The sequence below is a fragment of the Zingiber officinale genome, chromosome 11B, assembly GCF_018446385.1.
Source record: "Zingiber officinale cultivar Zhangliang chromosome 11B, Zo_v1.1, whole genome shotgun sequence".
Taxonomy (NCBI): domain Eukaryota; kingdom Viridiplantae; phylum Streptophyta; class Magnoliopsida; order Zingiberales; family Zingiberaceae; genus Zingiber; species Zingiber officinale.
Genome location: NC_056007.1, coordinates 29,140,158 through 29,284,336, shown reverse-complemented (window position 1 = coordinate 29,284,336; position 144,179 = coordinate 29,140,158). Strand labels below are relative to the sequence as shown.

Genomic DNA, 144,179 nt, shown 5'->3' with positions numbered 1-144,179 from the left:
CTCAATTGGGGCTGCAGGCTCGTCCCATTCAGAGGGAGTCCGGTCGGACGAAATGGCTTCGACCTCTGGAGCCTTGCCGCGAGCAGTTGCAGTGACCCGCTCGGATGGTTGGACTGCGGAGGTAGCCGATCGCAGGGGAGTCTCCACTCGACGCCTCTTTTGTCGAGGTTGCTCCTTATCCCGAGCGGAACCTTCCTCTTGGACAATTGGTCCTCCGCTGGGGGTGGCTCCGCTTGCCACGTTCTGATGAGAGGCCTGAGCGGCCGACTCTTCCTGAGTCCCGCTTTCCCCTTCATGCGAGCCGACCGGCTGGATGCCGAGCGTCTCCATTTCTTTGGCTGTCGTGGCTTCTAGCACCGCCGCCTTTTTCTTCAAAATGCCGGCCATTACCGACTCCAAGACAATGTTCGCTGCAAAGGAAAGAAGAGAAATCAGTTAGCAATCAAAGCATATGCCCAAGTAAAATTTTTACCGAAGCTGCTCGGGAGAGGAGTCTGTATAGGACTCAGGCCGAAGATGTACATCACTCCTTCGTGAAGAAGCTTATTGATGTCCAGCCGCAGACCGGCTAGCATATTTGCAGCATGGAGGTAATCCGGTCGGGTCTTGAATTTCTTCAGCTCAGGAGTGGGGGGTAGGTCGACCTGCCACTTGGTCCGGAAATTGGCTTGATCGGGCATACGAATATAGAAAAAATACCCCTTCCAATGTTTATTGAAAGAAGACAGTTTATTAAAGAAGACTAAGCCGGGCCGAACTTGGAACATGAAGGTGCCCGGCTCGGACTGCTTGGGGTAATAGAAATAATAAAAGACCTCCGGTCGGAGGGGGATGTTGTGGATTTTGAACAAAACAACAACACCACAAAGAAGGCGAAAGGTGTTGGGTACTAGACTGCCGAGCGGAACACCAAAAAAGTTACAAACATCTATAATGAAGGGATGTACAGGGAAACGAATACCGGCAGTAAATTGGTCGCGGAAGACACAGAAAGCTCCGCGCGGTGGCCTGTGTGGCCGAGCGGAGGGACCGGCTAAATGAAGTTCAAAATCACTGGGGATTGCAAAATTATCTGTCACTATATCAAAGTCACGATGATCGAATCGTGATTCCATGTAGTGTACCATGGGCTGAGTGACTGGTCTTCAGGATAAGGAGAACTAGCCATGGTCCGAAAGGGAGGAATCAAAAAGGCCAAGAAAGGCAGAAGAAAGAAGACAACAAACGAAGAGAGGCCCCAAGGATTGGAACTTGGGAAAGAAATGCAGAGAAAGCACAAAAGACCAGAGAGAAAAGAGAACCTTACAAGGAGGAGGAGGATCAAAGGAGGACCACCGGAGATCGCCGGAAACAGGAGAACACAATCACCTGAACTCTGGACCGCGAGGAATAACCGGGGGCACGCGAGAGCATAAGTGAGACCGCGGAGGAGAAAGTGAAGCTCTTATAGGGTGGAGCCCGAGCGACCTCCACCGTCGGATCCAGGTCACGGGAGCCAAAGCACACATCCAGCCGTTCATTTCAAACCGCCTCGATCTCGTCGCTCGACCATGCCGCCGCCGTACGATGATGGCAGTGCGCCACATGGCAGTCAGCCATTCAATGCATTTAATGAGCGCATGCTCCGCCTTAATGTCGGAGATTGGCGCAGATTACGAGGAGATTCGAGGAATGTTACTGTTGACTAACCTTACGGCCATCCCTGCGGGAGGCCGAGCGAAGGGTAATGGCACGAAGGAGTCGCCCGGCTAAACTCGCAGTCCAGTCAGTCAGACTAATCGCCTCCTTCGACTAGACTTGAAGGGGAGGCAAGTGATCAGGCGGTAAGAACAGGGGACCCCCGTTCTAGGGAGTCAACGCCACGTGGAAGTCAAAGGGCCAGGTGGTCGATAGAAGAAGGATGAACCGACCGGACACCCGAGAAAAGGTTGGATCAATAGGCCGACCGGAGAAGGGTTGGCCGACCGCCCGGCCGGCCGATCGGTGTCCAACTGACAGCAAAAGGCGCCCCGGCGGGAATCGGGGTTCCGGCGCTCGGGGAGCAGGATCATAGGGCCGAGCGGATGGCACGCTCGGCCGAAGACATAAGGTAGCATACTGCTAACAGTCTCCACAGAGCACATTACCGAGAATCTCCCAAGTAGATCACTATATATGACCGGTCGGACGTAAGGCGAGTGCTGGCCGGCCGGACGACCGGCAGGGAGTAAAGAGAAAAGGACAAGGGACATCTTCTGACAGCGGGCATGCTCTATAATCCGGCTATACTTCAAATCTTACGACAAGGGGTTCCACTGTCCCATCGAAGACATGTTTGGACTGTAGTAGTATGGTGTCAGGTAAACCTTCTGACAAGCCTTTACTGAGGTATGGGCTGGGGACACGTATTCGCCTCGGTATGTGTGCATGAGCTCCTTCCCAGCTCTATATAAGGAGTCTCGCACTTCACCGGAGGTACACAATCTCTGATACTTGGAGCCACTTCTTCGTTGTTCGCTTACCTGACTTGAGCGTCGGAGGGTCGTCGCCGGGAACCCCTTCCCGGCCCAACTTCTGTGCAGGTTCACCGGAGATTCGTGCGGACAGTCAAGAGATCGACGTCATCCGCTTGGAGAGCGCCACGTGCCTAGCGTCCGTTGATTCAGCTTTCGGACAGGATCAACATGCATTGTAGGAAGTTGTTGGCTCTTCCCTACAATGGACAAGCCGACAAGACATTTAGATCAACATCTCTTGCCATTAAATATGAATGATTCCTATGATGTCTATTAATAGGTTACCCTTGTCACTAGGACCCTCAGTCATACATCATAAGAACACACTTATACTCAATAACTATAAAGATAAGGATGACTATTACACACAAAACTATCTACTTTCATGTGGAGAATTGCCTCTCCTTTCAAGGTGGTACCCTAGACATCTATTAATGGGCTACCCCTATCACTAGGACCCCCTCAATCATATGATCTAGGCATCCCCCTATAGGATCAACAACTCTACACAACCATTCAATCAAACATGTGAATTAAGTTCAAATACATGCATTCACATAAGATCAAATAGATACAAAGCATGATAATGTCATCTAGATAGGAAATTGGTATATCCATGAGTTCTTACATCAATTCATACCACAACTACTCCCTTAATCCTAGAACAAAGGATCTACTCTATATCAAGAAGAAAAAGATCCAAAGAATAATGAATTACAAGCATCCAAACCCAACAAGATAGAAAAGTAAAGAGATGTTTATTCAATGTCGTAGAGTGATCTTTGGATTCAATCCCAAGCTTTCAGAGTAGATGAGGCGATAGAAACCACTTTAGATTGTCAAATGGAGATCAGAGAAGATAGAGATCGACACCAAGATTGCACTCCCAAAGGGAGAACCTTCCTCCCTTTGAAAAGGAGAAGAGATCCCCTTTTATAAGGTAGGCACGGGCTAGGCACGACCCGTGCCACGGCCGTGTAGCATCCACATAGCCGTTGTCTTCTAGGCTTCAGCTAAGGTCACACGACTGTGTGGATTCACACGACCATGTCTTGTTTGCTCTCTAGATGAATGGCATGGCTGTGTGAGATCATACGACTGTGTTCTGCTTGCTTGCTAGATGAATGGCATGACCGTGTGGGATAGCATGGCCGTGTCTTGAACCTCCTCTAGTTGGTCCACACGGTCGTGTGGATTCACATGGCCGTGGCCATCTTCCCTTCTGCTCTTTTGACACAGTCATGTGGGATCACACAGCCAGTGCCATTTTCCTTCATACGCTCTCCGGATCTTTAACGAATGTCGTTTTCACTCTAAAATGACTCCTATCAATAGAAAAATATACAAAGAGCAGATCTTCGATAAAAAAGTGTAATTATACTGAAAGTAAGACCAAAGGTGTAAAAATACATAAATCAAGCATAAGTACGTGAATATGCGTCAAAACTTACATAAGAGTGTATATAATCTACGGACATCATTCAATCTAAATAAAAAGTTATGACCTCTTAAAGTTATAACTTGTAGTTGTAGCAGCTACAATTTCATAGTTACTACAGCATGCTGCTTATTTTAAGAAACAGGCAATAATGTTATTGCTGACTTAAACTTTAAAAGACCATAACTTTTGACTAGGATTGAACTATAGGATGCACAATATATCAAATTAAAGTTTGTTCAGAGATCTTCGATTTGATATATTGTGCGTCTCATGATTAAATATGATTCAAAAGTTATGACATCTCAAATTTACTTAGTATACATGTTATAGTAGTTACAAAATTGTTGCTGCTACAACTACAAGTTTAACTTTAAGAGGTGATAACTTTTGATTCAAATTGAACTATAAACACACAATATATCAAATCAAAGATCTTTGAATGAGCTTCGATTTGATATATTATGTGTCTTATAGTTCAACATGAATCAAAAGTTATTACCTTTCAAAGTTTAAGTCAACAATAATGTTGTTGATGGTTTCCAAAAATCAACATCATTGTGTTGCTAATTTCTAAAAGTTAGCAACAATGTGTTGCTAAAAAATCAAAAATACTATGTTGCTCATTTTTAAAAATTGGTCAAAAATCAAAAACACTATGTTGCTGATTTCGAAAATTAGCAACACAGTAAAAAAAAGTGGTTCGAAAGGAAATTAGCTGCACCAACATCTTCGAAAATCAGCAACATTGTGATGCTAATTTTGGAAATCAGAAACAACATGGTGTTGCTGATTTTTTTTTAAATTAGCAACACAATAAAAAAAAAAGTAGTTAGAATTTTTTCGGATGAACAATAAAAGGAACAGAGAGACAAGTAAAAAGAGGAAAGAGACTATATTATTTGAATATTTTCAAAACCACATATGTGATAAGAGAAAACACAAAATCATGTGCATTATTTGGTAAATTACTGAATATTTTGAGTTAGAAAAATAAACTTTTAAAAAGTATATTTCTAAAAGAGTGTTTTCAAAAATTATTTTAAAAAGAGTTCCTTTATAACAATTTTCAAAAATATTTTTCAAAGAATTTTCAAAAAAAAATTTAAAAGATTTTTTTTCAAAATAATCTTTTTTTTAATATATAATTTTTAAAAATATAGGTTCCCTTAACTTGGCATTCTTTTAGAACATTTAATAAGGGCTTTGCAACAAAAATATATGCTTGCAATTATTTAACAAATTAATAAGCAAGTCAAGGCATCATATAAGCAATTTAAGCATAAGATAAACAGTCAAATTATAAGATAAGTCATAATACAAGTTCTAATAATTCTAAAGCAACGAGCATAAGATAATTCATTCTAACAATACTAAAGCAACAAGTTCCTTAAAGTCAAACTATCAAACATATATAGTAGTAAGTCATAAGAAAGCAATCCTAGGGCGTAGCGCAGACAGTGAGCACATGGTATCTCTGATGTAATGATCAGAGGTCAATTCTCAGGAACTGACGACCTGGGATTTACCCCGTCATGTACATATGACCTGTGTACCTACATGAACTTCTCTCCATATCCATGGGACCGACACTAGGTGACCGCTAAGATAGCGGATCTACCTTTTAGTAAGTCATAAGAAAGCAACTCTAGATCTAATCAGATGAAGATGGGGATTGCTAATTGATCTACCAGTCTTGGAGAAAGTCAAACATGTCCCTCTACTGCTGCTCTATCAAGTCGAGTCAATGCCAAATATTGATAGATCTCCTGATACTTCCCCTGAGACCGAGCATCTCGTTCAAAACGTGATGTTCGAGTATAATGTGGTGAGGGCAGCGCTAGAAATGATGAGCTCATCTCTAATTGGTATTTCTACTCTCATAGGCTCGGGTTCCTCGGGCTCTTGGATGGGTGCACCTCTTTTGTGTCATTCCTTGAAAACTAAGGACTGTCCTGTTGGTGCAACCTTAGGTCAAGGTTGACCTGGTTAACCTGACTCGAGTTGACCTGACTCGAGTTGTATTTTGATGTTTGACTTAGGAAGATTGTCGGTGCAACCTTAGGTCAAGGTTGACCTAGTTGAGTTGCATGTTGATGTTTGACACTCGTGGAAGAGTTGTATTCTTGATATGGGACAAGAATAGATGTTTGGGAGATTGTTGGTGCAACCTTAGGTCAAGGTTGACCTGGTTGACCTGATTCGGGAAAAAGTCCAAGTATGGAGACTTGGCACTGGAAAAGTTCAAGCAGGAAGCTTGGCACGCGAAAAGTCCAAGTATGGAGACTTGGCACGGGAAAAGTCCAAGTATGGAGACTTGGCACTGGAAAAGTCCAAGTATGGAGACTTGGTACGGAAAAGTCCTAACTGGGATGTTAGGCAGTGTGGAAAGTCCTGGTGAGTGAAGCCAGGCAGTGGGAAAGTCCTAACTGGGATGTTAGGCAGTTGAAAAGTCTTGGTGAGTGAAGCCAGGCAGTCGGGAAATCCTGGTGAGTGAATCCAGGTGAAAATCCTAGTGAGTGAAGCTAGGTGAAGGTGAAAGTCCTGGTGAGTGAAGCCAGGCATTCGGGAAAATCCTGGTGAGTGAAGCCAGGTGAAAATCCTAGTGAGTGAAGCTAGATGAATGAGAAAGTCCTAACTGGGATGTTAGGCAGTTGGAAAGTCCTGGTGAGTGAAGCCAGGCAGTTGTGGAAATCCTGGTGAGTGAAGCCAGGTGAAAACCCTAGTGAGTGAAGCTAGGTGAAAGTCCTGGTGAGTGAAGCCGGGCAAGGGAAAATCCAGATGGATCAAGGGTGATCGGACATCTGGTGATGGGAAGTCCAAGTAGGTCATAGGAGTGACCGGATACTTGGTACGGAGAGAAAAGTCTAAGTGGGTCAAAGGGATTGACCGGACACTTAGCGGGGAGTCCTAGCAGGTCAAGGGAGTGACCGGATGCTAGGCGCAATGTACCAACAGGTCAAGATTGACCGGATGTTGGTTTGGACTTGGTTTGGGCGAAAACCATGAGCTGGATCGATCTGGTGATCGATCCAGTGATACCGCGAATATTCTGATCGGTCTGGTGACCGATCAAATGTGTGTTAACTGATCGGTCTGGTGACCGATCAGGAGTCGATCAGAAGCCGAACAGGAGCGAGGCGCAAGAGGGGCTGATCGGTCTGGGGACCGATCAGCACAAAGCCTGATCGGTCCCCGGACCGATCAGGAGGTTCCCTGATCGGTCCATGGACCGATCAGGGACGGAACAGAAGCGAAGGAGGAGGGAATGGATCGGTCTGTGGACCGATCCACATGAAGCCTGATCGGTCCACAGACCGATCCAGGCACTAGCCGTTGCGACGCAACGGCTAGATTTCTTCTGTGTTTCTTCGTTTTCTTCGCAGGTTATAAAAGGAGGGCTGCTGCTGCGAGCCTGCTTCTTCCTTCTTCTTCCTTCTTCCTGTTCTTGGTGCTGCTAAGCTTGCTGTTGAGCTTTGTTGAGCTGCTTTGAAGCTTCGCGTGAGCTTCCGGCTGGGTCACCTGCTGTTGTAGGCGCTTGGGAGCGGCTGCTTCTTCCAGTCGAAGAGAAGGCAAGAAAGTTTACATTTGTATTGTACTTTATTTCTTGTTTTCCTTGTACTCTTTTCTTGCTGTTGCAAGAAGTTTCTGTGGCGAGGTTTCTCCACCCAGAAGGAGAGTTTTTATTAGCCGGTTTTCCGGGGACTCATCCACCGACGGATTGATTGGGTTCGTCCACCTTACGGACACGCCGAGGAGTAGGAGCATCATCTCCGAACCTCGTACATCGCTGTGTTAAGGTTTGATATTCTTCCTTTAGTTTGTAGGAAGAAACGAGCGATTTGGGGCGGCTATTCACACCCCCCCTCTCTAGCCGAGTACGTAGGATCCTAACAAGTGGTATCAGAGCGAGGCCGCTCTTCGACGGATCAACACCCGGGGGAGCACAAGCTAGAGATGGATCTCTATGGAGAAGATGTCACGATTCAACCCTTCTACGAGTCTCACGACAACTTCACATATTGGAAGGTAAGGATGATGTATTTTCTTAGGACTAATATGTTACATTGGTTTTGTGTACAAGAAGGGTTTTCCCCTCCGATGGATGAGGAAGGAAAACCTATCAAGAAGAAGGAGTGGACGAAAGAGCAAATCCGACAATCCGAAATCAATGACGAGGTAACAAAAATTATTGAATTTGCTTTACCTAATAATGTTTTGTGCAAGATAGATACGTACAACAACGCCAAGGAATTGTGGAACAATTTGGCAAAATTCCATGAAGAGGAGTCTAGTGAGCCAAGTAGCTCACATCATGGAGGAAGCGAATTGAGAGTTGAGGGCTACTCAACATCCAAGGAAGAAGAGGAGGAGGAGAGCTCTTCTTCAAGATCGGAGCACGAAGAAGAAGTTTCTACCTCCGGGAGGGATGAAGAAGAGAGCATCCATCCATCCTCAACCCTAGGTAACTCAAACACTTTAAGTTCAAGTAAATTGCATATAATGTGTTTTGAGTGTAGGGAATTTGGACATTACAAGAGTAAATGTCCAAAGAAGACTAAGAAGACTCCACCGGCGCCAAAGATCAAGGAAGTCGGAGTCCCAAAACGCAAGGGCAAGGAGCACGTGGTGTGCTTCCAATGCAAGCAACGGGGACACTATAGGAGCCAATGTCCGAAGGGGAGGAAACCTCACAAGGACAAGGGATGCACATCGATAGGGGGAGCTAAGGCAAACCCTAAGGTATCTTTTAAGGCTCATTCGTGCAATTCTAGTAGGATACATGCTAGTAATGTTATTGCATTAGTCAATAATGATAAGCATGTTAACACTAGAAATCAACACATGTGCTTAGGTGCTAAACATGTCAACCTAGATAGGGATACTACTAGGAATGCTAACCCTAGGATTAACACTTCTAAGGTTAAGGAAAACCTAGGTAGGAATCCTAAATCAACTAGACATATGCCTAGGAACACCTCAAGAAAGAATGATAAATTAAAATTTGAGGTTTTAGAGAAAGAAAATCAAGTCTTGAGGTCAAGACTTGACACTCTAGAAAAGGCCTTAAAGAATTTAGAGAAGTCATCTCTAGGGTCTAAGGGTCAAAAACCCAAGTCCAAGGACAAGAAAGGTTTGGGTCACAAACCTAAGTCCCAAGTGGTCAAGCCCACTTATCATAATGTTCCATTCGATTATGGAACAAAACCTAGGGCTAGGAAGACCATTACCAAGGTTACAAGGGGAGTCACCCCTATAGTTGACCTTGATGAGGCCCAAATGACCAAGGCTTCAAAGCCTAAGAGGGTCATTAGGAGGGTTGCTAGGGAAGTCATCCCTAGTGAATATTTAGTGAACCCAATGAGCTCAAATAGGTATTGGGTTCCTAGGAGCATCTTCTCTACCCCATAAATGGGTTAGAGAGTGTCAACTCCAATAAGAAGGGTAGTTAACCCAACTTTGAGGAAATTGACACTCAAGGAGCATTTTCAAGGTTTTGTGAACCTTTGAAAATGAAAAGGAATTATCGTTTACTCCTTGGAGAGTAAATTGTGCCATATTTGAAAAATATCGATTCTAATCTTATTTGGCACAATTTAAGAAAACCTAGAGAAATACCATAATTGGGATTTTGGTTTTCTCTTAGGGATATATGGGCAATCTAGGGTTAGATTTTAAGTTAGCAAAGGCTAAGGATACTTAGATAGGGAATTTAGGTATTTTATTTGTGCTAACTTGCCATGATTGGTTGCCATATGCCATGTCATGACATCATATTTAATTTATGATCATTTGAAATGTCATGATAATGCTTAGGTTATTTATATGTCATGCTTTAGTTAAAATTCAAACTTTATGCCATGACATCATGACATTGGCACATGTTTTCATTCATGATACCATTTTATGCCATGTCATCATCTCTTGCATTAATAATCAATTGAATTGATTTAAGGATGAAAAACACATTTTGATATTGAGATCAAATTTGTGTTTAGAAAATGCATGAGAACTTAGTCTAAGATACCTAAACCCATATCTCACATCAAATTGACTTGAATGTGGTTTGATACACCTTAGATGTGTGTGAGATATTAGGATCATGAGTTAGGATCAAGGTGCATTGTCCTTGTACCTAGATGACCCTAATTCAAGAAATTAAGGATCATAGGGAAAGCTTGTGTACAAGTCATGTACATCTAGCCCTAAGATTATGGTCTTAAATTCAAATGGTTTTAAAAGCATCTTAAAATTGATTTGAAAAACCTTGATGAAGCTTTCCTAGTGATAGCATTCATCATTGAACATTGTGATACAAAGTTGAGTTAAACTTGAACTATTTCAAAGTTTTAGAACTTTGTATCAAGATTGAAAAATGGAAGTTATTTTCATAGAAAACTATTTTTACATGATAGTATATGTTATGAGGAATGTATCCTCAAAATTTCACAATTTTTCGAATTTTCTGGAATTTTCTAGGAGTTTCTGAATTTCGGGAAAGAAAATTTAGAAATCAGAATCAAGGTTGTGGACCGATCCAGGAGGTTCCCTGATCGGTCCATGGTCTGTGTGGATAGGTCTGCAGACCGATCCAGTAAGAACGCGATCTGGTGAAGGCCTGATCGGTCTGGGGACCGATCCATGGGGTTTCTGATCGGTCTGGGGACCGATCAGAGCGTGCCAGTTTCTGATTTTCAACTGTTGTCTGAAATTTCAGTTATGGAAATGGTGTTTTGGATTTCTAAAGGTTTGGAACTCACAAAGACATTGTTGGTGCAATGGTCAAGGGGGAGTTGACCTTTAGGGGGAGTTTTACCTAATTGTCAAGGGGGAGTTGACTTTTAGGGGGAGTTTTTACTCCTTAAGACTTTTGAGGATTAGTGATATGGGATTATCACTAAGTTGATTGTTGAGTTTAGTATCAAGTGGGAAATTAAGAGTTTCAATGAAAGGTATGGGACTTTCATTAGGAAGAAACTCTTGACCTTGATACCCTCCTTTTTCCGTTTTGATGTATGTCAAAAAGGGGAGAGTGTTCATTGGAGAATTATTGGAGAACCCAAGTTAGGTTATCGGGCTAACCTAAGCTAGGGGAAGAATGTCAAGGAATGTTCGAGGAAGAACATTGGAATTCTTTTTGATGTGTGTCAAAAAGGGGGAGAATTATTGGAGAACCCAAGTTAGGTTATCGGGTTAACCTAAGGGGAGAATGTCCAGAGAATGTTCAAGGAAAGAACATTGGACATTGGAAGATGATTGGAAAACCTAAGTTAGGTTATCGGGTTAACCTAACTTGATTATGGGTTTTGTCAAACATCAAAAAGGGGGAGATTGTTGGTGCAACCTTAGGTCAAGGTTGACCTGGTTGACCTGACTCGAGTTGACCTGACTCGAGTTGTATTTTGATGTTTGACTTAGGAAGATTGTCGGTGCAACCTTAGGTCAAGGTTGACCTAGTTGAGTTGCATGTTGATGTTTGACACTCGTGGAAGAGTTGTATTCTTGATATGGGACAAGAATAGATGTTTGGGAGATTGTTGGTGCAACCTTAGGTCAAGGTTGACCTGGTTGACCTGATTCGGGAAAAAATCCAAGTATGGAGACTTGGCACTGGAAAAGTTCAAACAGGAGCTTGGCACGCGAAAAGTCCAAGTATGGAGACTTGGCACGGGAAAAGTCCAAGTATGGAGACTTGGCATCGAAAAGTCCAAGTATGGAGACTTGGCACGGAAAAGTCCTAATCTGGGATGTTAGGCGGTGTGGAAAGTCCCGGTGAGTGAAGCCAAGTGGAAAGTGCTAATCGACATTGGTTGAAAAGTCCCGGTGAGTGAAGCCGAGCAGGGAAATCCTAGTGAGTGAATCCGGTGAAAATCCTAGTGAGTGAAGCTAGGTGAAGGTGAAAGTCCTGGTGAGTGAAGCCGGGCATTGGGAAAATCCTGGTGAGTGAAGCCGGTGAAAATCCTAGTGAGTGAAGCTAGGTGAATGAGAAAGTCCTAACTGGGATGTTAGGCGGTTGGAAAGTCCCGGTGAGTGAAGCCGAGCAGTTGTGGAATCTGGTGAGTGAAGCGGTGAAAACCCTAGTGAGTGAAGCTAGGTGAAAGTCCCGGTGAGTGAAGCCGGGCAAGGAAAATCCAGATGGATCAAGGGTGATCGGACATCCGGTGATGGGAAGTCCAAGTAGGTCATAGGAGTGACCGGATACTTGGTACGGAGAGAAAAGTCTAAGTGGGTAAAGGATTGACCGGACACTTAGCGGGAGTCCTAGCAGGTCAAGGGAGTGACCGGATGCTAGGCAGATGTACCAAAGATTGATTGGATGTTGGTTTGGACTTGGTTTGGGCGAAAACCATGAGTCGGATCAATCGGTGATCGTTCGGTGATCTGAGAATATTCGATCGGTCGGTGACCGATCGATAACATCGATATCAGTGTGTTAACGGTCGATCGGTGACCGTCGGAGTCGATCGAAGCCGAGCGAGGCGGGCGTAGAGGGGCTGATCGTGCGGGGACCGATCAGTACAAATCTGATCGGTCCCGGACCGATCGGAGTTCTGATCGGTCCATGGACCGATCGGGGAACCTAGCGAAGGAGGAGGAATGGGTCTGTGGACCGATCCATCATAGGCTGATCGGTCCACAGACCGGGCCGTTGCGACGCAACGGCTAGATTTCTTCTGTGTTTCTTCGTTTTCTTCGCAGGTTATAAAAGGACGGCTGCTGCTGCGAGCCTCCTTCTTCCTTCTTCTTCCTTCTTCCTGTTCTTGGTGCTGCTAAGCTTGCTGTTGAGCTTTGTTGAGCTGCTTTGAAGCTTCGCGGCGCTTGGGAGCGGCTGCTTCTTCCAGTCGAAGAGAAGGCAAGAAAGTTTACATTTGTATTGTACTTTATTTCTTGTTTTCCTTGTACTCTTTTCTTGCTGTTGCAAGAAGTTTCTGTGGCGAGGTTTCTCCACCTAGAAGGAGAGTTTTTATTAGCCGATTTTCCGGGGACTCATCCACCGACGGATTGATTGGGTTCGTCCACCTTACGGACACGCCGAGGAGTAGGAGCATCATCTCCGAACCTCGTACATCGCTGTGTTAAGGTTTGATATTCTTCCTTTCGTTTCTAGTTTATTTTTCCGCTGCGCTAACGAATTGTAGGAAGAAACGAGCGATTTGGGGCGGCTATTCACACCCCCCCCCTCTCTAGCCGAGTACGTAGGATCCTAACATGTCCATCAATTCTTATCCCAGCTAAGGATAATTTCTAATGTCTATTTGGTCATAATGAGGGGGATAGGGTCTTAACATTACCAGCTATAATATTTGTGCCAAAAGATTAAAGAATTGTAGTGATAATGTCACAAAAGGCCATATGGACTATTCCAGATGAACTATATTCTGAATAATGGTGGCAACTATATCCTGAATAATGAACAATGGTCTTGAAGACCCAAAGACCTATATTAATGCTAAGATGATGCTTTAAAGCATACATGAGAAAGAGATGATATGATTTAATGACAGCTTGATCCCTATGGCCAGAATAAGCATTATCATATGAACTTAGGTTTACTGAGTTCATTGTTTTAGGTCTAGGATCCTCAAAGAAATTAACATTCATAAGATCAAATGTAATATGAGTATAAGGCTCAGGTAAGGTTTTAGGATAGATAGGGAAGACATAATTGATCATTTATAATTTTGGCATCACGACAACCCCTCACTATGTCAAGATTGAAGAAAAAGTTATCCCCTCGAATGGGTCTAGTGACTAGCGCATGAGGTGTTGTCATCATGAGGTCTGGAGTTCGAATCTCAACAAAGCCGAGGTAAATACCTCCCTTATGTATTAGTCACTATTTCAAAGACTAGTAGTCGTCCGTGATTTACCTCTTCCGAGTTGACCTTGGGACGGATTGATGGGGGCGCTGGGAGTGAACATATTTATCTTTTGCCATCAAGATTGAAGAAAAAGTCATGACATGCCACCCTAGTTTTATAGTGGAATTCATCTATTTGAACAAGATTGTAGTAGAATTCCACACAAAGATCAAAATTAACATAATGCATGCATGTGACAAGTTTATTCATGGCATAGTAGTTGAATATTTCTACAACATTAGGATAGAAGGTGTTGTAGAATGTCATGTCTAAGTACCTAGATCCCAAGAGAATAAACTCTCTGTTATGGAAGGTTCGTGAAAGTTCATATGTGAAAAATGTAAGATATTGGCTGGGGTTTGATGGACTGACTTGGTTTTGGGTGTTTAACGTTTCTTTTGGCTATAAGAATAAAAAGATGATAATACTAATATTAAGATATTTTAAGGAAAGATTGACAAAATGAAATTAGGCAAAGATGGTAAGAATTATTACCATAGCATCATGGATGTTTCGGATGGTTTTGGAAAGTTTTGGAGGACTTGAAAAACTTGTTTTTGACACTAGAAGGAGTGTAGAGGAGAGTGAATTGGTATGAGGATTTGATTATAAAGGTTGATTGGTCGACTAATAAATTGATCAGTTGATTGATCCATTTAATGCCATAGTCAACTGTTTATGTGACCGTTCAATTGACGAGATCGATCGAATCAACTTTCGAGGTTCAATCCACTAATAAGGGTTATCAGCCGACTAGATGCATTAGGTCGTGTTAACTTTTTCAAGTTTCAAGATTTATCAATCAACTGATAAGGGTATTCATTCGACTGTACATGTTATGTCGTGTCCATGACTTTTTGTTTTATCGAGGTGAATCAATCGACTGATAATTTTTATCGGTCAATTGATCAACTTACATAGGTCAATTTTGACAGTCAAATTTTGATCGTCTCTTTAGGGTTTACCATGTTTAGTCGATTGAAACATTCTTTTCATTTGATCAAAAATTATTTTTATGAAATTTTTTAATATATATAATTTTTCAAAATATTTAGGTTTAAAATATAACATTAATTCATCTTTAAATAAATATTTAACTTTAGTTTTTTACTTGATTATCATAAGATAGCAATTTTTACTAAGTTAGTTAAATTAAGTGCTAAATTCCAACTTAGTCATTTATTATGGAGGACCACTCAACTTGATCAATGTTAAATTTTTTATTCAGATTTATATTGATGTACTGATAAAAGCATCTGAAATTTAGGCTTGAATCTAAACATATCACATCATTCTAAGTGGCTCAATGCACAAATAAAATAATTCTAATGTACTTGTGAGATATTGATTGTCTATATTTATTAGTTCATGCAGTCTACATATAGCTTAGGCTAGTTCTAAAAGGAAATGAGAATAAATAAGTATAATATTATCACAAATCTAATCTACTTATGTGAAAATTGCTTAATTCCGATGAGTTTACACATAAAGTTGTTTAATTTTAATTGGAATCTCATTAATTCTAGGTCTTCAAGATATAGTGACCATATGGTTTGTGTGAGATGTTAAATTCAATTTATTGGTATGATTTGTTTAAAGTAGATTTTCTTTATTATTTAATTAATTTTAAATTTAAATTGTTTAAGTTAAATTTATATTATTTGTATTTTTAATAAAATTTAATTTAATTTGAACTTAAAATTGTTTAAGTTAATTTCATATTAATTAATTTCAGATTAATAAATTAGTTAAGATTAATAAAATTGTTAAGACTGATAAAATTGTTAATATTAATTAATTTTGAAAATTAAGTTAAAATTAAATTTGAATTGAATTAATTAAGTTAAGATTAGTTTTAAATTAAATTTATTAAGTTAAAAAATTAATTTTAGATTATTAATTAAGTTAAAGATCAAATTTTTAAATTAATTTTGAATTAAAATTAATTATAAATTAGTCATTATTTGGTTTTAATTAATTATTATTTAATTTATAATTATTGTTAAGATTAATAAAAATTGTTTAAATTAATTATTGTTTGATTATTAATTCCAGTGCTATTCATGCTCTAGTCGTGCCTTTCAGGCATGGTCGTGCCTCATCAATAGAAGGTTCCATACTTCGGTTGTGCCCCTAGGCATGGCCGTTGTAACGGCCCGGCCCCTCGGCCCCTTGGGCAGCCCAACTAGCGGCCCATTTGGCTGCCCCTTGGCGGTCCCTCGGGTGGCCCAACTGGCGACCCCTTATGTCGTCAACCGACGGCCCTCGACCGTGCCATTACTCACTAGGTCTTCCCACCCCTGGCCAGTGAATTTTTGCCTTCCCCAGGATTCGAACTCTAGACCTCCAGGCTAAGTACTAGAGTTTATGAATCCTTGAGCGGCCACACTAGCGGCCCAACTGGTGGCCCAACCTTGGTCCCTTGGGCGGCCACAATGGTGGCCCAACTGGCGACCCCTTATGTCGTCAACTGACGACCCTCGGCTGTGCCGTTACTCACAAGGACTTCCCACTCTTGGCCAGTGGATTTTTGCCTTCCCCAGGATTCGAACTCTAAACCTCAAGGATAAGTAATAGAGTATATGAATCCTGGTAGCCAAGTGAGAGAATGTAAAATACCGGAAAATGGCGAATAATGATAAGGGAATTTTCCGGAATTTTTAAAAAAATTTCTGGAATTTTTTGGAGCTCGTATGGACGAATTTATGGGGATAAAAATGGAATCCGGAAAAGCCTATTTATGCTACTCATTTAAGTGAGGAAATGTTTATTTTCTTATTTCCTTTTCTTTTTCTATTTCTTTTTTTCTTTTTCTTTTATTTTCACCTTATTTCCTTCGTTTCTTCCCTCCTCCTCGCGCCGAGCCGCACGACCCTTGCCTCTCTGCCCTAACCGCCGCACGTGACGGTTTCCTCGCGATTAAAGCTGCGGCCGAGGGTTCTCGGCGTCTTCTTCTTCTTCTTCTTTCCGAGCTCTGCCCTAGGTGCCGACGCCGAGCCGATCCTCTTCCCCTGCTTCCGAGCCCTAGCCTCTCTACTCGACCCCGTCTCCTTCTCTGAGTCGCCAGCCGAAGCCCTAGCAGCATCTTCTGGTCGCGGAGGTTTTTCACCGCGCCGATCGCCCTCTCGCGTTGATCCCGGTCGCCACAGTTGACGTGAACTCCATTCCACTGAGCAGCGCCGTTTGCCGCCACTGTGCCTTGCCAGTACCGCCGAGCGACCGAAGCTTCTCTTCATCTTCTTCCTGAGCCCTAGCACCGACCATCTTTTTCCTTTTCCCTACCTCTGCCCTAGCACCAGCAGCTACCTCCGATATAGAGTTGGTGAGCTTGTTAATTAAGCTGTGGTTGATATCAGATTTGTAGAAATTGGCGTAGCATTTTCTGTATAGGTTTATAAAGGTTGAGTTTTGATTTTTGTTGTACTAACTAGGAGTGATGGTTTCTGGCAGTGAGATCCATTCACGGCAGCAAGTTGTCACTGTTGTGGATCAACAATCACGACTGTGAATTGAGGTAAAGGGAAGGAATTTGATATATTTTGTAGTTAGACGATCATGTGTAGATTAATTCTTGTAGGAAGGATGATGGTAATATGATTAGGGTTTTGCCCTAATTTAGGATTAGAGATTTTATTTAGCTATTTAGAAGAATTGTAGCTAAATAAAATATATTTCTATTCGTGACACAAGACTTTGACGCGAGACGAGTATCTCGACGTCGTATTTGGACCAGATTGAACTTTTCTATTGGAGGCGGGTACTTTGACTTTATGTCATTTGATATGCATAATAATGTTTTTAACAAATAGCAATGATTGTGTTTCTTATCTGCTTCGGTTGGTCACTACTTGATCTGTTACATGCTTGTTTGTTTATTTGTTATGCACATCATGTTAGTACCTACCTGATTATACATGCTTATAAAGGTAGTGACACAACCATGTTTTTATTATGTTTAGGACCTAGGTTTTATACCTTATCTGATCTGTGTACCTTTGTTTTGGTTCATTGTCCTATGGTACACATTTTACATATATATGGATATTGCTATGTTGCTCAGGATTTTGCCATGCTTAGTGTCATGCACCATTCGAATGATTGCATGCTGCGCGATAGTCTGCTCCGTTATTGTTGAGCACATCGCCAGCTTCATCTCTGTCGGTGCTCCGCTGGTCGTCTCATGGGTAGCGTGACGCAGCGTGGTAGCACGTCAGGTTGCTCGGTGGTGCTCCGCTGGGACGCTCATGGGTAGTATACTGCAGTGTGGTAGCACGCCGGGATCCCTCCCCGTCATCGTGAACCGGGAGATGAGAGCATTAGTATGATTTGGGATAGGAGGATAGGTGTACTTCGACAGCATCCCGTCCACTCGGTCACTCATCAGGAGTAGTGATATCAGAGTGTACGGTTGTCACAGCCCTACCCACTAGGTCTCACCATCGTGTGTGAGATGGCTGACTGGCGTCAGGGGTGACCAGGACCCATCATTGGCATTATATGCATTTATGCATTTTCTGATTGTGTTTGCTGCACTTATATGTTGCATTTGGATGGATGCATATGTTTGACATGCATACAGGATTTTGATACCTCTCGGTCTGACGACCCTGCTATACTTATACCCTGGTCCTGGTTAGTACAGTTTTCTCCTGCTTATTTCAGTTGCATTTATCCTTCTTGTATCAGGAGACTGTACGCATGATTAGTGCTAGTTGTTATTTTCTTTATTATGCATATCAGTAGTTACCCGCTGAGGAGTTGACTCACCCCGTGGATATTTACTATTTTCAGGTTGAGGCTGTCCGGAGAGTTTCAGTCGCTAGTCCCCTGAAGATCCAGAGAGGATACATTTATTTGGTCTTTTGTTATGTTTCTTATTGCACTATCTGGACTTGTATTACTTTATGGATATTGTCGATGAATTTTATTTGGATTTATTTTACTACATGCCTGCCTAGACGGCAGAAGAGGTGAGTTGATTTTATCGTCGGATTGAGCTTTATGGGTGTAGTGGAGTAGGACATCAGTTTTATGCTTATGGGTGTAGTTGAGTAGGATTATTTTTTAGTCTTCTTATCACTGTTCTAGTTTTGTTATCTATTAAACTGCGTGGATGTCTATGTGTTTTATTTTATTATTATTATTGTTCTGGCCGTGTTGGCCGATGTATATGTGGCCCTGGAGGCAATGTATAAAGTTTCAGATTGTCAGCCGTATAGGGGAGATGCTGCCGAAATTTCTTCGGACAGGGACTCCCCCGGGGCATGACAATTTATTTGGTATTAGAGCCATGTTGGCGATACTTGTTTGTTTTTCGTGTTACGGATTTCGAGATTTATCTGATACCAATTTATTTGGTATCAGAGCGGGTTACGAATACCTGCTTTTGGTGTTCTGGATTTTTGGGGTAGCCCAAGTTTGCGAGTAAACTTAGGTACTTATTTTCGGATTTGTATGGATTCCCGTTGGTTTTATTGTACAGAATTTCAAGGTAAAATGGGGACTGGACAACGACGGAACATCTCCAGACAGCAAATTGGTATGATGTTATTTTGTAATTGTTATACTTGTAGTTATATCTATGATATAACTTAACAGATATGAGGAGATCTACACGAATAGCTACGAGACGTGGTGTTGGACGGCCACGTACGAGGACCTTGGGATCTCTGGACTTGCCAGAGATGCCTACTGGGGTTGAGCCTATCAGTCAGGGACAGACTCAGGATACTGCGGGTGCGTCGGGCTCTCAGACCCCGATGACTCCTTTAGAGGTACCTACCTCGGCTGCACCGGCTGTATCCACCCCTACTGTATTTACGGTACCACCAGGGGTACCATTGGCATACTAAAGAAGGACCATAGTCCTTATTGGATTCACTCTTCCCACTAAAGAAGGTGTACCCATCACCTGTGACAAGTGGGATGCACAAACAATAAGGACATTCGAGGTAAATGCAAAAGCAACTTACATTCTCCTATGCGGACTAACAAATTCAGATCTTGATCGAGTTGGAAAGTTCAATAATGCTAAGGAGCTTTGGGAGAAAGTGCTCAAGCTTTATGAGATCCCTTCAGAGTTAGAAGATCGAATAGAACCTGAGTCTGAATTTGAAATTGAATCCTCAGAGTCAACCTCCGAACCAGACTCAGAAAAATCAGAGCAAACCGATATCATAGCACTGATGGCCAAAGACGAGATATCTGAATCTGAGTCAGAATTTGAAATGGCAACAGTCAAGGGGGAGGATCCTATCACGGATCTAAAAGGTAAAATTGTAAATTCAAATTGTAAATCTCTCATAATCTGTTTTAAGTGTAGGAAGAGAGGGCACTATAGAAACGACTGCCCCACTCGTAAGACTCGACCGGCACAATCGAAGGAGAAGGAGAAAATGATCAGGAGAGGGAAGAAATACATCAAATGCTCCAAATGCAAACTAATGGGTCACTGCAAAAGACAATGCCCAGAAACAAGACCCAAGAATCCAGAGGGAGAAATCAAGGTTAGTACATTTACATTATATGAAAATCCACTTTTTGCAACACATGATCGCACTAGCTTAACTAATCCTGCTTGCTCTGATACCAATTGTTGGATCGAGACGTGCTAGAGGGGGGGGTGAATAGCACTCGTGGCTAAATCGTTTTTCGATTATCGGAAACGTAAGAATTATCGGAGTAATTAAGCAGCGGAATAAAACAAAACAAACACACAGAGACAGGAGGATTTTTACTTCGTTCGGAGCCTTGATCGACTCCTACTCGAAGGCCCGCGATCCTTGATCGCTTCCGGTGGGCAACAACTATAAGCTCGATAAAATGATTACAAGATGAAGTACAAGTAACTGGAAAAACTAGTTATACCGACGACAACAGTAGAATATTGAAGCTTCGGGTCGTCGGAGACTTGTTGCAGCACTTCCGGGCGTCTTTCGGAGCAGCACGTTGAAGAGAGAAGACTTGGAATTCGTTGTTCTGGTGCTGCTGCTCGAGACCCCTTATAAAGGGTGTTCAAGGCGCCTTGAATCCCTTCAAGGCGCCTTAAACAGGCCGAGTCACCCGCGGAGATCAGCACAGACTTGGTCGAACTTCATCCAGTTCAAGGCGCCTTCAGACTACCCAAGGCGCCTTCAACATTCGACCCAAGGCGCCTTGAACTTCATCTAAGGCGCCTCCAACCTTCTGCGCTGGCTTTTCCTGGTTCGCACCCGAGGTGCCTCCAAGCTCCATGGAGGCGCCTCGGACACTGTTCATCCGAGTTGTAACTTGCTCCTTTGTTCCTGCAAAATGTGTTAGTCCCAAACACATACCCTGCAAAACAAAGTTAGCACAGAAACATAATGAATGATAATAATAAAAGTTTTGACAGCTTTCGAACTGTCCGGGTATGACTTCAGGTTTCCATCCGAAAACCCTAGGTCGACCCGACGTCTATTGTTCCCTCTACGGGGAACGCGTCCTCACCTACTCCACTCAGGAGATTTACCTGTTGCCAGTCCGGTCCTCCAGACCGACTGGACTTTCCGCCTAGGGTTACCACCCCCTAGGACCTAGGGTTGCCGCCCCTTAGGGTTTTTCTCCACCTAGGGTTACCGCCCCCTAGGACCTAAGGTTGCCGCCCCTTAGGGTTTTCCTCCACCTAAGGTTACCGCCCCCTAGGACCTAAGGTTGCCTCCCCTTAGGGTTTTCCTCCACCTAGGGTTACCTCCCCCTAGGACCTAAGGTTACCCCTGTCACGCCCCAGAGAAGTCCCTGTCCGAAGAAATTTCGGCAGCATCTCCCCTGTACAGCGGACAATCTGAAACTTTTCTACATCTCATATACCTCAGCCACAGGCGGCTGGAATAATAACAATCAATAAAAACACATTCCACACAACCATCCACTCAGTTATATATAATCAAACAAAGTAGTAATACTCTGACTGAAAACCACCCTACTCAACTACACTCACCTCTTCTGCCGTCCAGGCAGGCATGTAGTAGAGTAAATCCAAATCATACCAAAAGTCCATCCAACGGAAAGATTCCATACAATATCCATATGTAAAGTCCAAAACAAAACTAAAACAAAGTCTGATAGCGGAAAGCTAAAATAAAACAACAACTCAAAAACCAGCAGAGGAGTAGCACTACGTGCTGTGGGGACCATCGACTGGAACTCCCTCCTGACAGCATCAACCTGAAAATAACAACAATGGAGGCTGGGTGAGTCCAACACTCAGCAGGTACAATTGATATGCAAAGTAAAGAAACAACACCTAGCACTAATCATGCGTACAGTCTCCTGATAAGAAAGATAAAAATGCATCTGAAGTAAACAGGAGAATGTTGTACTAACCAGGTCCTGAGTATAAGGTCAAACAGTCCGAGTGGTATAGGAATCCTGTATGCATGTCAAACATAGGTATCCAAACAATATGCAGCATATAAATGCAGCAACCACAAACACAAGCAATAAATGCATCATGCATATGATGCCAATGATGCGTCCTGGTCCCCCGACGCCAATCGATCATCTCACACAATAGTGAGGCCGAGTGGGTAGGTCTGTCAACAGTGCACTCTGTCGTCACTACTCACGATGAGTGACCGATTGGAAGGATGCTATCGGAGTACACCTATCCTCCTACCCCAAATCATAGATGGGGGAGCGCAATGCTCTCAACTCCCGGTACACGATGACGGGGAGGAATCCCGGATAACTCGTTGTGTCACACTACCCATGAGCGGACCAACGGTGCCTAACAGAGTCCCTGCTGCAACACACTCTGCCTGAATCGACCACTAACCCATGAGTGGTGGTGTGTGCAGATCCTTGTAACTGGCGATGTGCTCAACAATAATGGAGCGGACTATCGCACAGCATGCAATCATGCAAATGATACATGGCAATAACGATATAAACATCCTGACCTAATCCATATATATAGAAAAGTGCACCCTAGGTCAACGAATCATATCGAATCAAAGGTACACAGAAGGTATAAAAACCTAGGTCCTGAACATGGTGAAGCATGGTATATCACTACCCGTATAAGCATATATAGACAGGTAAAGTATACATGGGATGCAAAACAAATCAATCAATCAAACATATATCAAGATTTGGGTAGTGATTAACCGAAATAGATAAGAAACACAATTGATGCAATATGTTAATTTCATTACTAAGCATATCAAAGACAAAAAGTCAAAAGTACCCGTCTCCGATAAAATGGTCCAAATTTGACTCCGAGATACTCGTCTCGCGTCAAGGTCCTGTATATTAAACATAAGGTCTAGTTTAGCTAATTCTATCATACCACAATTAGCCAAATTAAATTCTAATCCAATTTAAGAAGTTCTAAATTGGATCCAACTAATTCATCCAACAAAATTAATGAACCCTAATTAAATAAAATCAGTGGGTCCACCAGGGTTAGTTCCTTAACCCTAATCATAACATGAGATTAAAAATCTAAAGCTAATCCAATCTACCAATCTCCAACATATACCTAATCAATATACACGAAGCTCAAAAACCCTAAACCTTACCTCAAATTTTTTCGATGCCTCAGTGCTGCTCAAATCCTGAAGAACTTACTGTCGAGACTCGGAGAATCTGCTGTGAGAAATCAGGGACAAATACCACTGTTATCAGCCAACAATCCAACATAAGATCCCAAATCAACAATCATACATATTACCTCTTCCCTCCTACTGCCTGTGATGACCTAGGATCCGTCAAAGTTGCTGCTAGCACTTGACGGCTGGCCGACCTATGCTAGGGCACAAGGACAGTGGCGAAAGGGCACTGCTGTGCTGATTTCGTGCGAGAGGAAGACTCGGCTGTTCCAGGAGATGTCGGACGCTAGGGCACAGAGCTAAGGTAGAAGCAAGAGACCTGCTCTGCTCGGCGATCGGAGATAAGGCTCGGCCAGCGGCACCGCAGGTGGTGACGCCGTCGGGTGGGTGTCGCGGCTGAGGCTAGAGCCCGGTGGACCTGGTGGCCGGCGCTCGAAGAAAAGGAGAAGGAAAGGTCGGCTGCTGGTGCTAGGCTGAGGAGGAGCGGCGTCGGCGGGGCACTAGGGCAGAAAAAGAGAAGAGAAGGGATTTGCCACAAACCTTATGCCACGGCTGAGGAGAGGGAAGAAACCTTCTCTTGGTCCCGACCTTGTGCACGAGAGAAGAAAGGGGAACCGTCGGGGCCGGCGGTTGTTGCTCCGGCGGTTAGGGCTCGGAGGCGTCGGGCGCAAGGGGAAGAAGGTCGCGCGGGAGAGAAAGGGAACAGTGAAGAATTCGGCGAAAACAAAATAAAAAGAAAAAGAAAAGAATATAAATAAATTCAACTTTTCCTCGTTAAAACGGGGTAACCTAAACAGGCTTTTCTGGAACCTCGTTTTATCCCCGAAAACTCGTCCATACAAGCTCCGAAAAATTCCAGAAAAATTACCAAAAATTCTGGAAAAATCCCTTATTAATATTCACCTATTTTTTCGGTATTTTACATTCTCCCCCACTAATAAAAATTTGGTCCCCCAAATTTCGTTATCTACCATCAGCAAGTACTACGACAAATATAGAAAGTATAAATGTTGAACGGTATACTAAATCACATACCTCAAGTGAAAAGATGGGGATATCGAGCTCGGATCGTATCCTCAAGCTCCCAAGTAGCCTCCTCGTCCGAATGTTGCTGCCATCCGACTTTAACCAGCCGGATAGTCTTGTTCCTAATCGACGCTCTTCCGATCGAGAATTCGCATCGGAACCTCCTCATATGTAATGTCGGTCGAACCGGAATATCGCGGCACATGTGTCGGATCAGGCACGTATCTCCTCAGCATCGATACGTGAAATACATCATGAACGCCTGACAGGGACGGTGGTAGTGCCAATCGGTAAGCTACCGCTCCGATCCTCTCCAAGATCTCAAAAGGACCAATGTACCGCGGAGCTAGCTTACCTCTGAGGCCAAATCTCTTCACCCCTTTCGTGGGTGAAACTCGCAGAAATACATGGTCGCCAACAGAGAACTCTAATGGTCTGCGTCTCCGATCATCGTAACTCTTCTGACGGACCTGCGCCTCTGACATCCTCCGTCTGATAGTACGGACCAACTCTGCATCCTGCTGAACTCTCTGAGGTCCCAACAACTGGGTCTCTCGGATTCTCGTCCTGATCGACGACTGAGCAACTATGGTAACAAGAATACCCTGCTCTGTCTGTCCCTGCTCCTCAATGTTTAACTCAGAGAAATCCTGAATCAAATCTGTGACCACAACTCGGTGGCAAGCTAAAGTCCCTCTGGACCTCTAGCTAAGTGCATCGGTAACCACATTAGCTTTTCCCAGGTGATAGCTAATGGTACAATCATAATACTTCAGGAACTCCATCTATCTCCTCGGTCGAAGATTAAGTTCCTTCTGAGTGAACAGATATTTGAGACTCCGATTGTCAGTGAGAATCTCAATGTAATATCATACAGGTACTGCCGCCAAATTTTCAGGGCAAAAATAACAGCGTCCAACTCCAGATCACGAACTGAGTATTTTCTTCTCAGGCTCCCTCAACTATCGAGAAGCATATAAGAATACTCTACCGTGCTGCACCAGAACAACACCCATACCCTGTAGAGACGCGTCGGTGTAGAGGACAAATTCGTCCTCTTCCGAAGGTAAAAACCAAAAATCAAAGCCGACACTAGTCTCCTCTTCAGCTCCTAGAAGCTGGTCTTGCAATCCTCAGTCCAAGTAAACTTCACGCCTTTCATGGTCACGCGTGAAAGTAACATAGCTATGCGGAAGAAACCCTCGACGAAAGGTCTGTAATATCCTGCGAGTCACAAAAGACTGCGGATCTTCTACACTGATTTCGGCTGCTCCCAACGGTAACAACCTCTATCTCCTGTGGAACCACGGTACACTCCTACTGGTGACCGTGTGTTCCAAACATCATAACAAAAGACAATCCAAACCAGCACTACTGATAATCACATATAGATGTTCTCGTCGAATCATCTCTAGATCTATGCAAAGGTAGTGTACGTGACTCACCTCGGATCCGTAATAAATCACAACATCGTCCACAAAGATAATGGACACCTATCCAAACATCCTCGACATACCAGGATCATCGAGTCCCTGAAAACATCTAAGGCACTGTAAGCCTATATGACAAAAACCAATACACATAATGTCCGTATCACAGACATTCCTATTCATAAGATCTCCAATAATAAATCGAAAAATCTGATCATCAATAACATAAATCACAAAAAAAAAAAAAATCCTCCAGGGTGAGAGCAACACTCCATCACAGGAAACACCACATATGTGGGAGCAACGCTCTACCACAAGAAATCCTCAATATGTGGGAGCAACACTCCACCACAAATAATCTGAAATATGTATCTGCAATAAATATAGGAGCAATGCTCCGCTACCAGCAATCCTTGATATGTGGGAGCAACGCTCCACCACAAAACAATACCTAAGTACCCCAAGGCACCTAACTATCCAGCTAGAGACTGTACAAGATCTCTCTACCACAATTCGTTGTGGTTAGCCTAGGATATAACAACCTAGTAACTAATCAAATCCATCATCAACTCTATCAGCATCCTAGTGGGTCATCCACTGATAGGAAAATTAGTTGATGGGTTAATTCAACAAATGACATAATGCAGTCACTCCACATTCTGCATTCAGCATAAGTAGAATCATCATGCTGCTACCAATATATACTTGGCACACGTGCTCACACAACATATGTATGATCGACATAATCCTCCAATTAGTACACACCAAACATACTCACAACATAGGTATAAATCAACAATACACCTCAAACCACACTCACATGACATATCTTCACCTATGCCAAGAGTATATCCAACATATACTTCCAATAAAGCATACTAAACCCAGGTGCACTCACAAATCAAACATAATCAAAAAGATACCTCAGATACCACACCAAACACATATGTACATATCACAACTCAGATTAAATCGACAAAATGCCTCCATCAAAATACCACCGATGTACTTATACTACATCTCGGATTTAATTGACAAGATATCTTCAATAACACATCCAGATACATACACCGAACTACATATCTATGATCCACAAGGAACCTTCAAACCATATCAGAACATGGATACATATACTACTTGCAAATGGACAGTCTACCATAGGACTCCCACAACACATACAAATCATAATATACATGCAACATAGTCATGCAAAATCAGCATACCAGCTCAACCAAAAAGACCAACCTTATGCTACCAACACTCATGGTTACAGGTATATCTAAACAAAATTCATGCATATGTATCAAGCATGAATACATCAATCAAAAGCAACCCAAAATAAAGCAGTCTAATCATCCAGTAACAACCCTACTCTAGGTTCAAAGGAACTGGTATCGGACAAGAAAAATATACACACCGTGGTATAACATTGCCAGTCAATGTCATACACTACCAAGACTATATCCAATGGGAAAATTTTTTATCATCATAAATCCAAATGTACTCTCCCAGTTTACACTAGTAACGATTGTATCCCATAAGTGTTAAGCAATTAGCTCTACACTTTCTTACATCAGCGGGGTCGCATATTCCAATGCACCCTCTAAGTTATCCCACCAGGTATATATACAGTTCACGATCAAGTCTTCATGGAATAGGATACATCGATCCTTTATAAACTATCCAAGATGAAAATGATTTCTGACTAAATCAGTCCTTCCCACGTCAGTACAAAACATGTACTCAAAGGTGCTCTAGATACATAACTAAGCACAAATAAGCTAAAGGTTCGAACCACTAAAAATAGAGTATGACAATCCTCTACTGATCAACCAACAAAACTAAATCATTCATCTACTAACTAATCAAGAATACCTTAATCCTCCACAAGCAACTAAGGTATATCCAACCACATAATATCATATGTATAAATGTGTACGACCCAAAAGAAAAAGTCAGAATTTAAGAACATCAAAACACTCTCATCTTCATCCTCAAAAACATCAGCCCACACTATATCAGATGAATAAATCTCTACTCCCCATGAGAGCAAGTTAGCATTCAAAACATCAATCATTATTTATCCACACAGTCCAATATCAGAGGAAGCATATATCAATTTTTATCATCCTATTAACTAACCACAACTAACCAGATTCATTAAAATTTCATGGGCACACTCAACCGTAAACTCTCTAGCACCCAATTTATAATCTGAGCACCAACTATAATCATCAAAACTGTAAATATCAAACATGACACTCATTATGTCACCATCAACGACATCCCAAATATAAATCATCAAAATAGTTATCCACTAATAGATCATCAAAACAAATATCTAGTAATTGGTCATCAGACAACCACATAACATTTATTCTCATATATCATTAGAAATCAACACATCACAATATCTGATCTCCCAATATCCCTCAACCTCAAATCATTCTCAACAATGATCAAGCATGGTAACTCCCAATGAAACAATTTTCATCGTATCAGGTACCCTAATATCCAAAAGATATGAGTATAAAAACCCTACTGGTTAAGTCAACAGGAATATATAGGTATCATCCACTACCCATCAAACAACATCAGAGGTTGGTATGTGTCTCCATCTCCTACTAGTAGTAATAGAAGCTAAAACTACTACTGGTATGATATGAAAAATCACCAGAGACTATAATCCTTGATCTCTATTAGGGTCGACCAAGATCAGTGGCTAACCCATCACATGTAATATGGCTACAACAACCAGACAGGTAATAAAGATAAAGTGCTAATAGATGTTCTAACAGTTATAAAATAAACATCATACCTATTTGCCGTCTGGAGATGTTCCATCGCTGTCCAGTCTCCAACTTCTGACCTCAAAATTCCGAATGAGAAAATCACCGGAAATCCATATAAATCTGAAACGGAAGTCTGAAACATAACCATATCGAAAATCCGAAAATGCCCAGTTTGACTCGCAAACCTGGCTAACCAAATATCCAGAATACCAACAACAGGTATCCGATAAATCTCCAGAACACCAAAAGCAGGTATCATAACCCGCTCTGATACCAATAAATTGGTATCAGATAAATCTCGAAAATCCATAATACAAAAATCCAACAAGTATCGCCAAACTTGGCGCTCTGATACCAAGTAAATAAATTGGTATCAGGTTATCCCAAACATCCAAAATACGAAAACAAAAGATCGTAAAACTGTGCTCTAATACCACTAAATTGTCACGCCCCAGAGGAGTCCCTGTCCGAAGAAATTTCGGCAGCATCTCCCCTGTACAGCGGACAATCTGAAACTTTTCTACATCTCATATACCTCAGCCATAGGCGGCTGGAATAATAACAATCAATAAAAACACATTCCACACAACCATCCACTCAGTTATATATAATCAAGCAAAGTAGTAATACTCTGACTCGAAAACCACCCTACGAAACTACACTCGTAAAGCTCAAAATCGACGAACTCACCTCTTCTGCCGTCCAGGCAGGCATGTAGTAGAGTAAATCTAAATCATACCAAAAGTCCATCCAACGGAAAGATTCCATACAATATCCATATGTAAAGTCCAAAACAAAACTAAAACAAAGTCTGATAGCGGAAAGCTAAAATAAAACAACAACTCAAAAACCAGCAGAGGAGTAACACTACGTGCTATGGGGACCAGCGACTGGAACTCCCTCCTGACAACATCAACCTGAAAATAACAACAATGGAGGCGGGGTGAGTCCAACACTCAGCAGGTACAATTGATATGCAAAGTAAAGAAACAACACCTAGCACTAATCATGCGTACAGTCTCCTGATAAGAAAGATAAAAATGCATCTGAAGTAAACAGGAGAATACTGTATTAACCAGGTCCTGAGTATAAGGTCAAACAGTCCGAGTGGTATAGGGATCCTGTATGCATGTCAAACATAGGTATCCAAACAATATGCAGCATATAAATGCAGCAACCACAAACACAAGCAATAAATGCATCATGCATATGATGCCAATGATGCGTCCTGGTCACCCCTGACGCCAGTCGATCATCTCACACAATAGTGAGGCTGAGTGGGTAGGTCTGTGACGCACTCTGTCGTCACTACTCCTGATGAGTGACCGAGTGGACGGGATGCTGTCGGAGTACACCTATCCTCCTACCCCAAATCATAGATGGGGGAGCTCAATGCTCTCAACTCCCGGTACACGATGACGGGGAGGAATCCCTGCCGGATAACTCGTTGTGTCACACTACCCATGAGCGGACCAACGGTGCCTAACAGAGTCCCTGCTGCAACACACTCTGCCTGAATCGACCACTAACCCATGAGTGGTGGTGTGTGCAGATCCATGTAACTGGCGATGTGCTCAACAATAATGGAGCGGACTATCGCACAGCATGCAATCATGCAAATGATGCATGGCAATAACCATATAAACATCCTGACCTAATCCATATATATAGAAAAGTGCACCCTAGGTCAACGAATCATATCGAATCAAAGGTACACAGAAGGTATAAAAACCTAGGTCCTGAACATGGTGAAGCATGGTATATCACTACCCGTATAAGCATGTATAGACAGGTAAAGTATACATGGGATGCAAAACAAATCAATCAATCAAACATATATCAAGATTTGGGTAGTGATTAACCGAAACAGATAAGAAACACAATTGATGCAATATGTTAATTTCATTACTAAGCATATCAAAGACAAAAATTCAAAAGTACCCGCCTCCGATAAAATGGTCCAAATTTGACTCCGAGATACTCGTCTTGCGTCAAGGTCCTGTATATTAAACATAAGGTCTAGTTTAGCTAATTCTATCATACCACAATTAGCCAAATTAAATTCTAATCCAATTTAAGAAGTTCTAAATTGGATCCAACTAATTCATCCAACAAAATTAATGAACCCTAATTAAATAAAATCAGTGGGTCCACCAGGGTTAGTTCTTTAACCCTAATCATAACATGAGATTAAAAATCTAAAGCTAATCCAATCTACCAATCTCCAACATATACCTAATCAATATACACGAAGCTCAAAAACCCTAAACCTTACCTCAAATTTTTCCGATGCCTCAGTGCTGCTCAAATCCTGAAGAACTTACTGTCGAGACTCGGAGAATCTGCTGTGAGAAATCAGGGACAAATACCACTATTTTCAGCCAACAATCCAACATAAGATCCCAAATCAACAATCATACATATTACCTCTTCCCTCCTACTGCCTGTGATGACCTAGGATCCGTCAAAGTTGCTGCTAGCACTTGACGGCTGGCCGACCTATGCTAGGGCACAAGGACAGTGGCGAAAGGGCACTGCTGTGCTGATTTCGTGCGAGAGGAAGACTCGGCTGTTCCAGGAGATGTCGGACGCTAGGGCACAGAGCTAAGGTAGAAGCAAGAGACCTGCTCTGCTCGGCGATCGGAGATAAGGCTCGGCCAGCGGCACCGCAGGTGGTGACGCCGTCGGGTGGGTGTCGCGGCTGAGGCTAGAGCCCGGTGGACCTGGTGGCCGGCGCTCGAAGAAAAGGAGAAGGAAAGGTCGGCTGCTGGTGCTAGGCTGAGGAGGAGCGGCGTCGGCGGGGCACTAGGGCAGAAAAAGAGAAGAGAAGGGATTTGCCACAAACCTTATGCCACGGCTGAGGAGAGGGAAGAAACCTTCTCTTGGTCCTGGCCTTGTGCACGAGAGAAGAAAGGGGAACCGTCGGGGCCGGCAGTTGTTGCTTCGGCGGTTAGGGCTCGGAGGCGTCGGCCGCAAGGGGAAGAAGGTCGCGCGGGAGAGAAAGGGAACAGTGAAGAATTCGGCGAAAACAAAATAAAAAGAAAAAGAAAATAATATAAATAAATTCAACTTTTCCTCGTTAAAACGGGGTAACCTAAACAGGCTTTTCCGGAACCTCATTTTATCCCCGAAAACTCGTCCATACAAGCTCCAAAAAATTCCAGAAAAATTACCAAAAATTCTTGAAAAATCCCTTATTAATATTCGCCTATTTTTTCGGTATTTTACAACCCCCCCTTAGGATTTTCCCTTGCCTAACCGCAGTTAGGACTTTCCTGAAACCACGTTAGATAACAAGGAATCTTAACTTTGAATCCCTTTGCAATTATCAAAACTGAGGTTCGATCGTCGGATGCTTACTGCACCAACAATCTCTCCCTTTTTGATTATGGCAACCGAAATTCAAAGTTAAGTAAAAATGCAATAAAGATACGCATAAATAAGCACAGGCATAAATCATAGGCACGTTCACACAAATTCACAACAAAATTTTTGTTTTAATTTAATTTATAATATTCTTTGAAATTTCTTCCTACTCTCCCCCTTTGCTATATATCAAAATACCCAAGAGAGTGAAGAAATCTGGGTCTTAGCTTAACTTTCAAAGATAATTTTTAATCTTATCTTCCAATCTTTTAATTTACTTTTGATAAACACTTAGTTTTTCTTGTAAGACTTTTAGATAGGTGAAATCATAATTTTGAATGCAAAATTCTTCCTTTAGTTTGAGAGATACTCATAGCTGAGATAAAGTTATTTTGTCTTTAAACAAATTTTTGTACTTAGCTAAATCTCTTTTTTTTTTTTTGTTTTAAACACTTTAAAAAGTACTTAGCTAAAAAATATTTAGCTATATTTGAAAATACTTAGCTATGTTTTCAGCTGTTATCATAAAAATGATTGTGTTGAGAAAATATCTTGCCAAGTAGCTAAGTTTAAAAAATAATTTAACTAAGTTTAGTTAGAGAAAACTTAATTAAGTACTCAGCTTTGAAAACACTTAGCTTATAGAGGAGTTATAATTTAAAAGTCAGGTCATAAATAATTTTAATTTTAAAGCTAAGTTAAAAATAGCTTGAATTTTCGAAGATATGCCAAAAATAGTTTTTAATTTTAAGGTCAAGTCAAAATGTATTAAAGAAAAACTAATTTTAAAACCGACTCAAAATCACTCCCCCTAAATTAATGCCTTAATAAATTTTTGAGTTCAGGAGTTCAAGTATGAGGGTAAATAGATTTTAAGTTGTCCAGATTGTCTTGTTCAGGTATCAGAGCCCTAAAGTATGAGCATGCTCACACTTCAAATCTCCATTTCCTTCAAGGCTAATTCCATATCCTTGTAAGTCTAGTAAATTTAGGGGAGTTGGATTTTCAAGTTAGTTTTTAAGTATTTTTCAAAGGTTTTTGAATAAATTTTTCAAGGATTTTTCAAAGGTTTTTGAATAAGTTTTCCAACTATTTTTCAAAGGATTTTGAAATAAGTTTTTCAAATATTTTTCAAAGGATTTTGAAATAAGTTTTTCAAATAATTTTGAAAGAGATTTTTAAAAGATTTTTTAAATAATTTTGAAAGAGATTTTGAAAAGATTTTTAAACAATTTTGAAATTAATTTTGAAATTGATTTTGAGAAGATTTTTAAAAGAATTTTTTAAATAATTTTGAAAAATATTTTGAAAAGATTTTTAAATGATCTTTTTAAAAATTTTGAACCTCAGTTTTGATTTAAAAATTGTTGGTGCAGTAAGCATCCGACGATCGAACCTCAGTTTTGATAATGGCAAAGGGATTCAAAGTTAAGACTCCTTGTTATCTAACGTGGTTTCAGGAAAGTCCTAACTGTGGTTAGGCAAGGGAAAATCCTAAGGGGGGGGTAACCTTAGGTCCTAGGGGGTGGTAACCCTAGGTGAAGGAAAATCCTAAGGGGGGGTAACCTTAGGTCCTAGGGGGCGGTAACCCTAGGTGGAGGAAAACCCTAAGGGGTGGCAACCTTAGGTCCTAGGGGGCGGTAACCCTAGGTGGAGGAAAACCCTAAGGGGCGGCAACCTTAGGTCCTAGGGGGCGGTAACCCTAGGTGGAGAAAAACCCTAGGGGGAGGTAACCCTAGGTCCTAGGGGGTGGTAACCCTAGGCGGAAAGTCCAGTCGGTCTGGAGGACCGAACTGGCAACAGGTAAATCTCCTGAGTGGAGTAGGTGAGGACGCGTTCCCCGTAGAGGGAACAATAGGCGTCGGGTCGACCTAGGGTTTCCGGATGGAAACCTGAAGTCAGACCCGGACAGTTCGAATGCTGTCAAAACTTTTATTATTATCATTCATTATGTTTCTGTGCTAACTTTGTTTTGCAGGGTATGTGTTTGGGACTAACACATTTTGCAGGAACAAAGGAGCAAGTTACAACTCGGATGAACAGTGTCTGAGGCGCCTCCATGGAGCTTGGAGGCGCCTCGGGTGCGAACCAGGAAAAGCCAGCGCAGAAGGTTGGAGGCGCCTTAGATGAAGTTCAAGGCGCCTTGGGTCGAAGGTTGAAGGCGCCTTGGGTAGGCTGAAGGCGCCTTGAACTGGATGAAGTTCGACCAAGTCTGTGCTGATCTCCGCGGGTGACTCGGCCTGTTTAAGGCGCCTTGAAGGGCTTCAAGGCGCCTTGAACACCCTTTATAAAGGGTCTCGAGCAGCAGCACTAGAACAACGAATTCCAAGTCTTCTCTCTTGAACGTGCTGCTCCGAAAGACGCCCGGAAGTGCTGCAACAAGTCTCCGACGACCCGAAGCTTCAAAATTCTACTGTTGTCGTCGGTATAACTAGTTTTTCCAGTTACTTGTACTTCATCTTGTAATCATTTTATCGAGCTTATAGTTGTTGCCCACCGGAAGCGATCAAGGATCACGGGCCTTCGAGTAGGAGTCGATCAAGGCTCCGAACGAAGTAAAAATCCTCCTGTCTCTGTGTGTTTGTTTTGTTTTATTCCGCTGCTTAATTACTCCGATAATTCTTACGTTTCCGATAATCGAAAAACGATTTAGCCACGAGTGCTATTCACCCCCCCCCTCTAGCACGTCTCGATCCAACAATTGGTATCAGAGCGGGGTTGTTTTAATTTGGTGCAACCACCATTTAAAACATTTTTTTTCGTGGTATTTTGTTCGGAGTCAATTAGAATTTAGCCTCATAGCTATATTCTAATTTCTTTTTATGAATCGATTTTTTTGCCCGAAGTTGGTGCAACACCACTCGAGCTCGTAATTATTACTATTCTCTTCCCACACTACTAATCCAAGACTCAGTCTTGGAATAGATCTTGTTGTTTTTTGTTCTTTTAGATCTAAATGGCCCAACAAGAAGGATATAGCACCGTTCGTCCCCCACTATTTTCCGGAGAAGACTTTGGATATTGGAAGGGGCGAATGGAAATATATCTAAAGATCCAGTTCGACACCTGGATGATCGTCAGAACAGGATTACAACTACCAACTGGTACCGACGGTAAGCCTACACCCTGTGAAAATTGGGAGCCAGCATTTATCAAAAAGGTGGAAGCTGACGTAAAAGCCACCTGCACCATCCAATGTGGTCTTACCAAAGAAGAGCTCAACAGAGTCGGTCCATTCTCCTCCGCAAAAGAACTATGGGAGAAACTAATCGAACTACACGAGGGCACCTCGGAAACCAAGGTAAGTAAGCGTGATTTGTTATTAAATAAACTATACAATTTGAAAATGCAGGAAGGCGAGACGGCAAGCTCCTTGCACGCCCGAATTCAAGATATCCTGAATTCTCTACATGGAATCGGGCAGAAGGTAGAAAACAGAGATATAATAAGGTATGCCCTTAACTCATTCCCTAGGAGTACACTATGGGCATCAATGGTAGATGCCTATAAAGTCTCTAAGGATTTGTCTTCCTTAAAATTAGATGAATTGTTTAGTGAATTCGAACTCCATGAACAGACTAATGCACGGCCATCCGAGAAAGGGATTGCTTTGGTTGCAGGAACGAGTCGAACACGAGAATCAAGAGGACAGCGAAAAGTTGAATCGGAATTAGAAGACGAATCCGATTCAGAAGATTCAGAAGATGAATTGGCCGGCGAATTTGTGAATCTTGTAAAGAAACTCTACAAGAATAAGAAGGGATTCAACAAAAAAGATCTGAAGAAGGCAGTTCAATCCAAGGAGGCCCAATCAAAGACAAAATTTGAAGTCACATGTTACGGGTGCAACCAGAAGGGCCATATCAAGACCAACTGCCCCAATCAAAAGGAAGCCAAGAAGCAAAGAAGAAAGAAGGCTCTAAAGGCAACCTGGGACGAATCTTCTTCGGAGGACGAAGACGATTAACTCAACCAAACAAGTTTACTCGCATTGATGGCCCGGGACCAGATCAGCGAATCCGAGAGCGAGTCAGAAGCCGACTCTGAGGAAAGCCACGGATCCGCATCCGTTTCCGAAGGACCAGACTCCGCTGTAAGTATTCCTAGACTCAATAATTTAGTCAATTATTTACTTCGCAAATTAGCTAAGTCAAATTTGAAAATTAAGTCACTTTTAAGAGAAATAACCACTCTTAAAGGAGTAACTAACTCAAAATCTTTAACTGAAGATTCAACTCAAGTACAACGACTTGAGAAAGAAAATTCAAATCTGAAAAATCAGTTAAACAAGTTAAAAATTACTCTAGAAAAGTTCTCTCTGGGTTCCAAGAATTTGGATCTAATTCTTGGGACACAAAGAGCTGTCTACAATAGAACTGGGCTAGGATACAAAAGTAAAAAAGAAATATAAATCCTATTTATCTTTAATAAACAAACAAAGTAGTAAATCAGTCCAAGCATGGGTCCCCAAGTCCAAATTGATCAATCAAGTTGGATTTGGTCATTACTGGGTCCCGAAGGATCAAATATACTACCTCGATAGACCACATCGAGGCCGTGATCCAGGGGGAGCAAAAAGAAAAATGATACTAAAAATAAATTAAATTTAAATTACAAAATCTAAATTTAAAATTTGAAATTAAAAAATACAAAATTAAATTACAAAATCTAAATTTAAAATTAAATTCAAAAATTCAAAAGTCAATAGAAGAAGGATCCAGAATAGCTGGCACCCCCAACTAAATTACCCGACTGGGTAACCAAATGTAATCTACCCGGAATGGGTAAACAAGAGTAGACTACCCGGCAGGGTAATTAAGGTTAGATAAACGGGCGAGGTTTAACTTGACCCACGGTACTGGTGAAGTTTTTGGATGATAGTACGTTAGGGAAACTTGGGCATCGCATGTCTAGGAAGATATGGCTTCGACCTGGTGCATTTGGCCAAGTGGAACTGACCGAAGCTACCCTTAAATGGATCCTAACTAGTTAGACCAGGGTTTAGTATTAAGTTTAATGGGTAGGACTATTTGGGAAACCTCGAAGGCATGGTTACTTTAATGGTTCCTTGTGACTCACCATCGCCCAGAAGTTTATCCAAAGAATGTTTACTTGTTGAACCCAAAGCTAAACCTGAATCTAACACAAAGTTAAACCTTACCTCAAAATTCAACCATAGTTCATCTCACAACAATTATAGGGTTCCCTGATTGACAATTTAGATCGAGTGAGATGACTAAGGAATTAAAAGTTCAAATTCAAAATCTTTTAAAAATCTATTTCAAAAATCTTTCAAATTTATGTCAAAATCATTTTAAAATCTTTTAAAATATTTGAAAAATCATTTCAAAATCATTTTAAAATTATTTCAAAATCTTTTAAAATTATTTTAAAATCTTTTAAAAAATTTATTTCAAAAATCTTTTAAAATTATCTCAAAATCTTTTAAAAATTTATTTCAAAAATCTTTTAAAATTATTTCAAAATCTGTTAAAAATTTATTTCAAAAATCTTTCAAAATTATTTCAAAATCTTTTAAAATTACTTCAAAACCTTTTAAAAATTTATTTCAAAAATCTTTTAAAATTATCTCAAAATCTTTTAAAAATCTATTTCAAAAATCTTTCAAAATTATTTCAAAATCTTTTAAAATTATTTCAAAATCTTTTAAAAATTTATTTCAAAAATCTTTCAAAATTATTTCAAAATCTTTTAAAAATCTATTTCAAAAATCTTTCAAAATTATTTCAAAATCTTTTAAAATTATTTCAAAATCTTTTAATAATTTATTTCAAAAATCTTTTAAAATTATTTCAAAATCTGTTAAAAATTTATTTCAAAAATCTTTCAAAATTATTTCAAAATCTTTTAAAATTATTTCAAAATCTTTTAAAAATTTATTTCAAAAATCTTTTAAAATTATTTCAAAATCTGTTAAAAATTTATTTCAAAAATCTTTCAAAATTATTTCAAAATCTTTTAAAAAATCTTTTCAAAATCGTTTCAAAATCTTTTTCAAAATTATTTAAAAAATATTAATTTCAAAATTGTTTTAAAAAAAATCTTTTCAAAATTATTTAAAAATTCTTTTAAAAATCTTCTCAAAATCAATTTCAAAATTAATTTCAAAATTGTTTAAAAATCTTTTCAAAATCTCTTTCAAAATTATTTAAAAAATCTTTTAAAAATCTCTTTCAAAATTATTTGAAAAACTTATTTCAAAATCCTTTGAAAAATATTTGAAAAAGTTATTTCAAAATCCTTTGACAAATATTTCAAAATCCTTTGAAAAATAGTTGGAAAACTTATTCAAAAACCTTTGAAAAATACTTAAAAACTAACTTGAAAATCCAACTCCCCTAAATTTACTCGACTTACTAGAATATGGAATTAGCCTTGAAGGAAATGGAGATTTGAAGTTTGAGCATGCTCATACTTTAGGGCTATGATACCTGAACAAGACAATCTGGACAACTTAAAATCTATTTACCCTCATACTCGAACTCCTGAACTTAAAAATTTATTAAGGCATTAATTAAGGGGGAGTGATTTTGAGTCGGTTTTAAAATTAGTTTTTCTTTAAAACATTTTGACTTGACCTTAAAATTAAAAACTATTTTTGGCATATCTTCGAAAATTCAAGCGATTTTTAACTTAGCTTTAAAATTAAAATTATTTATGACCTAACTTTTAAATTATAACTCCTCTATAAGCTAAATGTTTTCAAAGCTGAGTACTTAATTAAGTTTTCTCTAACTAAACTTAGTCAAATTATTTTCTAAACTTAGCTACTTGGCAAGATATTTTCTCAACGCAATCATTTTTATGCTGAAAACATAGCTAAGTATTTTCTAAATATTTTTTAGCTAAGTACTTTTTAAAGTGTTTAAAAAAAAAAAAAAAAGATTTAGCTAAGTACAAAAATTTGTTTAAAGACAAAATAACTTTATCTCAGCTAAGAGTATCTCTCAAACTAAACGAAGAATTTTGCATTCAAAATTATGATTTTACCTATCTAAAAGTCTTACAAGAAAAACTAAGTGTTTATCAAAAGTAAATTAAAAGATTGGAAGATAAGATTGAAAATTATCTTTGAAAGTTAAGCTAAGGCCCAGATTTTCTTCACTCTCTTGGGTATTTTGATATATGGAAAAGGGGGAGAGTAGGAAGAAATTCAAAATTATAAATTAAATTAAAACAAAAATTTTGACGTGAATTTGTGAATGTGCCTATGCTTTATTTATGCATGTGCCTATTTATGCGTATCTTTATTGCATTTTTACTTAACTTTGAATTTCGGTTGTCATAATCAAAAAGGGGGAGATTGTTGGTGCAGTAAGCATCCGACGATCGAACCTCAGTTTTGATAATGGCAAAGGGATTTAAAGTTAAGACTCCTTGTTATCTAACGTGGTTTCAGGAAAGTCCTAACTGCGGTTAGGCAAGGGAAAATCCTAAGGGGGGGTGACCTTAGGTCCTAGGGGGTGGTAACCCTAGGTGAAGGAAAATCCTAAGGGGGGGTAACCTTAGGTCCTAGGGGGCGGTAACCCTAGGTGGAGGAAAACCCTAAGGGGCGGCAACCTTAGGTCCTAGGGGGCGGTAACCCTAGGTGGAGGAAAACCCTAAGGGGCAGCAACCTTAGGTCCTAGGGGACGGTAACCCTAGGTGGAGGAAAAGAGGCGGCAACCTTAGGTCCTAGGGGGCGGTAACCCTAGGTGGAGAAAAACCCTAGGGGCAGTAACCCTAGGTCCTAGGGGGTGGTAACCCTAGGCGGAAAGTCCAGTCGGTCAGGAGGACCGGATTGGCAACAGGTAAATCTCTTGAGTGGAGTAGGTGAGGACGCGTTCCCCGTAGAGGGAACAATAGACGTCGGGTCGACCTAGGGTTTCCGGATGGAAACCTGAAGTCAGACCCGGACAGTTCGAATGCTGTCAAAACTTTTATTATTATCATTCATTATGTTTCTGTGCTAACTTTGTTTTGCGGGGTATGTGTTTGGGGCTAACACATTTTGCAGGAACAAAGGAGCAAGTTACAACTCGGATGAACAGTGTCCGAGGCGCCTCCATGGAGCTTGGAGGCGCCTCGGGTGCGAACCAGGAAAAGCGAGCGCAGAAGGTTGGAGGCGCCTTAGATGAAGTTCAAGGCGCCTTGGGTCGAAGGTTGAAGGCGCCTTGGGTAGGCTGAAGGCGCCTTGAACTGGATGAAGTTCGACCAAGTCTGTGCTGATCTCCGCGGGTGACTCGGCCTGTTTAAGGCACCTTGAAGGGATTCAAGGCGCCTTGAACACCCTTTATAAGGGGTCTCAAGCAACAGCACCAGAACAACGAATTCCAAGTCTTCTCTCTTCAACGTGCTGCTCCGAAAGACGCCCGGAAGTGCTGCAACAAGTCTCCGACGACCCGAAGCTTCAATATTCTACTATTGTCGTCGGTATAACTAGTTTTTCCTGTTACTTGTACTTCATCTTGTAATCATTTTATCGAGCTTATAGTTGTTGCCCACCGGAAGCGATCAAGGATCGCGGGCCTTCGAGTAGGAGTCGATCAAGGCTCCGAACGAAGTAAAAATCCTCCTGTCTCTGTGTGTTTGTTTTGTTTTATTCCGCTGCTTAATTACTCCGATAATTCTTACGTTTCCGATAATCGAAAAACGATTTAGCCACGAGTGCTATTCACCCCCCCCCCCTCTAGCACGTCTCGATCCAACACTCGACACCTGCTCCAGCAGAGCCTACGGTCTACTCGACACCATCGCCACCTGGACCTACCGTGTACCCGACACCAGCGGCACCTATGCCCCAGTACCTACCGTGTATCCAGCAGCACCTGTACCAGTGGTACCAGTTGCACCATATCCGGTACCACTACCTACCGTACATCCAGCTGCGACCACCTATTCTGACCCTGCAGTGCCACCGACGACATATGCTCCAGTTTATACAGCAGCACCGGGAGTACCTCCCCCATTCTATTCAGCGGTACCACTTGTAGCACCAGCTCCAGTATTTCCGCTAGGGCCTGCAGCCATTTCGACACACCTCACTGACATTGTCGCGGCACGAGCTAGGATTCTAGCGTTGGCAGAGTCGATGAAGAGTCGATTTACACTCTTCCGAGGATACCTTGATCCGAGTGTGGCCCTATCATGGATAGAGACTATGGAGCGGACCTTCTTCTATATGGCTTGCTCTGAGTGGGAGAAAGCAGAGCTGGCTGCTTTTCACTTACGGGACGAGGCCGACACTTAGTGGGTTACTCAGCGTTCCATCATCGGCGAGCAGAACATTACTTGGGTCAGGTTCAGAGAGGCTTTTGAGAGCCACTTCTTCCCATGAGCTTATCGATGGCTCGCCGGCAGGATTTCCTGAGTCTGCGAAAGAACAACCAGTCGGTGACAGAGTATAATGCAGAGTTTAACCGATTGGCCAGATTTTGTCCAGAGCTAGTTGCTGGGGACAGTTCACGTATGTAGCAGTTCATTCAGGGGCTGGATGGACATTTGCAAGTAAGGCTTGCCGATCTTGGTAGCGCATCTTATTTAGAGACGTTGGACAGAGCCCTCATGATTGAGTCAGCTCAGCAGAGAGCATTTCCAGACAGAAAAAGGAAGCAGATGGGTCAGACATCAGGACAGATCCAGCAGGCACAGATGACCGAACAGCCGCAGAGTAGTCGCAGTCGGCCAAGTCAGAGTACTTCTGGGGTATTACATAGGCCTCAGAGGTCAGGGCAGTCTTCCTCAGGACGTTTCTGGTCTCCTCAGCAGGATCGGAAACAAACCGTCAGCGACATTCACTGTTTCCGATGTGGCTCCAGAGATCACATCACCACAGCCTGCTCTCTGGGACAGTCAGTTTACTTTTATTGCAAACTGCCTGGGCACCAGAGTCGAGATTGCCCGCTGAAGGCTCAGCATACTGCTCCCGAAGTTACTGCTCAGGGAGGACAACACAGTCAGTCAGGGGCTCGACGAGGAGGGCAGAGATTTCCACCCTCACATCGCCAGCAGGGAATAGCTTCCCCTTCAGCAGCTGCATTTGGCATGCTCAGACAGGAGTACCCCAGCACTCCCATAGTACCTCAGAGCTCTATTCCGGGACCTCATTATCTGACTCAAGGGCAGTATCAGCTGCCGCCTCAGCCCCTATTCCAGTACCCGTCGCAGCCCCAGCCACAGGCTCTGTATCAGACGTAGTCCCAGTCATCGGTACAGTATTAGTCGCCGCCCTCTCAGACTTCTCTGGCACAGTATCCAACACAGCTTTAGTGGCAGGCTCCTGCCCAGACACAGCAGTCACAGGCAGTGTTACCACCTCTTCCTCTACCAGAGACTGGGCGTATTCATGCGGTCACCAGAGAGGATGCGCAGCGAGCCGACGGATCCATTTTCTGTGGTACGATTTCTATTTATGCCTTATCTGCAGATACTGATAGATACTGGTAGCTCGCATTATTTTATATCCCTACTTTTATGCAGGAGATTGGTAGATTACCCACTTTCAGATCACAACGACTGACCGTCTCTCTATCATCCGGTGACACCATGGATGTCACCCAAGAGGTCAGAGGTTGCCCGTTAGATTTTGGCAACATAATACATACGATGGATCTTTTAGTATTGGAAATGGTCGATTTTGATATTATTCTTGGTATGGACTGTTTATCAGCATATCATGCCATTGTTGATTTCCAGACGAGGGTGGTCACGTTCCGGCCTCCGAACCAACCCTCGTGGGACTTCACTGGCATCAGAGACGACGACATATCGATCATTTCAGCAATTCAGGCTCAGAAGCTACTATCACATGGTTGTCAGGGTTTTCTGTTATCTTTGATTAGTATTGAGGACAGCAGTAGTTTGCAGCTCTCCGACGTTCCGGTGGTCCGAGAGTACCCAGATGTATTCCCAAAGGAGCTACCAGGTCTGCCTCCCAGGAGGCAGGTGGAGTTCGCTATTGAGCTGGTTCCGGGGACTGCACCGGCATCTAAAGCTCCTTATCGTATGGCACCAAAAGAGTTGAACGAGCTGAAGGTTCAACTCCAGGAGCTTTTGGGCAGAGGAGTTATTCGTCCTAGTGTTTCTCCATGGGGTTCTTCGGTGTTATTTGTCAAGAAGAAGGATGGTACACTGAGATTATTCATTGACTATAGATAGCTGAATGCAGTGACCGTCAGAAATAAGTACCCCTTACTACGGATCGAGGATTTGTTTGATTAGCTCAGAGGTACATCAGTGTATTCTAAGATTGATCTGCGGTCCGGGTATCATCAGCTGAGAGTCAGAGAATCTGATATTCAGAAGACAGCTTTCTGTACCAGGTACGGTCATTATGAGTTTTTGGTAATGTGATTTGGGCTTACCAATGCTCCAACGGTGTTTATGGATCTGATGAACCGCGTCTTTTTGGAGTATCTTGATCAGTTTGTTATCGTTTTCATCGATGACATATTGGTCTACTCGCGTTCCGAGGAGGAACATGCACAACATCTTCGCACAGTTTTGGAGACACTTCGACGATATCAGCTGTAGGCGAAGTTCAACAAGTGTGCTTTCTGGTTATCCTCAGTCGGTTTTCTGGGACATGTGGTCTCTAGCAGAGGTATTTTAGTAGACCCTCAGAAGATTGAGGCTGTCACCAGTTGGGAGCAGCCGAAGTCAGTGCAGGAGATCCGCAGTTTTCTGAGATTGGCCGGATATTACCGACGTTTTGTCGAGAGTTTCTCGCGTATTGCTATGCCGCTGACACGCCTTACCAGGAAAGGCATGAAGTTCACGTGGTCCGAGGATTGTGAGACCAGCTTTCAGGAGCTGAAGCGGAGATTAGTGTCGGCTCCAGTTTTGGGTTTACCTTCTGAAGAGGATGGATTTGTACTCCACACTGACACATCTCTTCAGGGTTTGGGCGCTATTCTGATGCAGCACGGCAGGGTAGTCTCCTATGCTTCTCGACAGCTGAAGGAGCATGAGAAGAACTACCCAGTTCATGATCTGGAGTTAGCTGCCATCATCTTTGCTCTGAAGCTTTGGCGGCATCATCTATACAGAATTACCTTTGAGATTCTTACAGATCATAAGAGTCTCAAATATATTTTCACCCAGAAGAAGCTTAATCTCCGACAGAGGAGATGGATGGAGTTCCTGAAGAATTATGATTGTACCATTAGCTATCACCCGGGGAAAGCTAATGTGGTTGCCGATGCACTCAGCAGGAAGTCCAGAGGGACTTTGTCTTGCCACTGGACTTCAATCACAGACTTGGTTCAGGGTTTCTCTGAGTTAGACTTTGAGGAGCAGGGACAAACAGAGCAGGATATTCTTATTACCATGGTTGCTCAGTCGTTGATTAGGACGAGGATCCGAGAGGCCTAGGTTGGTGATCAGCATTTGCAGTTCATTGGCAGCCAGATAGCTTTCGGGTAGCAGACCGAGTTCACACTAGACGAGGAGGGTATTATATACTTCCGAGGAAGATTATGCGTACCTCAGTCTCACCCGGTCTTACAGGAGCTATTTCAGGAGGCTCATCGCTCTCGATTTACGATCCATCCAAGTGGGACCCGCATGTATTGAGATTTGAGGCGTTCCTACTGGTGGAACGGTATGAAGAAAGACATCGCGGAATTCGTAGCTAGATGTCTTGTCTGTCAGCAGGTGAAGGCTGAGTACCAGAGATCTGCCGACTTACTTCAGCGGATTCCTATTCCCGAGTGGAAATGGGAACACATTACCATGGACTTTGTGGTGGGTTTGCCGAGGACAAGACGAGGCCATGACGCGATTTGGGTAATCGTTGATCGATTAACCAAATCCGCGCACTTTTTAGCGATCCGGAGGACAGATTCCTTGGATCGATTGGCAGATCTGTATTGCCAGGAGATCATCAGATTGCATGGTGTCCCTTTGAGTATTATTTCGGACAGAGACCCCCGGTTCACGTCTCGATTCTGGGAGAGTCTGCAGCAGGCCTTGGGCACTCAGCTCCATTTCAGTACATCTTTCCATCCGCAGACAGATGGACAGTCAGAGCGGACTATTCAAACTCTAGAGGACTTGCTGAGATCTTGTGTATTGGATTTTGGAGGCAGTTGGGAGGACCATTTGCCATTGGTAGAGTTCGCTTACAACAACAGCTTTCATTCGGCTATCCAGATGGCACCGTTGGGGTAGGCCTTATCGGACACCCACTCTCTGGGATGAGGTTGGGGAGGCCCAGCTGTTGGGACCTCATAGAGCTCATCATGAGGCAGAGTTGGTCCGTACTATCAGACGGAGGATGTCAGAGGCGCAGGACCGCCAAAAAGTTATGCAGATCGGAGACGCAGACCCCTGGAGTTCTCTACAGGCGACCATGTATTTCTGTGAGTTTCACCCATGAAAGGGGTGAAGAGATTTGGCCTCAGAGGTAAGCTAGCTCCGCAATACATTGGCCCTTTCCATATCCTGGAGAGGATTGGAGCAGTAGCTTACCGGCTGACACTACCACCGTCCCTAGCAGGCGTGCACGATGTATTCTACGTATCTATGCTGAGGAGATATATACCCAACCCGACACATGTGCTGACAGATATCTCAGTTCCCGTACAGCCTGACGTGACCTACGTGGAGGTTCTGGTACGGATTCTGGACCAGAAAGAGCGTCAGTTGCGGAACAAGACAATCCGGCTGGTTAAAGTCGGATGACAGCATCATACGGACGAGGAGGCTACTTGGGAGCTCGAGGATACTATCCGAGCTCGATACCCTCATCTTTTCACTTGAGGTATGTGATTTAATTTACCATTCAGCATTTATACTCTTTACCTGTTATTAGTATTTGCTTATGGTAGATAACGAAATTTGGGGACCAAATTTTTATTAGTGGGGGAGAATGTAAAATACCAAAAAAATGGCGAATAATGATAAGGGAATTTTTCGGAATTTTTAGAAATTTTTCTGGAATTTTTCGGAGCTCGTATGAATGAGTTTACGGGGATAAAAACGGGGTCCGGAAAAGCCTATTTAGGATACCCATTTAAGCGAGGAAAAGTTTATTTTCTTATTTCCTTTTATTTTTCTTTTATTTTCTCCTTATTTCCTTCGTTTCTTCCCTCCTCCTCGTGCCGAGCCGCCCGACCCTTTCCTCTCTACCCTAACCGCCGCACGCGACGGTTTCCTCGTGATTAAAGCCGCAGACAAGGGTTCTCAGCGTCTTCTTCTTCTTTCCGAGCTCTGCCCTAGGTGCCGGCACCGAGCCGATCCTCTTCCCCTGCTTCCGTGCCCTAGCCTCTCTACTCGACCCTGTCTCCTTCTCTGAGTCGCCAGCTGAAGCCCTAGCAGCATCTTCTGGTCGCGGAGGTTTTTCACCGCGCCGATCGCCCTCTTGCGTTGATCCTGGTCGCCACAGTCGACGCGAACTCCACTACACTGAGCAGCGCCGTCTGCCGCCACTGTGCCTTGCCAGCACCGCCGAGCGACCGAAGCTTCTCTTCATCTTCTTCCTGAGCCCTAGCACCGACCATCTTTTTCCTCTGCCCTAGCACCAGCAGCTACCTCCGATACAGAGTTGGTGAGTTTGTTAATTAAGCTGTGGTTGATATCAGATTTGTAGAAATTGGCGTAGCATTTTCTGTATAGGTTTATAGAGGTTGAGTTTTGATTTTTGTTGTACTAACTAGGAGTGATGGTTTCTGGTAGTGATATCCGTTCTCGGCAGCAAGTTGTCTCTGCTGTGGATCAACAATCATGACTGTGAATTGAGGTAAAGGGAAGGAATTTGATATATTTTGTAGTTAGACGATCATGTGTAGATTAATTCTTGTAGGAAGGATGATGGTAATATGATTAGGGTTTTGCCCTAATTTAGGATTAGAGATTTTATTTAGTTATTTAGAAGAATTGTAGCTAAATAAAATATATTTCTATTCGTGACACAAGACTTTGACGCGAGACGAGTATCTCGACGTCGTATTTGGACCAGATTGAACTTTTCTATTGGAGGCGGATACTTTTACTTTATATCATTTGATATGCATAGTAATGTTTTTAACAAATAGCAATGATTGTGTTTCTTATCTGTTTCGGTTGGTCACTACCTGATTTGTTACATGCTTGTTTGTTTATTTGTTATGCACATCATGTTAATACCTACCTGATTATACATGCTTATAAGGGTAGTGACACAACCATGTTTTTATTATGTTCAGGACCTAGGTTTTATACTTTATCTAATCTGTGTACTTTTGTTTTGGTTCATTGTCCTATGGTACACATTTTACATATATATGGATATTGCTATGCTGCTCAGGATTTTGCCATGCTTAGTGTCATGCACCATTCGCATGATTACATGCTGCGCGATAGTTTGCTCCGTTATTGTTGAGCACATCGCCAGTTTCATCTCTGTCGGTGCTCTGCTGGTCCGCTCATGGGTAGCGTGACGCAGCGTGGTAGCACGTCAGTTTGCTCGGTGGTGCTCCGTTGGGATGCTCATGGGTAGTGTACTGCAGTGTGGTAGCACACCGGGATCCCTCCCCGTCATCGTGTACTAGGAGATGAGAGCATTGAGCTCCCCCACTTATGATTTGGGGTAGGAGGATAGGTGTAGTTCGACAGCATCCCGTCCACTCGGTCACTCATCAGGAGTAGTGATATCGGAGTGTACGGTTGTCACAGCCCTACCCACTCGGTCTCACCATCGTGTGTGAGATGGCTGACTGGCGTCAGGGGTGACCAGGACCCATCATTGGCATCATATGCATTTATGCATTTTCTGATTGTGTTTGCTGCACTTATATGCTGCATTTGGACGGATGCATATGTTTGACATGCATACAGGATTTTGATACCTCTCGGTCTGACGACCCTGTTATACTTATACCCTGGTCCTGGTTAGTACAGTTTTCTTCTGCTTATTTCAGTTGCATTTATCCTCTGAGGAGTTGACCCACCCCGTGGATATTTACTATTTTCAGGTTGAGGCTGTCCGGAGAGTTCCAGTCGCTAGTCCCCTAAAGATCCAGAGAGGATACATTTATTTGGTCTTTTGTTATGTTTCTTATTGCACTATCTGGACTTGTATTACTTTATGGATATTGTTGATGAGTTTTATTTGGATTTATTTTACTACATGCCTGCCTAGACGGCAAAAGAGGTGAGTTGATTTTATCATCGGATTGAGCTTTATGGGTGTAGTGGAGTAGGACATCAGTTTTGTGCTTTATGGGTGTAGTTGAGTAGGGTTGTTTTTGAGTCTTCTTATCACTCCTCTAGTTTTGTTATCTATTAAACTATGTGGATGCCTATGTGTTGTATTTTATTATTATTATTGTTTCGGCCGTGTTTGGCAGATGTATATGTGGCCTTGGAGGCAATGTATAAAGTTTTAGATTGTCAGCCGTACAGGGGAGATGCTGCCGAAATTTCTTCGGACAGGGACTCCCCCGGGGCGTGACAATTTACCGAAAAATGATGAATAATGATAAGGAAATTTTCCAGAATTTTTAAAAAAATTTCTGAAATTTTTCGATATTTTACAGTCGTGCTTCCCTACTACAGCCTTTCATGGGCAGGTGATGCCCAAAAGGCACGATCGTGCCTTCCTCACAGTGGCATTCATGTCATAGTTATGCCCAAAGGCACAACCATGCTTTATTAGCAATAGAATCCCATGGGTAGGTCGTGCCCAAAAGGCACGATTGTGCTCTGGCAACAGTGGCTTTCATGCCACAACCGTGCCTCCCAAGCATGGTTGTGTTGTGTGGAAGCAGGGGTCGTGTGACTTCCTATAAAAGAGGAGTAAGATCCTATTTTCAAGGGAGGAGAGGTGTTTCCTTCTAGGAGACCCTCAAGGTCCATTTTAGAAGAGCTTTCGATGATCCATCAATCATCCAAGGCTAATTTCATCATTCCATCCACTATTCAAGCAAGGATTTCATCCCAAGATGTCGGATTACATCTTGTTAAGCATTTCTCTCTCTCTCTACTATTCATTTGGATTATAAGAATGCTTGTTTCTTCGTCTTTGGGTTGCAATTTAATTGCTATGGAGTATATCTTGGATTCTAGGATGGTAGGGAGTAATTGTGATGTATTAACTATGGATTTTCCCATTTCCTTGTTCAATGACATGTCTATGCCTTATTTTTATTTAATTAAATGTGTGTATGGTAATGGAATGCACATATGTGATGTTTGATTTAATGGATGTAAAGGATTGAACGTCTTATAGAGGAGAAACTCTAGATTGTATGACCACGGGGCTCTTAGTGATAGAGAACAACCCTCTAAGCAGACTTTCTAGCACGACCCTCTTGAAAGGAGACTAATTCTGTATAAGGAATTAACTAATTAGAGTTTATTAGGTTTTCAATAATTTAATATTAGGAAATGACTTGTATAATCTAGACTGTATAATTGAGGGGCCCTTAGTGACAGAAGGGTATCCCTCTCAACCAGACTTTCTATGTTGTCTCTTTATTTATTAACACTGAAATCCAATGGGTAAACACTCAAGTATGAACTTTGTGGGTTCACACTAGTATTTGGTTAGAATCCCTATGAGAGCATAGACATAGAGGCAAGGAGATAAACAACTCATAGAATATCAACTAGTATCTCATGATGAAATCGAAATCCTATAATCATTTCCCCCAAACAAACTCTTCCCTAATCGATTACTAGCTTTCCTTGGATCTCTCTTTCTCTCATTCTTAAGCTTTTACACAACTTTCGATCATCCATATAACTTACTTTGCAAAATCAATTAGTGTTTAATTAATAGTATCTGTAGATCAATATTTTATAACTTGATGACTTAACCATAGACTTTTAGTGAGACAATAAGTTTTTGATACCATTTTCGAGAACTATTTTGATTAACATTAATTGATAAGTAATTTAATTGCTCTAGACATTTTCCTTTTTGTTAATAAAATTCTACATTTATTTTCCTGTTAATAGTTTTGCATTTCAATTTCTGTTTTCCATAAGTTTTGTATTTAATTACTTTTAATAATTCTGATTTGGTACTTTATTTTAAGGGAGATTTGAATTTTCTTTATTACATGCAAACGTATTGTAGAAAACCTTTTGTCTGCTGATTTAGAATTTGACAAAAATATGAAATACCTTCCATAATGGTAATAAGGTGTCTGAAAGATTACATTGCTTCCCTATCTAGAAGAGTATTGTGTCACATTGTACCTCCACCGATTTATGCTCCTAATTTTGCACTTGATCCAACATTTATTTCTAAGATTCAAGAAGATCAATTTGGAGGGTCAAATTATGAAAATCCATATCTACATCTCATGGAGTTGTACAGATATTACAATACATTAAAATATAAAGATGTTTCGGCAGACACAATTTGGTTACTAACATTTCCATTTAGCCTTAGAGATTCAGCCAGAACTTGATTAAATACTCTATCGGTGAAAAGCATAACAACATGGGATGAATTAGAACAACAGTTTTTGAATAGGTATTTTTTGCCAAGAAAAACAACCTATCTAGGAAATTAAATCATGAGCTTCGAGCAAAAAGCTAGAGAGTCATTATGCAAATCTTGGGACCGATTCCTAAACTTGCTACTTTAATGCCCACACTATGGTCAGGAGAAGTGGCTAATTATCCACATATTTTATATTGGGATATCTTTCCCTAATAAAACTCAATTGGATTTAGATGCAGGGGGCTCTCTGATGAATAAGAGTTTGAGCAAAGCATATGATTTGATTGACTGGGTTGTAACAAACTTTAATGAATGGTCAAGTGAAAGTTTGATGACTCACTCATTAAAAATCCATGAAGCTCAAAGCTTGGAGGCTATGTGAAATGGTAAAGAGGAATTATGTCCAACGAACAATAATGTTGAGAACCTTAGAAAAAGTGACATCCAATCTCAGCATGAAACATTTAAGCAATTAGATGAAGCAGTATGAAGTAGTGATGATGATCTTGAAGAAGTACTTCTTCAAACACTAGAAGATCCCTTGGAGGGAAGTCTGATCAATGAGAAGTCAAAAACTCAAGATGATGAGTTTAAAGAATATGAGCAAGAAGTGAAGAAGTTCTTTGCCAATTACAAGAGTATGAGAAAAATAAGACATATAACTTAAACCACTTCCTTCAAATCTCATATATGAATTTCTTGGATCAAACTCTACATTTCCAATGATTTGAACACAAGTTTGAATGAATTTGAGGATCATATATCCAGGGAACCCTAGGTGATAAAGGATAATCCTTTAATCGGACATCCTAGATTATCTCTACTACCTAGGGACATCGAGTAATCAAGGGAGCAACACTCCGACATGACCGTCATGAGGAGGTGTCGAGATTTAATTAGACTTCCTACATTGTATAAAGATAGAGGATAGGAAATAAGAAATCCATAACACATTAATTTTACAATGAAACTGAACCCCTAGAATACTCACCTTAACCAGTTCTCCTCAAAACTCTCTTCCTTTCATTTATTTTCCCAACCTTAGTTCGTGAAACCTCGACCGATATTTGATCATTTAGCTAGCTAGCTGTGTGACCTCACTAGTGCTTATTAATTCCTGTGAGATCAATATTTTATTACTTGTTATAAAATCATGCACTTGTGGTCTCATTAACAAGTTTTTGATGTTGTTGCCAAGAATTATTTGACATTAGTTACAAACACTTAAGTTAGAGTTTACATTGTAAATATTTTGTGTACATAGTCTGCACTTTTATTTTCTTTAATTCTTGTACTCTTAATTCTTGCAATTTTAATTTCTTCATTTACATTCTTTTATATTGAGAAAATACAAACAAACTTATCTTGAACTATTTTGCTCTTGTATGAGAAGGTTTAACTCTGCAAGAGAATTGTTACCTATAGACCCAGAGATTGAAAGGGCATTCAAAAGAAGAAAAATTCTACAAAAGCAACAAGAAGAGCAAGTAAGATAAAACATGAAAAGAAAACCTCTTAAATATTACGTAGCACCATATGCTAGTGGTCACCACTCTAGTATCACCAGACCGACCGTCGGAGCCAACAATTTTGAAATTAAACCTGCAGTCATCATAATTGTCCAACAACATCAGTTTAGTGGAGTTGTACATGAGGACCCGTACCAACACTTGGAGATTTTCTATAAAATTTATGGTACAACAAACATGTAAAGAGTACCAGCTGATATAGTAAGACTACTCCTATTTGGTTTTTCTTTGAGAGATAGAACAAAACTCTGGCTCAATTCTTTACCAACAAATAGTATTACATCCTAGGTTTAATATGAGAAAGCATTCCTAGACAAATTCTTCCCACCAAGTAAAATAGCACACATGAGAAATCAGATTGCTAACTTCAGACATACTCATATGGAATCTCTTTATGAAGCATGAGATAGATTTAAAAGTATGCTCAAGATCATGTCCCCATCACAGATTGGAAAAATGGTTAGTGATCCATACTTTCTACAATGGAATCAATTATCAAACTAAAGTGTCTCTTGACTCTGTATCTGGTGGAGCACTTATGAACAAAAGTCTAGATGAGATCAAAGAGATAATCGAGAGTGTGGTGCTGAATCACCATCAATGGCCATCAGAAAGAAGTAGAAATATTTTTCTTGGAAATCTAATCAAAATGTCTGTTAAATATGACCTTGATACTTTGAGTTTAATATCTGCAAAGGTTGATACTTTGTCCAAAAAGTTTGAATTTATGGGTTCCAACCCGGTGAACACAATTATGGGAGTTTGTGACTCTTGTGGAGGTACGGAACACACTCAAAAAGCTTGCTCTCTAGGAGCTATTGCTACACAACTAGCTCAGATTGAACAATATGATGCAATTAGCAACTTCAATTTGAGGCAAAACAATCTGTACTCCAATACCTATAATCCCAAGTGGAGAAATCATCCTCCTACAAGAATAATCAAGAGCAACACTATCAACTTGGTCAACAAAAGAGCTATCAATCAGGGTAAGAATAAAACTTCACAATAGAGTTACCAACCATTAAGGACTGAAAACCCACTTGAGGATCTTAGCAAATCAGCTTGAAATGAAGAATGACATCAAGCAGCTAAGTTAAAGGACGGAGAACTCTGAGAAACATATAAAGATGTTGGATAGCCAAGTAGCCTAGGTAGTTACTGTAGGACCGTTAGATTCGATAGAGGGGGGGTGAATATCGATTCGAAAATATCGAGTAAAAATACGCAACGGAAAAGTAAATGAACACAGTTATTTTTTTACTTCGTTCGGAGCCTGTGACGACTCCTACTCGAAGGCCCGTGGTCCTTGACCACTTTCGTTGGGCAATCACTAGCAATTCGAATATAGTTACAAGATGAATACAGGAAATGCTAATGAAACAAAGTAATACCGACAAAGAAATAAACCAAAAACCGAAGGAGCACTTTGTCGGAGCTTTGTCGGCGTCGCAGGAACGTAGAGCAGCAAGACCAGCAGTAGAAGAGTTCTCAGATTGATGATTGATTCTGAAGCTCCTGCATGGGGCTTCTTTTATATGTTGCTCCGGGCGCCTGGATCCCTTCCGGGCGCTTGGAATATGACGTAGCTGCACAAACCGTGATGCTCCACGTGGTGACGACTCGGCTGGATATAATTTGCCTTCCGGGCACCCGGACCTCCGGGCGCCCGGATCCCCTCCGGGCGCCCGGACCACCTTGTTCCAGAAAACTCCCTTTTCCTGCAAAACAAAGTTAGTCCGAGGCAATATATAACCTGCAACATAGATTATTAGCACATTTTATAATAGTATGAATTAGCACAAGTTAGTATGACTTAGATTCCGTCTTTCCGAGACTGGAATCTAGTCACGATCTCGACTTAGATATCCGAAATGGATCTAAGCCGGATCGACACCTAATGTTCCCTTCCCGGGAATGCGTCCTCGCAGTCACTCCCCTCCAGTGACTTACCTCACTTACCTGCCAGACGTCCGGTCAGCCCGTCGACCCGTCGACCCGTCGACCCGTCTGGACTTCTCGCCAAGCGTCCGGTCAGCCCGTCGACCCGCTTGGACTTCTCACCAGCTATCCGGTCAGCCCGTCGACCTAGCTGGACTTCTCGCCAAGCGTCCGGTCAGCCCGTCGACCTAGCTGGACTTCGTGCTAGACATCCGGTCAGCCCGTCGACCTGTCTGGACTTCTCCTGCACACTCGATCAAAGTGTCAGACAACAACAAAACTAGCTTAACCTATTTGTCATTCATCAAAACCTGGGTTAAATCGTTAGTGCTAACCGCACCAACAATCTCCCCCTTTTTGATAGAATGACAACCTGGTTAAGTTAGTGAAAGAACGCAAAAACAGGTACATCGATTTTAAAGTTAGTTTTAGTGTTTTCAATTTGGTTTATCTAACTTAACCGCCTAACCCTCCCCCTTTGGCATTCATAAAAAAAAACAAGGGTAAACAATCGTAGTGTAGAGTTACTGAAAACAATAACACCTAATCTTGAAGAATAACTGAGTTTGGTTCAAAATTCAAGGATAAAAGTACAATTTTTAAATCCAAGAAAAAATCAAGTTGACTTGGGGGTGAAAAGTTGAATTTTTGAAAAGTATAAATTTAAAGCTGATCAAGTTTTAACTTTTCAAGCGTGTAAACATTTTAAATCAGGTTTTTCAACTTTTCAAAAGGTAAAATTTTTTTTCAGGTTTAAGTAACATTTTCTTTTCAACAGGTAAATTTTCAACTTTAATTTTTCAAAACAAAGCAAAAATTAAACAAGGGAGATTAAATTTTCCAAAATAAATTTTTAAGGCTCATTTGATATAGCTAAATTTGGAAAGTTTAATTTTCAATAGTCAACTTTTTAAATCATGGTTTGAAAATTAGGTGGGATTAAACTTCTAAGTTTTTCAAACACTTAGTTAAATTTAATTTTTGAAACTAATGTTTAAACATAAGTTAGTTTAAGAAGCATTTTTCAAACACACAAAGTTAATTTCTCCCCCTGAACTTGATACTTAAATTTAACCAGCTGTCTAACCAATTAGGTACTAACTAACTATCAGAAGATAGTAGCTTTCACTTGGTTAGTCAGATTAAGTTGATTATAAGCAGTCAGTGTTTGACTTAATCTGATTAATATCTGAGTTGTATTTAACGTCCAGACTTATGCTGATGCACTGAAATAAGCATCTTAAGTATAGACAGTTAGCCTATGCATCTCACCCCTTTCTATGTTTGTCAAGCACAAGCAAGGAAACCTAGGGTGTTGGTGAGATGCTCAAAAACTAGTCCTATGGGTACATGCTTTCTAAGGATTCAAAACTAGTCTAAGGCAAAAACTGTTTTTGAAAATCTAAAAATGGAAAGTTTTGAAAACAAACAAGTTTAACTTATAATTTGATAAAACCATTTTTGAAAGTATTTTTGAAAGATCCTAGTCTATCAAGATAGAACATAATCAATGTAAGTCTGAAATATCACTAGATAGATCCAAAATATTTTACAGGTAGTGTAGCTATAGAAGTGAGTCATAACTAGATCTACTGAGATGATGAAGGGGGTGGTCCAGATCCCAAGGATCGGAGAAGCGCCATCAGCTCAGTGTGTCGGGTATCCCCGGCAGCTCGTAACTCGGCTACCTCTCGCCGAATGTCCCGATGAAAATCAGAGTTCTCCTGCTGGAGACTCGCCATAGCTCTCTCTAGTCCGGTCATACGGTCGGCTAGAGAGCGGGGAGCGTGACGTGGTGCTCGAGCTGGGGGAGGTGGTGGAGCCAGTGCGGCTTCCTCTGGAAATAGTGCGAGCATGAACTCGTCCACCTGTGCGTCTGGATCGGGCTGGTGTTGTGCCCCCCTCCGCCAAGACATAGTCCCGTCATCTCTATCTATCTGGATACCGGCTAGGGAGAAGTTCCGAGCTGCTATAACATCAAACTCGGTCATATGGGCAATGTCTCCTCTAGTGACATCAATGCGCAACGAGGACATATAGGCTGTCAGAATGTGACAAAATGGCATATGGACTCATCTATCAGTCACGAATCCAGCCGAGTAGATAATGGTGGAGAAAATATGTAGGCTGATGTCAATTTCTAACCTATGAATCAGGGCATAGAGTAAGAACGAATGGAATGGGCGCATCACAGCGATGTCCCGAGTAGTCAGTGGTAAAATGCAAAGGACTGCAACCCTATAAAGAGCGTAGTCCTGGACCCGAAGTTCTACTGACCTAAACTGTGTCACAGTGGGATCTCTCTCTCCCCCAAAAAAATACGAATAAATCGTATCGAGAGTAATATGTGAGTAGGGATCTCCGAATGGTAGATCCCTCGGAGGATATCACAAAAAAGAACAAGTAGATGGACGCAACTCTAAAAACTCTCGGATAGTCGTAGGGGAAAATGTGATATCAGTGCCTGCTGCCCTAGTGGTATAGGTGAGATCGTCTACTTTCACTAGGTTATTGCAAAATTTGGCACACAGACTTATGTTTATTGGACTGGTACATTCGACAAGGTTCCTTAAGTTATAGTGGCCTATAACCTCTAAAGCGGAGGGGCATAACCTTAGAAAGAACGATCTATCTATGCAGGTAGTCCTAATGGCCTTATAAATGGTTGACTCAAACTTAATCCTTAGTTCTTCTGTGGGAAACCTAGGGTCAGTGCTAGCATTAGAGGGTCCAGCACCAGTATTTGTTCGTTTCCTACTGTTAAAAAAATATTCTAAGAAAGGTTGCAAAGATAACTTCAAATCAAGTTTCAGATAGGGGAAGAAGATTTACCGAGGAGCCATCGATAAGATATAGATCTGACGACCTCGGTTGAATCGCAACAACGTCTTCACCACAAGAAAATTTGATTTAAAATACTCTCGCACTTAGGTTCGGAGTGAACCTTGGCAAAAGTGAAATTGTTGTGGGGCAAGTATTGGGGGCCTTTGTCTTTCTCTTGAAAGGGACTCAGTCTTCTTTGATAGGTTTAACTATTGCATCTTAGAGAGACCATACAACTGGTTTTTTTTTTTTTTTTGAAAATTAGGTTTGAAGTTAATTTTTAAAATTTTTTAAATTAAAATTTTGAAATTAAGTTTTAAGTTTGAAATTAAAATTTTAAAATTAATTTTTAAGTTTAAAATTAGAATTTTGAAATTAATTCTTTTAGTTTAAAATTAAAATTTTGAAATTAATTTTTAAGTTAAAAATTAAAATTTTTAAATTAATTGTTTAAGTTTAAAATTAAAATTTTTAAATTAATTTTTAAGTTTAAAATTAAAAAATTTTGAAATTAACTTTTAAGTTTAAAATTAAAATTTTGAAATTAATTTTTTTTTAGTTTAAAATTAAAATTTTGAAATTAATTTTTTTTTTAAGTTTAAAATTAAAATTTTGAAATTAACTTTTAAGTTTAAAATTAAAATTTTGAAATTAATTTTTTTTTTTTAAATTAAAATTAAAATTTTGAAATTAATTTTTTTTTTCAGTTTAAAATTAAAATTTTGAAATGAACTTTTTTTAAGTTTAAAATTAAAATTTTGAAATTAATTTTTTTTTTTAAGTTTAAAATTAAAATTTTGAAATTAACTTTTAAGTTTAAAAATTAAAATTTTGAAATTAATTTTTTAAGTTTTAAAATTAAAATTTTGAAATTAATTTTTTAAGTTTACAATTAAAATTTTGAAATTAAATTTTTAAGTTTAAAATTAAAATTTTTAAATTAATTTTTAAGTTTAAAATTAAAATTTTTAAGTTTAAAATCAAAATTTTGAAATTAATTTTTAAGTTTTTAAAATTAAAATTTTGAAAATAAAAAATTAAAATTTTGAAATTAATTTTTAAATTTTTAAAATTAAAATTTTGAAAATAAAAAAATTAAAATTTTGAAATTAATTTTTAAGTTTAAAATTAAAATTTTTAAGTTTAAAATTAAAATTTTGAAATTAATTTTTAAGTTTTTAAAATTAAAATTTTGAAAATAAAAAATTAAAATTTTGAAATTAATTTTTAAGTTTAAAATTAAAATTTTTAAATTAATTTTTAAGTTTAAAATTAAAATTTTGAAATTAACTTTTAAGTTTAAAATTAAAATTTTGAAATTAATTTTTTAAGTTTTTAAAATTAAAATTTTGAAAATAAAAAATTAAAATTTTGAAATTAATTTTTTAAGTTTTAAAATTAAAATTTTGAAATTAATTTTTTAAGTTTAAAATTTAAATTTTGAAATTATTTTTTTAGTTTTAAAATTATAATTTTGAAATTAATTTTTTAGTTTAAAATTAAAAATTTTTAAATTAGTTTAAAAAATTTTAGCCTTATTCATCTCACCCGATCTATATTATCAATCAGGGAATCCTATGATTTTGTGAGATGAAATTGGTTTGGTTACAGAGTTTGGTTTAACTTGCATTAGATTTAGGTTTAGTTTTGGTCTCTACAAACAGGCATTCTTCGGATAAACTTCTAAGCTTGGTGAGTCACATGGACGTCATTAGAAGTAACCAACCTTTCGAGGTTTTCCGAATAGTCCTATCCACGGAGCTTAGTACTAAATATTGGTCTAACTGATTAGGATCCATTTAAGGGTAGCTTCGGTCAGTTCCACTTGGCCAAATGCACCAGATCGAAGCCATATCTTTCTAGACATGCGATGCCCAAGCTTCCCTAACGTACTATCATCCAAAAATTTCACCAGTACCATGATTCAAGTTAAACTTGGTCTCTAAGCCTAATTACCCTGCCGGGTTAGTTTGTTTTGGGTTACCACTAAGTTTTTGGAGGTGCCAGCTATTCTGGAGCCTCCCCCTGAATTATTGGCCATTAATTTAAATTTTGGTTTTAGGTTTGTGTCGATTCTTTTTATAGTTATGGTTAACTTGGTGATAATTTTGTTGATTTTTAAAGTGTCTAGTTTTTGAATTTGATTTAGGTTTGTATTTTGGATTTTGGTTTGGTTTATTCGATTTTATATAATGTATTTTTTCTTTAGGTATATAATATTGATTAAGTCCTACTTGCGTGGTCAGACACGCTTTTGGAACCCAAGCTTGATTAGTTGATTTGTATTGAGTTATTAATGACTTAAAAGTTTTATTTGAGTTTGACTTGTATCCGAATCCGGTTTTATTATAACATGCTTTTTGATTGTTCAGGATTAAGTCAAGATTTTTTTATCTTGTTGTGAATTTTTCTAACATTTCTTTTAAATTGTTAATCTCATTTTTTAGTGATAAATTCTCCTCCTCAAGTGTTAGATCTTGAGTTGGATTTGAATTTTTGATTTGTTCTTTGAGGTTTTTATTTTCCTCAATAAGTGACTTGTTTTCATTTTCTATTTTAATTAATTTACTATTTAAACAGGAAATAATTTTTAAAAAAAAAATTGTTTAAATTAAAATATACCTCATTCGGGCCTTCGGAAACGAGTACAGACTCGTGGCTTGTTTCGGGTTCAGACCCGTCTTCATCTTCCGACTCGTCTTCTATTTCGGCTTCGTGGGCCATCAGTGCGAGGTGGCTCTGATGTTTCTGCTCTTCTTCCTCCGATTCGTCCGAGGAGTCGTCCCACGTTGCTTTGAGGGCCTTCTTTTTGGTTGGCTTCGGTTTGTCGAACTTTAGTTTTGGGCATTTGTTCTTGTAGTGTCCCTTTTTGTTACAGCCGTAGCAGGTCACGTTCTTTTGTTCTGATGGAGAACTGATCTTTTGAAGATCCTTTTTGCTGAAGCTCCTTTTTCTCCTGGTGAACATTTTTCTTACCAAGTTCACCAGGTGTTCTTCGTCTTCAGAGTCTTGGTCGGAATCTTCTTCAAATTCAGACTTGCTTTTCTTTTCTTTGGTGGAACCTGCAAATAAAGCAATACCTTTCTCGGCTCCAGCATTAGTTTGTTCATGTAATTCTAATTCACAAAAAAGCTCATCTAACTTTAACTTAGAAAGATTTTTAGAGATTTTGTAAGCATCCACTATTGATGCCCACAAACTATTACGTGGAAAAACATTTAATGCGTACCTTATTAAGTCTCTATTTTCCATCTGGTGGCCTATCGCATGAAGCCCGTTGAGGATGTCCTTGATCCTCGCGTGGAGCTGATTCGCCGTTTCACCTTCCTGCATTTTTATATTAAAAATTTTATTTAAGAGCAAGTCTCGTTTGGTTACCTTGGCGACACTCGTTCCCTCGTGCAGCTCGATCAATTTGTCCCACAGCTCTTTAGCGTTTTTGTGTGGACCGACTCTGTTCAGTTCTTCTCTTGTCAATCCACACTGTAGAGTGTTTATCGCTTTATTTTCTGTTGATGCCTTTTTCTTCAAGTCTGCTGTCCAGTCTTCAGGATCCAGTAGATTCCCGGAGTTGTCCACTGGAATTTTGTAGGGTCTCGTAATGCTCATCCACTGGTCGAAGTCTGTTTTGAGGTAGACCTCCATCCGCTTTTTCCAGTACGGAAAATCGTCCCCGTTGAAGAGTGGAGGTCGTACTGTGCTGAATCCTTCTGTCTGAGACATTTTAGTCCTACTCACAGACGAAAGAAACAAAAAAATCCCAAGACTTGATCTTGGATTAGTAGTGCGGGAAGAGAGAGATAAGTAGTAGAAAAAAAACTAGATTCGTGTTGCACCAATTTAGATTAATTAAAAAAAATATTAACGTAATGATACACCAGTTTTAGAATTAAGCGTCGAACTGAAAACAAAAAAAATAAAAAATTTCACCCCCAGTCTGATTGGTGGTTGCACCAAATCAGAGCGGTACCTGCTCTGATACCACTTGTAGGACCGTTAGATTCGATAGAGGGGGGGTGAATATCGATTCGAAAATATCGAGTAAAAATGCGCAGCGGAAAAGTAAATGAACACAGTTATTTTTTTACTTCGTTCGGAGCCTGTGACGACTCCTACTCGAAGGCCCGTGGTCCTTGACCACTTTCGTTGGGCAATCACTAGCAATTCGAATATAGTTACAAGATGAATACAGGAAATGCTAATGAAACAAAGTAATACCGACAAAGAAATAAACCAAAAACCGAAGGAGCACTTTGTCGGAGCTTTGTCGGCGTCGCAGGAACGTAGAGCAGCAAGACCAGCAGTAGAAGAGTTCTCAGATTGATGATTGATTCTGAAGCTCCTGCCTGGGGCTTCTTTTATATGTTGCTCCGGGCGCCTGGAATGTGACGTAGCTGCACAAACCGTGATGCTCCACGTGGCGACGACTCGGCTGGATATAATTTGCCTTTCGGGCGCCCGGACCACCTTGTTCCAGAAAACTCCCTTTTCCTGCAAAACAAAGTTAGTCCGAGGCAATATATAACCTGCAACATAGATTATTAACACATTTTATAATAATATGAATTAGCACAAGTTAGTATGACTTAGATTCCGTCTTTCCGAGACCGGAATCTAGTCACGATCTCGACTTAGATATCCGAAATGGATCTAAGCCGGATCGACGCCTAATGTTCCCTTCCCGGGAACGCGTCCTCGCAGTCACTCCCCTCCAGTGACTTACCTCACTTACCTGCCAGACGTCCTGTCAGCTCGTCGACCCGTCTGGACTTCTCGCCAAGCGTCCGGTCAGCCCGTCGACCCGCTTGGACTTCTCGCCAGCTATCCGGTCAGCCCGTCGACCTAACTGGACTTCTCGCCAAGCGTCCGGTCACCCCGTCGACCCGCTTGGACTTCTCGCCAGCTATCCGGTCAGCCCGTCGACCTAGCTGGACTTCGTGCCAGACATCCGGTCAGCCCGTCGACCTGTCTGGACTTCTCCTGCACACTCGATCAAAGTGTCAGACAACAACAAAACTAGCTTAACCTATTTTTTCATTCATCAAAACCTGGGTTAAATCGTTAGTGCTAACCGCACCAACAGTTACATCATCCTCTAAAGCCCCTGAGTCATTTCCAGGGAAACCAGACGTGAATCTAGTTGAGCATTGCAACAGAATTGAGCTCAGAAGTGAACAAACCTTGGGAGAACCCTAAGTGACTAGTTCAAGAAAGGGACTAGAGATTAATGGAGAGCCCTCTCCTTCCTCTTCTTATAATGGTGACACCCAAGAGGAGGAGGAGAGTACCATTGCGATTGAAGGGCATTCTCCTACTCAACCAACAGCGCAGTTGATTCCTTTCCCTCAAAGACTAATCAATGCAAAGAAAGATGAAGAATTTGTTAAGTTTTTGGAGAAAGTCAAGTCACTTTGTATTAAGATCCCTTTGATAGATGCGCTGTAATAAATGCCAAAATTTGCCAAATTCATAAAGGAATTGATGTCAAACAAGCATAAGAAAAATGGATTCGAGATATTGCATTAACCAAGTGTAGTGCCCTTCTGATGCACTCATTTCCTCCAAAGCTCAAAGATCAAAGAAGCTTTTTGATTCCTCGCAAAATATGAACAACATTTTTTAGTAAAGCTTTTTGTGATTTAGGGGCTGGTGGTAGCCTCATTTCATTATCAATTTGCAATAAGTTGGAACTTAGTGAACTAAAATTGACCACCATGACACTTCAACTTGCTGATCATTCATGTCAATACCCACTTGGTATCATTGAGAATAAGTCAGTGGAAGTAGGGAGTTGTATCATCCCTACTGATTTTGTGGTACTTGAGATGGAAGAGGATTCCTATAATTCTTGGAAGGTCCTTTCCTCACTACAATGGGAGCATTGATTGATGCCAAAAATTATAGACTGTCTTTAGAAATAGGTGAGGATAGGCTTCATTTTGATCTTTCTAAGTCCTCTAACCATGTATCTTCTCTTAAAAGTTTTTGTTACAAGTTGGATAAACTCTAACAAGAACAATGCTTGTTCCATCCCCATGGGAGGCCACTGGATGCAGCATTTAGTTTGGCAAGCAATGGAAGGAGGCTCCCGAAGAAAAATGAAAAGTATATCTGTCTAGCAAGGGTCTAGATGAGGGAGGATCAATACACAATCACCTTTGGAGGAAAAATCCAATCCTCTAAGGATATGGCTCTAAGTTGAGCTAGTTGGGGTCGAGCCCGAGACCTTAAAATGAGTGCTTCTTGGGAGGCAACACAAGAGTTCTTTTTGTTATTATTTTTTGTATATGTTTTATTTTTTTATTGAGCCTAATGGAATTCTATGATTTTGTGTAGGGTAGAAGATCTCCATAAGTTCGCCATGACATTCACATGGGCATGGAGTCGTTAAGGGAAAATAAATGGACAAACCAAGGGGAAAATGAAGTTTTCACATCCTGGTTGTGTCTCCTAAGACATGGCTATGCTTACATTCTAGAGTTCAATAATGCCTTGTTGTGTCATTTGACACAGTCGTATGTGCAAATTTTCTCCGGGTCGTGTCTCTTAAGATACAACTATCTTCTTAAGGTGAGGAGTCTAATTATAGGCAGAGAGCAACCATGCCCTAGTTGTGTCATTTGACACAGCTATGTGAGATATCATTTTCCTAGCCGTATCATTTGACATGGTCGTGCTCCTGTGTGCTCCTAATAGCGCAGACTCCACTCTTCACACTGAACAACATCTAGCCTCGACCATGTCATTTGACATGGCCATGTAACTCCCAATCTAAATAAGTCTTGTCTAATCATAAATTAGTCGTGTCTAAGGGCATGACCCATGTTTGTAAATCATGATCCTAGATCATAGGATTGTACAATCCTACGATCCGAAAGCACAAATTGATCCTGGATAATGTAGAATCAATTTTTGTAGTAGGATTGCAGTAGGATAGGTAGGATCGGAACAAGATTGGTAGGATCATAATAGGATCAGAGAAGAATTGGAGCAGGATCTGTGGAAGCTTTGAGAGGTCATGACTTTTGATTCTGATTGAACCACGAGACCTATAATATATCAGATTGAAACTCATTCAGAGATCTATAATTAATTTCAAGTTTTACCCTTAACCACCTAGTTTTAAACCTAAAAAATATTATTTAAAGTCTTTTCAGAGGCCTAGAAGATTTTATCTTTTTTATTATTATTTTTTTTCATCTTTTGCAGAGTTAGGGTTAGAGTTTTGAGATTATTTAAATATATGTTTAATTATTTTTGAGTTAATTTTTTATCAGTAATATTCTGTCATTTCTTTTCCCTAAAATGATGAGTTTTTGGATGTCCATTATCTAGTATTATGCGGAATCAACAAGTCTTTAGAAGATTATTTTTGATATTCATATTCGAATCAAATGATTCAATAACTTCTGCTATGTACGTTAGGTACTTTGTTGGCCTTTAAATTAGATCATCTTGTAAATCAAGGGAACATTTTGAGATTAAATGTGATTATTATTATTGTGTTGATAGAAATTTTATATTTTTTCATTTTATGATATGAAAATATAAATATTATTGAGTGCTACTATGTGAGAATGGTAGTTAAATTACTAATTAATTTAAATTTGTATATGTAGTAATGTAATTTGTGGTGTTGTGGGTAAACAATTGCATATATATGAAAAATTAGTAATCTATTTGTATGTAAATGAGTTTTTTAAATATTTTTTAAAATTATTAATCATGTATCATAAATTTTTAAAGGTTTTTGGTAGGATTTTATGATTCTATAATCTAATCCCGACTGATCCAATCCTGACCGTAAATCGATTCTACGTAGAATCGCGATTCTACAAACTACGGGCATGGTTGTTGCCTCTCATGACAATGAACCAATAATCTGACCGTGTCTTATGACACAATCGTGTGTCAAAAATCCAACCCTAAATTATTAAGGCAGGGACATGCCTTCTTCCCATACGAACATGCTGCCTCACAACACACCCATCTCTTCTTCTTCTCCCTCCTCCAACCCCTAATGATTCCCTTTCTCCATTCTTCCTAACATCATCTTCCTAACTTCCTTCCTTCCCTCTAGCCTTCAAGCACTTTCTGAGATCTAGATCTAGAATTCTCTCCCACTTCCAGGAATTTCACTTGTGTCTCAAGACTCTCTTCTTCTTTCATCTTTATTCCTCCCCAAGCTTTTTCCCCTAAGACAAAACTTTCACAATGTCTGATATCTTGAAAAGGATTCAAAGAGTTGTCGGTGGTTCGGGAGGTGGTGACGACCATGGCAAAGGCAAGGGGAAGGGCTTAGATAAAAGTAAAGAAAAAGCTTCAAGAAAAAGCAAAGGCGAGTGGATAATATGCGACGAAGGTAACGACAAATCATTTTTATATTATTTTCATAAATAAAGAACAAAAGGCTTGATTCAATATGCTTGTTTTATAAAAATTGTTTGCACTCATTACCTCGTTGAAATTACTATGACTGTGTTAGGAATCAAAGATGACATTGATGGGCTAATTAGTTCCTTTGATTGGAGTAATTTAATGTATACACATCATCCAACCTATCCCTACCTTAGCTTGGAATTCCTAAGTTTGATAGAAATTCATTTCCACTTTGAAGATGATCATGATGGGAAAATTAGTTTTAAATTGTTAAATTATGATTATCAATAAACTCTATTTGATTTCAATAATTGTTTCGACTTGCCTATGGGCGGCTCTCGTAAATTTGATTGCAATTTTGATTGCAATTTTAATAGCAATTATTTTTGGAATGATATCACTGGTATAAAGGAACCCTATGACCCTTCATGATAAAAAAAACTTGACATATGCAAAATCTTGTCTTTAGATACCTTCACCATGTACTGAGAAAAATAATTTTTGGTAGAGGTGAAAGTGATGGGATGGTGAGAAAGGTAGAGCTTTATTCATTTTGGGCTATGCTTAACAAAGTAGACTTTGACATGGGCTTCTATTTTCTATAGACCCTTGCTAGAGCTGGGAGGTTTCTTCGGGCATGATAGCTTTTGGTGGACTGATAATCCATATTTCTTTAAATGTGCAATGCAAACTTTTTGGTTTAGACATTATTCATGGAAATTTTAAAATTGATATTGATACATGCCTTGCAATGAAAATGATCTGCCAAAATGAAAATGGCTTTGCTTTCCTAAAGAGGGATGGATTTCCACTCCTTCTAAACCCTAACAGAACCACAATTCGCAACCTTGATAATTGGGTTATTAGAGATTTGGCTCCCAAGGTTGTCTCTATTCCCCTAGAGTACCTTGAAACCTCATCTTATAGACACCTAGGGTCGGACACTTTTCTAGAGCCAACTAGGCATTCTTTTGCCCATGGTAGCACATGTCCTTCTAGATTTAATTTTTTAGATTTCCGTACCTCTTTGGATGCCATCCATGAGAGACAAAGAGCCGGCCAACTCATGTTGGAAGGGCATTGTACCTTATCTCATGAATAATTCTAAGAGATACGTTATCATTTTCAGACAACAAGGACCTTTTAGGGACAAGTAGCCGAGTTTGCTAGAGAATATTATTTGGATCGAGGGAGGGAGGCAGATTTTAGACACACCATGTACTATACTAGCTAGCAGTTGACCTCACTTTATGAGTACCATAAGGGCTTCAATCATGAGCTCGATCTTCTAACTTTTCTAGTTATTGTTGTAATGTATATTAAAAGCCTAGTTTTTTGTATAAACATTTATTTTGAAATAAGAATCACATTGGTCAAATGTCTGCATTTAGTTAAATACAGTTGTCCATTTAATTTATATTATAGATAACATGATGTGTGGTGTCACACAGAAGATCATGTTATCAGTTCTTTATAAATTATAAATAGAAGCTCACAACCAAGATGGATTGGGACAAACCATTGGAATGGTTGTAGTGTAATTTGATACTAATTTATCTTGACTATAAAATTACACTAGTACACTATATGTGTATAGAGCAGGACCATTTGAGGTTGTTCCTTTTATATTAACTGCATAAAAGAACAGAACCTCTGTATTATGGATGTGCGTACTCTTAATCCCGATATAATAACAAGCACATGTACTTAGTATTTATTTCTTTAATTTGTCAAAGGATGAGATTTTTTCGTTAAATCAATATGGCCGATAAGTTGAGAAATAATATTATTTATATGGTGTGTTATTGATTATAGAAGGAAATTATGTCCTATTTATTAGGATGATGATGCCCCCTTGAGTTCAAGTTGTTAATGAATTACCCACCGAAAACGATTGACGATCACAGACCTTTGAGTAGGAGTCATCAAAGGCTCCAAACTAAATAAAAGAAATTTTTGTTAACATTGTTATTTATTTTCACTATACATTTACTCTTAAATTTTATGAAAAATGTAAAAAAGAACATGAACATTATTCACCCCCTCTAACACTTTTCAATCCTTCGTTGTATTATACTTGCACAAGGACTCATTAAACTAGAGATGTACTTCAATTTATCATTCAATAGACAACTATATTGGACTTTCAGTAACATTTCCCGTTCTTTTGCACTATCCTACACCTTGAAAAAACCTGGTTGGAAGATTGCAATACTTTTATTGGACTTTTCTGTGATACTTTTCAACTTCTTCATCAATTTGTTATGTGAGATTGACTCTCATGGCATGAATTTGTTAAAACTTATTATTTCCCCCTGTTTAAGAATGCACATGTTAGGAATACAATAGAACATCACATTGTTTGAATCTCATGCTAATGAGCATTCTCAGAACACATGGCTGTTTTTGATATACAGATCATGAATAGTTGTTACGCTAGGAATGTGCCCCATGCTTTTTGATCATGATTTGCTAAATTAGTCGACATCTTGAAAGGTGGCTAGTTTTCATGGATAGCTAGGCATCATAACTTGATCATCTGGCTGTCTTTAAATTTCAGCAACAGCTTGATACTTGCTCATTCGTCATCTAACTCCAGCCTGTTTAACGAGACAATTAATGGAAGTCAAGACGGTGTAAAGTGTGTTAATAGTGGTCGTTTGCAGATACACCAGATAAATCTCATAAAAGGCTTCTCATATATATGATTCAGCTCAAATCAATAAAATAAATAGTAGTTATGAAAAGCATCTAGAGTATTTAAAGAAAAGCCTTTGGCTATTCATTATGAGTTCTCTGCATTCAGCAACCAAAGTTTATAGCATGCAGTCATGAACACGAAGTGTATCACAAATACATTAGAAAAATGCATACCTCTGTATGATTTCAGAATAGCTGAGGCAAAAAAGACAACGCAAATCCCAAATAGCTTAACTTAATACATATTGCCTTTTTTTTACATAAATGTCTAGGAAAGATCGTTCGAAAACAAAAAAAAAAAAAAAATCAAAATCATCCACGGCTAAATTAGAAAAAATGTCTGGGAAAATCTTTACTGACTTGCTTTAAGCGACTGAATTTTGACTGATGCCCATCCCTGATCCAAAGATTCAGGCTCCCACCTATTACTTACTACAGAAAATTGCAAATAGTCAAACTACAAAGTTGCAGAAAAGACAATAAAGACATTTTTTTAAAAAAAATATTTTTTGCAGTTTTCATTGTCAGCATGTGTGGCATCAATCATCATGGAGTCTTTTTTTTCCTTGTTTCCCTCTTTCTCCTTTTGCCCTGATTGAACACAACCTTCTTTTGCCTTGTTCGCGGACCGTGTTTGAACACGGCTAGCACTTCCATGCTGTAGTAGAAAAAGTATTGACAATAATAAGGAACAAAAAAACTTTCAAGCAGAAACAAAGCTGTGCCACATTGGACGTCTTCTCATCTATAGTCCAAATTGTTACAATTTCACATGACTGCCTTGACATTTTGACAAGTTCCAATATCATGCAACCAAAACTAGCAAGAGCGTTTCAGAATTTGGTTGAATGCATACAGCTTATACCAACATTATCCACTTAATGTCTAAATAAAATATTCACAAGTACATAAATTGAAATTTCTATCAGATCAAGCTTAAGGAATAAATGGTTAGTCAATAATTAATTTTAGATAAAAAAACTTTTCTAAATTTTGAATAAACAGTTAATCAATCAAACTATAGACGATGAAGAGTTCATTTAAATTAATAGGAAATAATCTAAAATCGTATTATTGGTTATCTTCTTTTTAATCATCCATAGTACTATTAAACGTTGAGGATGGTGGATGTTGAATATAAAAACATAACCTGGTGAATACTTCAATATGAATCTCTAGATAGCTACTCAATCTAAATCTACACTGAATGTTGACTTAAAACAAGTGATGGAATCATTTCTATAGCTGTAGACAAATTCTATAATTAAACACTACCTCTGTGTACCAGGAAAGAAATTAAAAGCATAAGCTTTTTCCAAATACCACATCTGAGATGACAGCAGGTTCTTGCAATCCTGTTGAAAAATTGTGACTAGTAAATTGACTGGAGAAGACCCCAAGGCACTCTGTTATCTTCACAACAAAAAGTAGACAGCTAAGGACTTCAAATTAGAAGATGCCATATGATGCAAGAAATGTATAAATAATCAGAATACTCTAACGAGCAATTAGTATGAATAAGTCAAAGGTTGCCATACATTTTCCCCTTGCTGGTAAGGTGGTTAAGGTTCAGTTATCAATTTATAAATAAATTTTCAAACTAAATGAAACTGTCATAATATTGTAACATAATAACTAGGGGTATTATTATAATTATACTATATATCCTTCTCTATATAAGTCAATAACTCCGTGGTGTCTAATACACGGTTTTCTCTTAACATGGTATCAGAGCGAGATTAAAAGAAAACCCTAACTTCCTATTGCCCTAATTTCCACCCGATTCTACCGTCGCCGCCTCCCATCTTCGCGTCTCCCTCGTGCCGATGCCTACACCTCACGATCCTCGCTCTCTGGCGAAAGCGCATCTCCTTCGCTCGCCGATGGCTCCACCTCACTTTAAACCCATCTCCTTACCGACGCCGGCCGCCTCCTTCACTCTCCTGGCCGCGAATACCAGGTGCTCGCGGGAAGCCGAGCACTCGAGCTCACTGGAAGCCGAGCACCCGAGCTCGCTTTTTGTTCGTGACCTAGACCTCTACCGTCCCCTCCGACAAAAGAAGTCGCTTCTCCACGACTTCTGGTATCTCGTTCGCGTCTACAGCGTGCCGCTCCTCATCGTCAACGCCTGGCGCTCTACCTCACCTTCAACATCTTCGGTCGTGCCTACCCCGACGCCGCGAGCACGTCCAGATCTTCATCTCCGACGCTACGCGTGCTTCGCCGAGGGCCACAGAGGCAGCCGGAGGTTGGGGTCATAGGAGAGCAGCACCCCTGCTTTCCTCGTCACCTCCATCGCCTTTTGGTGCGCCGATCTGCACGGCTTTGTGACCAAGTTTATAGATCCGTAGTGGAACACCGCAGCCTGCCAATGACTCGACAGCGCTTTGAGCGACATAGGCAGAAGAGCTAGGATTTTGGGTCGTCTTCTCGATGCGCACAAAGATCCAAACGCTTGCGCTCTTGATCACGTCGAGGTTGAGCTCTCCCTCGGTGAGGAGCATATCGCCGCTACGGCTTCTGTCCTGCCTTATCCGTGCTGCTGGTGCCACCCCTTCCAAAATAATCAATGGCTACATCCAGCGTCCCAAAGCCAGATATCTCAATTTTTACCAATCATATCACTGCACTCCTCTCTTTCGAGCAATTGGATGGTAAGAATTATGTCTCTTGGGCATCTCATATTGAGCTTTGGCTTATTGGGCAGGGTTATGAGACACATCTCACTCAAACTGAAGAAGATGTTCAAGTCGTCGATCGTCCTCTATGGAAGAAGGTTGACGCTCAATTGTGTTGTATTATCCGAGCCACCATCATCCATCTCTTTGGAATGTCTTTTGTACTCACAAAACTTGCAAAGTTGTTTATACACAAGCTCAACAACTCTTTAAGAACACCTCTCGGCGGCTCTATCAAGTTTGTGAAGATCTCATGACCATCCTCAGTGCTCATCAGATTAAGGATTCAATGTCAACTTATCTGGGTTCGGTCTCTAGCCTTCTTTGTGACTTCAATGAACTGCTACCACCTGCGGCCAATCCTGTTGAAGAGCTTGAAAATCGGAAGAAATTTTTTATGTCTCTGGCTTTATATGGTCTGCCCACAGATTATTCTCATGTTCGTGATCAAATCCTGGGCATCCCCACAGAAACTACCATGGACAATACCTGGGCGACTCTCCTCCGTGTCTCGGCTAAAGTCTCGACGATGCCCCCTTCCGTTCTTGTTGACTCATCAGCTTTGGTCTCTCGACACAACAATAGACCCCTACCTTGCAAGGGTGGCAAAGGACGTCCTTAGTGTGATCATTGCCACTGACCGGGACACACGATTGATAAGTGCTGGAGTCTACATGGTCGAGCTCCTTGCGCTGCTCAAATCGTTCAGAGTTCTGTTGCTTCTTCAGCTTCCACTTCACAGTTAATACCAGATCCGACCCCACCACCTTCCTATAATGACTTTCTGAAATGGTTTGAGGATCGTCAGGCTTCTTATTCCACTGCTACCGTTGCACACGCTGGTAATTCCTTTGCTGGTATATCTCGCTCTTCAGGTCCTTGGGTTCTTGATTCTGGGGCCACCGATCATATCACTGGTAATAAATCCCTATTTCTTCTCTCACTACTTCCGATTATTTACCTATTGTCACCATGATCAATGGTTCCCAAACTCAATCCCAGGGTATTGTTATTGTTCATCCTTCTCCGTCTCTTTCTATTCATAATGTTCTTTATGTTCCCGGAGCTCCCTTTAATTTATTGTCGATAGGTCAACTTATTCGGTCGCTTGATTGTGCCATTTCTTTTACTAAAACGTCTATTTCCTTACAGGACCAGAGTACGGGGAGGATGATTGGCTTCGGATGTGAGTCTCATGGCATTTATCGGCTTCAACAACCCTCTCTTGTTGGTTCGGCGACAGCATCTCCACTTCTTATTCATGCTCAGTTGGGACATCCAGTCTTTGATAAGTTGAAACAATTACATACATCCTAGTCTTTCTCACTTAGAGTCTTTGTCTTGTGAGTCGTGTCAATTAGGTAAGCATGTTCGTAGTTCTTTTTCCCCTCACACTATGAGTCGGGCTACGACCCCCTTTGCTTTGGTTCATTCTGATGTTTGGGGTCCGAGTCGTGTTTCTTCTACATTGGGATCACGATATTTTGTTACTTTTTTAGATGATATTTCCCGTTGTACATGGTTATATCTGATGACGGAACGTTCAGAATTATTTTCTATTTTTCAATCTTTTTTTCATAAAATCAAAACTTAGTTTGGTATTTCTCTTCGAACTTTGCAAAGTGATAATGCACGTGAGTATCTTTCTACTCAATTTCGTTCCTTCTTAGCATCTCATGGTGTACTGGATCACACGTCTTGCCCTCATACCCCTCAACAGAATGAGGTTGCAGAACGCAAGAATCGTTATCTCCTTAAGACCACTCGAACTCTTCTCCATTCTCATGTTCCTCATCAGTTTTGGGGTGATGCCGTACTTACTGCGTGTTATCTCATCAATCACATGCCTTCCTCCACTCTCCAGGATAAAATACCTCATCATATCCTCTACCCTCAACATCCTCTTCATCCTTTACTACCTCGGGTCTTTGGTTCTATATGTTTACTCATGATCTTTATCCTAGCATTGATAAACTCTCTCCCCGATCTCATAAGTGTGATCCTTGGGTACTCCCGGTCTCAGAAAGGGTACAAGTGTTATTCCCCTACTCTTCGTCACTACTTCATCTTTGCTGATGTCATATTCTTTGATTCGGTTTCATTTTTTGGGCCTCCTACTTCCTAGTCCGAGGTTTCTCCCTCCACTCGCACCAGTGACTATCTTTTGTCCTCCGGAGGCGTCTCTATCGTCCCCAACCTCGTCTCCTCCTTTGTAGGTTTATCAGTGTCGTCCTCGTCCTGCTTTGCCGCCAACCGACACTGACACTACCGTGGACACATCTTTGAAGTCAAGTCCTTCACCGTTTCCTCTGGTCCCATCTCCTGACTCTAATATTTCTATTACACTTCGAAAGGGTATGCGTTCCACTCGTAATCCTTCTCCTCACTATGTTTCTTTGAGTTATCATTGTCTTTCTCCTTCCTATTATTCTTGTCATTCTTCCTTCTTGTCTGTTTCTCTTCCTAAGACTGCAGGTGATGCCTTTGCCCATCCAGGATGGAAACAGGCTATGCTCGATGAAATTTGTGATTTACAGAGTAGTGGGACTTGGGACCTCGTTCCTCTACCACCTGGGAAGTCAGTTGTTGGTTGTCGATGGGTGTATACGGTGAAGGTTGGTTCGGACGGTATGGTTGATAGACTTAAAGCCCGACTCATCACTAAAGGCTATACTCAAATTTTCAGATTGGATTATCGGGATACTTTTTCTCCTATTGCCAAGATATCTTCTGTACACCTATTTCTGTCAATTGCTGCGATTTGCCATTGGCCTCTTTATCAGTTGGACATCAAAAATGCATTCTTACATGGTGATCTGCTCGAGGAAGTCTATATGGAGCAACCTCCATGTTTTCTTGCTAGGGGGAGTCTTCTGATCTTGTATGTTGCCTACGGAAATCTTTATATGGTCTCAAGCAATCACCCAGAGCATGGTTCGATAGATTTAGTACTGTAATTCAATAGTTTGGCATGACTCGGAGCGAGGTTGACCATTCTGTCTTTTATCGCCACTCATCTACTGGTTGCATCTGTTGGGATGTATACTAAAAGTCTAGCTTTTTATATAACATAAGAATCACATTGGTCAAATGTCTGCATTTATGTTAAATGCAGTTGTCCATTTAATTTATATTATAGATAACATGGTGTGTGGTGCCATACAGAAGATCATGTTATCAGTTCCTTATAAATTATAAATAGTAGCTCATAACCAAGATGGAATGGGACAAACCATTGGAGTGATTGTAGTGTAATTTGGTATTAGTTTATCTTGACTATAAAATTACACTAGTACACTATGTGTGTATTGAGTAGGACCATTTGAGGTAGTTTCTTTTTATACTGACTACATAAAAAACAAAACCTTTGTTATTATGGATGTGTGCAACTCTTAATCCCGATATAATAACAAGCGCATATACTTAGTATGTATTTCTTTAATTTATCAATGGGTGAGATTTAATTCGTTAAATCAATAGGCCCGATAAGTTGGGAAATAATATTATTTATATGGTGTGTTGTTGATTATAAAAGGAAACTGTGTCCTAGTAAATTTAGGTTGATGATGTCCCTTGAAGAGCTTATAAGGATTGTCATGTAAACCCTGCAGGTGGACTTAGCCCGGCATGACAATAAAGTTGAGTGGTACTACTCTTGGAGCTAGATATTAATTAAGTGAGTTGTCAGTAACTCATTTAATTAATAGACATTCGATATCTTAAACACAGGGAGATTAATGCACTCATAATAAGGAGCCCATAATGTAATTCGAGATTGGTGCGGTAGTTCAATAATAACTCTTTAGTGGTATGAGTTATTATTGATGAACTTGAATTAGGTGTTCGGGGCGAACACAAGAAGCTCAAGCTCATCGGGAGACCAAAATCAATTTCTCCTCTTGGTCTCTGTTATAGCCTCTATAAAGCCTTGTATCCACAAAGTCCACTTCTTACCCAAGTAATGGGCCGGACGCATCCTTGCTTGGAGCAAGGGGGCCGGCCAAGCATTATTTGGAGCCCAAGAGGTGGCCGGCCTCAAGCACATCTTGGTGTCCAAGATGTGGCCGACCACATAAGTTACAAGGAAGTTTTAATTTTTGTTGAAAATTTCCTTTTATAGTCATCCTCATGGTTTTAAAAGAGAGTTTTAAATTTTTAAAATATTTCCTTTTATAGCTATCTACAAAGGATTAAAGAGATATTTTAATTTTGTTAAAATCTTTCCTTATTTGTAGTTATCTAAAAAAGAGATTTAATTATTGATAAAATTTTCTTTTTTTATAACCATGATTTAAAAAGAGAAGTTTTAATTAACCTTTCATTTTTTGTAGTTGACTACATGTTTTAAAAGAGAGATTAATTTTAAAATTTTCCTTTTGTTGCCATGTACAATAGGAAATTTAAAAGAGATATTTTAATTATTGATAAAATTTCTTTTTTAAAGGGAGGCCATAAATAAGGAAGTTTTAATTATGTTTAAAACTTTTCTTTTTACCATGACCAAGGATTATAAAAGAGAAGGAGAGGATGCCTCATGAGAGACACAACCTAAGCCTTGCCTCCTCTCTTCTCTTCCTTGTGGCCGGCCCTCTTTCTTCCTCTTCTCACTTTGTTTCTTCTCTTAGGTCGGCGGCACCATCTTCTTCTCTTCCTTTTCTTCTTTCTAAGGTTGGCACTTATCTCATCTTGGTGGCCGAAACTTGAAAAGAAAAGAAGAGATCCTTGGTGGCCGGTTGTTTAGAGGAGAAGAAGAAGAAGAAGGAAATTTCCTATTTTGGCATCCCTTGGTGGCTCGAGTTTCTTGGAGGCAAAGAAGTGGTTCGGGTGGATTCCATTTTGGTAGATCGTTGCCCACACAACGTCCAAGAAGAGGAGAGGAATACAACAGAAGATCAAGAGGTCTTTAGCTACAAAGAAAGGTATAACTAATTAATGGTTTCCGCTTCGAATTAATTAGTTAGTTTTCTTTGCATGGATTCTGAAACACCAACACAAGAGGCTAGCGATTTTATGTTTCGATTTCGTGTCATTTCCAATTCAAGTTTAACTTCTGAAGAGCAACTTGGATTAATAATGTTAAGCATCGTTTGCAATCCAAGTTTAACTTCAGTAGAGCACATGGGTAGCTAGGTTAAGTTCTGTACTTGTACAAATTTTTGTACAGGGAAAACAGAACGATATTCCGAGTAGCAACCAACAGCATCTACGTAGTGGTTTATGTTAATGATATTGTCATCACAGGTAGTGATCATCTTGGGATTTCACAGATGAAACATCTTTTTAAACATTTCCAGACAAAGGCCTCAGCAAACTCAAATATTTCTTGGGGATAAAAGTAGCACAATCTAAACAGGGGATCGTCATATCCCAAAGAAAGTATACAATGGATATTCTGGAAGAAACAGAAATGTTAAACTCAAAGACAGCCCTATGGATCCTAATGTCAAGCTCTTTCCTAATCAGGGGGAGCCTCTTCCAGATCTTGAACGGTACAGGCGATTAGTAGGGAAACTAAGCTACCTTATTGTTACTCGTCCAGATATCTCATTTGCAGTAAGTGTAGTAAGTCAGTTTCTCGACTCTCCATACAAAGAACATGGTGATGCTGTGACTCGCATTATTCGATATATCAAAGGCGCACCAGGAAAGGGTCTTTTGTATGCAGACAAAGAACATACTCGAGTCATAGGATACTCTGATGCAGATTGGGCAGGATCTCCCACTTATAGAAGGTCCACTTCTGGGTTTTGTATATTTGTCGGAGGTGACCTTGTTTCTTAGAAAAGCAAAAAGCAGAATGTTGTGGCAAGATCCAGTGCAAAGGCAGAGTATTGAGCTATGGCTATAACTAGTCAAAAGCTTATATGGCTAAAATGGTTGCTTCAGGAACTCAGATTTGGGGAGGTTACACAAATGTCACTTATATGTGACAACTAGGCTGCCATGCATATTGCCTCGAACCTAGTTTTTCATGAGAGGACAAAGCATATTGAAGTTGACTGTCACTTTGTTAGAGAGAAAGTCATTTTAAGAGAAATATCTACTAGTTTTTTCAACCAAAAATCAATTAATAATATTTACATTTGAAAGTGTTAGAATATTGTAACGTAATAACTAGGGGTATTATTGTAATTATGTTGTATATCCTTCTCTATATAAGTCAATAACTCCGTAGTGTCTAATACACAGTTTTCTCTTAATAGAAACTGTACAAAGTAAAACCTAAAATCTCGTGTCTCTAGGAACCACGAGTTAGGCCTTTATATAGAAAAGAAGAAATAAACCAAAAGACCAAAATACCCCTATACTTATTCTAACACTCCCCCTCAAGCTTGAGAATATAGATCATATATACCAAGCTTGTTACATATGTAGTCAATCCGAGGACCTCTAAGTGATTTAGTGAATATATCTGTTAGCTGATCATTTGAGTTGACAAAACTAGTAGATATTTCTCCAGATATGACTTTCTCTCTGACAAAGTGACAGTCAACTTCAATATGCTTTGTTCTCTCATGGAAGACTGGATTTGAGGCAATATGCATAGCGGCCTGGTTGTCACATATGAGTGACATTTCTATAACCTCTCCAAACCTTAGTTCCTGAAGCAACTGTTTTAACCATATAAGTTCTTGACTAGCAATAGCCATAGCTCGATATTCTGCCTCTGCACTGGATCTTGCCACAACATTCTGTTTTTTGCTTTTCCAAGAAATAAGGTTACCTCCGACAAATATACAAAATCCAGAAGTGGATCTTCTATCAGAGGGAGATCCTGCCCAATCTGCATCAGAATATCCTACGACTTGAGTATGCCCTTTGTCTTCATATAAAAGACCCTTTCCTGGTGCACCCCTGATATATCGAACAATGCGAGTCACTGCATCCCAATGTTCTTTGCATGGAGAGCTAAGAAACTGACTTACTACGCTTACTGCAAATGAGATATCCGGACGAGTGACAATAAGGTAGCTTAGGTTCCCTACCAATCGCCTGTACCGTTCAGGATTTGAAAGAGGCTCCCCCTGATTTGGTAGGAGCTTGACATTAGGATCCATGGGATTATCGATTGTCTTTGAGTTTAACATTCCTGTTTCTTCCAGAATATCCATTGCATACTTCCTTTGGGATATAATGATCCCATCTTTAGACTGTGCCACTTCTATCCCTAAGAAATATTTGAGTTTGTCAAGATCCTTTGTCTAGAAATGTTTGAAAAAATGTTGTTATACTTGTGAAATCCCAAGATGATCATTACCTGTGATGACAATATCATCAACATAAACCACTACATAGATGCAACCAGTAGATGAGTGGCGATAAAAAATAGAACGATCAGCCTCGCTTCGAATCATGCCAAACTGTTGAATTACGGTACTAAATCTACTGAACCATGCTCTAGGTGACTGCTTGAGACCATATAAAGATTTCCGTAAGCGACATACAAGACCAGAAGACTCCCCCTGAGCAACAAAACACGGAGGTTGCTCCATGTAGATTTCCTCGAGCAGGTCACCATGTAAGAATGCATTTTTGATGTCTAATTGATGAAGGGGCCAATGGCGAATTGCAGCAATAGATAAAAAAAGATGCACAGAAGACATCTTAGCAACAGGAGAAAAAGTGTCTCCATAATCCAATCCAAATACCTGAGTATAGCCTTTAGCGACGAGACGAGCCTTAAGCCGATCAACCGTGCCGTATACACCAATTTTTACCGTAAACACCCATCGACAACCAACCATTGACTTCCCAGGAGGTAGAGGAACGAGATCCCAAGTCCCACTGCTCTGTAAGGTACTCATTTCATCAAGCATAGCCTGTTTCCATCCTGGATGAGCAAAGGCATCACCTGCAGTCTTTGGAAGAGAAACAAACGACAGCGAAGACAGACAATAATAATAGGATGGGGGAAAACGATGATAGCTTAAAGAAACATAGTGAGGAGAAGGATTACGAGTGGAACGCATACCCTTTCGAAGTGCAATAGGAACATCAGAGTCAGGAGATGGGACCGGAGGAAACGACGAAGGACTTGGCTCCAAAGATGTGCCCACAGCAGTGTCAGTGTTGTTCGGCGGCAAAGCAGAACGAGGACGACGCTGATAAACCTGCAAAGGAGGAGACGAGGCTGGAGGTGATAAAGGCGCCTCCGGAGGGTAAAAGATAGTCACTGGTGCAGGTGGAGAGGGAGAAACCTCAGCCTGTGAAGCAGAAGGACCAAAAAAAGAAACCGACTCAAAGAATGTGACGTCAGCAGAGATGAAGTACCGACGAAGAGTAGGGGAATAACACTTGTACCCTTTCTGAGACCGTGGGTACCCAAGGAAGACACACTTATGAGACCGAGGAGAGAGTTTGTCAATGCCGGGATCAAGAGCATGAGCAAAACAAATAGAACCAAAGACCCGAGGTGGTAGAGGATGAAGGGACTGATGTGGATAAAGTACCTGATGAGGTATTTTACCCTGGAGAGTGGATGAAGGCATGCGATTGATGAGATAACACGCAGTAAGTACCGCATCACCCCAAAACTGATGAGGGACATGAGAATGGAGAAGAAGAGTCCGAGTGGTTTCAAGGAGATGACGATTCTTGCGTTCTGCAACCCCATTCTGTTTTGGGGTATGAGGGCAAGACGTGCGATGCAGCACACCATGAGATGTCAAGAAGGTACGAAACTGAGTAGACAAATACTCGCGTGCATTATCACTTTGTAAAGTTCAAAGGGAAGTACCAAATTGAGTTTTATTTCAAGGAAAAAGGATTCAAAAATAGAAAACAATTCTGAACGATCCTTCATTAGATATAACCATGTACAACGAGAAAAATCGTCTATAAAAGTAACAAAATACCTTGACCCCATTGTAGAAGAAACACGACTGGACCCCAAACATCAGAATGAACCAAAGCAAAAGGAGACATAGCCCGACTATCAATACGAGGAGAAAAAGAACTACGAACATGCTTGCCTAATTGACACGACGCACAAGATAAAGACTCTAAGTGAGAAAGACTAGGATGTAACTGTTTCAACTTATTAAGACCTGGATGTCCCAACTGAGCATGAATAAGAAGTGGAGATGCCGCCGTCGAACCAACAAAAGAGGGTTGTTGAAGCCGATATAGGCCATGAGATTCACATCCGAAGCCAATCATCCTCCCCGTACTCCGGTCCTGTAAGGAAACAGACGTGTTAGTAAAAGAAATGACACAATCAAGAGATCGAGTAAGTTGACTTATCGACAATAGATTAAAAGGAGCGCCGGGAACATAAAGAACATTATGAATTGAAAGAGATGAAGAAGGATGAACAATACCAATACCCTGGGATTGAGTTTGGGAACCATCGCCATGGTGACCATTGGTAAATTACCATAAGCAGTGAGAGAGGAAAAAGGGATTTATTACCGTGATACGATCGGTGGCCCCTGAATCAAGAACCCAAGGACCAAGAACGAGATATGCCAGAAAGGAAGTACCAGCATGTGCAATGGTAGCAGTGGAACCAGAAGCCTATCGATCCTCAAACCATTTCAGAAAGTCAATATAGGAAGGAAGTGGGGTCGAATCCGGTGTTAACTGTGAAGCGGAAGCTGCGGAAGCAACAGAACTCCGAATAATCTGAAATCGTGTGTCCCGGTCGGTGGCAATGATCACACCAAGGACGTCCTTTGCCACCCTTGCGAGGTGGAGGTCCTTTGTGTCGAGAGACCAAAGCTGGCGAGTCGACAGGAACAGAAGAAGGCATCATCAAGACTTTGCCCGGGACACGGAGAAGAGTCGCCTAGGTATTTTCCATGGTAGCTTCTGTGGGGCTGCCCAGGATCTGGTCACGGACATGAGAATAATCTGTGGGCAGACCATATAAAGCCAAAGACATAAAAAATTTCTTCCGATTTTCAAGCTCTTCAACAGGATCGGCCGCAGGTGGGAGCAGTTCATTGAAGTCACAAAGAAGGCTAGAAACTGAACCCAGATAAGTTGACATTGAATCCTTAATCTGATGGGCGCTGAGGATGGTCATGAGATCTTCACAAACTTGATAGAGTCGTCGAGAGGTGTTTGTAAAGAGTTGTTGAGCTTGTGTCCAAACAGCTTTGTAGGTTTTGTGAGTACGGAAGACATTCCTAAGAGATGAATGGATGGTGGCTCGGATAATACAACATAACTGAGCGTCAACCTTCTTCCACAGAGGACGATCGGCGACTTGAACATCTTCAGTTTGAGTGAGATGTGTCTCATAACCTTGTCCAACAAGCTAAAGCTCAATGTGAGATGCCCAAGAAATATAATTTTTACCATCCAACTGCTCGGAAGAGAGAGGTGCAATTATATGGTTGGTAAAGATTGAGGTATCTGGCTTTGGGGTGCCAGATGCAGCCATGAATAGAGCTGTGAACCTGCTGGAATATATGATATGAGCTTGCTTAGCAACCAATCCACAGAAGAAGAAAGAACTGATCGTATCAGGAAACTAGCTAACAACTGCACAGGATCTGTTTTGGAAAGGCTTTTGCCAGGAGAACCAACAACGGCAGAGCCCAGAGCTGCTGCGGGCAAGAGAGAGCAAATCCGGGAGCGGTGTTCAATCCTCTACCGGACCTGCCGTGTGCCCTAGCCGACGCGAGCAGAGTTTTTAAACCTGCGCCGCTTCCTTCACCGTGGCGTCCGACGGCTGATCGCCAAAGATCGCGTTTTTCTCCCTGCGCAGCTCAACTCGCGAGAGAGCGAAAGAGCAGAAGAAGCCTCCGGCCGGAGAGAAGAAAGAAAGAGGAGGTGGCGCAGGGAAAGCTCGCGAGCCCTACCTTCGCGTGAGAAGAAATGTGCGAACGGAAGGCGGCGGCGGCGTAGAGGGAGATGTCGTCGCTGAACGGAAGGCGGCGGCGGCACAAGGTGCTGCTCGCGGCGAGGAAGATCGGGCAGCGCTGACGAGGGAGAGGCGCGGCGAGAGAGAGGCGCGGCGAGAGAGGGCTCGCGCTGAACGGAAGGGGGAGATGTCGTCGCTGGCTGGGATCGGAGGAAGATCGGGCGCAGCACAAGAACAAGGAGCTGCTCGCGGCGAGGGAGATGCGCGGCACTGAGATAAGGAAATTAGGTTTAGGGTTTTAACCTGGCTCTGATACCATGTACAAAGTAAAACCTAAAATCTCGTGTCTCTAGGAACCACGAGTTAGGCCTTTATATAGAAAAGAAGAAATAAACCAAAAGACCAAACTACCCCTATACTTATTCTAACAGAAACTTTCAATTTTGTAATATAACAACCTGAATAATCTTTTGGCAGTCTCTAAAACATAGTCAAATTCATTTATATACATCACTATATTTGCTTTTGAAATTTGAAGATCAGCTTTCCTAGTTAGGTAGTATAACAATAAATTAATATCAGCTTAATTCAGTTTTATCAGTTTATATATTGGCGTCCTAGATAGAAACCTATCTTGTCATATTTCTAAACTGATACTGAAGCAGTAAATTGAATATTTCATTTAGTTTGGTTTTAGGATTTTGATTTTGGATGGACACCACTTATTCATGAGATGATCCAATGAGGTAGAGTTCATCCAAGTCAACCATATGAAGACAATCCATGCTAGTTAAGGATATAAAAAAATAACATTTTTTAAAATTCTTTTAGATTGCACAGATTTTAGACTTAGAGCTATAGATAAGGCAGAAAATACTTGATATGCGGTTAGCTAGTGTCCATTCGTACCAACAATTGAATGTGGAATAATGGTTGTATCATGCTAGTCTAAAATGGATGCATGCCGCAACTAGACAACTGGGATCTTAATTCATGAGAAGACGAATATACACCATCTACCATGCAGACACATTTACCTCCTTGAAACTTTCCCATCCACAACTTATATAGACAAGAGTACTAGGCCATGATATAGTCTTATCCAAAGTTGTTTTTCCTTCCACATTAACTGAAGCTGCCCTGGCACGCAGAACCCATGGCCTCTTCTCATCTTTCACCTTTATGTCTAAACTGTCCAATAAAATAAATTTAAGTTGTTTGGAAGAGTCAATAAAACATCCAACGGCTCAGATAGAAACCAAAGGTTCCAGATTTTACAGATCCTTGAAAGGCTTCATGTAGAAAAGAAATTAAACAAAATCCAAGGTCAGATGTCTACCTACTGTCAACTGCTTGCATAACTGTGCATTGTGACAATGCAATCTTCCTTAATGCGTCAATTACAGATGGGTGCAACCCTTTCCTAGGAGGATCAACAACGACAACATCTGACCCTTCAAGCCAGTGAAGTGGTTCCTACATTCAAAGCAATCAATTGTCTGGATAAATAGTATACCAAATGTTGACAATCATTTATCGTATTGAGGGTTTGAGATTGCATTGCATACAATTGAAGCATCTGCATTATGCCAGCTAATATTCCCATTTATGGCTTTTGGTAGACGGTTAACTGATTTCTCAAATGAAAATTTTGACTCTTTGTTGATTTCAACACATTTAATAGATCTGCATATAAGAATTCTCGCATAATTTGATCAAATTTTATTGTAGTAAAGATGCTGCAAACAGAAATCAAATTATGCAATTATAAAACATGCCTGCATCTCCTAGCAGCAGCTAGTGATAATCCAATGATTCCAGACCCAGCATACAAATCAACAACAGATGATTCATAGGGAACATGTTTCTGCAACTTCCTGAGCAAGGACTGAAAAGCCTGTAACAAAAGTTAAAAATTTTGGATCAAAATATGTTTCAAATCCAACCATCCCTCCACTTCCGTATTACAAGATAAAGATTTGAAGCACTAGTGAATCTTACAATGGAACACAATCAGAAGAAAAGAAAGATATGAAGCTGTAACACTTAGAGAATTAAGGGTTCAGCAGTAAGCCTTTCCCACATTCTTTTCCAAGATACCTTGATCCCATACATATAGCTAAACTAGCAACTTTCTTCTCTTGCCATTATATTAGTCTTTCCAGGTGATCAGTTGATTGATCAAACCTCATCAATGGACTGCTACATCAATTTGATGGTTCCGTGTTACTTTCCAGATCAATGTTGTTATCATTGGGCTCATTAGTCAACTACTGGATGACCTCAGATCAACTAATGCTTGACAGTCAACTGTTTGGTGCCCCAAAATCAGAACAAACAGAAAACATTCTATTTGATTCTGTTTGGTGTCCAGTTGACTACCCAATCGATTAGTCCAGTCAATTAATACTTAGCTTCAGTCGACTGACATGCCTTCTCCAGCTGCTGTTTGCCTTTGTTCCTCCAAGGTAATGTCACTTCCTTGCTGATTTGACCTTGGGGCCAAAAGGTTTTCTGACCTCTAGAACTTCCTCCTTGCTAAGAAGCGCCTCGCTTCCGAGACTTCCACATGCCTAGTGTCAGGTACTTGGTGAACTGCTAGGACTTCATGCAACAGCCTAGCATCTAGTCCTTATGGCCCACTAGGACTTTCTTTGCGTACCATTATATTGCCTCAACCTGCTAAGACTTCCTTCGTGCCAAGTGTCCACTTGGACTTTTCCTTATCAAGAATCTTCTTAGACTTCCACTATTGCACCTGCAACTTATGTCAAAGTTGACTTGTAGTTGCACACTTGACATTTATTTGCGACAAACAACATTGTCTAACTTAAGTATTTTCCAAACATCAAAATCACATGCACACATGCTAAGGCATGATTGCACCTAAATCTTCCCTTTATGATGTTTGGCAACTATTTAAGTTAGGTCTTCGAAAAAAAAAGTACTCATGTGATCATAATAAATGAATAGAATGAAGTACAATAATCTCAAAGAAATGATTTCATATTAATCCATAATGTTTCCCCGTTATATGTGATGGTTTCTAACTTAAACTCCTCACATCTTTCCCTTTGACACCCATCAAAAAAGGATGTGAACGCACCCTCAAAAACTTAAAAGCTCAACCTTGAGTTTTTCTTATGGTTTAGGGTTATCCATTAGGCCTAATCTTTATCTTTAGCTTATGTGTATGTTTCCTAACTTGAATATCTCACATCACCCCCTACAGAGATATAGGAAGACATTTTAACCTCAAGCCGAATTAGAGTTTATATGGTTTTAATACCATATCGTGCCGTGCCGATATTATTTCAATATTTTTTTAATATAAAATATATTAATAAAAAATAAAAAACAATTAACTTAAATAGGCGATGCTCACAATGTTAGACACGGTGATTTTTTTATTTATTTTTATTTTTTTAAACTCCCGGTTATGTCAATAAAATTTTACCTTTTAAGGTTTAGGAGTTAAGTTATAGTATTAAGAAAAAAAAATTCAAACTGAAAAAAAATTTTAGGTGCTCACAAGTGTGTAGGATAAGATGTATAGGATAACACTTAGCTTCTAGCTTGAAAAAGTGCATAGGGGAAGTAATTAATTTTTTTGTCTCATAAATTGGATTCGCATACTTCACTGTGTAGATTGATAAGCAAATCTAGTAGAAGCAAGTAAGCCTACTAATTACAATGCTATATTACTTAAAAACTAATGTTCCAATTAACCCAAAGGCACAAGAAAGCAGATGAAAAATGCAAACGATGAATACTATGAAAAACATCAACTTAAACAGATAAATGTCAACAATCAGCAGTTTGTCATGTGCTTGCTTTAGCAAAAAAAGAGGAACAATTTTGTTGCCTTGGGAGATAGTGATATTTTCTAACTATACCTGTGTATTTGCCTGGCCAAAGCTTGATGGATCCAAACATATATCGACTCCTCCAATATGTTCCCAGAAATCCCGTTCCCCCAAAAGATGTCTCCATCGGTTTCCAAAGATTGTCTACATGTAATGGGCACTTTAGTTAGGTGAAAATACTGACAATTAACTAAACAGTTTTCACGAGAGGTTCAAAAAATTGTGCTGACTAGATGTATTGATTTAAAAAGTCTTGTGTGATATGGTTTATCTGTTATCGATCAAACCATCAAAGGGCATTGACTTCAACTACGGAACTTCACTGAAGTAAATCAATAGTACCTTTAATAAATAGAAGATATTGATAACCGAAGAAATATATGTGGTTAACATATGTGCGTAGGACTCTTTCAAGTTACTCCTTCAAAACATATAAAATTTAAACTCAGGGTTGAAGGAAATTTGGCACTAACTAAACCAAAATAAAGGTAGGTGAAAATCTCATATCATTAAAATGAATGGAGCTAACTATGTTGGTAAGTTAAGTGATTGATTCTTGGATGATGTCAAGTAAATGTTAGACTGTTTATAGCTTCTGCAAAAAATCATTGATACACTTGCAAGGAAATAAAGACTTGCAAGTAGGTGTCATAATATTTAACATGATCCAATAACATGACACGATTCAACTCAACAGGAAACACTATTTACCCAACAGTGATAGTGTTTTATTCTGAAAATTAAATTAGATTTTGATTTGGACGCCGAGGTGGATGCCTTTGTTAGATGCCGCTATAGTTGGAAGTAAATTAGTTACTGCCTAATTAACTACTGCTATAGTAAAAATAAATTAGCTATTGCCTAATTAATAGAAAATAAATAATGACCTAATTTAACTATTGCTATAGTAGAAACAAATAATGACCTAATTAGCTTTTCAATTTTTGATTCCTTGTTTCCTTTATGGGTTAGTCTTTCCTTAATCGTGTCATGTTTGACTCCTTATATAAGCAGTGTTATTATTAATAAAGAGGAGGAAGAAAAATCGAGTAATTGGACCCCGTCTAGGACGAGTCTTTTTCCCCCTCCCAACCCTCTTACGTGTTGCATGACCAATTACGAATCTGGATCTCAACCTGTGACTCGATCCTGCACTCAGGACCATAACAACTTGGTATCAGAGCCGATCATGGGTGGCACGAATCCTATCACATCCAAACTCGATGCCTTCATGGAAAGATTGATCTCGCAACAGCAAGTTTTCATGCAGCAGATCACCTTCCGCCAATGAGGACTAGAGGAGCAAACCAAGTTATCACGTACTGTTCAAGAGACAAGACGACAGCCGATGCCCACCGCAAACAACCCTACTAGCATGGAGTGTAGCCCTTCTAAAGCCTCAGAGATCAGATCTGAACCACCAATTAGTGGCACCCTGGTTCTGCGGTACTAGAAGATGGAGTTCCCCACCTATTCTGGAGAAGGGGATCCACTGGGTTGTATTAAAAGATGCGCAAAAATTCTTTGCCAGCCAAAGGACCACAGAAATCGACAAGGTTTGCCTTGCTGGCTTCCACATGGTAGGGGGAAGCCCAACTTTGGTTTGATCAGATGGAACAAAAGAGCCAGATATGACTTGAAAGCACTTCAAAAATCATTGTCATATCCACTTTGGGGCCGCCTATGAGCAACAAGAGAGCTAGCAAATCTGAAGCATATAGACTCGGTAGAAGACTACTAGCGGCAGTTCCAGTCTCACCTCGCCCAGACCTCGGACCTCCGACCACAACAACATGACTTGTTAGTCGAAGATCTCCATATCGACATCGAACTATAGAAGCCTGAAAACCTAGGCATTGCAATAAATATGGTTAGGGCATTAGAACGGAAGCAATGCTTCCATCAAGGAGAGGGGTTGCTGCGTACGAATTGGAGCGGGACCACAACCAAGCTCAACACCAGCAGTGGAGGCCCTCCTTTAGCGAAAGACCAAGACAACGGGGGACATCAGTAAGGAGACTCCACCTGCTTCATTCTTCAAGCGTCTAACCCACGCCGAGATGGCAGAATAGAGAGTCAAGGGCCTCTGTTATAACTGTGATGAGTCTTACTCCATAGGTCAAAAGTATAAATGTCTGTTTTGGATTGAAGTGTCAGGGAAGGTGAGGAAGAGGGGGAAGTGGATTCGGAAATTTTCCTCCATGCTATTAATGGTATTATACCCTGCTTTCGAGCTTGAGGACAAGCTCAACATCGAGGAGGGGAGTGATGATGTAGACGCCGAGGTGGATGTCTTTGTTGGACGCCACTATAGTTAGAAGCAAATTAGCTATTGCTATAGTAAAAATAAATTAGCTATTGTCTAATTAGTAGAAAATAAATAATGCCTAATTTAACCACTGCTATAGTAGAAACAAATAATGGCCTAATTAGCTTTTCTATTTTTGATTCCTTGGTTCCTTTATGGATTGGTCTTTCCTGAATCATGTCATGTTTAACTCCTTATATACAACAACAACAACCAAGCTTTTTCCCACTAGGTGGGGTTAGCTATATGAATCCTTTTACGTGAGCTCTATATCCTACTATATCATCATTTATATTTAAATAAATTTTATCTTGTTTTATTATTGCTAACCAAGTCTTTTTTGGTCTTCCTCTTTCTCGTTTGATATGCATGTTTATCATAGTTTCACATCGCCTAACTGGAACATTTATTGGTTGTCTAAATACATGTCCGTAAGACATCTCTCTTAATCCCTCCATCGTTTTGCAAAAATAATCCTAAATATTTACATCTCTCGGTTCCGGGCAACTCGTCATCTCCTATCTTAACAATTGTTTCATTACTTTTAATATTGCTAAACTTAAATTTCATATATTCTGTCTTTAATTTACTAATTTTAAAATCTTTCCCTTCTAATATTTCCCTCCAAGATTCTAGTTTAACATTTACTCCTTCACGTGTTTCATCTACCAAAATAATATCATCTGCAAACAACATGCACCATGTTTAACTCCTTATATAAGGAGTGTTATTATTAATAAAGAGGAAGAAAAAAAATTGACTAATTAAACTCTGACGAGTCTTTTTCCTCTCCCTCTCCCTTTATGTGTTGTATGACCTGTGACTCGATCCTGCACTCGGGACCATAACATATTTAAATTGATATTAAGGGAGATTATTAGAATTCATTGGAATTAAATTAGTTTCGTTTTGCTGAACCGAATGTTTTGAAAACTAATTTAGTGGTGTTATCTTAGTTTTGGGATTAATCATATGTCGAATTTATTGATTGGTATTGTGTTTGGGTGGAAATTGATTTAATGTCATTTTGCACTAGAAGAGATATTAAATCATATTTAAATCAAGTGTTTCATGGCTGAACCAGTGGTTAACAAGTTTGAACCATTTAGTTTTTTTAGAAAAATTTATAGATGGCAAAGGAGGGTTCCACCATGTTAATATTACTACTAGTAAAGGAAAAGAATAAATTCCTCCATAATCCTAGCATCTTGGCTTGATCTGCTGCTACCAAACAAAATTAAGACAACTTATGACTCATACTGCCAGACAAAACTCCTGTCAAACCTTTTAAGTTACATCCCATAAATCGCTATAACTACCTAAACTATTTAAGTTACTACAAAATTTACCATAACTGCTTAGTTGACCAAATTTTTTGGATTAGGATTAAGGATATTTTATATATCCTATTATTTCCCCCTCCCTTATTCCTGAGAGAAACCACGACTCCCTTCTAACGCAGTCAAGAATTTAATCCTATTAAAAGTTGTTTAAATCATTAATTTTTATAATTTGTTGGAACTTTTTAAAAAAGTTGTCTAGTTTTTCCGAAAAATTGTTAGGTTTTTATTAGAAAAATTAGGTTTTTATTAGAAAAGTTTATTATTTTATAAAGAATAAGTTGTATTATCAAACTATAAAAGGGGTTAGGATCCTATATATTGGACAAGTTTTGGACTTAATACAATTTTCAATTTCCTTTTCTTTAGGTGAGAATCAATAACTTTTCTCTAGGTAAGAATCATATCTTTATTCACCTCTTGTATTATATCAAACGGTATCAAAGCCGAATTTTGTGTTCAATAATTTTTCATCCATCTTCATCATCATTGTTTCTCCCCACCATCACTTCTCGTTCCTCACCCACTGTCATCTCCATCTCTATCATCCTTTCATTCACACTGTTATAATACATCACACCCTATTTCCTCTCCGTACAATCATTATTCCTCTTTTTACTATTAATTTGTCAACCAGATAATGCAGTCAAGAATTAAATTTTTCCTAAAAGTTGTCTAAGTCGTTAATTTTTATAATTTGTCAAAACTTTTTAAAAGGATCATGTCATGAAATTAGGATTTTGTTAGAAAAGTTTATTATTTTATAAAGAATATGTCATGTCATCAAACTACAAAAAGAGTTAGGATCTCATGTAATAGACAATTTTGTGAGTTAATACAATTTACAATTTCCTTTTCTTTGGGTGACAATCAATAACTTTTCTCTAGGTGAGGATCGTATCTTTATCCTATTAAAATGTTGCGCCAATTGGTATCAAAGTTTTCCTGTGTGGGGATCGTATCTTTATAATTTCGTTGTACTTTGTCAATTTTCATTACATACCATCCATCTTCCTTATTATTCTTTTTTCCCCACCATACATTTTTTTTTACCTCTACCATCATTATCCCCATCTACATCATACTTTCACATACTATTATTGTTAAATACACTCTGTTCCTTCTTCACACAATTTTTGTTCCTTTTTTTCGCTATTAATTCACCCACCACAACCTCATCATCGAGTTGTGTTTCTCCATTTTCTTCATTACCACTTTTTATCGTGATTTCCCTCTCTCATCATCATCACCTTCCAATATTGTTGGTTTCATTATCTTTATTTCCTCACAACAACCACCTATAATATAGGAGATCACAAGCAAAGGAGATCGAGTTTGCTTGTTAGCTTCATAGTACAACAACATCAACGAAGCTTGCATCATCTCAGTATAAAAGATTTCCTCTTTTTGAATATTGACTTATGTCTATTTAGTTGATAATTTTAAATAACTCTTATTTAATTATTTTTCTCATAATTTCATACATATTATCACATCATTAATAAAAAATTTAAAAAATCATATCTAATTTAATCATCTATAAAAAAATTATCATCATTCATAAAAAAAAATATCATCATTAATATTTTTTTACTTGCACTTAATTTAATTAGTATCCATCATGTTTACTTGCATTATCAATATTTATGTTGATATGATAAGAAAAAACACCATAACTACCACCAGATATATATGAGATTTAGATTTTAGAAATGTGAAATAACCAAATTATATTCATGTGAATAACGAACTTAATGACTATAATGGTTATTCTTCAAATAATATTCAAGTTGGGAATGACATATATACAGGATCATAATCACATCGTCTTAGACATGTCTAAAGAAGAGTAATTATTTTTACAAACCACGTGTTAGGACATATGCCCTATATGAGATGGAACTAGGAACCCTAATGTATTTCTTAATTAGTTAGGTGACATTGAAAATTATTTTGACCAACATAATTTTACCTCTAACAAACGAGTACGATTTGCCAAATTCACACTCATTGGATGCTAAAACTTAGTGGAGATCTGTCCAGAGTGAACAAGAACCTAGTATATATTAGCATGAAATGAAAAAACAATTGGTGAAAAGATATCTCCAAGCAAACTTAAACAGAATCTTCCTTGAGTCCATTTTCAATGTCATCAACCGAAGAGTTGGGGTTGATAAATCTTTTAATAACTTAACCTCAATAAAACATGTCTCTGATGACAATCTAGAAGAGCGCTCCGATGGCACTTTAAACAATTCCCTTAATAATGCAATCTTAGAAAAATTTCTTATTGACTTGACCTGACTTCTTTAGAGACTAATTGACTTGATAGTACCCAAAACTTGGACTCAAAAATTCATTCATGTTATCAAAATAAGTCAAATGAAGAAACTAAAGAGAACAAACATCATGATCTAGTAATGCAAGACAATAATTTAAAAATTTACAAATCACTTGGCATGAGTCCTTCCATCTACTTTATTTGCTGATAGTGCTATAATGATTGTTTATTTAACTTTTCGACTTATTTAAATACGAGTTCAATTTTTAATTTGGAGGATATGCTAATTTACTGGAGACGTATGAGTATTCGTCTTCGTATATTGATTTTGTTACAGGTTCTACGAAATCATCCTTATTGTTATCACCTTCACATTACATAATTTCAACAAAGACGGACAAAAGTCATACAACAAACTCAGATGTTTCCTTACACAATGGAAAGGACAATCAAAAAAACTATCTCAAAGTCAAAATATAAACAATGTAACAAAGTGCATCTATTTCTTTCTCATTGGAAAGGGAGTCCAAAGAACAGAATTAATGAAGAAATACTACCAAACACAGTTACCGAAGCAATTATTCCCTATACTTGGAAAATGCAATACAAGAAGAAAAAGTCTCCGTATGTTGGGAGATGTTCAAGTATTCATCTCCGTATGTTGATTCTGTTACTGGTTTTGTAGAAAAATCATTATCGTTATCACCTTCAAATCACATAAATTCAACTAAGATATGGACATTATTCTTGTTATACAACAAACTCAGATATTTCTTTACTAACTGGAAAGGACAATCAAAAGGGAATATCACAAAGTCAAAATGCAAAAAAGAGAAACAAAGTACATCTATTTCTCATTGGAAGGGACATCCAAAGAACAAAATCAATGAAGAAACACTGCTAGATGGCATTACCAAATCAATTGTTCCCTATTCTTGAAAAAGACAATCTAAGAAAAAAAGTCAACTTGAGTCAAGTTCTCCTTCGTAGGGAGAATAATACAAACAAAGAAATACAGTGGCATCAAAGACAAAGATTGAAGAAATAAATCAACATCTGCCTAATTTTGCTAAAAAGGCACTTCCACTTCACAACTATTTCATCACCCCTACTTAACCAAATAAGGAAACACATTATATCAAAAAGACAATAATTGAAGAAATAAGCCAATAACTATTTGATTCGTCTAAAGAGGCACCTTTGTTTTACCAAGAGGCTCCACCTTCCCACTTGACAAAGTTATGTTCTCTTCAGTTGAGAAGAATAGTGTAGTGAAGAATTTAATCCAATTAATAGTTGTCTAAATCATTAATTTTTATATTTTGTTGAGACTTTTAAAAAAGGTTGTTTATTTTTTTTACAAAAGTTTTTAGGTTTTTATTAGAAAAATTAGGGTTTTTAGAAAATATTATTTTATAAAGAATAGGTTGTTATCAAACTATAAAAGGGGGTTAGGATCTCATGTATTTGATAAGTTTTTGAGTTAATACAATTTTCAATTTCCTTTTCTCTAGGTAGGAATCGATAACTTTCCTCTAGGTGAAAATCATATCTCTATTCTGCATCACCTTCCCTTTTCCTATTGAGTATAGCACCCTCCCTCTTGTAGATAGAACAACTCAAAGCTCTTCTCTTGATCCAATTGTTAAATCCTCCTTCCTATAAGTTTCTCTCTATCCCTTCTCGATCGTGCTGGTGAAAGGTTCAAAATTTTGAGTCATGCCGAAATTTTGGTCTTTACGATACAGTTTCGGTATCGTGTCGATGTTTCGATATAAGGTGCCAATAATGGCTTGGAGTTGAAGAAGGAGATATATCTGTACTGAGCATGGCTTTAAATCTTGTACCATTTAGGACGAAACGGTTAAAACATATCATTTAGGTAAATTAACAAAACTTATGCCACTTAGTACAAACAATGAATACTTTTCTTTGCTTCATTTCCTTCCTCTTTTGGAGTGTTGACACGATATTAGAAAAATTTCTTTCTAGTTAAAAATCAAAATTATGGCACGAATTGAGATTTTAAACCTTGGTGTCGAGTGATATCGAATTTCGGTGATTTACAAGAATGATACATTTTTCACCCGACGCGATAAAAGATTTTAAACCATGCCCGTGACCCATTGGTAAGCGTCACCCTAACCTTATACAACTACCACCTGCACTTTGTTTAACGTCTTCGCTTAGGAGTTAGAAGAAAACCTTGAGAGCATCAATCACTCAACCTCCATTTATTGTAGCTGATATAGTTGCAATCGACATCGACACTACCTATAGCTGTTGTTATGGTTTAAAATCTCGATCCGTGCTGAGATTTTGATCCTAGACCGGAATAATACGATTTTGATAACATATTACCGATATGGTTTCGGTGCTTTTTAAATATAAAATGTATTAATTAAAAAGTAAAAATTTAATGTAAATATTAAAAATACAAAAAAATTAAAAAGAAAAATATGAGATCATGATGTTTTTATATGATAAATAAATAAATAAAATATTATGCATTTTTTTAAATTAAAGTATATATATATATATATGTTAAATTAATGAAATAATTTTATTAGGGTTTGATTAAGTCAGATTATCCTATTTATAGTTAGAAGTTGATTAAAAATATTAACCTAAATTAAATTTAGATCATCCGCACCAGCTCGCGGCGGCCTTCGTGACTTCACGAAATTCTCCATGGACCCACGGTGCCTCCGCGAGCCCACAATGCCCCATGAGCCTCCAGTGTCGGGAGGCTAGCAGAACAGTAAATTTCGCTTATTTCACCTAGCAGAACAGTAAAGATTTTAAACTTAGTAGATTAAAAACAGAATATATGGAATTTAAGTTTAGCAATATTAGAAGCAATGAGACAATTATTAAGATAGGAGAGAACGAGTTGCCCGGAACTGAAAGATTTAGATATTTATGATCATTTTTGTAAAACGATGGAGGAATTGAGAGAGATGTCTTCCATAGAATACAAGCAGGATGGGTGAAATAGAAGTACCTCTTAAACTTAAAGATAAGTTCTATAAAATCGCAGTTAGACCTGTTATGTTATATGGAACTGAATGTTGGGTTATGACTCGAGCACATGAGCAGAAGATGAGAGTTGTAGAGATGAGGATGTTAAGGTGGATGTGTGGACATACGAGGATGGGCAAAATAAGAAACGAGAGCATTAGAGAAAAAGTCAGAGTTGCATCTATTGAGAAAAAACTCCAATAGACGTTTAAGATGGTACGGACATGTACTTAGACAACCAATAAATGCTCCAGTTAGGCGATGTGAAACTATGATAAACATGTATATCAAACGAGAAAGAGGTAAACCAAAAAAGACTTGGTTAGTAACAATAAAACAAGATAAAATTTATTTAAATATAGATGATGATACAGTAGGAGATAGAGCTCACGTAAAAGGATTCATATAGCTAACCACACCTAGTGAGAAAAGACTTGGTTGTTGTTGTTTTTGTTGTTGTCGTCACCTAGCAAGGAACGAAATTTAGCTTTTGTGAGTCAAACCTTGTGCTGCCTCTCCTATAGTCTGTCATAACCTAAAGATCAAGAAACAATTTTTACACTTCTGAGCTATTCAATTGATGCCTCCCTATGCCTTTGTTGGCAACTTGGGAAGCCTTTACCGGCCATACTCTACCAATGCCACAATCACAACCTATATTCCAGTAATTGACTTCAAGCAGGGCTTGACACATACACACAACACCAATACATAAATGGATGACACAAATTGACCTATTTATAAAATAAATTACTTTTAAAAAGCTTAAACAACTTGTTATGTCATTTAACTCAATTATTTAGAGTTTGAATATTAAATTTAATGTTATTTCATATAGTTTTACATTGTCCCAAATAACACAACAATATGACATGATTAATATGACATACTAATCCAAACCACAACAATCATAAAGGCAATAAAGTTCCATATATACAATTGACATACATTGTTCATTGATGTCTGAAAGTTGACCCATATGGAGTGGATTAGATGACTGTTACTTCTGGCTCCACCCTGTCTCCATAAAAACTGTAACCAAATACAACTTGAGAAAATAGTTGGAGCTGTAAAAAATTTCAAAAACAAATAATTAAGCAAAATAAGCACCATTCTACGAAGCTATTGCGCAAGAACTTCAGTAAACAAGAGAACTTACATTGGAAAGTGAATTCAACTTTTCCTGATTCCCTGAATGTTCGTTTCTTGAGTTCCAAACAAGTGAAATTTGTACTTGACCTAGAAAAGGAGTAGGGCATACATTTCCTATTTCTGGTGATAAAGCACGAAGTATGTTGCTAATATTAAATGACACTAACCTTTTAGATATCGGTCTTGAACTGGGAGAGATGTGTTATATGTGGTTATAGCCATCTAAAATACCAGTATTTGTAAGCTATAGAAGAAGGATATACCAGTATTCATATGCATACAAGAAGGATAGATGAGAGTTGAGAGTATGTGTCAAACTTCTGAGACTCTGTTCCATATTATTGTCATATGACACCAAAAACATATCAAATGCGTCAACATACTCAAAGAGAATTAACAAGATAAAAACATCTTGAACCCATATAATATCTGTGATTGACACCATGAAAGTAACTTATAAACCATGTCCTTGTATTCTTGCTGAAAACCATGAAAGCAGAAAAATTGCAACTGTACACTACTGTGCACTATTTCCTTCTTTGCCTCATGTCTTATCAACAATACTCAACCCCCTATTATGTATTTTATCTCTCTTTCAATTTTTATACAACTTTATACAAAGAATATAAACAAATGAACTGCATCTATTTAGGGATGTCTACATGGAACTTATTCCATTATTGAAAGCCACATAAGACAATTGCTACTAATATCTAGATCTTTTTAAATCACTTTTAAACTATGTTTTAAACAGAGTTTTGTCTCCAACTATTCCCTCACCTCTTCAAGAGTAGTGGATACAAATTGAATAATGATATAATTCATTAATTGTTTGTTAATATATATGTTCATGCCATCTTAATATATTTTTTTCATTTCATCATCTATTGGAGCTACATTCAATTTATCAGATAATATTTTTTTTTATTTACTTTCTCACAAGCTCATGCATCTCACCATAGCATCTCTTTCCCTAAATGAACATACAATGGCCCATAAAGTATATCTAGTTGAAACAGTCTTATAAAATTTACATTTTACAAGGCTAGCCATTCCCCAATCTTAAGTCATACCAAAGCTTTTTGACCAAGGAAAATATACTGATTGTACAAGAATATAAACATTCCTCTTAATTTCAAACACACAACCTTTGTCTTATACATGATACCTTTGACAATATCTCAATAATATCCATGGTAATTAGAAGAAAAATTAATGTTTTGTACTTGTAAGAGATAAAATGGGTAGGGGAAGAAAGCAAAGATGATAGAGAACTTAAGTTTTTAAGTTATAGTACATAAGAAAGAGTAAAACGAAAAATGAAGTATGTATTATTGTGCATAATTCGTTAAGAGACAAAAGAGTAGTTAGAAAGGAAGATAGGATTATATCTCTCAATATAGTGGTAGCAAAAAAAACTATAAGTAAGATTAGATGAAGATACCAAATATTCTAAGAAGACCTAAATGAGATAGTATAAAAAATTTAGACAAACACTATGATTTTAATAGGAGATCTAAATGGGAATATAGAAATGAGCTCTAAATCGATATGCAAGTAAAAAATAAGAAATATGATAGAGCATATGGGGTCATGATTTTGAACCCAAAAATAAAAAAGAAAAAGTTATATTGACTTTTGTTGTGAGAGCGTGTGAACTTATAATAGATAATACACTTTTCAAAAAGAGAGAAGAACACATGATTACATTCAAAAGTAGGAACAATAAGTCACAAATTGACTTTCTTACTGAATAGGGATAAACAAATTTATAAAGATTGCAATGTCATCCCTAGAGAAAACTTAACCCTCTAACATAGGTTAGTGGTGTATAATGCATGCTTCAGACAGTATTAGTAGAAGGAAAACATACATAGCTCCTAGGATCAAGTGGCGAAAGTTAAAGGATGAGAAACAAAGTATCTTTTAAAGAGAGCATAGGAGCATAGCTATTAGAAGAAATATATGACAACTCAACTAAGTTTAAAATGGTGGCCAAGAGCGTACTTGTTGAATCAAGAGAACGGATACCGCCAAATAAAGAATCTTAGTAGTGAAATAAGGAATTACTAAAGAAAATGAAGGAAAAAACAAACTGCCTATAAGTTACTGATACACTTGTAAGAACGAAGAAAATTTAAAAAAATATACAGTCACCAAGAAGCCATGAGTGAAGCCAAGAATGATGTTTGTGAAGGCTTGTATCGACAAATTGATACAAAAGAAGGGGAAAGGATATTTATAGAATAGCTAAAACATGAAAGAAGAAAATAAGGGATCTTACCCAAATAAGATATATTAAAGATGAATTGAATATGATATTAGTGAAGGATGAGGAAATAAAAAAATAATGAAAAAATATTTTCATCAACTTTTTAATGAAGATTTAAACGATCAATCTAGCTTAGGTAATTTAAGTAGATTGGAGGAGTATAGAAATTCAAATTCTTATTGTAGAATTTAAACTTTAGAAGTAAAATAGGTTTGCCTAGGGAAGCATGGTATTGAATGACTTACGAAATTATTCAACTTGATATTGAAAAAAATAAATCTACTCAATAGAGAGTAAGTATTCTTATCATCCTATACAAAAACAAAGGAGACAGAAAATTGTGCGAATTATAGAAACATTAAACTAATGAGTCATATCATAAGATTTTGAGAAAGAGTGATAGCAAAAAGGTTAAGAGACCAAGATGATTGAAAATGAATTAAAATTCATGCTTAAAAGGTCGACGATGGAAGTTATACATCTTCATTTTCTCATACAACTGATTGAAAAATATCGAGAAAAGAAACAAGACTTGCACATGATATTTATTGATTTAAAAAACCTTATGACAAAGTCCCCAGAAAAATTATCTGAAGAATTTTAGGAAAAAAAGTATTAGCGCAGTATATCTCGAAATAATTAAAGATATGTATGAGGATATAACAGTAAAAATAAGACTACAAGTGAATTAATTGAAATGTTTATGTAAAACAGAGATAAAAAAGAATTCCTTACACTTTAGTAAAAAAGTGAGATATATTTATATACAAAATAAGGATTCATTTTAGAAAACTATAATTAGGTTAATTAACCTAATTGACAAAAATATACTAACTAATATATACCGATAATATAGTAACTAATATATACATATATGGTAAATAATATATTCAAATAATACTCTCCCACAAGTTGGAGCATTTGTTACAAAGATAATCAACCCGAACCTCGTTTAAAGCTTTTGTGAAAATGTCCCCGAGTTGTTCTCCAGTCTTCACATATCGTATAGAAATCAAGTTTTGTTGAATTTTCTGATGAACAAAATGACAATCGATTTCAATGTGCTTGGTTCGCCCATGAAACATTAGATTCGATGCAATATGAAGATTAGCTTGGTTATCACACTACAATTTAGCTAGTATTGAAATTTCATAATTCACTCAAGAGTTGATATATCTACATTATCTCGTACAAAGACTATCATAGCCCTATATTCTGACTCTGCACTAGATCGTGACACAACATTTTACTTCTTACTTTTCCATGAGACTAAATTTCTTCCAACAAAGATACAATAACCTGAAGTAGAACTTCTATCCATTTTGGAACCTACCCAATCTGCATCTGAAAAACATTCAATATGAGTGTGCCCATGATTTTTATATATGATACCCATTCAGGTGCTCCCTTCAAGTAACACAAAATTTGCTCTGATGCTGTCCAATAATGAACGGTTAGAGATGAGATAAACTGATGACAACACTAATCGAATATGCAATATCTAGACGAGTCACGATAAAATAATTTAACTTCCCAACCAACCTTCGATATCTCTCAGGATATTTAAATAGTTCCCCATCTCCTGTGAGTTACATGTTCTAAGTTATTGAAGTACTACAAGGCTTTGCCCCAAATTTTCCTGTCTTAGCTAAAAAGTCAGTAACATATTTTCTCTAAGATAGAAATATACCTTTTCTACTCCTTATAACTTCAACACTCAAGAAATACTTTAGCACCCCAAGTCTTTCGTATAAAACTGAGTATGAATGAAAGATTTATGAAATGAGATTTCCATAGTATCACTTCTAGTGATAACAATATCATCTATAAATACAACTAATAGAATGATACCAGCTCCTGATTGCTTGTAGAACATAGAATGATCAGACTTGCTTTTCATCATACCAAATTTTTCAACAACCTAACTAAATTTTTTAAACCAAGCACGAGAACTCTATTTCAAACAATACAAAAATTTTTGAAGACGGCAAACTTGCCTTGACTCCCCCTTAGCAACAAAACTAGGAGGTTGCTCCACATACACCTCTTTTCTGAAGATTACTATAAAGCAAAGCATTCTTGATATCAAATTGATGTAAAGGCTAATAATGAGTTAAACAATCGAACATATGTCAACTTTGTAACAGGAGAAAAAGTGTCAGAATAATCCACCCCATAAATCTGAGCATAGCCTTTAGCGACAAGACGGGCTTTTAATCTAGCAACTAACCCATCTGGATTGACTTTAACTGTAAATATCCATTTGCATCAAATAGCCCATTTCCCAAAAGGTAGATCGATCAAGTCTCAAGTACCATTGTCATGTAAAACGTTCATCTCCTCTATCATTGTATCTTTCCGACTACGATGAGATATAGCCTCATGCACAGTCTTAGGAATAAAGATAGAGTCAAGTGAAACAATAAAAGAACAAGAGAAAGACGACAAGCCATTATAATAAACAAAAGAAGTAGGATAAGTACACTGGTGTTTACCTTTGCGTAACGCAATAGGAAGAATATCACTTGAGACTGGATATGATGACAAAATAGTAGGTGAATGACATGAATCTAGAGGGTGACGCCTGGAATAGATTTGAATAATAAGAGGCTTAACAGGAGCCAATTCTAGGATAGGTGCAGAGGATATGATAGAATACACCAACAAATCATCATCCTCCCTTTGACAAGTCGTAATAAGCGAGGACAGGAAATAAAGTGTCTCCCATAAAGTTAACATCAATTGAGACAAGATATTTGTTAATTGTTGAAAAATTAGGAGATCTTGATTGCATAAAAGAAGGAAATAATCTTTAAAAATCAAGAAATAATCTTTGAGATAATGATTGCATAAAATCAGGAAAGAATCTTGGGAAATTAGGAAATAATTGTTGTTAGTAATTTTCATTTCTTATATTTTCTTTCTTTTATTTGTTCCTATTTCAGCACATTGTATTTTCTATTTATTGATGTAATGTCTAGTTGAAAATGAATAATAAAAAAATTTCTCTTCTTCTAATTTTTTTTTCTTCAATCTTTCCGGTTTTCTTCATGGTATCAAAGCCTAAGTTCGATCTAGGGTTTGTTTTTTTTCCATGGCAAATCAATATCCATGGAAGACTGCCTTAACTGGCATCATGAGTAGAGATTCAATGGTTTTTGGAGAAGAAATGGCTGTCAACTCAAATTTAAACCCACCGATATCTTTCAATGGTTCGACAAAGGTATTCTCTAATTCACTCCAAATTAATATTCAGCGTCTTAATGGGAAGAACTACACAGAATGGTCGCATACTGTGCGCCTGGTTTTAGAAGGGAAAGGTAAACTTGAATATGTTACAGGAGAAGTGATAAAACCAGCTAATAGAGACCATATATTTAAAGGCTAGAAATTTGAAAATATGCTCCTTATCACATGGTTAGTCAATTCTATGGAGCCCCCTATCGGAAAGTCATTTATATTCTTACCTACAGCCAAAGAGGTGTGGGAGGAAGCTAGAGATATTTATTCAAATTTGGAGAACTCTTCGTAAATTTTTAGCGTAAAATCAAGGCTATGGCAAGCGAAGCAAGGGGAACGTGATGTGATTTCCTACTACAATGAATTGAGGACATTGTGGCAAGAACTAGATCTATGCTATGATAATATTTGGAATTGTGTTGATGATAGTGTTCATTTTATGAAAATGCAAGAGAATGATCAGGTATTTATTTTCTTGGCGGGACTAAAAAAAGATCTAGATGAAGGGGTCGAATCTTGGGAAAGACATCTCTACCAACAATCCGTGAAGTATTTTCAAAAATCCGAAGAGAAGAAGCTCAACAAATGGTTATGCTTAACAAATCTACCTTAGTCTCTAATAATTCAAGTTTAGAAAGCTCTACCCTTGTTACTAAAGGTTTTCAAGAGGAAGAAAAGAAAGATAGCAAAAGTTTTGGAAAACCATGGTGCGACCATTGTAAACGCCCGTGGCACACGCAAGAAACATGTTGAAAAATCCATAGGAAGCCCAAAAATTGGAAGAAAAAAACTGATGGTGAAGGTCGTGCACTTCAAACTATTATCTCAAATCAAGAGGGGCAATCTATTCCTAGCGTACTTCCTTTCACCAAGGAACAAATGACGAACTGTACAAACTCCTTGAGTCTAAAAAAATCATTCTTATTCAATAGCTTAAAAAGGTAATTGCATGACAACAATCTTCCTTAGCGTCAACTCTAATCGCACCTGGATGACTCAAGTGCAACTGATCATATGACAGGAATGTCAAACTTTTTCTCTTTATATAGACCTTGTGCAAATAACTAAAAAATTAAAATTGCAAATGACTCTCTTTCAGCCATTACAGGAAATGGTTCTATTGTAGTATCACCTATGTTCACTCTATATGAGGTCCTTCATGTTCCAAAGTTATCTTGTAACCTTTTATCTATTAGTAAATTGGTTCATGATCAAAATTATCAAGCTAATTTCTTTTCGTCTCACTGTGTATTCCAGGATTTGACCTCGGGGAGGATGATTAGCAGTGCTAAACAGAGTGGAGGACTCTACTTCCTTGAAGATGGATCTGAATCAAGAAAACAATCTCAACCAAGGGGTTCTTGTTTTGAATCTATTTCTGTTTCAAACAGTAATATTATGTTGTGGCATTTTAGATTAAGACATCCGAGTTTTCGATATTTAAAGCACTTATTTCCTAAATTGTTTCACAATAAAGATCCATCATTGTTTCATTGTGAAGTATGTGATATTCCAAAACACCACCGTATATTCTTCCCTTCACAGCCATACAAGCCATCAAAATCGTTTACCATAATTCACGGTGATGTTTAGGGTCCTAATAAAATAAACACCCCCTCTAATAAGAAATGATTTATCACATTTACTGCTGATCATACTTGACTTTGCTGAGTGTATTTATTAAAGGAAAAAATCAAAAGTTGAACAAATCTTTAAAAAAAATTTCAATATGGTGCAAACTCAATTTCAAACTAACATACAGATTTTTAGAAGTGACAATGGGAAGGAATATTTTAACACGATCTTAGAAAATTTTGAATAGTTTATCATAGTTCGTGTATAGATACACCTCAACAAAATGGTATTGCTGAAAGAAAAAAATAAACACCTCCTAGAGGTAGCCCGGGTATTACTTTTTTCAACCAAGGTACCAAAATATTTGTGGGGTGAAACATTTTAACTGCTTCATATTTAATTAATAGAATATCATCTAAAGTTCTACAATTCAAGATTTCATTCAATACATTTACAACATGTTTTCCTACTGTTCGTATTTCAGCTAATTTACCATTAAAAATATTTAGTTGCACAACTTTTGTTCACGAACATAGGATAACCGGAAAACTTGAGCCAAGGGCAAGAAAATGTGTCTTTGTGGGTTACTCCCCTACGTAAAAAGGTTATAAGTGTAATGATCTGATATCAAAAAAAAATGTGAGAATGGATGTCACATTTTTTAAAACATAACATTTTTTTTAAGGACATTCATCTTCAAGGGGGAGAGTTCAAGGGAAGATTCATTTACTAGCTTTAATGATATATTTTTCTCAAATGATATGTTTAAATTTGAGCCTAATACCTCTGCACAAATAACAAATGGCGAAAAATCATTCTTTGAAACTCCTCTCATAATGAGTGATATTTCTACTGAATCCAGGCCTACATTTGACAATCAAAAAATCTGAGAAACAAAATTATGAAAAACCTAGTACAATGTCACTACATGATATGACAGGTAATAGATTAAAGGAAGGGGAACAAACTTGGAAGAGAATCGTCTACTTGAGAAAGAATCATCAGAAAGGGAAAGATGAATCATCTTTACAACATAGCCATGATTCCGAGCCAAGGGAGATGAAGAATCTTCATCCTAGTACTGATAATCCAAAGTCTGATAGTCAATCTGAGTCTGACATACCAATAGCTCTTCAAAAAGGTGACAAATCTTGTACCAAACATCCTATATCTAAGTGTGTCATATTCCAATTTATCTTCATCCCTTGTCACTTTCTCTTCTCAATTATCCGACGTAGACATTCCTAAAAATGTACAAGAAGCCCTGCAAGTTTCAAAGTGGAAGGAAATTGTGCTTGAGAAGATGAGAGCTCTTGAAAAGAATAATACTTGGAAGATTGTTACACTGCCAACAGGGAAAAGGACTGTGGGATTAAGTGGGTTTTCACCATAGAAAATCTTTATACGGTCTCAAGTAATCTCCGAGAGCTTAGTTTGAGAAATTTACTCAATCAGTCAAGAAGCAAGGATACACTCAAGGACAAATAGATCATACATTGTTTTTAAAATTTTCCACTGAAGGAAAGATTGTTGTATTGATAGTGTATGCGGATGATATTATTCTCACATGTAATGATGTGATTGAAATGGAAAGACTAAAGAAAAGCTTAGCAATTGAATTTGAGATCAAGGATTTAGGAACATTAAGGTATTTCCTTGATATGAAAGTCGCTCGCTCTAGAGAAGGTATTGTTGTCTCTCAACGGAAGTATATCCTTAATCTATTGGAGGAAACATGAATGAGTGGTTGTAGACCCGTAGAAACTCCCATGGATCCTAATGTAAAACTCTGGGAAAAAGGAAATGTTCCTGTTAATACCAGTGGATACCAAAGGTTAGTTGGGAAACTAATTTACCTATCTCATACTCGGTCAGACATTGCTTTTTCAGTTAGTGTTGCGAGTCAATTCATGCATGCACGAAGAACACCTTGAGGTTGTTTATAGAATTCTGAGATATTTAAAGACTGCTCCCAGAAGAGATCTAATTTTTAAAAAGACTAATCAAAGGAGTGTTGATGTGTTTACTGATACAGATTGGGCAAGATCGGTTAATGACAAAAGATTGACTTCAGGATACTGCACTTTTGTATGGGGAAACCTAGTAACATGGAGAAGTAAGAAATAAAGTGTTGTAGCCAGAAGTAGTGTAGAAGCCAAGTTTGGAGCAATGGCTTAGGGAGTCTATGAGGTGTTGTGGGTATACAGAATACTTGAAGAGCTCAGAAACCCATAGAACTTCCATTAGAGTTATACTGTAATAATAAAGCCGCAATAAGCATTGCTCATAATCCAATCCAATATGATAGAATGAAACACATTGAGATTGATCGACATTTTATAAAAGAGAAATTGAAGCTGGAACCATTTGCTTACCATTTGTACCTTCTTACCAACAAATAGTTGACATCTTGACGTAGGGACTTGCAAGAGTCAACTTTAAATAGTTAACAAGCAAGTTGGGCATGATTGATATTTATGCACCAACTTGAGAGGGAGTGTTGGAAAATTAGGAGATCCTGATTGCATAAAATCAGAAAATAATCTTTGAAAATCAGGAAATAATCTTTGAGATAATGATCGCATAAAGTTAGGAAAGAATCTTAGGAAATCAGGAAATAATTGATTTAAGTAATTTCCAATTCTTATGTTTCCTTTCTTTTATTTGTTCCTATTTTAGCACTTTGTATCTTCTATTTATTGATGTAATCTCTGGTTGAAAATGAATAATAAAAAATTCTTCTTCTTCTAGTTTTTTTTCCTTCAATCTTCCCAATTTTCTTAATTAATACTAGGCAATAACACCTATAACCTTTATGATGATGAGAATAACCAAGGAAGATACACTTCAAAGACTTGGGATCTAATTTATTTACATGTGGATGAACAAAACAAGTGCTACCAAATATCCTGGGGTTAATAGAAACCTATTGGGAAAAAGGATTTTATAAGGGATCTCACTATGAAGAATAGAAAATGGCATGCGATTAATGAGAAAACATGCCGCAAAAACTGCATCAGCCTAAAAAGGTTTGGGAATATTCATTTGAAATAAAAGACCCCGTGCAGTTTCAAGAAGATGTCTGTTTTTACGTTCAGCCACACCATTTTGGGATGGAGTGTCAACACGAGGTTTCATGAAGCATGTCATTCTGATCCATATACAACTGGAATAAATCAGATGTATATTCCTTAGCATTATCACTTTGTAAAGTATGGATGAATGTATTGAATTGAGTTTTAATCTCAGCACAAAAGGCAGAAAACACATAAAATAACTCAGAAGGATTTTTCATTAAATATAACTAGGTTACACAAGAATAATCATCCACAAAAGTAACAAAATACCTAAAATCAGGTTTAGATAAAACAAGGCAAGGACCCCAAATATCAGAATGAACTAATTCAAAAAGAATAGCACGTTTATTTACAATTGGACTTGAACTAAGACGGTGATATTTAGCCAACATAACTCACAATTTAATGAAGACACCTTACCATATTATGGGCAAAGCTTCTTGAGCAAAGATAAAGATGGATGTCCCAACCTATAATAAGTCTCAAAAGGAGAAGTGACACTCGAGCAAGCAAAAGAATTTGGGAGCAATGTGTCAAGAATATAGAGGTCTCCAAAATCGTGTCCTTTACTAATAATCTTCTTCGTCAAAAGATCCTAAAATACAAGCAGGATGGGTGAACTGGAGGGGAGCGTCGAGTGATTTAACTATTTAGGATCATTTTTGCAAAATGATGGAGGGATTAAGAGAGATGTCTTACGTAGAATACAAGCAGAATGGGTAAAATGGAGGGGAACGTCGAGTGTTTTATGGGACCGTAAAGTACCTTTTAAACTTAAAGGTAAATTCTATAAAACCGCAGTTAGACCTGTTATGTTATATGGAGCTGAATGTTGGGCTATGACTCGAGCACATGAGCAAAAGATGAAAGTTGCAGAGATGAGGATGTTAAGGTGGATGTGTAGACATACGAGGATGGACAAAATAAGAAATGAGAACATTAGAAAGAAAGTTGGAGTTGCATCTATTGAGGAAAAACTCCGAGAGATACGTTTAAGATGGTACGGACATGTACTTTAACGACCAATAAATGCGCCAGTTAGTGAAACTATGATAAACATACATATCAAACGAGGAATAGGAAGACCAAAAAAGACTTGGTTAGCAACAATAAAACAAAATAAAATTTATTTAAATATATGATGATATAATAGGAGATAGAGCTCAATGGCGTAAAAGGATTCATACAACTGACCCCACTTAGTGGAAAAAGGCTTGGTTGTTGTTGTTGTTGTCAAAAGATCCTAAAATAAACAATAATCGAGAAAAAAATGAGATGCAACCATTAAGATTACGAGTTAATTGACCGGCAAAGGGCAAATTAAATGATAAATTAGGTAAATGTAAAACAGAGGACAAAGGAAGAAAAGGAGTAGGATTGATAGTGTTAGACCCACAAACATGAGATGGAGGCCCATCAGATAAAAGTAACAAGAGTGTTAGCTTTGGACGAAAAATAGAAAAGGTACTAGAATTACCTGTCATATAACCGAGGCACCAGAATCAATGATCTATTTGGAGGATGAGGAAACATGACATGATGAATTCTTGAGTGATTCATGATATTGTGTGAACTTGGAAAATTCATTTGCAAAGATAAGAATTGATTTATCAGGGGCATCATTAGTGGATGCAATATGAGTCAAGTGTTTTTTGTTGATCTACACATTTTGTATTGCCCGACTTACGACTTGCATATAATACCACTAGAATTTTGCATCCGAGTTTCAAAGTCTTGTGAGCCTCCTCTATTTCCACTATGAATCATTGATTTTTTAGGAACATAATTAGTATTGTGATTTACCAAAGCGCCATTAAGTGGAATGGGTGCAGTACTTTCTGTACGGAGAACGTGACTAAATACATCTTGTAAAGATAAGATCTCAGAACCAAAGAGAACTTGTGATTTAGCGGACTCAAAATCAGCTAGCGAGAAAGCTCATGATAGTCATCTGCTCTCATTGGCGTTGTTGAATGTTCACATCAAGGTTAAAGGGCAGCAACATATTAAGTTCCTCATATGTCTTCTTAAATGTCATAAAATAATTAGTTGATTTTGCTTTTTCACATGGTAAAAGGTTTTACAAACCTCATACACGCAGGAGAGATTCCCTTTTACAGACTACAAAAATTCAAGATAATCCATCAATTCTTTAACAAATTCACAATGATTGATCAAACCAATTACCTCACTATCTATATAATTCCAAATTTGAAGGAACAAGCAAGCATCCTCTCTAAGCCATGTCTGCTTCAAGTCAACTTTCGGAGGATTAGTTAAATGACCATCTTTATCAATACTTCGCAGATAAAGACGAACAGTCTTACTCTAATCCAAATAGTTCAAACCATTTAATTTATGATATGTAATTTTAGACATCACAGAAACCACATCCATTATAACAGAAGATTTATTTTTAGTCATAAGACTTTATCCCAAAGAGGAGGAAGGGCCGGAGGTTGCTGCAGCTGCTCGGCAAGGAGGAAAGCTGGGCTCTAGAAACAAGTTCAGAGACTTGTCTTAGGTAGAAGAATGTAGAGGGTGCCGATGACTGCCCTAGATGGAGGAAGAACAGAGGAACTTCTTGGAGTCGCCCGGCAGTGGAGGCATGTCTTGGAGCTTAAGACAAAAAGTGTACACGAGATGTAGCCTCTACGCGTGATAAATCAGTTTATTTGTTCTCAATTCACCTATTTCATAGGGCAAACAAAAAATGTTGTTTTAGCAACTACAACACATGATGAGGGCATTGAGAATTCATTATCTGTACCCTGTGAAAATGTAGCAATAAGTGAAGAGAAAACACAGCAACAGGTGAAGTGAAAAAAAAATACAGCAATAGGAACAGAAAGTGAAAACGCAGCAACAGGAAAAGAATCAGGCTTAGGGAGGAAGTCGCCCTACCCGTTTTCCCGAAGAAGATGAGTCCAACAAATCCAAGTCTAAGGGACAGACGCCGATGGGTGGCGAAACAAGACAAACTTGTCGTGGACAAGAACAAGAAGACTGTTGCAGTAAGAGGCAGCGCTGAGGTTGTCACAACAAGAGAGGGGGGTGATTGCGGAAACCATCACGGACTGCTGCGGTGAGAAGCGACGTCAAGGTTGTCGTGGCGAGAAACGAGCGCGATCATGGTACGTTGCAAGGGATAAGGGCTTGGAGCTCGTCGGTGGCTAGGGCTCAGCCAGTGGGATAAGGGAGGAGGAAGGAAGCAAAGAAAACGACGACGAGGAAGGAAGCAACGAACTTCTCTGAACGCAAGGAGCATCGGCGGCTAGGGCTTGTAGGGAGGGAAGAGAATCTGCGGAGATCAACTCTGATTTCTAATCGTAAGGCTAATACCTTGTAAAATAGAGATAAAAAAGAATTCTTTACACTTTATTAAAAAGTGAGACATTTATATACAAACTACGAATCTATTTTAGAAAACTATAATTAGGTTAATTGATAATTAATCTAATTAACATAAATATATTAACTAATATATATAGATAATATAGTAACTAATATATACAAATAATAGTTTCCTATAATAATAGGGTTACATCAAAGATTAGCTATAAGTGTATATATATTTTACACTAGCCATAGATGAACTTACTATACACATCTAAGACATGTTATTATCGTGCATGTTATTTGCAGATGGCATTATTTTGATTGATGAGATGCCTGAAGGAGTTAATGCTAAGCTCGAATCTTGGTAAAAAACAATAGAAATAAAAAATTTTAGGCTTAATAGAGTAAAGTCAAAATATATATAATTTAAGTTTAATAGTAATAGATATAAGAAGATAATTGTTAAGATAGGAGATGATTATTTACTTGTAACTAAGAGTTTTAAGTATCTAGGATCCTTTTTATAAAAGGATATAGCAGTTGATAGAGATATTTTACATAGAAAGCGGGATGGTTGAAATGATGAAGGGCATTAGGTGCTCTTTGAGATTGTAATATACCTCTAAAACTGCAAGAAAAGTTTTACAAAATAACAATTTCTGCTATATTATATAGAACTAAATGTTGAATTATGAAGCGAGCACACAAGAAAAAGATGAGAATCACAGAGATAAAGATGTTAAAATGGATATGTGAACATACAAGAATGAATAGGATTAGAAATGAAAATATTAGAAAGAAAATGGAGGTTGTGCCTATTGGGAGGAAATACTGAGAGGCGGGTTTAAGATGGTATGGACATATATTTAAGTGTCTAATAAATGTCTTAGTTAGGTTATGTGAGACCATGACAAATATGCATGTGTTAATAGAAGAAGAGGAAAATCAAAGAAACTTGGTTAGTAATGATAGATGATGATGTAGTAGGGGATCGAGTCCAATTGCATAGAAGGATGCATATAACCAACCTCTCTTAGTGGAGTAAAGACTTGATTGTTGTTGGCAGAGTTCTACACCATTAGTAGGTCAAACCACACAGTACAAATCAGATTCGAGATCCACCTCAGCAGGCAACTCAAGAATATATTTCAACATCATCGACAAGGGTGGAGTTACTATATATAGTGTTTTGTTTGACTAATTGTTGAATTTATGTTTCAGTGTGTATTAAGTGTTTCTCCCAATGTATCATAATAGCTCCACAATTGGATTGAAGGAGTTTAGAGATTTTCGTGCGAGCAAGTGCAATCTGAGTCCTTACTCTAGTGAGTGTTTCTTGGTTGTTTCTATTTTATACTTGTACATGATTTAAGTGATGAAATAAAATTATTGAGATTAATATGTCATTTTAAAAGAGGAAGAATAAAAAGAGATCTTACACGTTGATACATGGGTTAAAGATAATTTTTAGGTGTTTGTTAAAAAGGAGAATATAAAAGGAAAATAAAAAATCGTTGGGTTTGATAAATGTGGGTGATACACATTAATGGATTTGTTTTTTAAAAAAAAAACCTACTATAGGTAATAGATTTCTTCATAGGTAATAAAAACTTAGGGTAGTCCCTTAAAAGAACTTGAACTATCTTGAGAATTATAAAGAGTTAAAAGTAGAAAACAAGGAAATAAAATATCCTTGGGTTTGATAAATGTGGGTGGTACACATTAATGGATTTGTTTTAAAAAAATCCTAATATACGTAATAGATTTCATAGGTGATAAAAAATTATGGTTGTCCCTTAAAAGAACTTGAACTATCTTTAGAATTATAAAGTGTTAACATGCAGAACTACCTCTATCAAATAAAAAAACAGGTTTGGCCCGTGTTCCAAAGGGACCTTCAGTCCATTAGCATGTTATGCAGGACCTTAGTCATTACTTTATCAAGAAGGATGTCTTCTTATGCAACTGAGTGCAAGGAGTACCCTCACACATTATGTGAGCTTGCGAGCTTCAGCTGTACTTTACTACAAGCATTTCGCCCTTATACATGAGATTTCATATGTGATAAGATAAAACAGATAGTAGTAAAGAGCATTAAGATAGTAATTAAAAAGCGACCTTAAATCTTAAGTGAAAATAATTAAAATGGTAATCAACGAGAATTAATTCCTGATAATCTCATAAAAGATAACTTACATCTTGTTTCCCTCTTTATATATTATATGATGCACATCTTCTCTCTATTCTACTTTGTACTTTTTGTTCTTAGACACTATCTTCCTTTGACCTCCATATTGGCAGTTTGAGGCAACCACTTGACCAAGTTTAGGTCATGCCTTGAGAAACCCAACGGCTACATGGAAATGGGTTCTAGTGTCATTCTTTTGTTTTACGTATCTACATGCTTTATGTATTTACATTTATTACGCTATCGCTTGCACTTCCATTCAAGCATGTTATATTTGATACAACATGAGATGTACATTGTGTTAACATGAAATTGAATAAAATTCTATATCCTATTAGCATGGAGCCCATCCCCTTTATAAGAAGAGTGTCCTCTAGGTCATGACAAAAAAAAGTCAATTGGTCAGGATTGATGGTTATGTACATAACAACTATTAAAAGCAAAATTAAAATAGCATTTGAGTTGAAGGAATAAAAACAAATGTTTTGACTATTTCACAAGCTATAAGAGCTCACCCGAATTGGGAGAACATTGACTAGAGGTAGATGATTAAATAAAAAATATTATGTTTCTTATACAACTTGACCAGAAATGCCTTGACAGGTGATATTTACTTGTTAAGTAAAGCAGCCTCGTGCATATAGAGTGATACATTACATACCATTGGTTTGGATATTGAGTGATACATTACATACCATTGGTTTGGATATTGAGTGATACATTACATACCATTGGTTTGGATATTGAGTGATACATTACATACCACTGGTTTGGTTGGTAGCTATATTGAAGGGTTGCTGCAATGGACTTTACCATCCAACAACTGGCAATGCATAGGTAATGCATATATATGTATATCTATCATGGTACAGTAAGGTTAGGATTTAACTTTTTGGTACTTGGTGCATGATTTCAACAGTTATAGCAACCTTGGTAAATGATTTCAATAGTTAAATCACAACAGCAGATCATATACCACTAGTATGCCAATGAAGAATAAATCAGTAACAAAAAGAGTATGTAGTTATGATTTTATGCAACTTTGATAAGGCCTATTCAACAATCAAACTAGCTCATGAAGCTGAGAAAAAAATAGAGACGTCTACTGTCTAACATAACTTTAAGACGACTAATTCACCTTGGCAATGGACTAACATGAAGAAATAGGAGGCAAAACAAACCTGTACATATCGCAGCTCACCAGTACCCGAGTCTTCATTGTATGGCTCAACTTTTAACTTAGAAATGCCTAAATTGTTACATTTAATAAAAGTGCAATAGCTATAAGAAGTCATAAAAAGACTAAAGCTTAATATATCTGCAAATTGAGAAAGCAACCTGCCTTCTTTTAGTAGGTCAACTGCAGCATTAATATTTGGATGATGAGCTGGGAAAACACAAATGGCTCAATTTATAAGAAAGAAAACAGCAGACAAGCAATATTACAAAATGACAAGCACAAATATTTACAGAACTGAAGATTTACAAAATTCTGCTCTTACCATGCATACTAAATAATAAATATTGGAGTTTATTAGTGCATCCCTGAAATGGTAGGATAGTATCCTGTTTGTTTCCAATGAACATATCAAATATTTTTTTATGAGTGGTGATGTTGTAGAGATTTGATGCCGAGCTAGCTGTTGATGTGGAGGTTGAGATGGGCACCAACTCGATCGTTGGATCAAGAGCAGAGGTAGGAGAAGATCCGACCTGCACGCACAAGGGAAACATCAGAGGGCACCGGAGGTAGTTCCCGGCAAAGCCCCTCTGATGATTAAGTTACTAGGTGTTACAAGAAAGTGGAAAGTAGTGTGGAGTGTGGTAATTGAGAGAAGAAGATCTAAACCTATAAATGATGGACATACCTCAGTATTTATAGGCGTGAGAAGAGAGAAAAATAGATCGTGGTCATGATCTCCAGAAAAATAGGAGCAGTTCTTCCATTTCAGCCATTTCTACTATTAATCTAGATTTAATTGTGGCGGTTTCAACCGTTTGATCATTACTGGCCGGAGATGGTAATTGCTGAGGGACTATTACCAAGACCATGGTCCACGCCATCTCAAGACAATTACTGAGCAGAAAACTCAGAGAGGCAAGTTAAGTATAGAGCCAAGGAACAACTCTGAGTGGGAGGTTTCAGGGAGCAAAGTTGCCTTAGGGAACTTGGGTGTCAAGTCGCATGAGGCATTCTGGAAGTTGAGTTATATGGAAGACTCGAGAGGACAAGTCACGTGAGGAACTAGGGAGGCTAAGTTGCTCAGGGCACTCAGGTAACCAATCTATATGGGGAACTCAAGAGACCGAGTTCAATAGGGAACTATGTGGGATGCAAGATCCTTACACATGTAAGGAGTGCTGACCTGCGATAGAGCCACACAGGTTGATTGCTATCCTAGGATATCATGAGTCCCCCCTCCAAGTCAAGTTATGGAAGCGAAGACAGGCAAGACCCCACTTCGCATGACAGTCCAGCGGTCAGTTGGGGAGAACAAACTAAATTGATGAGTTGGTACAGGGGAAGGTAGCTTGACTTGAGAAGCTCAGCAATCCCCTAGTAGGCAATGTCTGGGCACTCATAATGGCCACCCTCCCACATATACTTTGAATTATAATGCCATAATTGGCCAAATTATGTCATAATAATTAGCCAAATCATGGTGTAATCTTTGATAGTTGTCCTATCAAATCAATGTGACGGTTAATCTTCTCAAGGCTCCTCTAAGCCGTTGGATGCAACATGAGCATCCCGAAGCTTGTCTATCCCCTTGGATCGAGAGCAACTTCTTGATCTTCTAAGGCTTCCCTCCAGTTTTAAATCAAGTGATCTGATAGCATCTGAGGCATTCCTGCACCATAGGATCAGGTGCAAGGGTTTATAACTAGATTCCGCATTCCTTCCCCTTGAGGTTTCATTCGATCTTCATCATCCTCGCTTTGTGATCTAACCTCCTCGTAAATCTCCTCACCTTTTGCATTCTTTTACCTTCATTTTCATGGGTGTTTAGTTTGTGTGTTTAGATGGCTTCTAGGGCTAGGTCTTCGGGTCCGACTAGCAGATCTAGTAGTAGGCCGTGGGGCACTACCAGGGTGATACTTAAAGAGTCATCCTCAATCCAGACAAAGCTACCATGATAAGGCCTTCTCCCCTCCTAGGTTTCCTTAATCGACAAACAAGTGATTCGGGAGGGGTTCCGCATTTACTGGAATTATGAGACCATCATCCTTAAACCTTCCACCTTTCCCATCTACCACCGTAGGGTATGAAGGCGGCCTCCAACTTCCCCTTTGTTCTATATGGAGGTCGATGCCTACTTTAGTATCCCCTTGAACCTTAAATTCATTCCTCCGTCAGGACAGTCATGATGTTCCGGCATTTGAAACTTCCCTGACTCCTCCCATCTTCCATGCTCTTTACCATCTAAAAAAGGTCCAGGCGGGAGTATTTTACTTCACCACCTAACAGACTAGATTCCCAATTCTTATGGGCTTACCCAACTTTCCACAAGGGTTAGAAGAATTACTTCTTCCTCCGACCTTCTCCTTTCCCTTTTCCAACCTCTTCAGAGGACAATATCTTATGGACAACTCTCTGAGCTCTCCGAAGGAGAAACTACAACATAAACTACTTGATTAATGAGGGCCTGCTTTCTCTATGGGTTGACTCCCATAAAGGTCAAGCTCAACCTTCCACTAAGTAGTAAATGCATTTTGGTATGCTTATTTTTATTCAAAATTATGACACAGCTTCGTATTTGGTGCAAGACAGAAGTTGTTGCAAGCTCTGATAGCAAAGAAGTTCCAAAAGAGGAAGAGGGCATCCTCTGACGAGTTGAGCCAGGAGGCATCATCGCCAAGCCCTCAACCATCTCACCATCTGCAACAAAATCCTCCCCAAAACTTGAGGAGGTCCAACTCGAGTTGAGGCAGAAGCACTCCTCCAAAGGCTCTCGAGGTATAAGAGTTGGCCTCTCAAAGCCACCAATTGTTGAGTTTGTTATTGCCACTTTGTTGAGTCCGCAAGCACAAAATCTATGACCAGTGAGTCCCTGTCCTGTAATTTCTACCTGGGAACTCCTATCCAGCCTACCCGAGTTTGGTCGTGACTCCCCCGCCCATAAAAGAAACCTAGCCGAGGGTCCTTAGGTTGTACAACCCCAAATACCAACTCTAGAGGCGAGATGGTACAACAACTGAGCTGAATGCCGATAGTGGACAATATTTCTGCTGGATTGGATGCCCCAAGTGAACTATATTTCTGCTAGAATGGGTCTAGTAATTGTTTCACTCCTTCACTTTTTTCTTTCTTTTTTTTTTTTTTGTGAGACTATTTAACTATGATGATTTCTCTATGTCATAGCGAGCCACTGTGAGTTGATGGATCGCATCAAACAAATCTGAGACTTCCATCAAGTGGCCTGGGCTCAAGAGGCAGAATTGAAAGCCCAAGCAGATGAATAGGAGAGGAAGTTGAGAGCCTCCAAGCAGAAGAAGCATGTCTGGCAACCGAGTTGGCTGAATTCCAAACTTAGCTCAACAAGAGCCTAGCCAAGCAGCAAAAGGAGAAGGCCGAGCAGGAAGCTACGCTGAGTTAGAGGAGACCTAGACTGGAAGAGGCTAAGGCGGAACTCCAAGGGGCTGCATTGGAGAAGGTGTCTCTTTTGGCAGAGTTAGCTAAAGCATGGACTAAGGTGGCAGCCTCTCAGGCTAACAAGGTGAACAGATGGAAGAAGCAAGAAGTCAACCCCTAGGAATCTCCAAAGTTCAATGATCGATTGACCGCCAGAGCTGCCATCATCTTTGAACTCGGATTCGAATTGTTTGTGTTTCTTTTAGTATGTCATTTGACTCACAAAACTAAGTTCTTATGTGGCTCCAAAGCTAACTCAATCCGTAGCCTTTAGGTAATCCACTGAGGTTTGGGTAAGGTAAGAGTTGGCTCGATGCCTGGACCTTAGACAAACCTTCGAGGCCAGGGAGAAGTAAGAGTTGGCTCGATCCCTCAAACTTTAGGCGAACCACTGAGGTCTAGGAGAAGAGTTGGCTCGATCCCTCAACATTAGGCAAACCACTAAGGTTGACTCGATACCTTGACCTTTAGGCAAACCACTGAGATCAAGGAGAGGCAAGAGTTGGATCAATCCCTCGACCTTTAGGCAAACCACTAAGGTGAGGGAGAGGTAAGAGCTGACTCGACAATAAAGCTATGGCCTTTTTGAGAGGAATCAATATCTACAACTTAAAAATTGTACTTTGTGACGAGTTTAAGGATAGACCTTGCTTACAAGTAGAGCTCGATCAGTTTGATAGTACAAGGCCCTAGGTCTTGCAAGAGACTTTAGTTATGGGCGTCAAGTGGAAATAATTTGTAGTCGCTCGAGTGTTTTCCATGTGCATCTTCCAAGTAATAAGCTCCCAAGCTGAGTCTTTGAATTACCTTAGCATCTGAGGAAGATGCTGAAGCAACTTTTATCAATCTCCTGAAGCATATACTCATCCTCCTCAGAGTCCCATCGAAGGAGAGGTCAGAAGAAGCTCTTTTGTGCACTCCACTGATAAGCATGAAGCGGAGTGCTCTTCTCTTCATACTCTATGCCCTAAGATGATCACTTGGGAGTTCAGCTCCTTAGAGGTATACTAGACTGTCAAATCTCCAATCAGGCTTCTCATGTAGAGGGGTGTTCCACTTGTGATATGAGCTCGACTTGAGCAATAACTTCCCGAGTTATCCAACTGGTAAAGGAGTTGGTCATCTTTCTCAGTTCATCATCCTTGAGATTCTCTTCTCGAGGAATTTGTTCAAGGACAATTTCGCTGAAGTCTTTCTTTGCCTTTTCATAAGCTTTAGTATATTTCCTTAGCTTTTCATTCTTGAACTCGTAAGTCATTGACTTGCCAAGCCACCAACTGGCAGTCAATGTGCACTACTAATCATGTAGTTCCAACTTGTAAGTGTGGCAACTTCTTACCATGAGAGTCAGTGTCATTGTCAACGTATCCAAGTTAGTATATCTTAGCTCGGTTCCCTTGAGAATGTGGCTAACAAAGTATATTAGCATATGGATGAGCCTTCCTGCTGCAGAAGTACCAAGTTAATAGCCCCTCAGTAGTTGAGAGATATTCCCAAAGTTGTTCCCCAAAAGTAGGCTTGGACAGAATTGATAAGTTGGACTGAGGTCAACAAAGGCCTACTCGCATTTCTCGTCCCAATTAAAGTGTATTGCCTTTCTTAGGATCGTAAAGAAAGACAAGCTTCTATTGACTGACCTAGAGATAAATCTCAACAAAGCAATTACCAGACCTACTAATCGGTGCACTTCTTGAAAGTTTCACAGAGAACACATGTTTTGCACTGTCCTACCCTGAACTTTTTCAGATTGGCCTCGATTCCTTTCTATGTGACTATGAGCCGAGGAACTTTCCACTTTTAACTCCAAACGTGCACTTGCTCGAGTTAAACTTCAGCCTGTATTTCCGTCACAAAGGCTTCTTCCACATCAGGGATGAGGTTAGTAGCTCAGACTGACTTCATCAAGATGTCATTGACATTGACATCAATATTCCACCCATAGTTGTCAAAAGCGCGAAGTGTAAAAAAATACTCAAGGGTCTTGGGGTTTCAAGCGTAGAGTGAAGAGCACGCTTTACGGAAAAAACGTAATAAATAAAAAGACTATTATATATATTAAAGTCTTCGAAAAATGCCTTTGAAAATCTAAAAAACCATAAGCAAAATATTCTTTGATGAAGGTGTAGATTATTCAAAAAAATTAAAAATAAATTAAAAGTCTTTGAAAATGTGATAGATGAAACATTAAATATCAAAATAATCTTCTTCATCTTCATTATCCAAATCTACGTCATCAGCTTCATCACTTGATTTGTATTCATCGGTATCTTCTTCTTCAATTTCATCATCAAGATTAATTTATTCTTCATCTACAAGACTAATTTAAGAAATAGATGATGATGTCCCTTTTGAAGAAGACACATTTCGAAATTAAAAGTCATACACACTTTCACCAACCTTAAATGCTCGTGTTACATCACTCCAACGCAAATTTTCACCTTTATAGATAAAATCATTATTATTGTCTTTATCACTGTCATCCAATTTTACCAACAATCATTCATTACTATCATCTATCTCTGACAAAGTAATAGGATCAATCTTATTTCGCATGTCATATCTCTGCCTTAAAGATCTGTTGTATATACCAAATCATTCAATCATTGTTGAGACAACATATTTCTTTTCTTAGAATGTATCTAGAAAAAATAATAAAAAGTAAAAAAATAAAATCTATAATAAAAATTTTAATATATATTAAAAGTTTCCAACTTACATGTTCAAAAACACTCCAATTACGTTCACAGCCAGAAGAAGAGCATGTGAGGTTCAAAATCTTCATTGCAAATGTTTTTAATTAAGGTGTTTATGCACCATAAAAAAACCACCAATCAGCTTGAAACACAAAAACATATAAGATTAACTTTATTATTATCCAATATTGATATTGCATAATATATTCTTTACGAATTTACCTGGTGATTTTAAAGTTCTTTGTCTGATAGTCATTGGCAAACCAAAAAGTCCTAGTTTCTTGTATTTTTTCAATTGATTCATGATCTTATCATGTAAATCCTCACCTCTCACCAATCTACATATGCACTTGTACAAACCCTCCATCACTTCTATATCATTTACCATATCAGTGTTTGAGTAAAAATACTCTGGATTCAAGAAATATCCAGTTGCGTGCAAATGTCGATGGAGTTGAACATTCCGTCTTTTGTCGATAAATTCAAAAACACTACAATATTTCATTATTGTTAAATGATGGAACGATAACTTCTTTGGCTTTGTCCATTGACTCATAAATATAACTTATAGGAGACCTTTTTTCACCATCTACCAACAGTAATACTTTGACCAATCGACCGCTAACTTTTAACACGAACATCGGATTTTTCTAAAAATAAGGCATAATATCACTTCTACTACATGCTTTCATGCAACCTCTTTAGAAAATTGACTATTTGCCCACTTTTCATGTAAGCATCTTTCTCAGATTTGTTTGTACGTGAAATCGCTTTAAAGTAAAACAAAAAAAAGGTTGTGAAACGTGTCTTTGTCGTTCTTACCATATCTCTCTACCCAATAATCTATCTCATCATGCTCAATACTTATGGTCTGTTCTAAATATAATCATTCACCATCAACGTTCGTTCATGCAATTTTCTGAGATAAAGAATTTTAAATATATCCTCAAGCAACAAATCTAATCAATGAGTTGTACAGGAGTCTAGTACAAGTGTGGAACTTGATTTTCCAAAAGACCGAACTAAAAAAACAAAGTAAATTTAGTAAAAAAAATTTGAAAATGACCCAATTCTTAATTCAAAGTAACAAACTAACATTGCTACTTACATTATCTATTACAACCTGAACCACATTCTTTTCTTCAATGTGATACACAAATTCAAAAAGTAACTTAAACACCTTATGAGCTATGTGAGAATAACCTAAAGCATCAATTGATTCAACAAATACACTTCCTTTAAGACTATTTAACAAACAAATTATAAGAGTCACCCTTTTTATCCGTCCACACATCTGTCATGATTGTGCACCCGAACTTAGCATGATCTTCTTCGTGGGATTTGAAAAGCAAGTTTGTATTTGCCAACTCCTTCAAATACTTAACCATGACTTCATGATATGATGGAAATTTTATCCCTGATCTAAATTGTTCAATAGCTTCAATACAAGACTCAAAAGAATCATATTTAATGGCATTGAAAGGAATTCCGGCATCATGCATTCTTCTAGCAAATTTCTCAACCACAATATCTCTTAACTTCTTTTTATTTTCATCAAATTATGCTTTGTTTTTTCATGTCTTTGTTTGACAATTTTGACATCTTTTATAAAATAAAAATTAATATGTCCAGTTTGTTTACACTTTTTACCTTGGACCGTAGGATAGATGCTTGGATCGGATATTGGTCGTTTCCCTTTCACTTTAATTTGAAGATCATCTTCATGTTCTTCTAAATCTTTCAAATAATCAAAATCATGATAATGAGAAATATCATCCATTTGAATCTTCAAATTACTCTTTTTTTTACATGAACTCTCTAATTTCTTCTTTAACATGCTGGGGACATTTTAAACAAGCTTTCACATTTCTATTGTCGCCAACTAAATGTAACTTGTGTCAATAAATTCCACCATTTGTTATTTTACCACAAAAAATACAACTAACAATATTTGGATTTTTAGGATGTGAGCATGTTGCATAACTCTAAACACTATGTTTCGAGTTAATGGAATTATTGTATTTGGCATGATTAAGACAGACCAATGAAATTAATAAATAAAAAAATAAAAAACACTAAAAAAAATTATGAATATAAATGAATTAATAATATTTATTACAATTTTTTAATTTTAAATATAAAATAATTAGAATATAAATGAATTAATAAAATTTATTAAAATTTTTTAAATTTTAAATATATTTTATTGTGATAATTTAATAATGATTTATAAAAATCTATTCAAACTATCCTATTTAAATTGGGAATTGAAGAATTAATTAAATCATAAATCATGAAAAAATGACCGTCTATAGTAATGATGTCGCGGGCATTGCAACGCCTCTGGTGTCGACACCCCGCGTTGCCTCCAAAACTTCAAAAAAATGCATTATAATAAAAAATTAACAAAAAGATATTCTTGTCGACGATCGAGCAAACACTTCCGGCATGAGAGGCAAATGAAAAAAAATCTTACCAATCAACTTAATGATAGATTTAAAGAGGATTTAGGGCTTTAAATGAAAAAAAGGAAAGTTTCTGTGCTTCGGGCAAAAGCGAACACTTGTGCTTTTGCGCGGAGACCTCGTGTGCTTTCAAGGCTCAAAAGCGTAAGGCTTGCGCCTTGTTGCGCTTCGCACTTAAGCAAACGCTTTGTGCACTTTTGACAACTATGATTCCACCAAACCTTGCCATAAGCTTATTGCCCCTACATTCTTTAGTCCAAAGGGTATTACGACATAAAAGAAAGTTACATCCAAAGTGTTGAAATTTACTGTAACTTTGGCAAGAAGGATCTGGTGGTATCTCTAGTAAATGCCCATTGTGCAAATAAGCTCATGGTCAGTTGTTGAATCCACTAGCTAATTTATCCTTGGGCAAGGTAGCAAGCTGTAAGACAAGCTTTGTTGAGGTCACAAAAGTCCCTACACATCTGCCACTTGCCTGAGGACTTCGAGATCAACATGACGTTGGAGAGCCAAATCAGGAATTGGAGATCCCTGATGTGTTCGACTTCTTCTAGCTCCACTCTAATTCAATCACTCATTCTTTATATGATAAAGGATATCCTTATAAATAGTTTCTAATTGTTGAATAATAAATCCAAAATATGATTTTATATTCATCAATCTTAATTATTCAATCAATTATTTCCTTTTTACTAAAATTATATTTCAATTTCATGCATGATCTTGTTCTACTTATCTTACAACCATCAATTTCTAAATCTTTACTAAACAAATTAGTATTTAACTAATTCCACTAGGATCAATTAACACAATATCACTACAAATATCTACACAATAAAGGTTTATATTAAACATGGTTGGTTAGTTCATCTACTACTAATCTGCAAAGTTAGAGATATAAAAATTTAGAAAATCATAATCATTTTTCTAAATAATGAAAATCATATACTAATCATATTTTTCCTAAATTTTTCTACCTTAGTTGTCTTCTTTAATGAATAGCATCTAGTGATGATAATCTAGGCACTAAACCAAATTGATTTTCATCTTAGTTTTGATTGTTCTCTTAATAACTCTTCTTTTCAAAGTTTCATACTTCGAGCACATCAAAATTCTCCCTCTTCAATTAGAACAAAATTGTATAAAACCTGTCTTATCATAAATAGGAACTAAACTTTTCCCCTTAGATTCCTAGGGCATATTCTTAATACTTAATTGTCTATTGTGAATTTAGCTAGCAAACTTATACTTCAACATCCTAAACTCTTCCAATCTTTAATATGAATATCACACTGATCTAGACTTTACCTACTTTATTTGCTTTATTGTTCCATTAATCATTTACTATCATACTATGAACAAATTTATTATTTCTAATGTTAAGTATTGTTTTTTATAAAGAAAAATAAAATAAAATATTAATAATAATAAATATATGAACTAAATCATTGAACCAAAGTGAAGGTACTGAATTAAAATCGGATTTAGGTCGAATTAAATCCAACGAGTAGGTGCGGAGACAAGGATTATGTTAGTTCAAACTAGAGTCGATTTGGACTTGATTTGGCCAAGTTCGATCAATTTAAAACGAAACAAATTAGAGTATTTTTGAGAAAACCTTCTCTCTCCTCTCTTTTTCTTTTTTTTTTTTCTTTTGCGTATGCCACCGCCATACAGCCAACGCACGCCCCATCCCTCTCTTTTTCCTCTTCTTCCCCATTTCCTTTCTCCAACAGTAGCAAACCTGGAACAGCTTTCCCTTTCCTCTCCTCAAGGACAACAACTCTCATCCTCTCCGACCTCTTCTCCAGCAAGCAGCAGCTGTCCTCTCCCAACAACAAGAGCACCAGCCCTGCTCCCTGCGTCTTTCGTTGTTTTTCCAACCAACCACAGCCACGGGAGCCCCATCGGTGTTAACCGAGGCCACCGACGAAAATAACAAAGGTTCTCCTTCCTTTTTGCCAATGTTTCCGTAGCTTCATCATTTGGTTTGTTCTATTCTCTCGGCCAGTAACTCATCACCCCTTTCATCTCTTCTTAGGTTTCCAGCAGCAACAACATATCTTCCTGCCCTTTTTTCCAGCAGCCGACCATCGTGAGCCAAAGGCAAGAGATGCCCGCTCTGTTGTTACCCAAATCATAGGACATTAGGTTTTCCATCTTGGGAAGTGGTAAGAATGGGTAAATCATTGTTTACTCATCTTAAAAAATAAGTAGTTACTTTAAATTAACTACGATTCATTTTTATAGGTCCAATTAGCTCGAGCATTTCATGATAACAAAACACCTTTGTTGTTTCATCGACCAAAGGAAGCTACAAGGTAGATTTTATTTACTCAATGTCTATTTAAGTTGGGTAAATAAAGTTGTTATTAAATAGTAATGAAGGTCTCGTTTGGGAATGAGAAATATTACGAAGCTTTTGTTGTAAATAAAATTTCTATCCTTTGACTCGTTGAACATTTCCTTCTGCATGAATAAATAGATAAAATGGATTAAATATATGTTTGTATAATTATTTTTTAAAAAGGGATTAAAATGATATTTAAAAATAGTAAAATGGGTTTGAAAATAATTAAACCACTAGAGGGTAAACAAATTTATGTTATTTCATATTCACATGTGGGTTTCATATGGGGATTAAGATGAGAAGGGTTGTTTTAAAATCAAAATAGATGTTCTTACTTTTCTGTTGATACCTATCTTAATATTTGCTTGACTTTCCATATTGCTAATATTTCACACTGTTCATACAGAGAAGCTATGAACTATGCTACAGAGAAGCTATGAACTATGGGCCCTTGCTTGATGCGATAACAAAGAAAGTAAATGCATAGCCAAAGGACACATTATCCTATGTTGGACGGCTAGAATTGGTCAGATCAATCCTCCCTCTATTCTTCCCATACCGAGTGGGGTGATTGAAAAAATCTAGGAAATTTATCAGACTTTCGTTTAGTCTTCCAAGCACCCATCAATCTCTTGGGCTAAGATGTGTCTCTCGAAGCAAGAGGGAGATTATGGACTTCGGGATTTACAAGCATGGAATAATGCCTTATTATGCAGGACACTATAGAATATACAATGCAAGACAGATACATTATGAGTGTGATGGGTCCATCATCGCTACATCAAAGGAACTGATTTCTAGTAATGGCGTTTGAAAGCCTCGAATTCCCCCTTCTCTAAGCAACTTGTTGACATTCGAGATCAGTTGGTTCAAGGGCCGGTCGAACAAGGAACAACAAACATGAAGCTGGAATGGTTTGCTACGGAAAAAAATGGGACAGCCAATGCATGAGTTCTTCTGGCCAAAGGGACATGTGGTAACTTGGGCATCTGATTTAGAAACCAGGAATGCTGCCCAAACATCGTTTTTTTGTTTGGCTACTTGCTCATGGGCAGCTACGGCCAGCAGACAAATTTGCATAAGTCTTACAAGAGCTGTGCATTATGTCGGCGGGTGGACGAATTGAATGCACACATTTTCAAGTGTTCCATTACCCAAGCTCTACCGAACAAGGTGAGAAGATGACTTGACATTCAATATGAGGCACAAATGATTGGAAGACTGATGCAGATTTTCCAATAGCATTATAGAGGCAACCAGCGCATTATGAAGGCGTGATACCTAGCGGTTTAATGCATGATTTATCTTTTGTGGGAATGTCGGAATAGATGTCGTTTTGAGAATGATAGGATATTCCGTAAACTACAAACGCATGTCTACCGATTTTTGGATCTTCATTTATTATATGTCTGATTGTATGTCAGTTTGACTGATATATATATATATATAGGTGACTCAGATTTAAGCCACAAAAATAATATTCATTTTGCAGTCACAGATTGGATTACTCCGAGTATATATGACTATTTTTACCTAGTTGTATAACTAATGTGAATTCCCATATTCACGTAGAACATGTTGTCCAAGAATTTCTATTCTTTATTTGGTAAAAGATAATGGTACAAACCTCTGCACATTGGGATATCAATAATATTATGTGTGTCTTCTTGGTATAACCCAATCAAGGGAGTCTCAGATGTTCCACGAACAGCAAGCTTTGCCCGACATCTCCATTCCCACTGCAACCAATCACAATATATCCATAAGCAATAATAAGGCATTATTTGGTAGACAATACAACATCCTATCATTATTGACGGAAAAGTTATTAAGAAACAAACATCCTGGTTCTACTAATACACTGGAAAGGATAGTCTAATTAACCCACACATCATTTGTGAGACTAGATTTTGAATATCACTTGAATGAGTAGTTTGTTCTGGGGAATAGGCCAAGGTGTTTACGATTGACTAAAATGACATTAGAATAACAGAGCCCTCGTGGTATATGAGCAGCATTGGCACCTACTGTGCATTCCAATGATATGAATAGTTGGTTTTGTAGTGCTAGTAGCATGTTTAGTTTTGTGCCTTCAACAACATATTCTTTGTATCGGACCATCTATGTTAGTGTATCCATTTTGACTCAGCAACCATGTCGGACATTCAATATACCAGACAATAATATCAAAAATTAGATTAATCTCAATAGATGGGAAAAAAAACTTGGTATAAATTTAGTAAACAATAATTAAGTTGTTTTTCAAAAAGGCATTAGCCCACAAGCAATTGGCTAAGCCCATAATGTAACAAGAGGATAAGTTGTATCCAATTCAAGGTTACAATCCCAACAAAGGACAATATCATATAGTTTCTGGATCATATGCATAGGCCAAATATTTCATTGAAATATATTGTATTGTACTAGGAGGGTTAGATATCACTATTTTATTTTGGTGGAGTACCATGGTTTTTTTTTTTTTTTTTTTTTTTGCAAATGATATTATTTTGGTAGATGAGACACATGAAAGAGTAAATGCTAAACTCAAATTTTGACGAGAAACATTAAAAGTAAAAGGTTTTGGACTTAATAGGGTAAAGACAGAATATATGAAATTTAATTTTAATAATATTAGATAATGATACAATTATTAAGATAGGAGATGATGAATTAGTGTAACGGAGAGTTTTAAGTATTTAGAATCATTTTTGTAAAAGGATGAAGAGATTGTGAGATGTCTTGCATAAAATATAAATAGGATAGTTGAAATGGAGGAGTGTCAATGTTTCATAAAGTACCTCTAAGACTTAAAGGAAAAATTACAAAACGGGAATTAAATTACAAAACGGGAATTAAACCTATTATGTTATATGTAATTGAATGTTGGGTTATGACTCAAGCACATGAGCAGAAGATGAAAGTTGCAGAGATAAGGACATTAAGGTGGATGTGCGGACATACAAAGATGGAGAAGATAATAAATAAAAATATTAAAAAGAAGGGGAGCCTTGGTGTAACGATAAAGTTGTTGTCATGTGACCAAAAAGGTCACGGGTTCGAATCCTGGAAACAGCCTCTTACAAAAAGTAAGGTAAGGCTGCGTGATCCTTCCTCGAGACCCCGCATGGCAGGAGCTTCGTGCACCGGGCTGCCCTTTTTTTAAAAAGAAAGTCGGGTTTATTAAAGGAAAATTCTATGAGACACATTTATGATGGTACGAACATGTACTTAGACGACCAATAAATGCTCTAATTAGGTGATGTGAAACTATGACAAATGTGCATATTAAACGAGAAAGAGGAAAACGAAAAAAGATTTGATTAGTAAATAAAATTTATTTAAATATAAATGATGATGTAGTAGGGAATAAAGTCCAATGGCGTATAAGGATCCATATAATTGATCCCACCTAATGGGATAAGACTTGGTTGTTATATTAATTCACCAAGTAAGAGGAGATTGAGGTTTAATGGATAAATAATTTGTAAAACTAAAAGAAAATTAGATCTTGGTAGAGTATAGTTGAACATTTTTATTTGGTCCTTATAACTAAATTTGTGTTGGTCAACCACTGAGCAAATGCGATTAAGGTTTTGTTTGTATTGCAAAAAAATATTTTTTAAAATATATATTCCTTGTTTTACATAGTTAGTGTAATGCAAAATCATCAACAACAAAATAACAAAGGAAGTGACACTTAGCCATGATTGGCATTGTTCGTTAGAACCCAATAATGACCACACAACACAAGAATGATGCATCGTGTATTTGGATAAACGGCCTGCAATTCATCCAAAGTGAAGTACATCAAAATCATATACGAATATATAGTGTGAACAACCTGAAATCCATCTGATAAAAATGAATTGTATACACATAAGGTGAACAACCTGCAATCCACCCAAAAAAAGATGTATTATATATGCATGGAATGACGATCCATAATTCACCTAATATGAAATACATCATGTGTATGCACATTTATATACATATATAGGATAACTGACCCTCAATCCATCAGAATGCATCACATATAATAGGGAGAACGATCCACAATTCAACTAGTAAGAAAATCATCTCATATTATGATCGAAGCCTATATATGCACAAAAGACACAAGAGCCCTTTGTGAGCACAGAGCCAATGTCATATGGCATAAGTAATTCAGTTATTTATTAATATAATATAAGTTGTCGTGCAAGTTCTTTACAATGCAGACCAAAGCTCTATACTATAAATAATCAGGTAGCCCTTTCAGAGATGGAAGCCAAAGCCCTAAACTACAAGTAATTACGCAACTCGTTTGGAAGGCAAAGTCAAAATTTAATAATATAAATATTGCATTCATCATTTTGTTAATTTAGTATAAGGTTATGCAACTCCTTTTAGATCGCAGAGCAGAAGCTCTATAGTAAAGGTAGTTTCATTTATAGTTTGGTCAATTTAGAATAAATAGTACGCAACTAATTCGGAGTGCAGAGCCTAAGCTAAGTAGAAACGATCAATCTATTACTTATTTATTTGTTCATATAATTATACATCTAGTTTCTCATAGTTCATTTTCTTTTATGAGATTACTATTGATTTCTATCCTCTTTATATTTATTTCTATTAATTTTTGTCATCAACAAATTATAAAGCAAGAGAGAAGAAGACCATAGATCATACCCAAATAAGATGCATTAAAGATGAATGCAATAGAGTACTAGTGAAAGGATTCCTTCTCTCTAGGATTCCTAAAGGGAAGGTGGTGGGAAGTTGGATAAGAGTTGCTGGATTGCTCTTCCGGCAGCCATGTAGGCTCTTTTTCCTCTCACCGGCGGTGAGGAAACTTGTACACAGCAGTGGTGGTGCTTCTCCTGGAGTTGGCGGTGGTTTCCTGTAAAGGTGGTGGCCGGAGTTGGAGTAGAAGGTGCAAATAGCATTGTGTTGGCAGAGGCTTTGTCTTGGAGTTCCTTATGCAAACAGACCGCTAGACTACTGTTTTTTCGTTTTCAAGTTTTTCCGGCAATTGCCGGAGGCCTTCCTGGCCTAGGGTGGAGGTGGCTGGTCCACAACAAGACAAACGACTTGGTGGGGGTGATTGTGCAGGGACAGTTGCAGGAGGGTGCAAGGAACCAAACAAGCTGTCACTCCCGTTTTTGGTGGCTGCAAGCTACTTGCAGGACTGTGCAGGATTTGCACCCTTGTCTTTTGCACCAAAACGGCAAGGAGGCAGCAGACTGCTGCAGGCAGAGGCCAAACCCAATCACCACCTTGTTTTGGTCCTCAAGAAGCTGGGAATGTGCAGGAAGAGGCAGAAGATGCTGCTATAATTGCAGAAAGTACTGCTGAGTTGGAATCACTTGTTGACAAGGCAAAGGAGGCTGCGGATGGTGATCAGAATCGGCAAGAGGTTGCTGATCAGAATCAAGGGGCTGGAGAAACTTAAGTGTCGGCCGGAGATGCTCAACGTCCGGCAACAGATGGTCCTCTTGGTAGGGAAGGGGCTCGGGAACATGGGAGGTCCTGGGCTAGTCTTTTCAAAGATAATTGGAAGGCGAAGAAGGCAACACATCTACAACAGCACAAGGCCATGGGGGGAAGAATACAGTTTGATTATAACGACATTGAAATGATGGAGGAATCAATGGGCTATTGTCTAGTCGGATGCTTCACGGGAAGGCACCCAGAGAGGGACGGAGTGCAAGGGTGGATAGCAGATGGAGGGTTCCTTATAAATTTTTCATGCACAAAAGCGACCGAGTAATTTACAAATTTGATACAGTTGCGGATCAGGAGAACGTGTTGCTTAGAGGGTCTTACTTTGCCTTTGGAATTCCGTTATTCTTGAAGCACATACCTAGCTGTTTTCTCTTCGAGGAGAACAGAAGGTTCATTCCGACGTGGGTTCAGATTCATGGATTCCCTCCAGACCATTGGACATCAAAGATACTTAGCATAATTGGTTGTGAGGTGGGCACACCGCTTACACCGACAAGTTGATGCGTACTCGAGAGAGGTTGACCTTTACTCGCTTCTTGGTGGAGATCTTGGTAATTGGAGAAAGAATCAAGAGGGTACCAATTACACTACCGATTGGGGCTCAGTTTGATTTGGAGATATTATATGAGGTTATGCCAGATTTTTGTGAAGAATGTCGAAGAATTGGACATTGGACAGCAAACTGTAAAGGTAATACACCACAATCGCAACCGGCAAGAACTACAGCAGACAGATGCTCCTAATTTGCGAGATGTAGACGTCATTCAAGGTATGGATAGCATCCAAGAGCCCCTTCACAAGCAAACGGTGAAGCAACAAATGAAGAAGCTCCAATAAATGAACTTGCCATAGTAAACGGCGATGGAACACCCAACTGATGCTGGCTAGTTTAAAGGACAACCGGCTATTTCCCAATTGCATTAAGAAGAGGATCAACTGGAAATATTAAGTATAGCAGGTGATTGCGAGCACGAGCAGCCCAAACAAAAACTCAATGAAGGTCGTTGCTTGGAACATAAAGGGTTTCTATAAGTCCCTTAAACATATGAGGGTTCAGCGCCTCCTCAAGCAAAAAATTTTGTAAGCATTGGCACTTCTAGAAACTAAACTCAATGAGGTCGCCCTTGATCCAATTCTACGACGAAAATTTGCAAGTATAGGTACTGCAAATAAGTCTATGCTTGGAACATAAGGGGCTTCTATAAGTCCCTTAAACATGGGGGTTCAGCACCTCCTTAAGCAAAAAAATTTGCAAGCATTAGCACTTCTAGAAACTAAACTCAATGAGGTCGTCCTTGATCCAATTCTACGAGAGAAATTTGCAGGTATGTGTACTGCAAATAATTTTAGCTGTTCTAACCATAGATGTATACTGCTTCTTTGGGATGTATGTTGGCATGGACACTATTATGGTAACAGACGAGTTCATGCACTGTCATATCAAGTGTTGAATTACAGGGAGGGATTTCTTGGTTACTATTGTTTATGGATTGCACGCTATAATTACTCGAAGACTGTTGTGAGAGGATCTTACCCAACTTGAAGAGAACATAAAGAAACCTTGGCTGCTCATGGGGGACTTGACTCAATATTATCTATCCATGAAAAAGGAGGCTACCGATTACAAATCATGACACGAGGAATCTTCAAATTTTTGTCCAAGCTTGCGACCTTGTGGACCTTCATTCAATTGGGTGTTTAACTTGGACAAATGGTGTGGTGTCTTGCAAATTGGATAGAGATCCAGTAATCTCAGTTATCGACTGATTATGATAGTTATGCAAAATTTATGGCTCCAAGATGCCTATCGGATCACTATTATGGTATAGCGAATCTTATCAAGCCAATCATGGTGGATGAAATCAGGAATGCTCTATTTGATATAGGTGTGGACAAGGCCTCAAGGTGTGATGGATATGGTGCAAAATTCTTCACTGCTACATGGTAAATAGTCGGGCCAGATTTTATTGTCGTGGTTAAAGAATTCTTTGGGTCTGGTAAACTTCTCAAGCAATGGAACCATACTTTGATTGCTTTAGTTCCAAAGGCTAATTATGCCCCAAGGATTGTGGATTATAGGCCAATATCTTGCTACAATATTTTCTATAAGATTATTGCCAAAATCTTGGCCGATCGATTAGCTACAGTTATAAGCATCTTACATGATCCGGCACAAGCAGCTTTTGTGCAAGGCGTTCCATAGGAGACAACATCAGGAATTGCTCGGGAAGTATGCTCGCAAAAGGATATCCCCTGGATACATGATTAAAGTTGACTTGTGGAAGACCTTTGACACAGTGGACTGGGACTTCCTCATGTCGGCACTTGTTGATTTTGGTTTTCCCCAACAATTCCAAGATTGGATCCGTGAATGTGTTACCACAATTTCGTATTCTATAAGCTTAAATGGCGGAATTCATGGTTTCTTCAGTGGACGGCAGGGACTAAGACAAGGAGATCCACTATCACTCTGATTATTTGGTCTTTGTTTTGAAAACAAGGGTTGTCTGGAGGATTTTGGAGATGAAGCGGGTCTGAGAGCTAATCCCTTGAAGTCTAACATGTATATGGCCAGAGTTGATGACACAACCAGGGCACAATTACTACATATTACCAATTTTCAGGAGGGCTCTTTTCCTTTTTGATATTTGGGTATTCCTCTTGCTACAGAGAAGCTACGAATTGTCAACTATGAACCCTTGCTTAAAGCGATAACAAAGAAGGTAAATGCATGGCCGAAACACACATTATCGACGCTTAAAATTGGTCAGATCAGTCCTCTTATTGGCTCTCCATTCTTCCCATACTGAGTGGGGTGATTGATAAAATCTATGAAATTTGTTGGACTTTCATTTGGTCTTCCAAACACCCATCACTCTCGGGGGCTAAGATGTGCCTCTCAAAGCAAGAGGGAGGTTATGAACTTTGGGATTTACAAGCATGGAATAATGCCTTATTATGCAGGACAAGGAATACCAAACATGAAGCTGTTGGAATGGTTTGCTGTGGAGAAAAATGGGACAGCCAATGCATATAAGTTCTTCCGGCCAAAGGAACCTGCGGTAACTTGGTTATCAATGATTTGGAAACTAGGAATACCGCCCAAACATCATTTTTTTTTGTTTGGCTACTTGCTCAAGCTACGAACAGCGGACAGACTAGCATATGAGTCTTATAAGAGCTGTGCATTATGTCGACAGGTGGACGAATTGAATGCAGACATTTTCTTTGAATGCTCTATTACCCGGACTCTATGGAACAAGGTGAGAAGATAGCTTAACATTTGATATGAGGTAAAACGATTGGAAGACTGATACAGATTTTCCAGCAACATTCTTACATAGCAATTTCTCAGTTCAATGAAATTACATAGACATAAAACATAGCTAAAGAAAGAAATTAAAACTAGAAGGTCTTCAAGTTGTACTGTCTCACTGGAACTACTAAAGATAAAGGATGAAGAGAAATGTGAAAACGAGAACAAAGTAAATTCGTCTAGTGATTGGGGACACATAATAAAGCATAACATCCTCACATTTTCAAAGAAATGCATATGCACATGTCACTTATCCTTTTACGAGTAGTGCTACCAATGGCTTCTTTATTGAGCATCCTAGCATGTGGTTCTTGATTTAGTTGTTGAGATTATGGTATAAATACGGTGTCATGTCGTGTCAATTAGCATGTGCGGAAGTTTCCATTCCACTCGCCAACTGGCACTAGCACGAGTTCGGAAACGCGAAACAGCCACAGCCTCACGGCAACCTCCTCAAGGTTGTGACTTTCATCGTTTTTTTTAATTTACTTTTTTCATTTCAATTAATTCAAATTCCTTCCTCTTATCCTTTCTCTTATAATCTTTTTCCTCCTTAGATCCTTTAATTCTTTTTCCTCCTTTACTGTTAATTTTTTCCCTCTTCATCTATTCATAAGGGTAAATAAAGAGGAACAAAACCTCTTACCTCTTTAACGTGGTTAATTTATTCCTTCCATCTATCTACAAGATAAATAGAGAAAAAAATTCTTTAAGATTATTTTTTTTCCCTCCATCTGTTACAAGTAGTGAAAAATAAACCTCGGATAAGATTTGGTTATTATTGGTTGTTGTTTTAAGATTGAGAGAACATATTGTTATAAAAAATAAAAATAAAACTATTATAAATTAAATTAGTATATATAAATTTAGTTTAATTTTAAATTGAATAAAATAAAACTAAATCCAATTTAAACCTACTTGATCCTGCTAAGGTTTAAAATCTCAACCCGTGCCAAGGTTTCAGTCCCAAACCTGAACGATACGATTTCAGTATCATATCGTGCTATGCTGATAAGGTTTCGGTATTTTTTTTATTTATATATAGTAATTATTAGATAAATATATTTATTGTGTATAATTTAAAAATAAGTTGTATATTCATTTTATATAAGTGCTCCATTATTAAACAACTTAATATTGTTAGAAAAATAATTAAATATAGTTTTTTAAAGAAAATTGATATATCAATAACTCGAATTAAAATTGATATATCATAATATGATACCTTACTAATACTAAAAGTGCGTGAATCACATGGAAGCATTGGTTTTACATGATTTGATCATGATTCAATAACTTAAATTCACCAAGGAAGAGGAAAGGTCTTTTACATGATTTGATCATGTAAAAGAAGGCTAAAAGGCTCTTCGTGGAAGATGAAAAGCCTCTTCATGAAAGATGACTAAGAGTCAATTCATGAAGGAAGATGAAACATCAACGGACTTTTGGTATTCCATGAGAGTACAAAAGGGTGATTTTCAGACATTAAAAAGTGTGTGTTCATTTGTGATCTTCTCTTCTTCTTTCCTCCACCGAGACCTCCGTTGTAGTTGATAGCACAACCTTGGTTGGTTTTCTTCTCCAATTCTTGAGTTCGAGAGACAGACGGGAAGCTTGTTCGTATGGATACCAAAAGAGGCACAGACGCTTGATCGTGCTGAGATCCTACTTATCGGGATTTCGTGTGCACGCGACAAAGGTATAACTCCCTTTTAACAAATTTAATATATGTTTTCTCCTTAGCATGGATCTTCTGGAAAGGATCTAATTTTGTTTTCCGTTGTGTTTTTCGCGTGTTTAGCGCGCTAGATCCTTACCTTCAATAGTAATATGGCTCAAGTAGGACACCTAGTTCTATCCAAAGTGCATTTGTTGCATCAAAGGAATAACTTGCAATGTTATAGGATAGAGAAGACCATTTTGAGATGAACTACGATTGTGTCCAAGTACTGCTAATAATAACAGCAAAAAATATAAATACAAGCAATTAGTAAAAACATGACATCATCAAGGTTGGAATGTGGAGGAAACATTAGAATCAAGGGTATCGTCAGGAACTCAAAATAGCCATGTTGAATTTGAGAAACTATCCAGTTGGTATCACAATTGTGCACACTCAGTAGATGGTAGTTGGATAGCACACTTAGTTTCGTGCAAGTCCTCCAGGAATTCAACAATAATGAAACTGAGAAGCATATCCATGATGATGCTGGCATTTCGAGCTCTAAAATCCACATGCTGACATCAAAAATTATAATGTCTATTGAACAAGACATTTAGAAAATGAGATAATTTGTCAGGGATGCATTGTTGCAGTAGTGTGTTAACATTGTTGGTCCACTGGTGATTGATCTCAACTTTCTAACTATAGAGATAATCATAAGAGAGAATAACTATTGTTCCTTTGCTAGAGTTGAGATTGATACGATGCTCAAGGTTCCACCATTGGTTCCATCATGATGATAGTCCCTTAGGCTTTATGAATAGTTCTATGTATAAAAATGTAATTAGTCTCGTCCAGTGTGGATGTCATGAAAGCAGGAACGAGAGCTATGAATTGGATATGGATGTTTTTTCCTGTATAAAATTGTATATGGATATCTTTCCCAGCAATTTATATAGCATCTTCATAATCATTAAATCCACAGAACGGGGTCAATCATACCTCACCATTGTCACTTAGAATAGCATCAAACCTGACTTAACTAAAGATGGATCAAAGAAATCAATATAGCTTATGCACACTTGCCTAACATTTTAGGAACTCTCAGCTGAAAAAAAAAAATAAACTGGGCATCAACCAGTAGTGCAAATACCTGATGTCTTTGTAGCAGCTAAGCTAGTTGACAACATCTTAGCTAAGTTGATACCCTTTGGTGGACAAAGTGGACGAAGCAGTGGTCAATGGTTGAGCCATCTAAGGGGATCCGCAAGCCCATCAAAGGTGGAAACTCCAAGTCTCCAACTTACTAACTAGAAGTAGATATCTCCACTAATAAGATCGGTTGCATGAAGTGTTTCTATAATTTTGAGGCACATTACCATTTTGACTTGTCAAGCAGAGCAGGCATGCTCATACATCAAGATGAATAAAAATCTCCACCAATTAGATTATGGAGCGCTCCATCTCAACACAATTTTATGCCCAGTTTACCTCCCAAAAATGCTTTGCATTGTTGAAGGGCAGGTATAACCATAGTTGACTCTAACACCAATATGTGAATATTCAGGATGACAACCATGGGGAAACATAACGATAGTTTTATCTCCATAGATACAATATATATTGCAACAGTAGTGGTGTTTGCCTAGTTTGCATCACTATAAAAGAAAATTGTGGACTCATGAGAGGACCAATCAATTTCTACAAAAGAAGGAAAGAAGAGATGGGGAAATGTATGTCATCTTGGTCTATTTAGCTCGCATTGGATATAGAGAAAGTTTTATGCTTAATAGATACATTGTGAAATTAGGATATAGTCAATAGTATTAGTACTACAACAACAACCACCACCAAGTCTTACCCCACTAGGTGGGGTCATCCTTCTTGGATTCACCTCCTTAAATTTCTCTTTGCACCAACTTGTCATCTTTTGCAAGTTACAGAACGAGGAGGAATTTTGTGACTGGGATCCACCACACAAAGACCTAGAGTCCTACTCAAAAAATTTCCCCAAGAATAACCAAGGAAAGGTATTATGTATCTTTCTTGATCGGGTTTCCATGTTCATTGTTGCCCCCAAAGATGGACAAACTCATACAAATCGAGGCTCCAACATTCTCTACCCCACAATGACCTGAATGCAAAGGGATCAGCTTTACGCATTACCGACAGACTTCACAAGATCTCCAACAATTCTAATTCAGAATGTAGAGATTGACCCTTTTTGTTGCATGTTGTGACAATAGTTGCTGAGTTCATCATAAATATAATTGAAAAGATGGAAAATTGAAATAAAATAGATCTGTAAAATAATGTTAATATTTGAATTGAGCAAGTATATATAGTAACTATATGCAGAAATCATTGAGCACTATAATAACGATCATCCAATGTCTTTTCCATCAGAAGTGGTGAAGATTCCATGGCTTGATGCAATTTGCATGACAGCACAACTCTAGATTGCAAGTCATTAAGTGTACATATCTAGCCAAGGGGAATTGGGGCAGTAAAATGCTTTTCTTGAACCCTAGAAATTGCAACACTAACCATAAGTCCTAGAGAATTCAAAGAAAAATGGAAGCATAAACTCTTCAAAGAGAAGCATTAGTGATGTAGCACATTGAACAAAGTAACCATTTTCACCCAGAGAAAAGCTACTAATTCTCACATAGAGAAAAGGAAATTGCAAATTGTATTAACTCAAAACTTGTCCATAATATAGGATCTTAATCCCTTTTTATAATTTGATAACACTACCTATTCTTTATAAAATATCAAATTTTTCTAATAAAACCCTAATTGTTCTAATAAAACCTAACAGACTTTTTTAAAAAATAACTAAATAACTTTTTTAAAAGTTCTAACAAATTATAAAATTAATGAGTTGGAGAACTTGAATAATTCTAAATAGAATTAAATTCTTGACCTTGTTAATTAGTATATTGGATATTGATACTATGATGGCAATAGAAATAGAAAGAATATCAAATATATCAATCATTAAGTTAGACCTAGAGGAACATACGCATCATGATCTGATATCTAATAAATAACAATGCAATTGTTAACGCAAATCTTTCATCACTTGAATTATTCTCTAAGGAAACAGCCAAACTATGAAAGATACGCCCCTAGCCAGTGGAAAACATCACAGCTTAATCTGCAACTCATGGAGTAATCCGAACCCCAAAAGAAGAATAGAACTAGAGAAATTCTCTTTACTATATAAAAATTAAATCACAAGAAGAAGGAATACCTACCAAGCTACCACTTTCAAAGGTAATATTAGAGATGCCAAGTCTGTTAAAGAACTCCGTAGCGTCATGGAGCAACGGTGGGAGATCAAGATTCCGCTCCTGGGTACAACCGGAGCACCTAGAATGGTAAAAAAAACAAGAAGACAATATAACAGGAGGCCAATGGAGGCGTACAACTGGGTACAAAGAAGTAGATATCAACAACATACGACTGGAAATGTGGGCACTGGAGGGCAGTGGAGGCTGCTGTTTCAGCGGATGCGTCATAGGAGGAATGGAGGTGGAAGAGACTAGAGCACTGTCGACGGTGAAAGGAGGAGGTAGCAGTGTGCGGCGGAAGGGTTCGAGTAGCAAGGTGGGCGGCGAAAGGAGTAGCCGGAAGTAGCGTCGGAGCCATATGATAAAACGGGCAGAAAAGGAAGCCCGGGGTTGGGGGATAAGGCCGCGGGGCTGGGACATCAGTTCCCATCACCGTCAGCCCCTCAAATATTATTTCAATCTTAAATTTTTAATTACTTTTAATTGTTTTTATGTATTTTAGATTTTAAAAATCTAGTTGTATTTCATTTAGATTTTTATAAATTCTATAAAAATCTAATAGTATTTAAATTAATTTTTTATAAAATTTTAAAAAATTATATAGTATTAAACTTTGACTTTTTAAAATTTTATAAAAAAAAATTTATATCCAAACTTTTATGAAATTTTATGGATTCTTTTAAAATTCATTATGTACAAACTATAAACCCTTGGTGAACTTTAAAAACTAAAAAAAGAAGTCATTCATTCATGCTTGACATTTCTATAAACTTTTAACCCAACACATCCGTCGTCGCCTCTCTTTTCCCTTTCTACATACTTTTACCTCTTCCCTTACAACTAGATCGACTTCCTTCGTCGTTGAATTCAAACTCCATCTGCTAATCAAGCACCATCTTTCTATTTCCTCGGCTCTTCTTCGATCTCTCTCTTGCAGACAGGTGAACATCTATTGGAATTACACAATTTTACTTTATTGTTTTAGTTTGCCTAGAAGAAATTGTGGTGCTTTATATTTTTTTTAAATCTACTATTGGAAGCATTCACTCTTGTCTGAGCATCCACTACCTTATTATTGTGTGATCGTCGATTTGTATGTACGTATTTTGTTTATGAGCATATTTTGTTTGTATGTGTGATGGTAAAAATTGATCTTTTCTCGTGTTTTCCTTTTTCATCAATTGGATGAATTTTTTTTGTGTGATATAGGATACCCAATTTTTTTCACGTCATATAGTGTTATCTTAGCGATGTTTTCTTCCTTTCAAGTTACACGCAAAATAGCTCCTCCATTTTCATATACACCACAAGTCGAGCTTGTTTTGGCTTGTGCCGAATTGTATAATTTTCTTCGCAAGGAGTGTCGTTCTGATGAATATCTAGTTGAATCAGATAATGAAGTTTCATCATCCTTGCCAAAACAGGTTCATGATGGTGATTATTTTGATCAATTATTTAACATTCAAGAACAACAACGAATAAATGTCAATACATGGAGAGATACAATAGCGAATCGAATGTGGAGAGATGTTCATCATATTGGTAATAATTAACCTTATATTTTTTTCTTTTCCAAAAAAAAACTATTAAACTATATCACCAATGCTCAGTAATTTTTATTATCTAGATATTTGATATTTATATTGTGTATCATTAAATAGTATTGATTAATTAATTATTTATGTTTAATTGAAAATTTGATTTCTATAAATTGAATATTGAATATGACTCATTTGTATTTTTTTATGCCTCCAAAAGAGTATTAAAATATGTGAAATGAAAAAGAAAAGGACAAAAATGATCATGAAAATTTTTACTTTTATTTCTTTTTTTTCAATTTTTTTTTTATAATTTTCAAATTAAAAAAACATATGAGAATAATCTTTTTCTTCTTGGTAACCATATTTGACGGGATTGTTAGATAATGACTTATAAAATATTATTAAATTATGAAATTCATAAGTTTCCATAAAAAGTTTATACTATAAAAGTCTTGCAAAAAAGTTTATAGAACTCCATAGAATTTTTTTTACAATTTGTGTAATTCTATAAAAGTCAATAAAAATCTATCAATTCCATAAAAATCTATCACTAAAAAAATCAATAAAAGACGTTAAAACTCTTAATTGAATACACCCCTTAATTTACTAATATTCAAATAACGCATCATATTTCATATTAATTAAATCACACAATTCTTTTTGAAAATAACTCTCCCTTAATTATACACATACTTATTTATCCTACTCAAGCACTAAAACATATCTAAAATTCTGAAAAATAAGCCAACTTTATATAAGTGTTGAAAACACTATTTCTTTCTCTTAAAAAAATAATTTTGAAAATCTCATATCATATTAAATATAGAATGGAATCAAAATTTAAGGGCATAATTATATAAGATCGAGTTGAACTGGAGGGGTGAATCACCTAGGCTTTCTCGAGCTAAGGTAAGGGGGTGAATAACGCTTTACTTTTCTATCTTTCTCATGCTTATCTATAAAGTGTTAATAAGTGAAACATAATAAAATAAATACAAACAAACACAAGAATAAAGACACCTAATTCTCTATGTGATTATTACGAAGCCACAAGTGCACGACTATGTCGTCAGTAATAAAAATATCGATCTCACAAGGATTAGGAACACTAAAAGTCTCTCACCTCGAATTAGCTAAACTAATGAATTCTTGAAGGAGTGTTTTGCACAAAAGTAAAGTGTAGAAACAAAGTAAAGTAAACTAAAGATATCAAGTGACGAAGTGTTGAATAGTGACATGTTCTAGGGGTTTTGGTTTCAATGTGATGGGACTTAATGTGCTTGGATTCACCCATTTTCTATTATCAATTCTCATACATATAGGAAGCATAACCAAAATCTCAATACTAATTTGTGGTTATGCATCGAAGTGTTATTCTTATTGTCATTTTATGCTCCTAAATAGAGATGATAATCTAAGAAGTCCGGTTAAGAGAGAATCTCTATCACTATGATCCCCCGGTCATACATTCCTATATCGCTCAAGTTACCTATGCGCACAAGATTAGGAAAAGCCCATTAAGTGCAAATAACTTTTCTTCATGGGAGGATTGCCTCCTTCATCTAGATCTATCCCTATATGTCCAGTTAAGAGATAATTCTTGTCACTAGGACCCCCGGTCATATAATCTAGAGATCAATCCACACACATCCACCAAATCTAACATGAGAAATAAGCACAAATCCACACATGCACATTAGATTCAATGAGAACAAGAATGAAAATATCACTTGAGCAAGACATTGGCATAATCCAAGAGTTTTACATCAATATCCACATCATAAATACTCTCTAGTCCCTAGAACAGGAAATCTACTTCATAATAAGATGGGAATCAAATCCAAAGACAAGGGTGCAAGCCTCAACATTCAAATCAAGAAAGAAGAGAAGAAGAGACTTAGCGAATGTCGATGAGTGATATTCAGATCAATCCTTACTAATAGAGCGATGGAGAACTAGAATCTGGCCTTAGATCATTGATTTTAGATCTCTAGGACACCAGATCTAAGCTTGGATCGTCTTCCTCAAGGGGGGAAAAGCTTCCTTCAAATGGGGGAGAACCCCCCATTTATAGGTGTGGCACGGTCCCTGCCACGGGCAGTGTCACAGTCATACCCCTTAGGCACGACCAAAGCTTGTTGGCCTCTGGAGTGTGGCGCACGGTCGTATGGAATCCACACATCCCCAATGAGGTTGGTCTTTGTGTTAGTTGCTGCTCGGAATATTATACTGGTTCCCCTGTACAAAAATTTTGTACAAGTCCTGAACCTTCCCTAACAACCTATTGTGTTCTTTAGAAATTAAATTTGAAATCGCAAACAGAACTTAACATTATTGATTCCAAATTCAACTTATTTGTTCTTAGAGGTTTAGACTTGAATCACAAACGATGCTTAACATTATTAATCCAAATCCACCCATGTTACAAATTTGATTAAATATTTATTTTAGAGATCAGCTTCCAGGTTAAACATGGCGAGACACTAGGCCTTCTTGGTTATGGGAGCATCCACCACTTCCTAGACAAAGCCTTTCAATGAAATTCAATATTTAATTTCCTTATAGTAACCCTAGGTTTAACCACTAAGAACAATTGAATCACAAAATTGAAAAAACAAAAGAAACACAAAATCGAATCATAAATTTGAAACCTAGAATCATTAACCTCTTGTGTTTGGTATTTCAAAATTCATACAAAGAAAACTAGTATGATGTGGAATAAGACAACTAGTTATACCTTTCTTTGTAGCTTATAGACCTCACAATCTTCTATTGTATTCCTCTTCTTATCTTGGACGTCATGTGGGCGACAATCTACCAAGATGATACTCTACCAAAACCTTCTTCTTCCTTCTAAGTTTTGGCCACCAACAATCTCTTAGAGATGAAGAACTTCGGCCACCAACCAAGCTCCAAGGGATGCTAAGAAACAATGTCTCCTTTCTCTACTTCTTCTCCAAGCTAAATCCGGCCACCAAAATCTCCCCAAGAGTTGATGTCGCCGGCCACCAAAGAAGAAGAAAAGGAGAAGAGGAAGGATGAGGGCCGGCCACCACCAAGGAAGAGAAGAGAGGAATAATAGATGTGTTATCATGAGGTGAGACACCTCTACTCTCTCTTTTATATTCCTTGGTCTTGGCAAATAAGGAAAGTTTTAAACATAATTAAAACTTCCTTATATTCCTTGCCAATGACTAAAAAGGAAAGTTTTAAAATAAAAAATTAAAACTTCCTTTTCTTCTTGTCATGGTCGGCCACCCCTTTAAATCTAAACAAGGAAAGTTTTAAACATGAAATTAAAACTTCCTTATTTGTCTCCGGTAAGAAATTTTAATTAAAAAAATTTCTTCCTTTACATCCCTTGTTGGTTGTAAAAGGAAAGTTTCATAAATTAAAATCTCTCTTTTAAAACATGTGGATGGTTACAAAAAGGAAAGTTTTATCAAAAATTAAAATCTTCCTTTAAACTACAAATAAAGAAAGATATCAAATTTTTCTCTTAATCATTTGTAGAAAGCTATAAAAGGAAAGATTTATAATTTTAAAACTCTCTTTTAAAACCATGACTTCCACATTAGGAAAGATTTAAAATTTATCAAAAAATAAAAATCTTCCTTTTAACTATAAATAAGGAAAGATATCAAAATTTTCTCTTAATCCTTTGTAGAAAGCTATAAAAGGAAATATTTATAATTTTAAAACTCTCTTTCAATGTGAAAGTGGCTGGCCACCCTTGAACCCATCTAAGCTTGGTTTGGTCGGCCCTAGCTTGGGCTCCAAGCTTGGCTTGGCCGGCCACCTCAAGTGGGTAAGAAGTTGGGTTTGGTGGATATAAGACTTTATAAATAAGAGACTACAATAAGGACCGAGAGGAGGAATTGGTTTTGGTCTCCTGATGAACTTGAGCTTCCCGTGTTTGCCTTGAACACCCAACTCGAGTCCATCAATAATAACTCATACCACTAAAGAGTTATTATTGAACTACCGCACCAATCCCATATTACTATATGGGTTCCTTCTTATCATGAGTGTGTTAATCTTCTTATGTTTAAGATATTGAATGTCCACTAATTAAATGAGTTACTGACAACTCACTTAATTAATATCTAACTCCAAGAGTAGTACCACTCAACCTTATTGTCATGTCGGACTAAGTCCACCTGCAAGGTTTACATGACAATCCTTATGAGCTCCTCTTGGGGGCATCATCAACCTAGATTACTAGGACACAATTTCCTTCTATAATCAACAACACACACTATAAATAATATTATTTCCCAACTTATCAGGCCTTTTGATTTATCGAACTAAATCTCACCCACTAATAAATTAAAGAAATAAATACTAAATATATGCGCTTGTTATTATATCAGGATCAAGAGCACACACTTCCATAATAACAAAGGTCTTGTTCTTTTATGTAGTCAGTATAAAAGAAACTACCTTAAATAGTTCTGCTCAATACACTAATAGTATACTAGTGTAATTTTATAGTCAAGATAAATTAATACCAAATTATACTGCGACTGTTCCAATGGTTTGTTTCTATCTATCTTAGTCGTGAGCTACTATTTGTAATTTATAAAGAACTGATAACATGATCTTCTGTATATGATACCACACACCATGTTATTTACAATACAAATTAATTGAACAACTACATTTAGCATAAATGTAGATATTTGACCAATGTGATTCTTATTTCTAAATAAATGTTTATACAAAAAGTTAGACTTTTAATATACATTCCAACACTTTGGAGGTTAGGCAAGGTCATGCCAATTGACATGGCCTGGGTTGAGTTAAGCTCTGGTTGCCTCACACGACCGTGTGAATCCACAAGGCCTGAGTAGGGTTGGCTACTGGCTGACTTGCATGGTATGTCTGGGGGCACAGCTAGCCTCTTATTTCTCCTTGGTGAAGAAGCATGGTCGTGCCAAGAGGCACGACCCTGCTCTGCTCTTTTCTCCACAAACTGTTCCTTAGTGCATTTTCACTCCGCTTCCACCCTAAACATGTTCCTATCACATGAAAATACGCAAGAGCAGATCTCCGAACCAAAAGAGTAATTATGCAAAAACAATGATGAAAGGAAGTGTAAATGCATTGAATATACTTGAGATAAATCTGTGAATGTGTAATAAAGTATGCATAAATGCGTATGTAAACTACACAAATCACACCTTAAACTTAAACCTTTGCTTGTCCTCAAGCAAAAACTCACAATCAAGACATAAATGCTCAAATTGTTCATTGTAATTCTTAATAAATTGACCCTTCTCTATCGATTAGTTTCATTTGTGAGCATGATCGTAGAATGCTATAGGTTTAGCCTAAAGTTAAGTTCTCGTGTGTAGTGCAGTAAGTGCTCTTCAAGTCTCAATCTCTTATCCTAGTCAAGTCATCATCAATTTGAATTCCTCGTGTCCCTAGTGATAGGTACTTACCTGCCACACGCTTGGTTCATCCTTCTTAATCTACCGAAGGTCTCAAACGCATGCTCGAAATCAAGAAAAACATGCTGGATCGAAAAGAACGCTAAAGGGGGGTGAATAGCGATCGTTGAAAAACCGTTATCAAGTCAAAGTATGCAGTGGAAAATAATAACGAAAACAATGCTAACACACCAAGTTTTTCTTGGTTTGGAACCTTCGTCGACTCATACTCCAAAGCCCGCACTTGAGAGTGCTTTCGTTAGGTAATCCACTAATAGTTCACAAAAGAGTTATATAATAAGTATAAGAACTATAAAATAAAGTAACCGACAATAAGAAAAATAAAAACTGAGTTGCAGGTTGTTGGAG

The 144,179-nt window shown here is 38.3% G+C and overlaps 1 protein-coding gene, 1 non-coding gene and 1 pseudogene across 5 annotated transcripts; all 3 read right to left on the bottom strand.

Annotated features, from left to right (window-relative positions):
* Positions 1-52,282: 52,282 nt before the first annotated feature.
* On the bottom strand, positions 52,283-52,391 carry LOC122035541. The gene has a single exon (XR_006127089.1). It is a non-coding gene; the product is annotated as a small nucleolar RNA R71 (small nucleolar RNA).
* Positions 52,392-67,416: 15,025 nt separating this feature from the next.
* Positions 67,417-137,271, bottom strand: LOC122033614 (uncharacterized RNA methyltransferase pc1998-like). Of its 4 annotated transcripts, none has more exons than XM_042592675.1 (16): positions 137,005-137,271; positions 136,799-136,913; positions 124,703-124,814; positions 112,274-112,318; positions 112,113-112,180; positions 95,408-95,462; positions 95,248-95,327; positions 95,037-95,120; positions 85,169-85,282; positions 83,051-83,169; positions 82,841-82,958; positions 82,612-82,748; positions 82,310-82,463; positions 69,060-69,197; positions 68,145-68,442; positions 67,417-67,684 (listed from the first exon to the last, which is right to left on the bottom strand). In XM_042592675.1, exons 1-14 carry the CDS (start codon positions 137,262-137,264, stop codon positions 69,081-69,083), a joined length of 1,578 nt encoding a protein of 525 aa, XP_042448609.1. In that variant the 5' UTR covers positions 137,265-137,271; the 3' UTR covers positions 67,417-67,684; positions 68,145-68,442; positions 69,060-69,080. The 4 variants fall into 4 exon arrangements, with proteins under 4 accessions (XP_042448609.1, XP_042448608.1, XP_042448610.1 ...); XM_042592674.1 differs by having other exon boundaries at positions 69,060-69,139; XM_042592676.1 differs by lacking the exon at positions 82,310-82,463 and having other exon boundaries at positions 69,060-69,139.
* LOC122033615 lies at positions 106,589-108,710 on the bottom strand (annotated as a pseudogene).
* Positions 137,272-144,179: the final 6,908 nt, after the last annotated feature.

Coding starts and splice junctions, on each gene's coding strand:
- LOC122033614 (XM_042592674.1), bottom strand. CDS start 137,264: ATGGGAACTGATGTCCCAGCCCCGCGGCCTTATCCCCCAACCCCGGGC. Junction 112,319..124,702: donor TGATATCCCAATGTGCAGAG/GTTTGTACCATT, acceptor GTGTTTTCCCAG/CTCATCATCCAAATATTAAT. Junction 85,283..95,036: donor TTCAGACATCAATGAACAAT/GTATGTCAATTG, acceptor CATTACATGTAG/ACAATCTTTGGAAACCGATG.